Here is a 124,001-nt window from a genome sequence, read left to right as displayed (position 1 = left end):
CTAATTTGACTAATTTTGTGAATCGTTTACCCGTCCAAATGATGTCTCATTCCGACTCATTGTATAATACTTCCTGTCAGTCATTCAGTATCATTTGAAATAATTCCGGAGCATTCCCCAAGTTTTTATTCAACTTCTTCGCCTTCACATTCTGTAGTTCACATTATTTTTCTTTTATTATGAATCATTATTACTAAAACATTTGTTTTTTAGCAATTTCATTCACGTAATTTATTTTGATTAAAAAAAAATCTCCTTAGTAATGTATTCATATTTATAAAAAAAATTTTTTGTCGTATAATTTAAGAATCTATTTTATACATTTAAAATAGTACAATGGCGGCACAGTACGCACTGGTTAGCACGCCCGCCTCACAGTTTAGAGGGTGCGAGTTTGATTCCATCTCCGGCCCTCCCTGTGTGGAGTTTGCTTGTTTTACCCGTGCTTGCCTGGGTTTTCTCAGGGTCCTCCTGTTTCCTCCCACATCCCAAAAACTTGCTTGATAGGCTGACTGAGCACTCCCAATTGCCCATAGGTGTGAGTGCGAGTGCGGATGGTAGTTCGTCTTGGTGTGCCCTGCGATTGGCTGGCAACCAGTTCAGGGTGACCGTCTACTGCCCGATGACGGCTGGGATAGGTTCCCCGTGGGGACAAGCGGTACAGAAAATGGATGGATGGATGGATGGATGGATGGATGGATGGATGGATGGATGGATGGATGGATGAAAAAAATTAAAATCAAACAAGTCACATTTTTTGTTAGACATTGTTGTTAAGTCAAGTCAAGTCAAGTCAAGTTTATCTGTATAGCCCTAAATCACAAGCAGTCTCAAAGGGCTTCACATAGACAGAAATTGACAATTATTCTCAAAGCATCCCCTGATCTTAAGCTCCCAAAAGGGCAAGGAAAAATTCCAAAAACCCCTACCGGGGGAAAATGAGAAACCTTGAGAAGGGACCACAGATGGAAGGATCCCCCTTTCAGGATCACCAGGTTGAAATGGATGCAGAGAGGGCACAAATGATACAACATGAAAATCAATGAAATAAAAAGTGGTTGTCCATGTCAGAGCAGAGGGCTGCCGAAGGAGCCCTCAATTGTCCTGGCAGTGTCTTCGAGGAGGTTGAGCTGCAGTTCCCCCATCCCGAATTGGCCCACGAGAATCCAGATAGCCGCTGTCAGCATAGGTGCCACCTAACCACCTCCCCGGCCGGGGAAACAAACTCCAGCCGAATCGGCCACTACAGGTTAGTTAAAGGCCATGTCATAGAAATGTGTCTTTAAACGTGGCTTAAATGTTTCTACTGAGGTAGCAGTCCTAATATCCATTGGTAAGGCATTCCAAAGCTCTGGAGCCCGAATAGAAAACGCTCTAGAGCCTGCAGACATTTTCTTGGCCCTCGGTGTCGCTAAAAGGGTAGCGTTTTGCGAACGAAGGTTACGAGACGGAACAGAAGGAACAACTAGGTCGACGAGATATGAAGGCGCTAAGCCATGCAGTGATTTATAGGTTAATAGAAGAACCTTGAAGTCACATCTTAAATGGATCGGGAGCCAATGTAAGTTGGCTAGTATTGGGGTAATGTGATCAAATTTTCTTGCCCGAGAGAGCAGCCTTGCAGCAGCATTTTGTACTAACTGCAGACTTTTGATGCGGGACTTAGGAAGACCCGGAAATAGTACATTACAGTAGTCCAGGCGCGACGTGACAAACGCATGTATAATAGTTTCCGCATCACCGGTCGAGAGGATCGGACGAATCTTTGCAATATTACGAAGGTGAAAAAACGCAATTCTGGTTATATTTTTAATGTGCTTTTGAAAGGAGAGAGTTTGGTCAAATATTACCCCGAGATTAGTTACAGTATCGCTTTGAGTGATAGTACGGTTATCTATAGTTATAGCGGTTTCCTTGAATAAGTGTTGATAACGAGTTGGACCAATTATCAACATCTCAGTTTTATCTGGGTTAAGACGAAGGAAGTTGAGAGACTTGCTTGATCTCCGCAAGGCACGCCTCAAGATTACAACAATCCCGCGGATCTGTCATCGATAACGGCATATATAATTGGGTGTCATCCGCATAGCATTGAAAACTAATATTATATTTACGTATTATGTCCCCAAGCGGAATCATATAAAAATTAAAAAGAATTGGTCCGCGAACCAATCCCTGTGGGACACCACACGTAACATTATAGAGCTCCGAGGACGCATTGCCATGGACCACTCGGTGCGTCCTGTTTGATAGATAGGAATGGAACCAGCCTAGTGCTGACCCTGAAATACCAACACAACGTTTAAGACGCCCTAATAAAATATCGAAGTCTACAGTGTCGAAGGCAGCATTAAGATCGAGTAGTAACAGTACAGACGAAGTGTTTGAATCCATAGCTATGAGGAGATCGTTAGTCACTTTAGCAAGTGCTGTCTCAGTGGAATGATTAGCTCTAAAACCAGACTGAAAAGTGTCATATTGATTATTGGCGGCCATGTAATCAATAAGCTGCTGCGCTACTACTTTTTCAAGAAGTTTTGCTATGAATGGGAGGTTTGAAACTGGCCTATAATTACTGAGACAGTCCGGGTCAAGATTTGGTCGCTTAAGTAACGGTTTAATGATAGGGGTTTTAAAGGCTGTTGGCACTATCCCAGAGGAGACAGACAGATTGATTATATTTAAGACGGACGGTCCTAAAATTTGAAATAATTCTTTAAGTAGTTTGGCTGGAAGAGGGTCGAGTAAACATGTTGTTTGTTTAGCCGCACTAACCAATTGTGTAAGCCTTTCAAGAGACACGCTTTTAAAAGTTGAGAGGGTTGTTGCATGATCATCAGCGTTGGTAAACGGCGGGCTCGACCGAGCGATTGGAATGGTATTCTTGATCTCATCCCTAATGGATTCAATCTTTTGAGCAAAAAATTTCATGAACTTGTCAGCTGAGTGGAAGGAACTATCGGGGGTCGGCTGGCGCAGATTCAGCTTTGCCACTGTATCAAATAGGTGTTTCGGATTGTTTTTATTGAAATTAATAACTTGCGAAAAATACCGAGTTTTTGCTAAGATAAGCGCATCTTTATATTTCAGGAGGCTATCCTGCCATGCCTGATGGAAAACCTCAAGTTTGGTTAGACGCCATCTGCGCTCATGCTTTCTACATAATTGCTTAAGCGTACCCGTTTTATTCTGTGAACCACGGAGTAGGCACTCTACGGCGAGTTTTCAGACGTAACAGAGTCAATGGCATTTAACAATATCGCATTGAATCCATTTGTAAGATTATCAATAGAGCCGGCGTATGTGAGAAATATAGCGGTTGCCGGCGACAGTATCTCAGATAGCGCAGTTGCAGTCATGGAGTTGAAATGACGGCTCCTATAATGCTGATTGCTCTCTTGTCTTTGACAAGGAACTAGAATTTCAAACTTTATTAAGTAATGATCAGACAAAACAGTAGTGTATGGCAGTACTGCTATATTTGAGGTTGCAAGTCCTCGGGATAATACGAGATCTATAGTATTTCCATTCTTATGCGTTGCTGCCTGTACGGCTTGCGTAAAACCAAACGTATCAGTTAAAGTCTGAAACGCCGAAGTAAGTGGCTCTGACGGTAAATTCATGTGGATGTTGAAATCGCCCATGATAATTAGATTATCCGCATTGGTAAATAGATCAGCCACAAATTCTGAAAATTCATCCAGGAAGCCAGAGTAAGCCCCGGGTGGACGGTAAATAACAGCAAGATAAAATGACGGTAAAGCGGTGGATCGGACAGTGAGAACCTCAAATGTTTTAAATACGTTGATCGAACGAGGCCTAAAACTAAGCTCGGAATTCGAGATGAGGGCGACACCCCCACCCTTTTTTCGAGGACGCGCCACATGCGAGCTCACAAAATTAGGAGGCGAGGCCTCATTAAGCGGCATCAGTTCATTAGGTTTTAACCAGGTCTTGCAGAGACCAAAAACGTTTAGATTATGTTCTGTGATGAGATCATTAACGAGAATGGCTTTCGTATGAAGCGATCTAATATTCATAAAACCAAGTTTAAGTGTAATTGGTCGATCCGGGTGCGTATCTATTGAAGGATATTTATACGAGATGCGAGTAAGATTGTGTTCTCTAGGCCTGACATCACCTCTCAAATGTTTGTTAGCGCGGTGGGATGATACGACCGTGGGAATCTGTGTAGAATTATCTGAAACCGGCACCGTTTCATCAGCAAAACCGGTCGGGGTGGAGTGATTGGATTTGTCTACTACCCCAGTAGAAAGTGCGTTTATGTGTACTGTAGCACTATTCAAACGATCACGCTCTAGTCTACACAAGGAGCTATGTGCATGCTGGGAGTCTAGCCTAGCGCTAGTTAACTTTATCTTAACAGACTCCAAACCCATCCTGACAGGTGGTCTAATCACCTGTGACCCGGCCTGCTCTAAAGTGACCTGTCATGTGTGGCTCAAACAGTAATCTATATTCCTAAGAAGAGTGAAGGCGCCTTCACGGTTAGGGTGAAGGCCGTCCTTCCTCAGCAGGTCGGGGCGGCCCCAGAAGGAAGGCCAGTTATCTATAAAATACAGTCCCTGCTTCTTACAGAACCCAGCCATCCATCGATTAAGGGAGACTAATCTACTAAACCTCTCATCAGTGCCTCTCCCAGGCAGGGGGCCAGAGACAGACGTCTTGTTAGTACGTATTATCCATATTACGGATAATAATAGTGAATTGCAACTTGAATGTAGAATGTAGGATATTTTAATGTGTTCAGTTCAATTTTGTTTGTGGTTCCAGTCGATTAATAATTTTGGTACATTCTTTACATACTACTCGTACTAGAATCAACGCTCGGGAGGGTCAGCATTCAGAAACTGGATGGATGTGTTGCACTTTGTTCAAGATGTCCATCGTTGAGCAAGTAAAACAAAGTTGTGGAGTAACAGTTGGTTCTTTATTTGCAAGATCTTGGGTTGTTTAATGGCGGTTAGTACACGAGACACTACATCAGATGAAACAACAAGCCCCACACTCCAGATCAGAAAGTTTTGTACTGTCCGCACGTAGGAACAAAAAAGGGAAAAGGCGGGAAGGCAAAAGGCGGCAAGGGGGAAGGGACAAGGCGGGGAGGCAAAAGCCTGTCCTCTGTTCTGTTATCACCTGGCCATTTGGTATCTATGTGTGATGGAAAGTACTGCCCTGCGTGTGTGACACATTGCTGTTGCTCTCTCTTCAGATCGTTGGATGATGACAATAGGAATAAACTATTTGAAGTTGATGTTGCCGACAAACTACGTCCTCCTCTTCTTCCTCTCGGCGGTTCCAAAGCAGCAGTCAACCTATTTTCTCGTGCTTGGCAGCGTCTGCATGTGCAAGAAGACCACATTTTCAAAGTCGCGCGTTAGCAAACAGCCACACCCTAATCTCTAATCCTAGTTAGAAACCCAATTTTGAAAAATATAAAAAGTAATACTTTTTCAACTTACAATACATGGTCCTTTTTAAAGCCATGGTCATTTTTGAAGTCTAAGAACCTTAACATTAATCCTAACTCTAACCCCGTAACCCGGACCCAAACCCTAACCTTAACCTGCAACCCTCACCCGCAACCTAATCTCACCAGCAACCTAGCCCTAACCCTCACCCTAACCCGCTCCCGAACCTTAACCTAAATCTTAACTCTAACCCCGTAACCTGTAACCCCTAACCCTCACCTACAACCTAACCCTTACCCAAACCCATACCTGAACCCTAACCCGCAACCTAACCCTCAGACGCATCCGAAACCCCTAACATTCAAAAAGTAGCGGCGGTCTCCATTTCATGACGCTGTCAGCATCCGGTTGAATGACTCGCTTAACTGTTACCGCTAAAGTAGCGAGGCGGTGCATTTATTTAAAGGCTCTTCTCACCAGTGGCCCGCCGCTAGAATTCCTCCCCCCCTGTGGGAAAAGCACCGCTAAATAATTATCTGCCTGGCAAAATGAGCCGCAGGTGTCGAGCGAGCTAATCAGGTCAGTGATGCAAAGCTTTTTCATTTGCTTCCAATCAGCTTGTTGCCCCGCATGTAAATCGCTGGTGTAAAAGGGCTTGACGAGAAAAACAACTCGTGTGGCGGGCTGCGGGAGGCGCTGGGGTCGATGGGGGGGGGGGGACTAAATAAATCGTGTGTTCAAAGAGCAAATTTAACCTGACTTTATGCAAATGTCTTTTTGCAACCTCATTTTTAATCTGATCTGTTATTTTTAACAGCTTTATTTTTTCATCTGAACAAAACACAGAAAGACCTTATATAACAATAATAATGAGAACAAGCAAGTAACTAGAAGGATGATGATTTTGCGTGTTCTTATTCAAGCGAGTGGCTCAATTGTTTCAGGGTATTGTGCTGACAATGCATAATTATCATGTCATTATCAACTCGGCGTGGTGTTTTGAGCTGTGGCATGCAAAAATTCACAATGGTGCATAGAGATCAATTTGGGCAAAGGCATTACAAACGCTTTTACTGTGAAATAAAAAAACAATAGTAATACAGACATTTTTTTCATGAGGGTAAATAATGTTGTAGTCATTTGAGGTGTTTATTTAAGCGAACAACAAAAAAGTGATTCATTAAGGCTGGTGTTGAAAAGATATCCTTGTTAAAGGAGGGCTTTCCACGACAATACTGCTAAATTACGTAATGCCAGGGGAATTATTTTCAACATGAATCATCCACATCCACAATCATCATTTCATGCATGTGTCATGAGATTTTTTTTTGTGAGCGTGAAAGAAAACAGGATTCCTAAACACAGCCCTAGCGCATCTCATATTCACAAATGTGCATACGAATCCTTGAGTCCAAAGAAATATTTGTACTGTTATTCCAAAGCAAGCTCCTTGATTTGTATCTCCATGACGACGCTTCTCGCAAAGGCTTTTTAATAAGACATATGTCCTAAGCGGACGGATCAGGAAGAGAATGCAAACATTTACAAAAGGCTCTCGGATTCTAGCAAAGTTTAAAAAAAATGTATTAAACTATTTGTCGATCAATTCTGTCACTCTTCCTATCTGCCAATTTAACATGGAGGTATTTTACTAGGTCCAATACCGGAAATAAAGCAATGTCAACGTCGAATATAAACGTGATTTTTAATGTTTGTTGACAGTTTTTTTTACTCCACAATCAATGTGTAAATTTTTTATAAAAGTGTGTCTAATTGACATATTGCTCCAAATGCTTTTTATTAAGCAGTAATGTGTTGGTGTCAACAAAAATACCGTAGTTTTCGGACTATAAGTCGCGGTTTTTTTTTCATAGTTTGGGTGGGGGGGCGACTTATAAGAAGGAGCGACGTATATGTGTTTTTTTTTCAAAAATTAAAAAAAAAAAATGAAATCGAGATAAACGAACCGCAATGTAGCAAGGGATTACTGTAATTTGAATTTTAAGTGACGTCAACAGCGCAACGCGGCGTGGCGCGGCGGTTGCTTACATAAAGGACTAAGATTGACTCGACGGAGCTCTCTTTCACTTCCGTGAATTGAAGTCGGGGGCCGGCGCTCAGCCGGGTGGCTCTCCAGGGACGGTGGATGGGGCTTGGACAATGCTTTTACGCACGCCCGGTCCTACTCTACCGAGCTGTCTTTCACCTCCGTGGATGGAAGTCGAGGGACGACGCTCGGCCGGGTGGATGTCCGGGGACGGTGGATGGGGCTCGGTCATGGCTTTTACGCACGCCCGGTCCTATTCTATGGAGTTCTCTTCCACTTCCGTGGCTGGAAGCCCACACCGCCACAAGCCTGGAAGTTTGTTTTGTTAAATAAAGACCCGTTTACCAAACCCACGTTTTTCCTTGAACTTTGTTAACGCTACGATATAGTTATATAGTAGATCTGTGGAATAACGACGAGGCTGACGTCAGGGCGCACGCTCCGTCGGCGTTGTTGACAAAGGACGAGGAATTTGATCGATGGATTTAATGATTTAGAGTGCACAGATGGTTTGATAATACTATTGCTTATATAATAGTTATTTGATATATAATTTATATATCGTTATATGGGCCTGTGGAATATTTTGAAGTGCAAGCGCCGTCAGCGGCGCGCACACATTGTTGACAAAGGACGATTGATGGATTTAATGAATTGGAGTGACACAGATGGTTTTATTAACGTGTTATTTATGTAATGCTTTCTTTAATAACTCTGAATTTTACGTCAGGGCCGTTCTCAGCTCTTTGTTTGTTTATGTCACGCTAGCATACCTATCGTTTAGCCTGTTGTTGCTCGTTCATGACTGTTCTTGGTGTTGGATTTTGTTGAATAAATTGCCCCCCAAAATGCGACTTATACTCCGGAGCGACTTATATATGTATTTTTTCACTTTTTTGGGCGTTTTATGGCTGATGCGACTTATACTCCGGAGCAACTTATAGTCCGAAAATTACGGTAGGTAAAAAAAAAAAAAAAAAAATTCCCAATTAAAAAAAAAGATCATATCGGCCGGCCTATTATTCGATTTTGGAACTCACCCGCTCATCTTCTAATAGGCCGACATGAACCACCTGAGGCTTGTTGCACTCAGCACCAGCGCTGATAAGGACCAGCAAGGAGCGACGCAGGATGCTTGATGAAATCAGCAACAAAGAGGAAAAACATCAGGTAAGAAGATTCCGACTGGAGAGGCACTCCGAGCGGATTGGTACCTCTCAGGTAAAGAAGGGTGGAGGTTTGGCGCCGGGTCACCGCATTTCTGGCCGTGCACGTGTAGTTGCCCTCGCTTTGCTCGTCCATGCGGGGGACCACGTACGAGGAGCCGTTGACGCCGGTGGCGTTACCGTTGAACTCCCAGGCGAAGTCGGCCGGCGGGAATGAATTGACCACGCAGAGCAGCGTCACTCTGCGTCCAAGCGGGGCTGCCGTGGGCCCCGCAATGGACACGTTATGTGGTCCGACTGCGCAAACAACAATAGCTTGCAAATGAGGCCTTTGAACTTTTAATTTAGACTCAAAGAAGGACATTTGTTGATTTGAAAATGACGATTACATACACGAGGAGTGCAGAGGCGAGGCCGGCCGACATACTCACAATTGACGGTGAGGTTGAAGGCGGCTGTCAGGGCGCTGATGGGGTTACTGACCCGACAGCGGTACACACCGCCGTCGTGGCTGCGGACGGGTTGGATGAAGACGGTCACGTTGTCCGGAGACAAGTTGACGGTGGGCCCAGCGAGGACGGGACGCCCGCCCTTGGTCCACACTCGGGTGCTGACGGAGCCCGAGGCCTCACACGTGACGCTGGCCGAGTGCTGGTCTTCGATCAGGATGCTCGTGGGACCCCGCACGGTCACCCCGGAGACCGGCACTGGCGAAAATTAAAAACGGATGTTGTTTGTGGGTCTGAGCCCCCTTTACAAAGGAGGCATTTGTCCGAAGACATACCCACCGTACACGTTGAGCACAACCGTGCCCTGTTTCAGACTCTCGCCCCGCGGTATGACGGCGACCACGTACTCCCCGCTGTCAGCCGCCGTCAGCCTCCGGAGCTGCAGGCTGCCGGTGGTTCGATCCAGGGTGATCCGCTCGCCATATCCGTCTCCGGGTAGGTCTTCGTCGGAGGTGGAGGTGATAACGTTGGCGCCGTTGAAGGTCCAGCTGACAGAGAGGAAGGGGCGCTCTGGGGGCCGGAGGGTGGTGGTGAAGGTGATGCTGCCGGACACAGCACCGCTCAACGGGCCCGGCGGGAGCAAGTTCTGAGCCATGCACGTGCCTGACGAAAGCAGATTAGACCTTGACTCCAAACTAAATAAATAAATACATAGATAGAGTTAAACTGTACTTCCCAGAACTGCAGAAAACGAAGAAAGGGGAAGTGTACCTGCAACAAGAAACAAGACAACGGAGGTGCTCCACTGCAGCCTACTGTCCATGGCGACTTGACAAATCTCAAATAGGAAGAGGGCGCTGTCTTCCCGTCTCTTTTATGCTCAACAAGCTCCCCCTTCTCTTAAAAAGGGAACACAAACGCTGGAATGTGCATGTACTGCGTACCACAACACACACGCGCACACACGCACGCACGCACACACACGCAGTTCATTGTGCACATTAATCACCTTGCACCACACAATTTTTTTCAAATTGAACCAGAATGGGCCATCCGTCTGCCACTGATTTTAAATGACAATTGGTTCCAAAAATAAGAAACTCAGCTTTGACGTCATTGTTCGTCAGTGTAATCACCTCCAAGGCGAACCCTAGTTTGAAACCCTAACACTAGTTTTAAACTGCATTGAGACAAAACTCGAACATGAAATCCTAATTTGAAACTCTAATTTGTAACTCAGATTTGTAAACCTGATGTGAATTCCTAGTTTGAAATCCTACCTTGAGTCTATAACTTAAAAGATTCATTTGAAACCCCAACCCTATATAATGAAAGCCGAAACCTACATTGAAATTCTCATTTGAAAACCAAAACAAAATTTAAAATGACAAACTTACATTTTTTTAAAAGCTAAAACTAATGCTTAAACTATCAAAAGCTCAAGTAAAACAAAACATTTTCGACAAAGTAGAAAGGAACAATCATGCTCTAAAACGAAATTAAAATAACGCCAATGTGAAATCCCGACTCGACCTAACACAAGACGCCAAGTGATTTTTTTTCCTCCGGCTATTTTAGTCACTGATTACAAGATGACAGAGTGCGCCAGGTCAGAGCGGCTTTGCGAGTGTTTGTACATCGCTTTTGAGTGAGTCGTGTTTGAGCAGCAGGAGTCAACCGTCTCGTCTGATTCCGCAACGCCACGGCGATCAAAGCCTTCTTGGCCATTTCGGAAGGAATTACAGGCCAAGATGTCGTCAATGGAGCCATGTGAATTAGTGGTGCACAGTGAGAGGCGGCGAAACTGTGCTCGGAGTTGAACTTTTTACGGCACTCGGACTTAAACAATGTAGACAATGCATCTCTGTCAAATGCCTCAACAGTTTCAGGGCCACACCTGCTTGGAGGGATTTTGGAGTCATTCCTACAATTGTCATATTCACTGCTTCTGTTGTGTTGTGTCATCTCGTTATTTCTGACAAATCTGGAGAGGACTGAAAATTTACCAAATTTGGCAGATACATTTATCTCGTGACAGAATGTGACAACCCTAATTCACTCAGTAGCGCCCCCTAAAATAAATAAGCATCCTAAACCACCAATCCTCACATTTCGAGCTTCCATTTTTCTCTGTCCAGTACCGAATAGTTTTCCCTAAACTGCACATATTTTCACCCAAAATGAATATAACAGCAGCTATAACCAGCTCAGTGTCCGCCCTGATACTGGAAGGTTGTGGGTTCAAACCCCGGCCGGGTCATACCAAAGACTATAAAAATGGGACCCACTGCCTCCCTGCTTGGCACTCAGCATTAAGGGTTGGAATTGGGGGGTTAGATCACCAAATGATTCCCGAGCGCGGCACCGCTGCTGCTCACTGCTCCCCTCTCCCCCAGGGGATGGATTAAAATCACACGGGGATGAGTTAAATGCAGAGGACAAATTTCACCACACCCAGATGTGTGTGTGACGATCATTGGGACTTTAACTTTAACTAAGGTCTGAAATGGGGTCACCTCTTGTTAATATCGTGGAGTTATGCTGATGCGGTGGCCTGTCACAAATCACAAAGTCCATTGATCTCCGCACAACAAGGCTCATAAAAATAATAACCATTCTGAGCTCATTGACTCAACTCTGCACATTTTTCATTCAAGGAAACAAATATTCACGAGTAATTTACATGATCAACATATTTATAAAAGCAAAACAAATTTCCACTAAGTGCATAAAGCTGCAAACTAACCAAATAACGCAAGGAATCATGCTTAATAGCACCACGGTCATTAGATCTTTTTTATATCTCATGCTCCTCACCTGCTTTATGAACTTGAAGATAAGAACATGAAACCTAATAAAATGTTTATTGTCTACTTGTCTTTTCCATGCAATTGAAATGCAACTCACGTACAGCGATTACATTTTATTGGCATGAGATAACCAGTGTACAATAATACCGTTTTTTTCCGTGTATAGTGCGCAATATTTTACTAATTTATTGTCCTAAAATCTGGGGTGCGTATTATACATGGGTACAAAGAAAAAAATTTTTAATTTTTCTTTTTTTTTAATTTTTTTTTTTTTTTTTTTTTTTTTTAAATAAAGTCATGGTACAACAAAACCAACAACAGGACTGACCGACAAAGTCGTGGAACAAAAAGACAGGGTGACATTACCAAAGACAGGAACAGAATGACAGTAACACATGCAATGATCCAACGGTGAGCGAGGGGCAGACAGGACTTAAATACAAAACACGTTACATCGATTGAGGTGACACAGGAAGAGAGGGGCGACGCGACGCGAACAGAAACTATGGCAACACATAGCAAAACTGGGGACGAGACATGACAAATCTCCCCCGAAATAAAACTTGTAATCACCTTTCTTCTTGTTTGTTGTCAATCGCGCATCGCATTCAGCCATCCTGTCCCAACACACTTAGTAAAATTCATAATTGACGACACATCGTTTGATGCGATGGTGCAATCCTCGATGGTGTGTTATTGTCAAATATTGTTTGTTTTTTAATCTCCATCGCGGACCGGACGTCATACGGAGGCCGCCATTACAGATGCGCAGAACGGTTGCGCAAGACACGTCAGCTATATAAAGAGCGAGAGTTCAGTTCTCCACCTATTAGTTTCAATTCACAGTTTAATTAGCAGTTTCAATCAGCAAATAACAAAATGCGTATTACAGGTAATATTTTATTTCACAACACTTTGCCTTGTTCCTTTCGTCTCTGCTGTTCATTTCAAACACGCTCCATACGACCGCAATGCTCTTGTATCAGACGCTCGCTCGATCACCTGCTAGTTTGCCGTCTGTCACAATGTACCCTACACAAATCCGAAACATTTGTTGCGGCTCCGAGTCACGACGAGGGGCAAGTTTTGGTTTCCAAGGTTGTTTTTATTCCTCTTCAATGTATCTCCCATACAGAGCCGCCTCATTCCCCTGCGCACGGAGCGCGGTGGTGCGTTTAGGGGCAGTCGGAGAAATCAACGCCAACAAAAAAAATGACATCCAGCCTAGTTAAGACCATACCAAAGACTTTAAAAATGGGACCCATTGCCTCCCTGCGTGTGTGACGATCTTTGGGACTTAAAAAAAAAAAAAAAAAAAAAAAAAAATTTAAAAAAAATTAAAAAAATTCATAAAAATTGGGTGCGTATTATACATGGGTACAAGCTTTTTTCCAGCATCAGCATGCCATTGTTAGGGGTGCGTACTATACATGGGGGCGCACTATACACGGAAAAAAACGGTAGTTATTAAACATTTCATATATACACAAATACAATATGTACACAAAAGCAAATGTTTTACCTTTTTTGTACACACGCATGCACAAATAATTACACCCATTCCTTCAAAATAGTTGCTCATCTGCAATTTTAATATAATTATTGTATTACTGAAATAAACACAGAGACAACTCAAAGAGCTCTAATTTCGTGTGGCGTATCACTGCATGTAGGTGGGTTTGACCCCTTCTTGCTAATTTCACAGATGAGCACAAGCCGGCAGATCTACGAGAGGGAGGCCTGAGCCGCTGAGGGCGTGGTCCACAGCCAACTTCCACAGCCATGGCAGAAGCTCATCTGTGCCGTGACGCGGACGTTTTGAGACCGCCCTCCAAATTGGCAAACACGCTGTGAACCGAGTGCTAAAATGAAACGGGAGAGATGCTAACCATTCGGTCGCTGAGTGAACTAAAATCATGAAGTAGGAATAAATAAATGAAAGAATGGAGTTTTGTTTTCATGTGGGGGACTTAGTTGCACTTCTCTTCTGCAGAAAACAAACAGCAAAAATCTGTTATCAACTATGATCCATTTTTGTATTTGGATGCAGACAAAAATTGTCAGACTCACCTTGAAAGGAAGCAGCAGACTAACGCTCGCTCTGAGTTCCAGCTGCGATCTTGTACATGTCGGATTGCTTCACCCTCATACTTTTTCTCCCTAGAATGCAGTCAAGTTAGTCTTTATTGATAGAGTAGAGTAGAGTCTAAAAAATAGTTTTGACTAAATAAGACGAGAACTAACCTCTTTTGAGAGTTGGATATATGCTTCTGTGTCTGTCAAGTCAAATGAATATGATGTTGAAATATCTCCCACAAAGCCATAAAAAGGTCATATTTTTGACTCCCTCTCTTCTCGATATGCGTAATAATATGAGGAGGTTCACCTTTGCCTTCTCCTGAGACCATACAGAATCAAGCCGATCACCATGCCGACGACAACACAGCATCCAACTGCGACGGCGGCAGCGATCGTGACAGACGTCCAGCAGTTGCAGTCGGACAAGTCTGGAAAAAAAAAAAAGATGTTTGTTACTCACAACAAATTGCACTACTTACAATGACATAACAATTTCAATAAAAACTATTATTTAATTTACTTTATCCACAGGCATGAGGAAAAAACTGCCGAGACCGTTGTCGGTTTTTGTTCCTTTGGCATTGTTGTGCCAAAAGAAACCCGTTTTCTTTTTTCCGTTCGACACATTCATCAAAATTCATTAAAATGATCACAAAATTGAAGAAAACAAGGCAATGTAATAGTGTTTTTTTACTTATTTAACTTGCATACAAATTCAATTTGCAGTGAACTTGGTTGCGCACGACGTACCCAAAACAGCCAACTGATGGCTTCCACTGGCGCTCTGTCCGGTGACGGCATTCCGGGCTGTGCACACGTACTCGCCAGCATCCCAATGTTGGCTTGCAACGATGACCAATGCAAATGCGTGCACACCCGTGGGCTTTCCGTTCAAAAGCCAGGAGAAGGTCGCTGTCGGGACAGACAAGGCGGAGCAGAAAAGCATGGCGTGCTGTCCGCCGAAAACGGAGTCCGGGCCCTCGATGGTCAGGCTGTCTGGTCCGTCTGACAAGACAAGTATACAAAACAATCGTAATTTCAGCAACTAAAAAAAATAAAAACAAGCACCATCCTGAGGTCATCTAGCTTCACCCTAATGCTAAATAGTCTCTATGTTGCGGTGTTACAACATGAAAGCAGTCACAATTTCTTTATTTATTTGTTGCAAAGAACGACCAATATCAGTGCCGTATTGACGAGCTGAGAGTGTGTGCCTTAAACTCACACTGAATGAAAAGATGCAGTGGGCGACTCAGTGCCGCACTGACACCGTTAGACACGTTGACGCTGAATGGTCCTTGGTCGTTGCGCGTCACGTTCACTACAGTGAGCGTCGAGCCTCCGTCACTGAAGTGAACTCTATGACTGGCCGAGACCTCTGAGCTGCCGTTCAACCACAGGAAGGAAAGTCCCGACCCGGCAGTCGAACAGGAGAAGGTCGCTGAGCTGAACTCAAACATGACTGTGAGGTTTGAGGTAAGGCTCACGTTGGAAACCGGTGCTGCGGACGATTACAACAACAACTTTTAGCTCACATTGTGGTCCAGGCTGAGAAACCCCGATCTGGCCTAACTTACTCTGTATAAAGATTGCAGATGTCTTTGTTGTTTGATATTTCTCAGTTTTGTTGTTAAAAGCCCGGCAGCTGTAGTTCCCGCTTTGGTTCTCCTGAACCTTCTGCAGATTGAGCACCGCGCCGACCTGGGACAGCAGGTGTCCATTGAAGAACCACTCAAACAGGGCAGGAGGTCTGGATGCAGCTGAGCAGGACAGGCTGAGGTTGGATCCTCTCACAAAGTATTCCCCTGAGGGATAGAGCTGGAGAAGAATGCTCTCTGGTCCATCTGTGGTGAAACAAAACAAATAAAAGTCATTCCAACCACCAATGAATGTCCAAAAATGTTGTTTGACTCACAGCTGATGGCGAGTTTGAGCGGCGTGCTGGTGGCGCTGCTGAAGTTATTGAAGACATGACATGCGTAGGGACCCTCGTCGTAGCGGCTCACGTTCGAGATGGTGACGACGGCGCCTTTGGCGCCGATCTGGACTCGGTCACCGGCCGCCAGCTCGGAGCTGCCGTTGCGCCAAACAAACGTTGGGAACGATCCGGTCGAGGAGCACAAGAGCCTGACGGAACTGCTCAGCTCTTCCATGTCCGTACTGCTGGCATTGATCACCACATTAGATATTCCTGCTATAAGAATACAAAAAAAAAAACCATTAAAAGAGGACAGAATCAGCCGCATCACTTCCGCGACACGAATTGCCTTGGATTCAAATGTTTTCATCCAACTTACATCTTTTCACCGAAATAGCCACGGGCTCTGATGTTAAATTCTTCATAGTTTTGTCATTAAAGGCCTGACAGCTGTAGTTTCCACTCTGATGCAAATGAACGTTCATCAGCTTGAGTTCCGATCCAGCCTGGGACAAAAGCACTCCATTGCGGAACCAGACAAATTTTGGCGGAGGACCCGAGTTCACTGAGCAAATGAGGTCCACGTCCGAACCTTCGTCGTAGTTCTCTTGGGACGGCCGGCTCGTCAGGTTAATATTCTCCGGTCCATCTATCGGGGGAAAAGCGCATTACTGATAAGCAAGGTGATAGTCAAGTCAATGTTATTTTTAGAGCACAGAAGATAAATAAATAGTGACAACAGAACAACGGTGGGGAGGGCAGAAGCGGCAACTGATGAAAATAAGGTTTGTGGCTCACAGTAGACCGACAGGACCACCGGATCACTGGTGCTGTTGCTGATGGTGTTGAACACGTGACACCGAAACGGGCCTTGATCGTAGCGGGTCATGTTGACAACAGTGAGCTTGGCGCCTCCGTCCGTGAGCCGAACTCTCTCGCCTTCTATAACCTCGACGCTGCCATTCAGCCAGCGGAAGGAGGGCGAGGTCCCGGCCGAGGAGCAGGACATACTGACGGGTCCGCTGAATTCAAACATTTCTGTGGCGTTGGTCTTGATCTCCACGCTAGAAATTGGTGCTGTTGACAATGCAGAAAACTCAAGACTCCATTATGTGGAAATCAGAATTTTTGATCATACACATACCAATTATAGTTATAGCCGAGCGGCGAGTTTTGGACTTCATTGTTTTGTTGTTGAAGGCTTGACAGCGGTAGTTCCCGCTCTGACTGTGCAGAGCATTCTGCAGTCTGAGCTCAGGTCCCGAAGCGGCCAACGGGTTTCCATCCAAGGACCACTGGAACACTGCAGGAGGTCGAGATCCAGCAGAGCAGGACAGGTTGATGTTGGAGCCTTCCAAGTGGTATTTGAGTGACGGGGATGTGCTCAACTGGATGTTTTCCGGGCCATCTGCAGAGGGATAAAAAAAGGGGCTCATTATGAAGCTCGGCGATGGGGCTGAGAAGTAACATCAGAAACAATCAGAACAATGTCGAGGAGCTCACAGCTGATGTAGAGCTGGACCGGGTCACTGGTGCCATTACTGATCGCATTGAACACGTGACACCTGAACGATCCTTGGTCGTAGCGGGTCACACGACTTAAGGTGAGCTTGGAGCCGCCGGCGGTGATCTGAACTCTATCCCCGGCCGTCATCGGCAAGCTGCCGTTCAGCCACCGGAAAGAGAGTCCGGAACCAGCGGCGACGGAGCAGGACATGCTGAGTGGACGGTTGGACTCCAACAGGTCTGTCCCACTTGCAACCAAGACCACGCCGGAGATCCGTTCTGTGAATAAAAACTGTAAATGGCTGGACGAATAAATATGAACGCAAGCACGTACCATGTACATCCACTTTGCAGTTCCCACTCTGATGAGCCCCACCGGCCGGGACGATGGTGATCCTGAAATTTCCGGTGTCCCTCAGGCTCACGTTCCTCAGCTCTAGCGATCCCGTGTGACGGAGGAGGGTGATCCTGTCCCGGTACTCGGGCGCCGTGATGTTGACAACGCTCGTGGAGGATATGACGATGCTAGTGGCATCGTGCATGTCCGTCACGCTCCAGGTGATCACCAGAAAGGGTTCTGCCGGCGGAGACACTGTGGTGGCCAGCGTCAGTGTTTCGCCGGCAACCGCCACCAGCCTGTCAGCGGGCAGCACACCGGCTGCGTAGCTCGAGCCTGACCAGCGCAAAAGATGAGATTTGCATTGTAAAATGACAATATACGGCATTCTATTCTATTCTAAAGACTATCCATCCACCCATTATCTGTACCGCTTGTCCCCACGGGGGTCACGGCCGCACTGGAGCCTATCTAGTTGCCAGCCAATCGCAGGGCACATAGAGACGAACAACCATCCACACTCGCACTCACACCTATGGGCAATTGGGAGTGCTCAATCGGCCTGCCATGCATTTTTATGGGATATGCGAGTGCCCGCGGAAAATCCACACATGCGTAGGGAGAACATGCAAACTCCACACAGGGAGGGCCAGAGGTGGAATTGAACCCGTACCCTCTGAACTATGAGGCGGACATGCTAACCAGTGCACCACATTGTGCTGCCTTGTAAAAAACGAACACATATAAAATACTGCAGACGTATTTCATTGTTACAATTATTCACAATACTAACAATAACAATGATTAGCACAATTGTGTATTCATAATGAGTACATTTAACATTTATAATTAATTCCTATTTGAAATGTGAAACAATCCAATTGATCCCAGCATATATTTCATTTCGAAATGATAAATATCAGAATGTATTCAGAATGTAAAATTGTCAAAACTCCTTTACAACAACCTTTTGACAGTTCATTTAACAACAAGATGTCTTTGATTTTTAAAAGATTGACATGTCATTCATAATTGACGAGCGTGCGAGGGCTGACCTGAGAGGGCTCCCAGCAACATCAGAAGCAGCACGCGTGCGGCCATCGCTGCAGGCTTCGGACATCGATTAGCAATTGCAGAGACGTGGCAGCGCACTTAAGGCACCACTTAGGGGGGAGGAGCCTCAACCTACTTGAACCTTGGCTGACCAATGCTTTGGCACAATTGTTTTTCTTTGTCCTAAAATTTAACTGTTCACTTTCTCAATGTTATGAGGTATTCTGGTGCATGTCAGGAAAAAAAGTTAATTTACTGCGAATTCAAAAAGTGGAACTCCTATGAATACATATTTAATGTATTGAGATGCGCCCGATGTGTCATGACCAAACAATGGGTTAGCAGAAAAAAAAAGCAGTTTTTCGAGTTGACGTTTTCATATTCCACTCAGTGGAATTGATGTACAAAGTCATGAATTATTTCTGCGAGAAAGGCGTGAACACAATTGGTGCCGTATTAGTCCTTCTTGATAAACGCATGCAACAACAAACCTTGATACTTGCCACATGAGCTTTGATAAACGTTTATGGCGTGACCATCCCGATAAGGAGTTATCACAAAGCCATAGACTAGCCATATGGCTCCATGATAACACTTTGGATGGACGCCGGAGAATAAAAGAAAAAAGGGAAGATCAAATGGAAGGTCAAATGAGGTTGAGCTTGAATATGAAGAAATGAGACACACAAATTATCTTTCACAGCTGTCAAAATGAAGCAAAACGAATAAGTATACGTCAGGAAACACTACATTGGATGTCACAAGTCCTCATGTATATTTTATTATGATGTCGGACAGCACTTGTGCAAACAGTCAAATAACATTGGAGGAGGGACAAGCTTTGAATGGAGTTCAGACACGTTCAGAGAAAACGTCTTTTAGATCAACTGGAAGCCAAGTGACGTCAGGACAGCGCAAACCAGCACGGACATTCGGAGGGGAACGGCCGAGTCTGCGCGGGAAGAGAAACACGTTACTCACTTTCCATTTGCACACGTTTTTTCAAGTGGCACTTCATCGTCTTTTGCTAAGCCGCGCCCTAAAGAAGGCGAACTGACCACTGGCATTTGGAAGAAGAACATTCCAATATTTGGTTGGCTCTTTCAAAGGCAATTACGGTTTAACAATGAGTCACAAGTGGCCCTTTGCGAAATCTTAATTTTCGGTTGCACATGTTTAAGCAGTGGAAAAGTGACACCATTGTGAGCATTATATTCATGCGCAATTGATGTACCTACATGTGAAAATTAAGAAAATGCAATAAAGGTAATGAGGGAGGGAGGGAGGTTGGATGGATGGATGGATGGATGGATGGATGGATGGATGGATGGATGGATGGATGGATGGATGGATGGATGGATGGATGGATGGATGGATGGATGGATGGATGGATGGATGGATGGATGGATGGATGGATGGATGGATGGATGGATGGATGGATGGATGGATGGATGGATGGAAGGACGATGGGTGGATGGATGGATGGAATGATGGATGGAATGATGGATGGAATGATGGATGGATGGATGGATGGAATGATGGATGGATGGATGGATGGATGGATGGATGGATGGATGGATGGATGGATGGTGATGTGATCACAGCGTATTACAACTTCCGCACAAAGAAATTGGATCATATTTCACTCGGAGGGCAGCCGCCATGTTGGTTGAGAAACTTCATTTTAACCAGGGGACAACGGTTGTTATCGAAAGATGAAGAATGCTGAGCTCAAATACCCTCCAAGGTGTGTTCCGCCGAGACCTGCGAGCCGGTGATTTCGTTGTGCGCCGTGCAGGTGTACGTCCCCAGGTGGCGTTTCTGCATCTCCTCTATGTCATAGCGGGGACCGGACGCAACCGTGCGCTTGAACTTCCAGGTGAACTTGGCCTTCGGTAGCGAGTCGGCTGAGCAGAGCAACGTGACGCTCTCCTCGAGTTCTGCGCCAACCGGGTCTTGATCGATAAAGGGTTGGTCGGGCCCGTCTAAGCAGAAAGGACGGAGAGGAGGTTCTTCTTTAGGTCAGTGATGCCCAATATGAGACTGTTGGGTGTGCTGCGGCAAATGTACGATTTGGTCTGAGATGCGTTGCCGTACTTACAGAACACTTTGAGCTTGCATTTGGCAGTGGCAAAGCTGATGGCGTTGCTGACGTTACACAGGAAGACGCCGGTGTCCTGCCTGTCCACAGGGCTGACGGAGAGCACTCGGCCGTCATCGTGGAAGACGAACCTGCCGCCGGGGAGCAGCGGTTTCCCTTTTCTCGTCCACGCTCGGTGGGTCACCCCACCTTCGGCGTCACACGTCAAGTTGAGGGAGCTTTGACCTTCAATCAAGTTTTCCGTGGGACAGGCCATAACGGGCACAGACACCACACCTGAGCACGGAAAAGAATCAAACAGTTATGGGATACTTGAAAGGGGGCGTGGCATGGCAAATGTGACTTTTGAATTGCTTGGATACAAATACTTTAGTCTTAGGGGTCTTTGAAGTAAATCTTTTGTTTTGCTGGCTATTGAAATTTGTCCATTTGTGATGTCATCAAAGGAGGTGGGGGGCGTCACATAATACTACTCTTAGACTAAAATGTGATTTAAATAACTGATATAATTGATTAAAAAGATGATTATAAAAAGTAAGAGAGTAAGGGGACATTCACGGCTCGTGTTACTCACTTAGCACGTTCAGTCGAACACGCCCTTGAATGGGCTGTGCGCCATGCGGCACCATGAGCACCTCATATTCTCCGCTGTCCTCCTCCGTCAGGTTTGCGAGCACCAGAGAGCCGGTGGTTTTATCCAGGGTGACCCTGCCCTCGTAGCCTTCTCCCACCACGTCCACATTGGTGGAGGTGATCACGCTGATGGTCGCGTTGAAGCTCCAAGTCAGAGCCAGAAAGGGTTCCGATGTCGGAGTCAGGGATGTGGTGAAGGTCACGCTCTGTCCAGGTGTCCCGCGGAGCCAGTCGACTGGGATGATCCCGGCTCCGTGGCAAAGACCTGCAAAAAGGATCGGTGCGTTTAGCGTACTGGACACGTGGCGGCCCGCCGATCCGCTCGTCGTCCCGACTGACTTACTGACCCGAGGAGAGCAGCACAAAGACGGCCGCCCGGCAAAACATGTCGGCCACCGTCGCCTTTGATTCTTTCTGCTCCTCTTCAATTGTTGTCTGCACTGTGCAGCAATAGAAAGAGTGCCTTGGAGATAATCTGCAATCAAGAGACAAGTTGGATACTCAGCACGATTAATTATTACCACCGTTACGTTACATAAGCAACACAATGCTTCATAATGTAGCCCAACATCTGACTAGGATTTACAAGTGAGATATCAAATTCTGTAAGACCTTTGGAATCATTGCTACATTAATAGAATTTGATGACAGCTTTACATCAACCAATTCACAGAATTTAACAGTGAGCAAACATATTTCAGTGGATCTGCGATACAACATAATTTTCTAAATTCATGCCATCTTAATATGTCTCCCTCCAGAAGCATATTCTTCAAATTGCAAATTTGAAACAAGACAAACTACAAGAAGCCTTTTCCTTGTGAAAAATGGCAAATGGTGCCACGCATGTTGTTTCTGTGGCTGCTGGAAACGACAAAGGGGACTTTAATATTTCAAGGACATTTTGTGTCGTATCCACGTCAACAAAATCTTTCAATTGAAAATTTTTCCTCAGCCACCTGGCCGTGCCTTTGTGTTCACTTCCAGCACAAACACAAGAGGGCGACGCAATGCCGCATTGAAGATGAGCTGTGCAGCTTCCCTATTAGTGCTGATGGACTGTGGCCCAGCACGCAAGTAGTTTACTGCTTGTTCCTACTTGAACGTGTCAAATGGAGCTGGTGGCAGAGCTCAATGCGACATTCTCTGCTATACAAGTTACAAAAAGATGAAATGGGTAACCTAGCAGTGTTTTGCATCTTCTGGGCGGCTTTCACAGGTAAGCTGAGCACTCATCTGGTTGACCTAAAAATGCCTAGTCGGTGTTTGTTAAACAATGTAACGGCGTCAACATGGATGAAGAACATGTTTTGAAACGCAATTGTATTATGAGTCGTCTCAAACATTGCTTTGTAGATTCACCAAGCCTGTCAAAGGGCAACAAACTAAGCCTGGCCATAAACCTCATGATAGGGCACTTAAGAAGCACCTGGACAAATATTTGTAGACTACACCACAATTTGAAGTTTAAACTTTGACCAGATATTTTATCTCGTTGAGTGAGTTTTATTTTTTAATCCTAAACCATTGTGTAGGTTTGACCGCAGGATCCGGCGTGTTGCCCGACGGGCCTCTGACCGCAGCCGTGGGAGGCTCTGTGACGTTTAACACCACAGTGGCGGCCACGCCGATACCGTTCCCGACGGTGATCTGGACGTTTATCGAGGGCAGCAATGAAATACCCGTGATAACGGCCACGTCTCAAAACAAAACTGGCCACGGATACCAAGGCAGGATCACTCTCTTCATACAGACTGGGTCCCTGGAGCTCAGCAAGCTGGCTCTCAATGACAGCGGAAAATACAGTCTTGTCATCGTAACAGCGAGCGGCGACCAAATCACGGGATCCACCACACTGCAGACGCTTGGTGAGCAGATGTTTTTTGCCGTGTTGGATGTGATATGAGCGTGGTGGTGTGACGAGGTTTCAAAATAAGAGCATTGATTTCTGTCAAATAAAAAGGTTCTGCTTTGTCATCAAGTGAGAGGAGGCCCTTGATTTCGACAGTTGTACTTTGTCTGGAGCCAATTATACTGTAAATCTCTCTTAATTCTAAGCAGAAGGCCCAAATTTGCCCCCTTCATAAAAAATCAGTTTGGTAAATGTTGCATTGTGAAGTCATCGTGTCGTCCATAACCACCGGCATGATTTCTAAATATGTACAGAGCCAGTGTCCAATGTCATGTTGACGGTCAACAGCACAGACTTGCTGGAGTTCAACAGCACTCTTCGTCTGTCCTGCTCTTCGTTGGGATCGTCCGTCTCCTTCCATTGGCTGAACGACAGCGCCGAGATCTCGGCCGACGACAGAGTTCAGCTTACCGACGAAGGCGCCGCACTCACCATCGCTCCCGTGACCCGCTACGACCAGAGGTCGTTCCGATGTCGCGTGTCCAACGCCGTCAGTGAAGATGACAGCAATTCGGTGCATCTTTCCGTCAGCTGTGAGGGCCACTCCTCTTGAAACATTTCACCCACCAAAACATTAGATGCACCTGCACAACCTGGCAGTCTTTCTTTATCTTTGGATTTCCTGGCAGACTGGATGCCCTGCGTTGCCTCTCACAGGCCAGTCAGTACTGCAAGATCTGGTTTGCGAAATGTCGATAAGAATATGATATTTTATTTGAGCTGTGTAGGGTCGCAGAAAAAATACTTTAACGTTACAATTTGCTACGCATGTAGCTTGCTATAATAGATTGTGCCGGTGTACCAAATGTTGTGGTCGGTAAATGTATGACCTTTTAACTCACGGATGTTTCCAAATTTACCATCTACGCACCATACATTGCAGACGGCCCGGATGATACACATCTCGTTATGTCGCCACGGAAAGAATACGTCGCAGAAGGGTCGAATGTCGATCTTTCCTGCTCGGCCAACTCCAGGCCAGTCGCCACCTTTACCTGGTTTGTGAACGGGAAGCTGTTGGTCAGGGGATCAAATTTCTCACTGGTGAACGTCCAGCAGCATCACAGTGGAAATTACAGCTGCCAGTCCTTTAACACCAAGACTCTGAGACACAAAGAATCTCAGCAATGGCCGATTCATGTGCTAAGTAAGGGCAACTGCACTATTTAATGCCGGGTTCTTATATTATATATACTATGCATTCACATTTTGCGTTCAACAGAGAAAATTTCCGGTGCCTCTGTCACACTGTCAACGAGTCGCCCAGTTGAGGGAACTGAGCTGAATATGACCTGCGACGCCGCTGGGTCAGTCTTCTTCAGAGAGTGGAGCAAGGGTGGCTCGACGCTGATCCCAGATGAGCGTGTGACGCTCCACGACAAGAACAGGACAGTGTCCTTCCGTACCGCCGTCAGATCGGATAGCGCTTCATATTCCTGTCAGATTATAAACCCCATCGACGAGGAGGAAGTGGCGTTGGGCGTGCTTGTGAACTGTAAGTAATTAAAATCTACAAAGTACAATCCGCCCAGTTTATAAACTTGGTCGTTAGTTACTCAAGGCTCCAGGACAGATTGCGTCTGACTTTTCAGGTTTTAACCCAATTGTACAAACTTCTCTAACTTCAAACATTGCCGTGTCTGGCAGATGGGCCTGACCCTGTCCAAATCACGGGACCGAGCCAAATCATCGTGAAAGAGACTTTAACCTTAAGCTGCGCCGCGGTGTCCGTCCCAGCCGCCACCTACATGTGGACAGCACTGAACAGCACAGCAGTGCTACATAATTCTTCAACCTTTGTCAAATACAACATCAACTTTTCCGACAGTGGAAGCTACGTTTGTAGCGCCACCAACGGTATTACTGGCAAAAGCATGTCGGCTAGCCACAGGTTGGATGTGACAGGCAAGTAGAAGCACTAATGTGCCTTTGGAGCATGCAGCGGCATTGTGACAGATATCTGCTGGGATACATTCACAGATGGAACAGATACGGCGTGTTCGGCTGGTTGCATCGCCGGCATTGTGCTGGCGTGTTTAGTCATCTGCGCAGCAGTCGCTGGGGGCGCCTACGCCTTCTACATTCAACGGTAGGTTCCCAGGATTGTCCAACATTCTAAACAAACCTCTCTAAGAAAATGTTGGAGCCAAACGGTAGTCAAAATAAACATTCTTTGACATCTCAATGAGATATTATCCTCATATTGATCTACGGTATGACAATGTCGCAATACAGGAACAAGACAAAGAATCGCCCCGACAGAGACATCTCGAACAGGACAGGTAAAAGTGACACGGGAATGATTTGATCCAAACTGAGCTTTTCTTTAGGTTTTGTATTAATTCACATTCCACTCAACGTAATGCTGTTGTTGACAGAGATATGTCCGTGTATCGGATTGAAATTTCTTGCAGGAGGAATAGGCCAAGACAACACAGAAGAACCCCGAAATCAGGTACAGAAATTCAGTTGGTCCGGACCGACAGACATCTGAAACATCCTCCAAGAGTTTACTTTTATTTAATCATTAAAACTTCTGTATGGTGTGTTTCAACGATACTACGACATAGCCGCCGGTGTGGGACAAAAAAACAACAACTTTACGACTTTGATTGTTGGCTTATGAGTCTGGGTTTATATTTGTTGCGGTTGTCTCTCGTCGTAACTCATTGGACTTTGAACCGGGAAGAAGATACACTGCTAACAGTGGTATGGAAACGGGAAGTTGCGTTAGTTGTGCTTGTGTCTATTTAGGGAAGTGTTCCTCTTAGTTATTTCTTGGTGCTCTCCATCTTTCAACCAGGAGTTAAACTATGCCGACGTGACTAGCCTGCACGCAAAGGGTGGCGGCAAAGGTCAGTTGGAGCTCCAGGCAGGTCAGACCGAATACGCTGAGGTCCGAGTGAACAACGCGCCTCCTTCCTACGACACCCACGTACGGTGGATGAAGAGGCGAGCCCCTCAGCCACTAGAAGCCCACCCTCAGGTTCACAGCAACGAGTCATGTCATGAAAGTGGGGAGCACTCAACAGTGTGACGTATGCTCACACTTCCTTCATGGCACGCTAATAATGCCGAGTGTTTGCGTAGTCATTGTGTGTGTGTGTGTGTACGCGCGTGTGTGTGTGTGCTTGCGTGCGTGTGTGTTAATCATTCATCCGTTGACTGAGAGTCACAAAAACACAACGATGCCTGATTAGATGTATCGACTTGATTAGATTTGTCTACACAAGCGCAAATTGGCCAACTATGGCACACGGGCAGTCTTGGCATTTCTGTAATGCCCCCCCCCCCCCTCCCCAAGTTTATGAATGTATTCATGTGACCAAAGTGAATGTTTAAATATTGTTTGAAAGACTTCAAAAGTGTAACGTGGACTAAGAGCGTCATGTGAACGTCTCTCAAAGGGGCAAATAAATAGTTCTTCTTGTGGGATGCTTCCATAAACATATTTCTTTTTTTATAATCTTCACATTGTTTAAAAGTCGGAAATGTTATCTACTGAGGAACCTATATACTATGTCCTTCAAATACTGCAGGTGCAACACAAGACGAGCAGAAACTTGATATCATCCTATAAGGAGCTGACCTATAGAAATTGTTTGAACTGCAATGTCAGTGGATGTTTGACAAGAAAGTCGCCTGACCTCTTATTGTGGCCATGTGTTCAGGCAAGATGACGTCTTGTCTCCCCCGTCGTTCTCCTTTCACTTCGCCAACTTTTTCATTTGTCACTGCGGCACAATAATTTAAAAAAACTGCGCTACACAAACTAAGATAGAATTTTATCGTCGAATTTTGGCGGGTTCTGACATTTTGGGGTTAACAAGACCACGGGACTATTTCAAGGAACGTTATTAGTTAATCACCGTGATTTAATCTGATGAGTCCACCAACATTTAGGGGAAAATACCGATTTGTTTGTTTACCATGCAAACTGATAACAATTACGTTCAGGTACTCTTGGTACTACTAACCTTTATAAACAGAATGTGGCGAAACTATAGGCGACCCTCCCACCAAGTACACAAGGAACAAGTATATCTCGAATTCCAAGATATTTTACAGCAGAAGAATTGTTGCAATAAATCCAAAGTGCAAAGTACAAACATTCCAATGACAGCATTGCAAAGATGAACCAGAAAAAAAGTATGTGTGTTTTAATGTATTTTAAAATGTCTTTTAAAATGACATTGGTGTAAAATGCCCCACTGTGAAATTGGTTGGCAGACAAGTGTTTGTTATGAATATTTCTCATAACGTTTGTTAGGGGCTTAACGTCTATTTAGCCCTTCTAGCTGTTGTAGCGCTCCCTGGTGTATGTATCTATTGCGACATCCGGCTGACTTTGGTTTCCCGTCATTGCGCACCTCTGGGAAAATACCGATCATGTTGCACCATATCCTATAGTTTGTTGTGAAAATGAAGGTGTGGCTAATTTCTTAGCTTACAAAAGACCGTTGAAACTCCACAACCTCAACTTGTCCACACGGGGAGAAGATGGTCGCCGTTTACGTCGTTTTGCTGCTGCTGGTACTGAATGGTAAGTGAACATCTTCACCCCCAAAAATTAATATATTGTAACATTGATATTTACTGTGGCTCGGTGAGTTTTTAATCTTATTATTAAGAATGAATGTTTATTTTTTTGCAGCTTTAATAGTATTGCATAGTATATTATTATTATTATTATATTATTATTATTATTATTATCAAGGTGGCACGTCAGCCTCACAGTTCAGAGGGTACGGATTCGATTCAACCTCCGGCCCTCCTTATGTTGAGTTTGCATGTTGTCCCCGTGCCTGCGTGGGTTTTCTTTGGGCGCTATAGTTTCCTCCCACATCCCAAAAACAGGCCTGATTGAGCACTTCCAATTGCCCGTAGGTGAGTGCGAGTGCAGATGGTTGTTTGTCTCTGTGTGCCCTCCGATTGGCCAGCAACTGGTTCAGGGTGTCCCCCGCCTACTGCCAGGTGACTGCTGGGATAGGTTAAGGTAGGTGAGGATAGGGATAGACTTCACAATGCCCACGACCTCCGTGGGGACAAGCGGTACAGAAAATGAATGGATGGATAATTATCAAGTCTCACAGGCCTCTCCATCTTTTATCCCTGTCATGCAGGTAGACCGGTATCAGGCTTCAAATTGCAAATTGGTTGGAGTGGTAGAGTGAGCGCCGGGTCCAGCACCACATTCACGTGTTCGTCCAACTGCTTGGCAAACTGCACCTACTCCTGGTCTCTGTTCAACCTCACGTTCAATGGGAGCACGCTCACCTGGACGCCGGATGGACTGCGCCCATCGGTGACACTGCAGTGCACGGTGCGAAAAAATACGGGAGATTCCAGCACCACCAAGACCATTTTGGAAATTAAAAGTAATTGCAGTACAGCATGTCTAATGCCACTCCTGCATATATAAGCATATATATACCAGCCATACCTATTACATTTGCAGATCCAGTGTCAGTGCAAGTCAGTCCACCCGATACTGTTCCGTCTCTGAACCGGGCCGTGGACCTCGTCTGCCACATTAATGGACTCCCACCTCCCACCCTCTCTGCGTTGCCGGTGGTCTGGTACAAAGATGGGCAGAAGGTGGTGTGGCGAGATCATATGCACCTGCTCCACAACACTACGATCCATTTTGACTCACTGCTGCCATCTGATGCTGGATTCTACATGTGTGAGACCATGCTGAAGCAGACTCGAGTTTTCAGTCTGGGCTACCTGCTAAGCGGTAAGTACATTGAGAGCCCAAACTCTTTATAGCCATCGTTTCGTTTTTTTAATCTTCTTTTTGGCAGATGATGCTGGGTGGAACGTCAGCATCAGCGGGCCCGACAAGGTGTTTCCGGGACAGATGTGCTCGCTCACCTGCTCGATGAAGTGCACCTTGAACGTGGACTGCACCGTGAGGTGGCCATTCGAGGGCGGTTTCCCCTTGGGAAGTTACTTTTCCGTGCATGAAAACCAGCTCTGGTGGATTCCCACTGTGCCGGGAACCTTCCAAAATTTCACCTGCCTTGTGGAGAATGTCGCAGCGGGACGCTCAGCCAAGGCCACCAAGATGGTGGAAGTCAAAGGTAGCTGCTGCTGCCCATTGGTTGTGAATTAGTGTTACGCAAGCTCAGATATTGTTCTACTGAGGGGAATAATAATTTTATTTCTTCTCCTCTGCAGGTATTCCTCTCTCTGGATCCATACAGCTCACTGGATTGTCCACTTTGATTTTCGCCCTGGCTCTACTATCAATGACTTTCTAACAACTCACAAAGCTACTTTAATATTGATTGTTGACTTCTTACATTCTCTCATTCTCTATATCATGAAATAATTTATGAACAGTGCAAAAATTGATGAACATTTACTTTTTAAACTCAATACTATAATTTTCTTGAGTGTAAAGATTTCAACAGAGTAAATCATAATGTAAAATTTTCCCAGCATGCTTGCTTTGGCCACCGGGAGGCAGTATAACACAGTCATGCAGACACAAAAGAACAGCACTTCTACTTGTTCAGTAAGTCGCTCAGTAAGATGCTGTAATATGAGCCGTTTTTCATTGAGGGTAAAAAATAATTACCCGTTAGTATTGTTATATTATTTGTCTACATGCGTATCAATGCACATAAACACAGGATAAAGTGCTGCCCACCGCGGTTTTGGCGCACTTCCGCAAATAGAAGCTACCTATTGGTCGTCATGGCAACAAAACCCGGACTGGCGATTGGCCTTGCGGCGTATGGGTTATTTGCATTGAACTGGCTTACGATTTACAATTGGTATGACTGATGGCGCACGTTACCGATAAAGCGCCCGACCACCAGCCAGTGTGGATGTAGGTTTGTTTGACTGGATGACAACCTTTGACCGGTTCGTGTTATTGATTCCCCCGAAGCTAAATGGAAGCCATTGTGACGTACATCGGAAAATTTCCATGACTATCCTTCCCCTCTCTGACTCATATTTTGTTTACACACATGTGAAATAGAAGTGTGTGAATCACACAAAGCAAACATGAGGGTGACAAAGGTCTCCGGTGTGTTTTGACGCATTATCGGGCCCCTCACATCTTGCTGTATTTGCTTTTAGATTATCTACCCCTGTCATGTATGGATATAAGTCAGACAATCATTATGTTACTCTTACATGATCATAACCAAAACATTGTTAAGTGTTGTAACTATTTGAAAACTATCAGCTCAAATGACGTAGCCTTCTCAAAAATGTGCTTTTGTATACGAATGAATGACATGTTTATGATTGTGTCGTGCACTTAATAGTAGGCCCCACCCAGGGACGTGCGGTCAGTGAAGGCAATGGAGGCCGTTCCTCCCGTGCCATCATGAAAAGGGGAAAAAAACAAATTAAATTGTTTTTATTATAGTCATATATAATCATATAGTTATTGTAGTCATTTTCCTTTTAATTTCAGTATCATTTTGAACCAAAATCGTTGAATTCTCATAGTTATGTTAAAACCGAAGACGAGTCGTTCGGAGGAGGCAACTTCCTGCCTTGCCTCCTCTGAGGATTGCGTAATCACACGGCTACCTATGCTGACAGGCTATGCAGTTAGGGTGAACTGCTGTCTGTCTCTACGTTGTTGTTTAAGTTTTCAAACTCTGTGGCTGTGGCTATATTAACTCATTTCCGTAGTTACGCTGATGTATATAAGATCTAGTGTTTTTTGTCTTCTGTCTGTAACGTCGTGTTTCTTTAGATCAGTGCTACTCAAATAGTGGGGCGCGCCCCCCTTGGGGGACGCGGTGCTATACCTGGGGGGGCGCGTGTGACCCTGGGGAACAGGCTTTTTTTTGGCAGTACTAGAATAAAGTGTAATTGCGCATCTACTACAGTAGGCGGCAGTGGCGCTCTCATTGTTACTTCTGTCACGTTTGCGACAGTGCAACATTTTACGACTTACAAGACAACAGGTTTGCCTTGGTTAGCAGTGTTGAGTCAACAGAAAGCTCCGACTGCGTCAGGCATTGATGCACTTAAAATCTTTTCTGTTGCAGACTTAAAACACGATTTGATAAAGTTATTCTTTGTAAGTTTGACCATATGTCTTTCTTTTTTTCTTTAATGTTAATAAGGATAAAATGTTATGCAGAGATGGATAGTCACGGTGGGGAGTGGGGGGCGCGAATAGTTTTATTCTTGCTTTGCTTTGTAGGGGGGGGGGGATTCGTAACAGAAAATAATTGAGAAGCACTGCTTTAGATGAACAAAACGGCTTTGAAAAGAGACCCAACGGAGGCAACGAAAAGAAGTTCTCCAGCCTTATGGCAGGAAGCGCTAGTAATCCCAGGATGCTTCATGCGCCCACCTGTAGAATAAGTGATCTCCAGTTCAAATTTACAGTGAACAACTGAGGAGCAGTCGTCCATTTATTTCGTTTTACATTCGTTTTTTGTTTTGGTTTTACATGTTGTTTTACAATGGAGGATTACATATGCACACTCAAACAATTTTCAACTTTTCGCAGGAGGTCATCAGTAAAGGAAGAGCAACTCCAGAGTTAAAAGGTTTGATTCGGACAACGGGACTTCGGAGCAAAATCTTTTCAAACGGAGTGGTACGCACGATCGAAAACAAGTTTTTGATTCCATGTGCTCTATTGAGTGTTTTTATGTGCGAAGACTGCTGATATGGGATTTTGATTAAAATAGTTCAAATTAAATAATGAATAAGCTACTCTAGAGCAGCGTTCCCCAACCATTTTTGTGACACGGTTAGGTGTCGGGACAGATTTTACCGGTTGACGTCAGTGTCTCCCCAGTCATGAACCTCAACGCACGTCACTGGCCCCACCCACACGGGATTTTAAGACACCAAACGTTGAAAATGACCCGGCAGCAGGTGCAAATTACAACACAGGAACCAATGTCAACAACAGTCCGTCGTGTCTCCTTTTCTGAGATTTACACACAACATTTTCAATTACAATAACATCCGAATGAAAGAGCCGTTTCTTCTTCTCCCTCATCTGGCCAAAAGGCTTCTTCCTGGTCTAGCGCAAAACTGAAACAGGTCACCTATTGATATCATGTCTGCCAAAGTTTTTCAACATTAATGACAAGAAGCTGGCGTCTTAATTGGACCTGCATGGAAAAGGCCATAGAAGCCTGAACAAACAGCGTCCCCGGCCGGGCCCCCTTCAGTCTCGCTGCACACAACATAGCCCTTGTCATCATTTGTCATGCGTAGAACTTCACCCAAGATGGCAAACAAAGATGGAACACAGAAGCCACCTGCAGATAAGAAGCAGCATATTTGAGGAGATGGGGGTGGACGTATATAACGCCGGCAGAACAGAGGTGGTGGTCGACACCTCAAAATGGAGAGAGGACAGGTTGCTGTGCTGCTGCTGCTGCTGCTTTCAATACAAGGTGATGCTGAAGTGGTGATTGTGCAGTGGTTCGGGTTGAGCATTCTTTTTCTTTGCCCCCACCAGGACTTTCGGCCGTGCGGGTCCTCCCGTCCTCCAACCCGGCGGCGGCTGGGGACACCCTGACGCTCTCGCTCTGGCCAGCTGCCGACCTAAAGGGTGGCAGCTGGGCGATAGGCGACTCTCTCATCCTGACCTGGCTCGGGGACCAGCAGGCGGTTTTCCCTAACCACAGCGGCAGGGTGGCGGTGAATGTCCGCACAGCCGCCCTCACCCTCAGCTCACTCACCTTGGAGGACTCGGGAGTGTACGCCGTGCACAGCAGCGATCCCCCGCTAAGGGCCAACGCCTCCATTACGGTGCTGGGTGAGACGCTGTATCGTGGATCATCTTACAGAACAACAAATGCGAGCATTCAGAGTCAGTTTATTTGCCATTTGTGGAAAACCACATTGGAAAACAGTTTGCGAGAGCTCAAAAAATACACTTACGACAAGAACAATAGACAACCAATAAGCAGATAAATAGACAATCAATAGACAGATACAATAAATAGAATAAAAAGAACTCTTTGCCCCCATGGTTAGGCTGACAGTCACATAAGAAAAATACAACTCATATAGAAAAAATGCATATCAGAAAAGTGATAAATGCAAGGTGCCCGCCACTGGTGCCTGCAGGAGTATAATGCAAGCAAAACAAAATAAAAAAGTAATAATTGTGCAGCTTTAGTTTGTTCAGGCTGCGCACAGCCCTAGCGAAAAAACTGTTTACATTCCTCGAGGTAGAGAATTTTATTGCACGATACCGCCTGCCTGACAGAAGAAGAGCAAAAAAAGCAGGGGCAGGATGAGTGGGGTCAGTTAAAATAATAGAGGCACAAGGACCTGTAAATGATTTCCGGATCTGGCAGGTCAGTACCAGTCTTCTCACGAGCAAGACGGACAATTCTTCTCAGACATTTCTGATTGCGTATGGTCAGATTTCCAAACCACACTGCAAGTGAGGAGGTGAGAACACAATCATAAGAATTTGATCAAATCCGGCAGTTAGAAGTAAATGCAGAAAAAAATGTCGTTGAAGAGATTTTTTAACAATGATGCTGGAGTTAAGATGCCAGCTGAGATCACTGATAGTAACACCAAGAAATTTAAAATTACTCACCATCTCGACCTCTTCACTTTTAATAGTGAGAGGGAGATGAGACACCTTATTCCTACGAAAGTCAAACACAATTTCCTTTGTTTAGGAGGCATTTAAAATCAAATTATTGTTCTCACTCCACTTGATTAAGTTCTCTACCTCTAGTCTATACAGTGGAGCCTCGGTTTTTTACCACAATCCGTTCGAGAAGGCTGTTCGAGAAGTGAATCGTTCGAATTCCGAATCATGTTTTCCCATTACAAATAATGGAAAAAACATAATCCGTTCCAAGCAAAAAAAACCCCGCCTTTTTTACGCATTTTTTTTTGCGCATTTTTGTCTGATCGCGCAACAGCAGCGCACCGCCGAACGCGCAACCGTAGCGCGTCCCCGACCGTGCAACTGCACCGCGCTGGTCGCATTATTGTGACAGAGTGGTCGCTAAAATTTAGAAATTATTTTTAAAGTCTTGATGTACTTTCCAAAATTTAAGTGGACCTCACTCAGTGCGCAGGGAGCTTAATTTGGTCCAATCCCCCAACCGCAGCGGGCCGGGCGCTCACCGTCGCATTGCTTTAGGAGCGTCTTTGTGTTTTAGGATGGCTTCACTGCTCCCACTTGTTTCCTTTGGAGGCATGATTAGAGTTTATGCAATCCTCAGAGTAACAAGAATGTAATAATGAACGTAGTCAGTTGGCATGCGGGTCATCTCGGCTCATCTCGCGAGGTTCGACAACAGAATTTCCTCCGACATCCGAAGCAAAAAAAATCTCAATTCTTTTGTTCGAATACCAATTAATTCGAGAACCGGGACGTTCGAAAACCGAGGCTCCACTGTAGTTTGATTCGTCATCTGAATGTATTGGCCGAAGGATGGTAGTATCTTCAGCGTATTTTACTATCAGATTATTCTGGAAAGAGGCAGAATATGTACAAGAAAACAACAAAGGATTAAGGATACAGCTTTATGGTGAGCCAGTACTTAAGACAAGTTTGTCAGACACACAGTCCCCAATTCTGACCCTTTGAGGTCTCAACATTAGAAAATTAAAAATCCACTCACATACAGCATCACACAAACCGAGACGCTGGAGTTTGCATTTGTTAGAAGTCATTCACCAAATTTTGTTTGCTTTGACTTCTGAGATGCGAGCACTGTATGGTGCCAGGCAACTCAGTAGCAACAGGTTTCCATCGTAAGATGTCCCAAAGCAAGATTGACATAAGAACTTCAAGTATTTCAATGTTTGGATTGACAACCAGGAAACTGAGTTTTTTTTTTTTTTCTCGAGTCAGTGAAACCTTGTGTATGTGTTAGTTGTACTAGGTTCATCTTGTTTTTTCTTTTTCAATTACTTCTCTGGTTCTTCTATATCAAACAAATTTGTTTTAGGTTCATTTACCTGACATGTTTCGGCGGAATCTTCCGCCTGAAGGCGGAAGATTCCGCCGAAACATGTCAGGTAAATGAACCTAAAACAAACTTGTGTATGTGTGTTTTGGCTCAGCTGAGACTTTCTGTCGCTACGCATAATGGCATCAGCTCCTGTCTGACTTGTCCTGTGTCATTACGCTCTATTTGGAGTATCATAATCATCATCATGAGCCAAATTCTCAAACACAGTAAACTAGACTTTCCCAGGAACCAAAGAGAAGATCCGCCAGCTTTTACACCGAGCTCACGTGGATGAAAATAGGGCCCTTCATGTTTGATAGGTTCTTCTTTTTCAAACACTAATACACTATGTACAGAAAAAAAAGAGAAAATCTTCTCTATTGTCCATTTGTGTCCTGCCCAGAGCCAGTTTTGAACGTGACGCTGGGGACCAAGCAAAGCCGCCCGCTGGAATCGTCCCCAGTGGCGCTGACATGCTCCGTCTCCTCGGGATCCTCGCCATCTTTCCTGTGGTTCAACGGAAGCTCGGAGGTGACGGCCCACCACAGGGTGGCGTTCTCCGACGGGAATTCCACTCTGACCATCCTCAACGTGAGTCGCTATGATGGAGGCCCCTTTAGGTGCTTTGCGTTTAACCCCGTCAGCAATGGCACCAGCAAGCCCTTCGTCTTCACCGTCATCTGTAAGCGACACCCTTTAAACGTAAACCTTGAAAGTGAACGCAGCCGGCGTTAAAATTCTTCTCCTCAGACGGCCCGGACAACGTGACTTTGACGGTCAACGATCAGCACGCTGCCGCCGCTTCCTTTGTGAGCGGAAGCAACCTGACCGTACGCTGCTCGGCCCAGTCCGGTCCGCCGGCTCTACTTCACTGGGCTTTCGAGGGCCACTTTCTAAACACCACGGGCCCGTCGTTGGAACTTGTCCACGTCAACCAGGAGCAGAGCGGACCTTATTCTTGTCTGGCCTTCAACAATGAGACCAACAGGAGCAACAACATCACTGAATACATCCTCATAACTAGTTAGTGGTGTCATACTGGATATGTATGTGCGACGAGTGGTACATGTGCTCCTCTGGTGGCCCATGAAAAAATTGCTGAATTAAAGTGTTAACTTTTTATTTTTAAGATGCTAATAGTATTCTGCATAGGGTGCCCATAATATGTGCTTTGTCTCAGAGTCCCAGGCGACATTGTTGAAACTGCACGTGTGGCTCTTTCCCGTGATGCCGTGGTTCGGATGCCTCCTGTCCAACGTGTGACCTCACCCATCACAAAATGTAACGATCTAGCAGTTTAAGCTTTGCTTAACTATACACTCAACGTCAGGGACACAATCTGATCCGTGATTCAGAACCTGCTTCCTACTATCATGTAATAATGATCATGCCTCCCCGGTTCTTATTGGCTCAAGTTATGTTGTTGAGACGTTTCAAAGGGTGTTTGTCCCAGGGGTATCAAGTGGCCTGGCAAAGACACTATGGTGTTGTACAAGTAAAGGAGGAGAAGACTGAAACAATCACTGCTTGTCTGTTCACAGATGCTGGCAGCCCCTGAAGAAGCACATGTGTGCACGCAGGTACAATATCTGTGTGAATCTGCAGTGTCCAGACTTCAAATACAATTTGACACAGCCATCTTTGTAATTTTTTCTTGTGACATTGGCTGCTAATATATAATGCTACAAATAAGTCACTGACAAGGGTGGGCAAACTCGATTTTTTGACTCATTTTGCAGGGGGCTCATTTAAAGTTCTTGATGAAAATAAAAGGTGGAGGAATTATATCTTGGTGATTTATATGGCAATGATTACTGATTTACTATCAACATTTTGGACACCCCTGAGGCATAAGCTGTCATCAACAATGTAGGCTTTGTTCCATTTCAGTTCTATTCTAATGTTTGCTCATTGTATCATATTGTTTGCCTTCATTTCATGTGATGTAACGTGCTCGTGATAATAAAATATTTATCCGGCGGACACGAGCTATTGAGCGTGTACAGAAAGTACTTGGCGCCAGCACAAACATGTCAGACGGGTGAGGGTGGATCAAGTGTAAACACCAAGCAGTTTCGTTTCAGTTTCAAATGCCACGGTGCGGAAGGGGCCCACATGTCCCCTATGGATTAGACTATAATAATATTTTGAATTGCAGTAACGTCATCATGCAAAATGATTCATCATAATTCCACTGACTGATGACCTGCCATCCTCAATGTCACAAATAAAAGACATTTGATGTTTATGTGTGCATAAAAGACACTTGTCTTTGCTTTTGGGTGGTTTTGTGAACGCAGTAACCAAAGCGCATTTGTTTGATGTCAATTTATGGTTCAGTGGCGCACGACTGGCTTACTCTAGTTTGGGCTCGGGCCAATGCAAGGGTACATATGGACAAACACGCACGCATGACCATTTTCGATTCTTCATGCATGTATTTAGAGGGCCCAAAATTCCAAAGCGCTAGGGAAAGGGTTCCCCAGAAATACCACCACTGAACTTATCGCAAACAAATTTGAAAGAAAACCGCCTCTACAAATTTGCATCTTTGCCAGTTAAACACTAACACACTGTTAGCAAAAGGTCTTATTTTGTGTGTTTGCCCAACTGAAATTGTCTGACCTCAAACTGTTCATGATGCAACAAATATTTCTGTGTTTGAAAACATGGAGGCGATGTTGCTCAAGCTCAAACGTCCTTATCTTAAGAGCAACAGAAGATTCGAGAGAGAACAATTCATCAAAAAAGAAGTTTCAAGCTGCTTGTTGCCGCTTGGGAAAATTACACCTTGTGTACAGTATTCAAAACAAGCACACACCTTTTCCCTTTAGCTAGCTTAATGCTAACACATGTTGAAAAAGACAACAGATGGTCTGAGTAATGGCATCAGTAGCCAGATATGTGAATACAAATAGTGCAGCAACACAAAGAGACAATATAACGCATTTTCTTGACCTTAAGTATTTTTTGATTCACTGAGTAGTTAACTGACTCGCTTACAGACTTCATTTGTGTTGTCGTGATTTGTTTTATTGGATCCAGTGGCCAAGTTGCTCATACTAAATCATAACAAAAACACTATTTTAATTCACAGACTCGTCAAAGTTGCTTTTTGTGAGTTAAACACCAAAATATAGAATTTGGGCAAAACATTTTTGTGTTTGCCCAAATACAAATGTGTGGATTGGGCTGATGTCAAATTGCTCATTACACAACAAATCTTCCAGTGTTTATTCAAAGTGTGAAGGAACGTTGCTCGAGCTCAAAGGTCCTTAAGTTAACGTTGAAAGGAAAGCGTCATTGTGTTCCCCCCACTCCCACGACAAGTGGATGGAAAGTTGCCGGACAAGAGAGGTTTACAGTAAATGGACACTCCTGCGGCGCAGCTCCGGGAGGATCAGGGCAAAACAGGGCGTGGTGGCTTTGTGGCGGCAGCGTTGAGCATTTGCATCAACACAAAGTCGTGCACAGCAAATATTTGCTATCAAGGCAGCGAGCAGGATTGGTCATCAATTAGTTTTGCTAAGAAGGCCTTGGGGAACGCATCATGTTAGTGTGTCTCATCCTCATATCGCTATTTTCCTGCTCAGCAGGTAAGACTAAATCTCTCTGACTCAAATGATAATGAAGCAGCGCTAAAGACCATTTTCCCTGTCTGTAGATCGTGCGCAAGGTCAAGGAATATCCGCCTCGGAGAACCCAATAGCAGTGGGGAAGAATGTCACCCTTTTCAGCCAGAACCAAGTTAACACGGGCGCGTGGCTCTTCAACAATAACCTGGTGGTCATCATATTCCCTGGCGGAGCGGTTACCGCCTCCAACTGGACGGGCAGGGTGGTGTTCAACGCCACCACCTCAGCGTTGACGGTGATGTCGCTCGGGCTGGGGGAGTCCGGGACTTACACGCTCCAAGATGTGGGTTCCTCCGCTTCACAGTTAGTGCTGTCGGTTCAAGGTAAGGCATGATTTGTGGAGAGTAGCTGGATAGCTCAGGATACGCAGTAGAACATGGATGAATTGATTACACGGTTGTCTGTCTGCATGTGCCCTGATTGACTGTTGACCAATTCAATTGGTTGCAATGGACTGTTGTCAGCTGAGGTACTGTAGGATCCCACTTTCCCTTGACCAAGAACAGGATGAAGTAGAAGATTGCATGCATCCATCCATCCTGGATGGATGGATGGATGGATGGATGGATGGATGGATGGATGGATGGATGGATGGATGGATGGATGGATGGATGGATGGATGGATGGATGGATGGGCGGACGGACGGAAGGACGGAAGGACGGACGGACGGGCGTGCGGGCGGACTGACTGTCTAAATGTGCTCTCCAGTTGATTGGCGAGCAAGCCAGGATGTATTCTGCCTTTTGTCACAGAAAGGTGGGATAGGATTGAGCTGCACCCAAACCTGAATGAGTTGTAGATGGATGGCTCGATGGCTGGCTGCGTTTCTGTCCAGCCCTGTGATGGATTGGGGAGCAATCCAGCAGATACGGGGGACTCTAATCACTTGACAGTAGTCAAACTCAAGCTGTTGAATTTAGGACTTCTGGCTTACTTGGCTAAAATTTATGGACCTTGACTTGGATATGACATCTGCAAACCAGATGCATGACTCGACAAGTCTTTCCAAGTTACAGTTTTTTTTTCTCTTTCAAAGACATGTAACAATGCAGAAGAGCTTTGCTGTCTGTAAGAGCCTGCTACAGTATCTTCCAAACATACACACACAAGAGGGAAACTATTTTGTGACCAGAAGTTTTAAGTTTTAATCCCTCCCTTGGAGACTTTTCTGTGTTTAAGGGCTATATAAATTAACTTGACTTTATGTTGTTGCAAAGTTATCCAGAACCATCTTATATAGTTTGGTCTGCACTTTTTTCTTATACTTAAGGAATCGAATCCAGACTTTGACTCCCTACTTTTCCCACTTCAAGTTTGAACACATTACAAATCGTTTGAAAAAACTTTTGTGAGCCCTTCTTTATCCACAGAACCTATTTCGGGTGCGACAATGTCCGCAAATGGCACCGACCTGGTGGAGTTCAATGACACGGTGGCGCTCACCTGCGCTGTGCTCACGGGCACTTCCCTGTCCTTCACGTGGCTCAACAACACGGCCGAGGTGACGCCCGGAGAATACGTGCACTTCAGCCATGACGGCTCCGTGCTCACCCTCAGCAAAGTGACACGCTACGACGAGGGCCCGTTCAGGTGTAACGTGACCAACGGCATTAGCCAGGGAATCACCTCGTCTGCACAATTCAACATCAGCTGTAAGTTGCAGGCCACAAAAGTGTTTTTGGTGTTAAATATGGCCTCGTTAAAACTTTCGCACCATTGCATGTTTCTGGAATATATCTCACACTCCAGTACTATTTCCCACCATTCCTTTTGTTCCTCCAGATGGACCCACAAACGCCGCCGTGTCAGTCTCGCCCCCGGTGCACACCCACATCACGGGCTCAGACATTACCCTGACTTGCTCGGCCGAGTCCAAACCCCCTGCGACGATCCAGTGGATGTTGGATGGGATGAACCTCAACCACAGCGGGGCACTTCTTGAGCTACCAATGGTTGCAGAGAACCACTCGGGGGACTACCAGTGTCTCCTGCACAACTCTGTCACGTCCAGGTTCAGCAGTGTGAGCTCAATGATCAGGATCATGGGTAAGGTTGGCTCTTCTGTTGCAGGAGAGTGTCTGTTTGTGGCCCGTGAGCTCCCCCGTTCAAGAGCAAATAAATGAATCCATATATGGTATTCTAGATCTAAGGACTGAATGGTGACCCTTCTGGGTTTTGTCTGTCTTTGGACAACATTCAATTGGTACAGGGCCCAGTTTCCCCAAATGGATGGTGTTTCCAGTTTCTGGATGCTCTAGTTTCTGAGCCTGAACGCAATAAACAGCAGAAAAAGAGTAGCTGCTCATCTGTCTGTTTGTGCCCTGTGATTGACTGATGAACAATCCAGGTGTGCCTTTGACCCAGTTAACTGGGTTAGGTTCCAGTCATTGCCGTTTTTTTGGGACTGAATAGAACAAGCGTTCGAAAATAGACATTATGTGTCAGAGTTTCCGAGTGACCTTGCATGCAATAAGCGGCACAAAATGGCTGTCCGGTTTTTGGTTTATATTTTTCCCATGATGGCAACCAATCCAGGAGGAGTTTGCCTTCCACCTACAGTCAGTTAGGATGACCTTGAACAAAATAAGTAGAAAATGGATGTCTCGATGGCTGATAGTCATGTTCTGTGAATGACTGGGAATCTAGAGGAGGTTTCAGCTACTACCTGTCACCGGTGGCCGGATAAACTTCAGAAAATAAGTGGATGGAGAAATGGAAGGTTGCTGTCCTTACAATTGACAGGCATTCAATCCAGGGAGTAGGCGGTCTCAACAGGACAAGCAGAAGAAAATGGATGTTATATTATTTATTGTCCTTTCAGATTGACAGTAGTGCTCACACATCACACCACACTTGAAGTGGTGCTTTCACAAACAACGACGAGGCGGTTTCATGCAGGCTCAAGTGCTGGAATGTTTTTGGGCTAAGAAGTTAATCTCACACCATTTCAGACAGAAACTAACATCAAATCTCCTTGTAATGATGTTTTACCCTACACATGAATCGGTCCCACAGCGCCAATAACGGCCGTCGCGGTGAACCACACGGGTGGAGTGGCGGTGGCCGAGGTGGCCTTCACCCTCAACTGTCACGTGACCGGAGAGGCAGAAGTCATCTATTGGATAAAGAATGGCAACCTGGTGTCCGCTGACAATACCACCATCTTTGATGTGGAGAACCGGACGCTGACTCTGAACCCGGTCCAGCTCTCCGATGCTGGCCAGTACACGTGTCATGCTTTCAATGCAGTGAGCAACATGACCAGCAGTCCCTATACTCTGGAAGTCTTCTGTAAGTCCAAAACATGCGGTCCACTGATTCAAGTAGAAAGTAATCTTTGTGTTGATTTTTTTTTTTTTAAAGACGGCCCACAGACGCCAGTGATTACAGGACCCTCCATGGCCCTGACTGGAAACCAGGTTCTCCTCAATTGTTCCAGCAGCTCGCATCCTCCAAGCGTGTACAGCTGGCACTTCAACGAAACCAAGGTGGCTGACACCTCCGAATACCTGACCGGCCCGCTGGCGCTCAACATGAGCGAGACATACACTTGCACAGCCTTCAACAATGTCACCGGGAAAAACAGCACCGCGTATCACACGCTCACTGTTTTGGGTAAGTGGAGTGACTCATTATATAATTTCCTCAAATGGCTTCCGACAGAAACTGCAATATTCTATGCTTACATTTTGTCACCTCCTGTCCAATGTATGGGGCAATGTTTATGCTCCATGTCTTCCCTGGCTTCAACCTTTCCACAGCTCCGGTGCACATGGCCTCGGTAATGGCGGGGGGTGCAAACCCAATCCTGAACCACACGTTCAACCTCACCTGCGAGACCGTAGGAAGCGTGAAGTCTATCACCTGGACGAAAGACGGAGCCCCGCTGTACACGGATGGCAACACGAGCCTCTCCTGGAACAACAGCACCCTCACCTTTGAGCCTGTGTTGTTGTCCCACAACGGCAATTACACGTGCAATGCTTCTAACCCTCTCAGCAGCTTCACCACTGAAAATTATACCCTCAACGTCATATGTGAGAATTTTTACATGAGATGACACGACCACCAGTGTATCTGTGCTGTGACAAACGAGAATACAAATTTGATGTTTTAGATGGACCCGGAATGCCTAATGTCACGTCGCCCAACGTGACGCTGGAAGGAAGCAACGTCACACTCAGCTGCAGCGCCTCATCGTACCCGCTCAGTCAGTACACGTGGTCCTTCAATGGGACGAATGTGGCCAACACCTCTATGTACGAGACAACTGCTCTCAGCACCAACATGAGCGGGACGTATACCTGCACGGCCCGCAACACTGTCACTGGCTACAACACCTCGGCCCATACTGTGCTAACCGTTCTCGGTGAGACCTTGTGAACATTTTCCACCAAGAACCAGCACAGCGACAATCAGAGTTGCAACAGATGTTAAAACTAACTACCGTGACAAATATTCATTTTATACCATACATAGCCCTGAAAACAACCAGCAAATAACCCGTGTTATTTTTTTCAGAGCACATCAAATATGTCCACATAAATGTGTCCGTGCATCCTCCCGTGGAAGGGTACGCTTACATGTTGATGTGCAACGTGTCCGGGCCCGCTGACCATGTGTTGTGGCAAAAGAACGGAGAGCCGCTGATCACCGACGCCAGGATCACCATGTCCTCCGATAACCAGACAGTCACGTTCAACGAGCTGCACCGTAATGATTCCGGACAGTACCATTGTTGGGCTTTCAATCCGGTTCAACACATGCTAAGCCCTCCTCACTTGCTTCTTGTCAACTGTGAGTATGACGTAGACGTCAAACGGTGACATCGGTTCCAAATCAACTTCATGCTTTATTGCTGCAGTTGGACCGGAGACGCCGATGGTTTACGGTCCACCCGTGGCCGTGGAGGGACAGTCGGTAAACTTCAGCTGCTCGGCAGTGTCGTTGCCCGATAGTCACTTCAGCTGGTGGCACAACATCACCTTGGTCGCGAACAGCTCCATGTTTGTGACACCTCCTCTGACGCTTAACATGACTGGACAATACACCTGCATGGCCCGCAATCCCGTGTCAGGAAAGAACGTCACCAGAACCCTGATGCTCCACGTTATTGGTAAGAATCCACAACAGTGCCTAAACGTTGCCTAAATGTTCTGGTTTATAACATCAGTTACAATTTACAGTTAGATTATTTTTTATGCGTGAGGTCAGAGCATGGCAGCAAAACACAAAACGAACTAAGGGCTAGAAGGATGGAGCCAACAGGCAGTTCAGAGAGCAAAATATTTGTAACTAGTTGATCTTTGACAAAAGGAGAATTTCAACTTCGAGCATGTTGTCATTTTCAGAGGACATCAAGTCAGTGAAGGTGCAGAACGACACGATTCCCATCGACGGCGACAACTTCACGTTGACGTGCGTAGTGGACGGGCCGTACACGTCCATCCAGTGGAGGAAAAACGGCACAGAGCTGGCGGCAAACTGGTCTGCTACCAACCACTCCCAATACCACATGGAAGAAAACAAGCTTCACTTCACACCCTTGACACGCTACGAGGACGGCACGTACGAGTGTATCGCCAGCAATCTGGTCGGGTCTCACAAAAGCCCCGCGTACGAGCTCCTGGTCAACTGTGAGTACTGAACAAATTGAAGTTTTTGCTTACTGACGGCCGGAATAGGCCTCAGCTCAAACCCCGACCAGAATCAGGACAAACGTTATTAAATGGATAAATGTAAACCATATTGTGATTGGCACCTTACAAAAAAAGAAATCTCTGGCTTGCTTGACCGCTCGTTCCACTTGCAGATGGCCCCCTCAGCGTGACTATTTTGGGTCCAGAGTTGTCCAAAGAACTCTTCACCGTTACCATCAAGTGCGTGGCAGATTCGCGGCCAGAAAGCGAGTACGAGTGGTTCCTAAATGACATCCCCTCATCGGCCGTTGCCTCGAGCAGCGTCATCCAAATTCCATTGCTGGAGTCCAACTACACGTGCAAGGCGACCAACCCCGTCACCAACATCAGCATGTCGCGCAGCAAGTTAATCACCCCTTTTGGTGAGTACGACTCTCCTTCAACGACATTCCATCATGGGCAGAAAATGAGAAATTCCCTTCATTTCTCTGAAATGTCATTTTTTCTCCAGGTTCTGCTTCTGCCCTCCAGTCCATATCGCACAAATATCTGGTGATCATAAGTGCTTTGATCGTGTCTGTCCAGGCTCTCTTCCACTGAGTAGTGCCAAATCATTTGCAGCATTCCGTCATTGGTCAGCTCGGAAAGGCGGCGGAGACATCATCTGTTATTCTTCATTTTCGTTTTTGACGGCAGCACTTTGTGATTATTGCTGTCACTGCACTGGAACGTGCTTATCCTACTTTCAAAGTGGTACCATTGCCAACAATCAACTCTTGCACTTTTGGCCAAAGTCGTGTGAGATCAAACCATATGATGTGTGTTTAGACTTTATCAGGCGTTGACTTGTAGTATTTTTTGTGAAATCAATAAAACTTGGAAGACTGGTTGATCCCCGGGCCGTATTGTTTTGTCCGTTTAATTTGGGGATATATACATCCAAATCTGGTGAACGGCACGGGACCCACGTCAGTATGTACCAGCACTTCTCTGAAGTGGAGGACATAGCAGAAGACCGGACAGTAAATATACACAAAATTCACACCCACCAAGAGAATGCTGTTGTCTTTCTTTAATTTGTCTTCTCAGCTTACACTGCTCGCAAATTGAAGCAATGGAATTTTCCTGAAGGCCAAATTGGAGCGGCGCCTCCCGACACAAGACTTGCACAACAAACACATTTGTGGCGTTTGTTGTTTTCAACTACAGTACAACAGCAAAAAGTGCTTAAGGACATGGATAAAGTCTGAGGAGGAGCGTCATCACGGGACAAAAACAGGAGTGGGAGCTTCATCTGGGCATTAGTCTCCTTCTCCAGCATTTCACATTTATTTCATAATTATTATTTCACTATTTTCATTTCAAGTGTTTTGGTCCCATTACCTGTAACAGTGATTGACAACCACGTCACCCACCGATGCGTTGTCATCGATATTATTTGTCATTCTTGCTAAGCTAGCGGGTATGAGGGACCAGTGCGAGTCGTCTATACGTGCGCATGTGTGTATGTGTTACTCAGTTCTCGGCAGACCTGTCTAGCATGGACTTGAGGTGGGTTTGCAGCGGCTCACACACAGCCTGGTAGGCCTGCGGACTGAGGTGAAGGTAATCGTACATGTCCTGGTGGGAGATGCTGCCGTTGGAGTGCACGAAGCCCGGGTCCACGTTCAGGAAGGAGGCGTGAGCGAGGCCGGCGACGGCTGCCCGCACCAACCGGTTGACCTCGGCGTTGCGCTCACGTAGCGGGTTTGGGGACTTACCTCTGGGCAGGAGTCCCTGCATGGAAGAGGGATTTTCAGGTTGAAAGAAAAAAAAAAAGCAGAGGCCGCTATCAGTACTGATACTTAGCGGAGGCGTGACGACTTACCAGCACGAGCGTGTGAGCGTGCGTCAGCTTGTTCTTGACCACTTGGACGATTTCCATGATGCCGCCGCAGATCTGCTCTGCGGTGTGTCCGTGGTTTTGAGTCCCCACCCACAAAACAACGATCTGGTGTGACAGAAGCGACGGGATGACGTCACAGTGTCCATGCACCGAAAACTAATGATGTCCACAATACCTTTGGGCTGATGTGGTCCAGTTCACCGTTGGTCAGTCTCCAGAGCACGTGTTGTGTGGCATCACTGCCAACTCCAAAATTGAGGGCGTGGAGTGGCGAGAAGAGTTGTCGCCACACCTGCAAAACATATCTGGCTTGCACATGAACATAAATTTAGAAGGGTGGACACAAAGGATGGTTTCTTACACCAAATTGATGCATGTGCTGCACCAGAAAGTCACCAACGAAGAGGACGTCGGGTTCTTTGTCTTTGCTGTCGGACAGGAAGCGGTTGTGCTGCACATGGGCAGAAGAACTATTAATACAGGAAGTGCCATAACGAAGGGTTTTTATGTTATTTATGTGATGCCGCCACAGTGGGGCTTCGGCTGGATCAGCCCTTTCTGCCAATAGAGGGTGCTGCTCGACTTTAACAGTCATAAGTAGTTTAATGCACTAAAATGTGGCTAGACTGGATGAAAACTGGTAATGAGTGGATTTACAGCGCCGGCGAAGTTCAGAGGCAGACATTTTGAGTGGACCTATTTTTGTGGTGTAGTCCTTCAACTACTAGCCCTGGGTCAATTATTAGCAGATGGGGGAGAGGTTTTGAAAATGTATGTAAATTGCATGTAATTTGGCCGTCTGCCTGCAATTTCGTGACTGTGTTTTGTGTGTGTGTGTGTGTGTGGGGGGGGGGGGGGGGGTACGCTCATTTAAATTACGTTATGAACACACCATCGACATCCATCGTCCGTCTCCCTGGGTGTCCAAACAGGCGGTGGGTGTGGCGGCCGGGTTCTTCTCGTCGGCGCTCATAGTCGGCCCCGATCAGCGTTAAAAAGCCGCCACGTATGACTTTGGCTCTTGCTGTTTCAACGGCCCAACCCGAAAGAAAAAAAGAAAACAAACAGTCTAGACAATACGGCTAACCGGGCGGTCGTTTCAGACGCCAATGAAATTAGCACCGGCGGCTAGCTTGTGAGCTTTTTTTTGTTTTTTATTCAACTTACTTACGTTTACCTTAGTCGTTGAAATAATTGTGCGCCAGGCTATATGATAGATCAAACCAGTGAGAATTTACGTGAACGTTGAAATGGATAATTAAATAGTGCAAATTCGTGTCATCATCTCCCCAAATCCGTTTCAGGAAGTGAGGTTCACGCTGATGGCCCGTACCACTGCAATCCTGTGGGGATAACTGTGCATTGTTTCAAAACATTTCATTCCCTTAGCGGTGTTTTACAATCACGATTCACCATTGGAGAAAAATATTACATACGTAAATACTGGGCTTCATAAAAGTTAAATGGGGAAATGGGAGAAAAAAAATCTGCTACGTTGTGGGACTCCTTTAGGAATGTGTCAATGGTCCGGTCGAGTGACGTTTGAGAGCGCCACCACTGCGCATGCCTAGCGCATATACGCGTCGCATTTAGGGGGACGGTTAAAACTTTAAAATTAGCTGTGATGTCGGCAGTTGTTTTTGAATTAATTTAATTGTAAGGTTCATTCGTCGGGTTTGCTGTTAATTCCGCCTCACGCGGCTTAAATAGTTTGTAGTTAATTAGGGCGGAGTACAGGAACACCATTCAGGTGCGTCTTCCGTTTAAATTGCAGCTGCAATCACCTGCATACGGCTAACGGGCGCGATCGATTGTACCGTTCACCATCACTGCACGTTTTATAAAATAAAAAAATGGATTGATTTTGCAGGTGTAGTGGGCTCTTTGATCCTGACCAGTCAGTCTCCTGTTTTGGCTCTGCAGACGTCCGTTAGATGGCGCCCTCGCCAGTTTGTGAGTAAAGTGAACTTTTGATCGAATATCTGCAACGCGGCCACGTTAGCTTAACTTGCACGCGTTTAGTGTTCAGTTTTGGATAGAATTGAAATAATTGTAGACTGCCAAACTGCTGCTTGTTCTGCAGCAAGTGAGTTGACTGCCACCAGACAGCACTTGTATAACATCTGTATCTTAAAATAGGGTGATATGAGTATACTGCCAGTATGGCAGGTTTTTTTTCCCAGAAATATTTTATTTTCAAACGTGTTTAATTTTGTTTTTTCTCTCAAGTCAAGATGAGCCACTTGGCAGAGAGACAATCCGTGGGGGCCTCTAAATGCCCAGCAGACGTGAGCAAGCACAAAGTGAAACGCCTGAAGTCACGTAAGGAGCGCAGTCAGGTGAGAGGCACAAAGGACGCCTGCAAGCTCAAAGCGCGCAGCTGCCACCCTCATGGCAACCTGGATATCGGGCACCCATACGGCTGCTGCCGGCACAGCTGTTGCCGGCACGGCTGCAGGAGGGACGACGCATCGACCCCGCCGCCGGCGCCCTGTGAAGCGCTGGCTCCCACGCAAGAAGCCAGTGTCATCACGGAGGCCCGCCTCACCGGCCGCCGTGGGCTCTTCAACTGCAAGGTCAAGTCTATCGACATCGAGCAGCTGTTACTGGGGAAGAGGGAGGCCAGGGTCAAGGAGACAAAGGCAAAGGCGACATCCTCGCACGTCATGACTGCTGCAAGTGGTCTCGATGAGGAAGCCGGAGCAACTGAGGAAGCACGTGACAACAACAGCCCGGCGTCAGATGTGACGCCGGACCAAAGAGAACAACAACATCCAGCAAAAAACGATTTGCGCCAGGGGCTGCCATCCTCTGCTGAATGCACGCCGCAGAGAAAGAACCCCCCTGACCCGCGCCCACCCTCTAGCCCGATTCGCTGTCGGCCCGTCGTCGTGGAAACCAAGGGGGACACGCATGCCCAAAGAGAGGACACTGGCTGTAAGTCTGTCGCTGTGGTGGCACGGCACCTGTGCGAAGCCTTGCGCCTCCCCTTAATGAGGAAGAGGGATCTGGTGGCGGAGAGCAGGGAGGTGCTGGTGCGGGCTCTGCGAGCGGCGCACGGCCAGCGCTTGCAGCAGAACCTCCTCCGCATACACTCAACCACCGACCTCCACCATCATCCCAGGACAGAAGTCCAATATCCCACACGGAAAGACTGGGATGGTCGCTTGATGCCAGGTAAGTGTTGCCACAAGCGCCAGAGAGCCCAGAATCATCCATGAGAACATCCAACTAAAATATGCCGCACTCGTATCCGTCATACTTTAACCCTCTTTAATTTATGGCCTTTAATTTGATAAACAGCTATGGATTTTTGTTTTGTTATTAGACACGTTCCCAGCACCATTTCAAGTCCACTCTGCTGATTACTTCTACTTCGGCAGCAAGGATGCTTCCGCTTTGGAAAACACAAGGAAGGGAAGGCAGCACGTTCCCTGGGATCTCAGGAGCTCGCCACAGCAGCACTTCAGCCAGGTATGACTGTCTGTATTTTATTTTTCTTGTAGCAAAGCCTTTAGCCGCTTGCACCTTACTTTGTCTTCTGAGAAGACCGACGCCTGGCAAAGCAGCCCCATGAACACCTCGGCAGGCTTCTTGGAGGATATCTTCAGGCCTCACGTCTTGCCGGAGGAGTTCAGCATGGATTTTGGCTCCTCCTCGACAGAGATTCATCACTTGTTTGGCCCATCTCCTCCCTGTCGAGCGGAACCGGCGACACACGGCTTTGCCAAAACGGACTACACTGTGGGTCCATTTGAGGACTGTTTTGCGCGGAGGAGGTTGAGTCGATCGCAGGCGAGCAGCACGCAACTTGGCGCCCGCCAGGAGCTTGCAGCCCGATATTCACCTGAGAGCTTTCCCCTCGAGCGGGAAACCTTTGAAAGTCAACAGTACTTCCCAAGCCCCATTTTGTGCTCACAACCTTTAACTTCCATCCACGATCACCGTTACCAGCCATCTTACAGTCCTCCATCTTTATTTGCATCCTTGTCAAGTCCGAAGCCCTTGTCCTTTTACCACAGGAAATTGTACTAACTATTGTATTAACCCAAAAAGGTAACGTATTCTTAGCAATAATATGCTCTGTCTTGCCCCCACAAGTTCAAATACTTTATTCTGATGGGTTGTCATTTTTTGAAAAATAATTAAGCAGATTCAAACCTTGATTTTCATCTGGCACATACGACAGAATAATCTTTCTACCATCAATTCTCTTTGAACTCACTTTCTGTTCACGTCTCGTATGCTTTTTTTGTTCTCTCATAAACAGTCAGACAAAGAAGAGTGAAAGTGGATAATCCAAAATGATCACAATGAACCTCGAAAATGTGGAATGCCAATCCAAATTGCAAAAAACAGACCAAGCAATGCATCCTTTCTCAAAAGCTCATTAGTCGAGGCGCTTGTGTCTCAAAGCAGGAGACGTGATACATTTTATTTCACAATTTCCAATGCGTCCTCTGTGTTTTAATACCACGCGTGTGACATTTGTTCACCAAAATAGCCAATTAGATCAAGAATTACATTTTCTTTTTTTTTCTCATTTGTAATTCCACTTCAACTTTTGCAGATTAAATGACCTGGATGACTAACAAGCTAATTAGTCGCACAATTATTTTAATAAGTGTAATAGTTTCCATCTGCTATGAGAGTCTGAGTGTCAGAATCTCCCAAATCCTCCGGAGCCGCCCGAGTTTCGTCACGGTCTTCCATCTCCAGTTTGCTCCCAGCCTTTACTGCACGACGCAACTGATTCCAGAAGAGCTCCTGGGCCTGCACGGGGTTGACGCAGTCTGAGGAAGGCCACTGCAGATACGTCTTTTTGAGCATGACCTTCCGCATGCGGTGGTAAGAGGACATTTGGTGTTCTGAGACGGGCTCCAGAAAGACAAGCAGGAGCACGTCGCGGTGTTCGTCAAAGAGCCGGTAGCTGGCCAGCTGGATCTCCAAGGAGCACCACTCGCTCTGGATAAAATTGCGACTCACCACGCAGATGGTCTTGCGGCTGCTGTACACAGCCGCCACGATGTTGTCCACAATGTCCCGGCCGGGCTCAAAGTCGCGGTGATGCAGGCAAAGTTTCAGAGATGAGCCGGTGCCTTCCAGCTTGGGCAGCAGCTGCTCCATGACCCACACTTCGTCGTTGGAATTGTATGACACAAATGCGTCGTACATGCAATTCTCCTCCTCCTCCTTGAATTTGCGCCACTGCTCGCCAAACCAGGATCGAAAGACGTAGTAGCCGTACTTCATTTTCCAGTAGAGTTTAACGTAAAGCAGCGGGATGACTGTCAAGAGGGTCACGGCGACCGCTGTGCTGAAGAAGAGAAACTCGCCCAGGTCGATGTAGCAGACGTTTGTCTCAAAGTTGTAGAAGTTCTTCTGGCCCTCCTGGCACGGTAGGTTGTAGACGTAGACCACTTGGACCTTTCTGTTGCTCACTGTCCAGTTCTGCAGCTGGGAATTGAGGCAGGTGCAGCTGAGTGGAAGGTTGCGTATGTCCAGGTAGCGCAGACGATGCAGGTCGCTCAGCATGCCCACGTCGAGGCTTTGCATCCCGTTGTGGTTGAGCTGCAACGTCTGCACCTGGCTGAGATTGCCAAACACCTCCCGGGAGAAGTTCTGGATGCCCGCGTTCTCTAAAGTCAACCTGCTCAAGTTGCGAAGGTTCTTGAACATGCCCGGCAGTAGCGGAATGTTCACGTCGCAGCACTTATTTAGCGTGAGGAAACGCAGGCGCTTGAGCTCATCAAAGGCATCAACGGCAATGTAAGAGATTTGATTGTTGGTGAGGTAAAGAGAAGTGAGGTTACCCAGGCCGTGGAAAAACTTGCGTGGCAACAGCTTGAGGCCATAGGGACGCTGGTTGCCCAACTTCAAATCCTCGAGTCTGCTGAGATTCACAAATGGCGATATGACGGTGAGCCGGGAAAAGTGAATAAAGTTGTTCTCCAAATCCAGGACCTTAAGCATGCCCTCAAACACGGGATGCAGGCACATGTCGATCTGGTTCAGGTGGTTTCCGTCCAAGTATAAGTTGGACAAGTTTCGGAGTCCTTCAAGTCCTGCGGGGTGAATCTGGCTGATCTTGTTCCCTCCCAGGTCCAGCGTTGCCAGATTGTTAAGCCGGTAAAAGGTCTTGTTGAAAATGACAGAGATACGATTGTTGCGCAGGTTGAGCGTCTGCAGTGAAGTCAAGTCCTCAAAGGTGTCAATGAAGAGGTCAGTGAGGAGGTTGTTGTCCAGACGCAGTGTCCTGAGCCTGACCAGCCCTTTGAGCGCTTTGTGAGCCAGAAAGGCGATGGTGTTGATGTTTAAATTCAGGGTGACAACGTTTGGCGTGTGATGGAAGGCGTAGGGGGACACAATCAGAATTCGGTTGTAGCGTAGATTCAGCTCCTCCAACTTGTGGAAAGGCCTCACATTCCTGCACGAGTAAAGTCTGGTTAGCTTGTTATTCTCCATGATGATCGTTTTTAAAGATCGATTCTTGCCAAGAAAACGGAGGCAGGTTGAGCTACTTTCCTCGAGGCTCCTGGAGGTTATTTGATTTCGCGATAAATCCAGAGACATTCTGATTGTGGGGCAATGGGATAGCGTGTCATTTGCAAGATCCCATATGCTGTTGTTGCCCAAGCGTAGGTCATTGAGATATTTCATCTTTCGTCTCAGCACCTCGCACAGCTCAAGCAGCAGAGAGCTGTTCTTCACACCTGTGCCAGTGAAGTCCACGTGGCCCGCCTGGATATTACTGATATTTAAAAGCTTGATTACGTCAACCGCGGTGGTGTCCAATTTGAGGTAGTTGGTTCGTTCCAGGTCCACACCGGCAAAATCCTCAGCGGTCAGTCTAGAATTGTAGGACAAATCCAAGATCTCCACCCCCGAGAGGAAGGAGCGCTGGCATCCCAACGTGGACAATTTGTTTTCATACAGGTATAACTTGGTGAGGGACCTGGGGAAAGCAATGCGGTTGTGCTCCAGAGACGTGAACTTATTGTGGCAGAGCTTCAGAATCGACAGATTCCCCAAGCGGGACACCGACTCTACAATCTCTGAGAAGTTTGTCAGGAGATTCTGCTGCAGTATTAAAGTGCCAAGCTTGTGCACGGCAAAGAAAATCCCTACCGGGAGCCGCTTGAGTCGATTGCCCCTCAGCAAGAGAAAAGTGAGATTGTGCAAGCTCGCAAAGAGCGAGGGGCTCAACTGAGAGATGTTATTGAAGGACAAGTTGAGAGACCTCAGTTGGTGCAGGTCGCTGAAGGCCAAGGCGTCAATGGTGCTCACATTGTTGCTGTCCAACCGGAGCAGCTGAAGGTCCGTGAAGCGGGTGAAGGCTTTGTCGGGAATGTGCGGGATGGAGTTGCCCCAGATGCTGAGATTGATGACATGTCCCTGCAGGTCATCCATGATGGCGGAGATATTGGTCTCCTTACGTTGGATGCATTTGTAGCCAAGGTTCCTGGCTCCGTCCCTCGTCTCAATGCAATTCTTGAAGGTATACGCCGCCGCCACTGCCAAGACTAGCGCGAGACACGACAGCCAATAGACAAGAGCCGCCATGGCTCAGCGTTCTCCTGGCAATGCACTGAGTCCTTCAAAGGCTAATTTTGGACCTACGTCCAAGTATATCTGAGGGGAGAAAAAGGACAAGACATGAGTGGTATCAAACGCATGCTGCTTTTTGTCACCGATTGGAACATTCCCACCTGCTGAGGTGTGACGCTGATGGTACACTTCCTTATAAATAACAGCCATTTCTCTTTTTATCAACAAGACCGTAGCTGCGCACGCTGTTCTTCTTTCGCTTTGTCTTTCTTTTTTTTTTTAAACATGCAGCATTTAAGAATGAATACTGGCTCATTGTCAGCTGCAGAACAAGCGGCGTTTGTGAAGAAATGCTGGCTTATTAAAAAAATAATAAAAAATAAATCTGTGATGGAAAATTCAATGACTCAAAAACTATTGTATGATTTATAATGAATGTAATTATGAATGATTAAACAATTCTATTAATTGAAAATGACTTCACAACACATATAAACACATTTCTAAAGATCATGATATTTTTATTGGAAGGATACGCCTGACAAAATAAATATTGGATCATCATAAAAATATGTGCAATTGTTTTAATGATGTTTTCCTCACAAATATCTAACAGGCTTGTTGAACACACATCAATCATATGCACCATATGGAATTTGCTCGAGTGAAAGCACAGCGTGTACATAGTGTGAGTGAAGTCATTATTCACTATCAAAAAATGTCCCGGCATGAACGTGACACTTCAGGTGAACAAAAAATTGGAATTCTACAAAAGAAACAACAATTATCTTACACTCGAGATGTTTGCGCTCAAAATGAAGAAATAATTGCAACAAAAGAATACTTCACCTTCCTCGTGAGAAGACAACCTTTTGCACACTCTGCACCAAACACCGCATGAAAAAGCAAATCTAAGTACTATTTGGAAAAGAATGAAACGATTGCAGTATTATGTAGTCTTACCCGATAGCAAAGGAAATGTGTCTTGTCACCTTCTTTCTTTGTCTGAAAGAGGAAGACGAATGACACTGTTGCCCTTTACAATTCCCCGGTACTTTGCTGACGTCAATTAAAGGTTGAACAAATCCAAAAACATTTGAAAATTACACGCAGACACAATTGGGTGATGGAAGGTGTTAGGGTTGACAACTTACTTTGATTGTATGATTATGTTGGGATGTAGACTAGAATCATTTGCTAAAACCTTCCACCTTTCCTTGACTCGTTGAAACTTTCCAAATGATGTGGAAACATTCTTGTTAGTTACCGTTTTTTTCCGTGTATAGTGCGCCCCCATGTATAATACGCACCCAATTTTTATGATTTTTTTTTTTATGAAATTTATTTATTTTTATTTTTTTTTAAGTCCCAATGATCGTCACACACGCAATGGGTCCCATTTTTATAGTCTTTGGTATGGTCTTAACTAGGCTGGATGTAATTTTTTTTGTTGGCGTTGATTTCTCTGGCTGCCCATAAACGGACCACCGCGCTCCGTGCGCGCACGGGAAAGAGGCGTGCGGACGTGAAAAAGGCGGCTCTGTATGGGAGAGACGTTGAAGAGGAATAAAAACACCCTTGGAAACCAAAACTTGGTGATTTCAAGTTTCATTTCGATGGACATTTGTCACGTCTCGTCCCCAGTTTTGCTATGTGTCTAGGTTGCCATAGTTTCTGTTCGCGTCGCCCCTCTCTTCCTGTGTCAACTCAATCGATGTAACGTGTTTTGTATTTAAGTCCTGTCTGCCCCTCGCTCACCGTCGGATCGTTGCATGTGTTACTGTCATGATGTCTGTTTGCTTTCTGTTCCTGTCTTTGGTAATGTCACCCTGTCTTTTTGTTCCACGACTTTGTCGGTCAGTCCTGTTGTTGGTTTTGTTTTCTAAAAAAAAAAAAAAAAAAAAAAAAAAAAAACAATTTTTTTTGTACCCATGTATAATGCGCACCCCAGATTTTAGGACAATAAATTCGTTAAATTTTGCGCACTATACACGGAAAAAAACGGTATCTAAAATGCTCCACTACTATCTCTTTCCACAACCTTGTAAAACAAAGAACTAAGACCCTCTGCACTGATTAACCAGTTTGCAAAGGTGAGCCCCTGTTCACTCTCACCCCCACCCTGCTTTCTCTCAACAAATATTCCCTTGCAAGAGGTGAAAATTAGACTGCTTTTAAGCACCTCTGATGGCTTTCTCCGCTTGCAAGCGTAAAATGGCCAAACTGCCTCAAGTGTGGTTCTTGCATAAAAGGTAGAATGGGCAAAACTCTATCTATAAGGGATTCATTGGAAGGGAGTGATTGCCAAAATAAATAATGAGTCAATATTGAGAAATAATGAGCTTTGCATGACCCGCCCTGCCAATCAAGTAAATCACATGCACCTCACGCCTCATTAACAGCGCCATTTAAACTCCGTCATCCCAGCCAGTCCTAGTCAGTCTGGTGATGCTCCTCGGTTGCTCACTATGCGCTCTCTACCCGACTCCTGTTGCCGACCATGCCCGTTTTCTGACCCTCCCAAGTTCTGTCTGGCACCCGCCCTGACCATTTGCCTGATTACGACTGCTCTCTGACCGCCGCCGCCTGTCCACCCCTTTACCCCCAACCACGATTATCAGCTGCGTCCTGTCTTGCTGTGCGCTTACTTGTTTTCCTCTACAGTAGGTTGGTTCCAGCCATCCGCCAGCCGTCCGCCGGCCAGGCGCGCAGTGGAGTGCAACCCGTAGTGGCGTGACAGTTCCCGTCCACCAGTCGAGCCCCCAGAACGTTGTTGCTCAACCCAGCCAGACCTCCAGCTCGCCACATTCCCCTTCTCTCTTTCCAATAAAGTCTGCGGCGTAACGCACTTGGTTGCCCAGCTCGATCTGTCCGTAAATATAAGATCAGTTTTCAATGTTATGCGGATGACACCCAATTAAATATGCCGTTAGCAATGACAAATCCGTGGAATTGTTGTAATCTTGAGGCATGTCTTGCTGAGATTAAACAATGAATGTCTCTCAATTTCCTACTTCTTAACCCAGATAAAACGAGATGTTGATCATTGGTCCTGCACATTATCAGCACCTATTTAAGGAAACCACTGTCAATCTGAATGTACTATTACCCAAAGTGATACTGTAACCAATCTCGGTGTTATATTTGACTCTCCTTTCAAAACCACATTAAGAATATCACTAGAACTGCATTTTTTCACCTCCGTGCTAAGATTCGTCCAATTCTTTCAACCCGTGATGCGGAAATTATACATGCGTTGATTACTGTTATGTATTGTTCACTTGTCTTCCTAAGTCTTCTATTAAAAGGCTACAGTTGGTACAAAACGCTGCAGTTATCAGCACCTAAGAAGCCCGCCATCACAGGTTTGAATGACTGTAGACCTGTCGCCCTGACATCTGTGGTCATGAGCAGATGGATGTAGTGTTTGTGTGAAGTAATAGAAATGACATGTAAAGGTCATTGCATAAAAGGTTTTTACTTTTAGTAGATACTAAAGCATGGATATTAAAAAAAGCTTTTTGAAAACAAATGCATTTATTAACAGCATTAAAAAAATATTTCACCAATAAACTACTATTGGTGATTCTTATTGAATACGACACTATTATGATGAATAACATTTTCCATCACTTCAGCGCCTGCAGGTCAGATTTATGAAATATGTTTATCTAATGAGGCGAAATCACATCTAACGGCAAACATTCTGACCAAATACATCATCTTGAAGAATCAGTGAAAGAATACATCTAAATCAAGTAATAAAGAAATCAATAGTATTGTTGGTTTCCCTTTTTTGCTAATGCATCATAGTCTGGAGTAAAATTTGTTGTGGTAATTCTTAGGATAGAGCCGAGGTGTCGGTCCGTTAACCTAGATCTGTGACGGGCTTTGTTGACGTTCATGTGGCTGAACGTCTTCTCACACACGTAGGTCGAGCCAAATTGTCCACTCTTTTTTAACATTTGGCATTCAGTGTCCACCTTTCTTTTCTTCAGGCCACTCATTTTAATGGAAGGATTTCAGGGGAAGGTTTGTGGGTGGCATTAGCATAAAACTGCATCTGAAAACTTGACATCAGAGGCTACACTCGAAATTCGGCACTGATAGATGAAATTACTACGTACTACTGAGTACGCACACGCACTTGTGAGTGTGCACCGAGCTTTCTGACACGGCTCCCGGGAGTAAATGCGGGGGCGGGCGCTTCCCCATCTACTGGGGAAACATAGTAATTGCAGGGAAAATGACCCCCAAAAAAATTAATAATACAATTTATGCAGGTGTGGCGGGCCGGATTAAATGGCCCCGTGGGCCGGATGTGGCCCGCGGGCCGTAGTTTGCCCATGTCTGCATTAGCGTGAAACTATCTGAAAACTCAGCGTGCGAATTACGAGAATATTGACGTCACAGCCTACACTCGAAATTCGGCACTGATAGATGAAATTACTACGTACTACTGAATACGCACACGCACTTGTGTGTGTGCACCGAGCTTTCTTACACGGGTCCCAGGAGTAAATGCGCGCGCGGGTGCTTCCCCATCTCCTGGGGAAACATAGTAATTGCAGGGAAAATGACCCCAATTTTTTTTATAGTATATTCAGGTTTGGCGGGCCGGATTAAACGGTCTGGACTAGCCACATAGACTCTGTCCAGAAGAAGGCCCAGAAGAGGCCGTACTTTCTGAGACAGCTCAGGAAGTTCAACCTGCCACAGGAGCTGCTGAAGACCTTCCATACTGCCATCATCCAGTCCATCCTCTGCACCTCCATCACTGTCTGGTTTGGATTGGCCACCAAACAAGACAACCACAGACTGCAACGGACAATCAAGACTGCAGAAAAGATAATCGGAACAAACCTCCCATCTATCCAGGACTTGTACCTGTCCAGGACCAGGAAACGTGCAAGTAACATTTCTACAGACCCTTCTCACCCAGGCTGCAGTCTGTTCGAACTACTCCCCTCCAGACGGCGTTACAGAGCACTGTACGCCAAAACCAGCAGACACAGAGACAGCTTCTTATCCCAGGCTGTCGCTCTGGTGAACTCACACCACTTTTAGAGTCTCAGAGACATTGCTGTGCAATAACATCCTGCTCTCGACGCTTTATCTTTGAATTGTCTACATGATGTGTACTATGTGTCCACTCTGCATCCATTGCAGCCTGGTCATCCTGGAAGAGGGATCCTCCCATCTGTGGTCTCTTCTCAAGGTTTTTCTTTTCCCCTAGTAGGAGTTTTGAGTTTTTCCTTGCCCTCCTGGGAGTATAAGATCAGGGACGTTTGAGAATATTTGTATATATATATATATATATATATATATTTTAGTGGGTAGATCTTTGTGACTTGGTCATTTCAAAAGTAGCTCCCTAGCTGAAAAAGTTTGGGCACCCCTGGTCTAGAGCATTATTGTCAATATCAAGGCCCGGGGGCCAGAAACGGCCCCCTACATTGTTTTATGTGGCCCACAAAGACAAATTTTGCATTGACTTTGTCATTACTACAATTACAAATTGTCTTCAATTTTTAGCAACTTTTTAATTACCATTTAATTTTTTAAACTATTTGAACAGTTTTAACTAGTCTCTGATTTCAAAAATAGTTATTCATCAGTTTGTTGTGTAGCCTATACTGTATGTATAGATGTATGAGATTTCATGTTGTGTCGGTCTGATTGTATTGCATCGGCAAATATTCAGTTTATGTGTGTGTTGCTGTGTGCTTTTGCTAACAGTGACACTATGACGGCTGTACTGCGTTTGTGGTTCGATGGAAATCAGAGCATGCAGTTCAACCGGTGAACCTGGATTGTTCATTTTTGACCAACATAAAATACACAGTCAAGTCGAGACACCTCAACTGTGATAGCCACTCAGAACAGCAGAGCGTCTTTAAAAGTGACTTTGTTCTTATTGTCGCAATATTTATAGAGCTTGTCTAAAACAGTAAACAAAGTCATGTTGATTCTTTTAGATTTTAATCACAATCATTTTCAATAGTTTATTCCTTACACTGTCTAAAACCTTTTTAAAAACTGTCACTTTTATTTAAAAAAAGAAATACAATTTAAAGAATATTTAATATTTATTTTTATTCAATTATTCAACTCTCCATACATACATAGGAATAGGACTTTACGTCTATCGTTGTAATATAACTGATTTTGATATAGAAGCTGGTGTAACACTTAACAGATTTTTGTTGGTGGTGTGCCTCAAGATTTTTTCCAATAAAAAGTTGTGCTGTGAATGAAAAAAGGTTGGGAAACACTGGTCTAGACTAGCATTCTTTTTTTGGAATACCCTACCGATAAATATCAGAGATGCTACCTTTGAAGCATTGAAGACACGATTAAAAACACATTTTTATGCTATGGCCTTAAATTAACTTGTGTTGGCCGATTTGGTTGTAGTTTGTGCTCTCTGTCCCGCCCCCCACCTCCCCGGCTAGGGGTTAGGTGACACCCAAACTGAAAATGGCTTTCTGGATTCCATGTCAACCAATCAGGACAAGGGATCTGAGGCGGATTACCCCCCTCGTAGACACTGCCATGAGGGCACCTTCCTGCAGCTCTTCACTTTAAACATAGACATCTACCGTTTCTTTCCATGTATAATGCGCAAAATTTAACTAATTTATTGTCCTAAAATCTGGGGTGCGCATTATATATGGGTACAAATTATTATTATTATTTTTTTTTTTTTTTTTATCCGGATATCATACGTAGGCCGGCATTACAGAAGCGCTTTCTTCTCTGCTGTTCACTTCAAACACGCTCCATACGAACACAATGCTCTCGTATCAGACGCTTGCTCGATCACCTGCTCGTTTGCTGTCACAATGTACCCTACACAAATCCGAAAAAAAAATTCGCTATTGAGTTTGCTAGCGCATGCGCAGTGATACTGACCGGCAGAATAACATCTGGTTGTTCCCAAAGATGATCTTTTTTCTGAAATAATTTTACGTTTACGGACTTAAGTAGGAGTCAAAATTTGGGTGCGTATTATACATGGGTACAGGCTTTTTTCCAGCATCAACATGCCATTTTTACGGTGCGTATTATACATGGGGGCGCATTATACATGGAAAGAAACGGTACTTCTTTTTCTTGACAAATTTGCTGACATTCCAGTCAATTTAGAATAATTCACAAAATTCGTCAAGTTCAAGTTTTCTGCTGACTATAAAGTCGGATTGAAACGGAAATTGGGCCCCTTCTAGTGGCAATTCAGCCTTTTGCAAGGTTGACGACAAGGCACTCCAAAGGACCCCTGCCAGAGGGCGAAGAGAAATTTTTGCCAGTTTTGTTTGGTGGTGTGTCCTGACATTTTCATCACGAATAATATTTGGCTTGCCTGAACAAAGGTTGGAAAACACAGATTGAGATAACGTAATTGATTTCATCCCAGAATACGAAGCGTATTCTTAAAGCAGTTGAGTTCTGATTAAACAGACAATTCATCATGTTACGTACAAGAAAATAGTTTTTGGTGGTCTTCAAATGAGATTGATTTTATGTTACGGCTTACAGAGTTCGCCCGGATCACACCAGTCTCGAAACACAGAGCCTTGTGAAAGGAAGTGGGAAGCGGATGTGGTAAGATGGCTTGATTTTACACTTCCCCCAAATAGCACCTTATGGTGCGAATGGGGAACAACATATTTAATGGTTGCAGCACAAACTCCTTGCGGGCTATTACTCTTTGGCTCTTTCTCCAGATTCACAGTTTTCCAAATATTTCAATTTTCAACCAAAATTTCCCAATGTGATACAACAGAGTAACATGGTTCCGATTAGAATTTCAAAACATTCAGCATATTCAGTTCACCTTGGGAACAATTTTCTTGGTAAAAATTCTACCCATTGATCAAATATTTTCCAAAGTTACCCACCCTCCCGAAAAATCATTATTCACTTCCAGTGACACACTCAACAAAACATTGCTCCCATTTGAAAGTCAAAACATTGAGCACATTTAATTCACCTTCATCATGATTTTCAACATGCCAAAAATTTCCCCGTGCTACATAAAACTATTTTTTTCCCTTCATTATCTAATATCGTTCAACATCATTCTATCATGTATCCATATTTCTTTTCAGCATTCACATGCCATTTCCCCAGAAATACCAAAAGTCTAGATTACAGGTGTCAAACTCAAGGCCCGGGGGGCCAGATTTCAGTTTCAGTTTATTTAAAGGAACATCAAAGTTTCATGGACTGGCCTGACTCAGTTCAAGAACTGTTTTACAGCAGGTTCCTATAACATTACATACATTTCAATACAATATATACATTATTGTTAATGGGTGCAAGTTTGGTTTGTTATTAGAAAATATGTGTATAGCCGTTTAAATTGCGTAATAGAGGTGGCTGATCTGATTTGAAGGGGTATCTTATTCCAGATCAAAATAGATGTAGGGATAAAAGAGTTTAGACCAAAATTGTTTTTGTATGCTGGGGTTCGGATGAGGTCCTGTGTAACTGAGCGGGTGATGCGGGCCTGTCTTTCATTACGGCCTGGGATGAGTGAATTAACTATAGGTGGGAGAGAATTTGTGTGTAGTTGATAGAAGAGTTTTATTGCCATGAGAATTGTGTAATTCTGGAAGGTTAGTGCATTGGAGCGTGCAAGTGACGTGCAGTGATGGGTCCAGATTGATAGTCTGCCATGTATTTTGTATGCTCTATTGTATAGTCTGGCTATGGGATCCAGAGTTTCTTTTGTGGTGAGAGACCAAATGGGAAGACAGTATGATAAGTTAGACAGTATGATAGAATGTAGATAAATATTTGAGACATTATGGGTGAGATATTTATATGTGTCTGTGACTACTAGAGTTTGATCGGATAGAGTAATGGGGACAGTTATGGAGATGTTTTTCCTAGGGGAGTGGAAATACATTATTTCATTTTTTTTATATTGATCGTCAGATGGTTTACTTTTAGGAGCTGGAGATCAGAAGTAAGTTTGGAGTTTATGGTTTCGATGTTCGAATCTGAGGTGAAAATAACTGTTTCGTCAGCATATAATATGATTTGAGTTTGTTTGCATGTTGGGCATGTCATTGATGTACATAATGAATAATATGCTGCCCTGGGGAACACCAGTGGGAGATGGTAATGGAGTAGATGTGGCCTGACCAATATTAACAAGCTGGATTCTATCCGAGAGGTATGAAGAGAGCATAGTTAGAACTGAGGGGGAGAGATGAAAGGAAGGTTTGTTATGGAGTATTTGGTGATTAACTGTGTCAAAGGCTTTACGGAAATCTATAGACTGATCCTGTGATGTGGCCTTTATTAAGAAAGTGCGTATATATTCTGTGAGTTGTAGCTATGCAGATAGTGTTGAACGAGCTGAGCGGAAGCCAAATTGTGAGTTGTTGAGAAGGTTGTTTGTTTCAAGTTGTTTTGGCAAGATTTTTTCTCAAGGTTTTGATATAGGTGGGAGGATTGCAATGGGACGGTAATTGGACAGGGTTGTTCGGTCGTCTGATTTAAATATGGGGGTAATGTTTGCTTTTTTCCACGCAGTCAGAAATATGGAATGTTTTACGCAGAGATTGATTAAGTGGAGGATTAAGGGTAGGAAGCTACTGGCATGGGTTTTGTAAAAGTCTGTGTTTAATTCATATATGTATTTGGCCTTTGAGTTATTGAGTGAGCTGAGAATACTGGATAGCTCTGAGAGCGTAATCTCAGAAAAGGTTAGCTTGTCTGATGAGGAAGTTATAGGTGTGGGTGGAGACGGAGGATCAAAGTGTTCTGTCAGTTCTTTAATAGAGGTGATGAAGTCATTATTAAATGCATTTGCAATCTGTTCCATATCAGTAGTGAGTGTATTTTGTAAAGATATTTGTATGTTGTTGTTTGTATTTTCATGAGTTTGCCCAGTGATGGATTTTAGTATCTGCCAGAGGATTTTGGGGTTCGTGGCGGCCTGAGTGATTTGCTCCTGGAAGTAGGTGGTTTTAGCCTTACTTATCTCTAAGGTGCATTTATTTCTAAGATGTGTGAGAGCTGTCTTAGTTTCAATGTTTTTCATTGACCTATACAATTTCAGTGCAGTGGTTTTCTGTGCGATTAAATTGACAATATCTGAGTTTATCCATGGTCATTTATTCTGTTGTAGACTGAGTTTTCTGGTAGTAGTGTATTTTTTCTGTATGGCTTCTATACGATTCTGGAAATCTGCTAAGATTTGTTCTGGGTCGGTGAGTGCTAGTTGGTTGCTCCAATCAATATTCTTTATTTTGGTTTCATAGTGTGGTAGCTTAGATCTTGGTATATTTGAAATAGTGCACTGTTGAAGATTTTTCCGAGGTTTAAGGTCTGATGCAGCTACGTGGATGACTCCTGATATGCTATATTTTGCGGGTTGATTAGTGAAGATGAGATCGAGACTAGAGCTGCGAGTGTGACATATTCTAGTTGGTTCTTTTATCAGTTGGTGGAGTCCTAATTTATCTGCCATGCTTTTTAGAGGTTTGGATGATTTGTCTTTGTAGTCTAAGTTCAGTTCGCCAATTAAGATATATTCCTTTGTTTTTATATTTTTTTTATAATATTGAATAGATTTTTAATATAATCTGTGGGGTTTGTGTTTGGCGGCCTGTAACTGGCAATAACTGTGATTGCATGTTGGTTGGTAAAGCTGATGACCAGTTGCATTGTTTCAGTTTCTGTTGTGATTGGGGTTACTGTGTGTGCATATGATTTACCGTAATTTTCCATGTATAATACGCCCCCATGTATAATACGTACCCTAAAAATGGCATGTCGATGCTGGAGAAAAGCCTGCACCCATGTATAATATGCACCCAAATTTTGACTCTTACTTAAGTTCGTAAACGTAAAATTATTTCAGAAAAAAGATCATCTTCGGGAACAACCAGATGTTATTCTGCCGGTCAGTATCACCGCGCATGCGCTAGCAAACTCGATAGCGGAGAAATTTTTCTGATTTGTGTAGGGTACATTGTGACAGCAAACGAGCAGGTGATCGACCAAGCGTCTGATACGAGAGCATTGTCAAGTCAAAGTCAAAGTCAAAGTCTGCTTTATTGTCAATCTCTTCACATGCCAAGACACACAAGAAATCGAAATTACGTTTCCACTATCCCACGGAAAAGTACAAAAGTACAGGACGCTACGCAGAAGGGGAGAGAGAGTTCAGGATTCTAACACCCTGGAGAATGAAGCTGTTGGGGAGTCTGGTGGTGCGGGAGCTGGTATGAGGACTAGCGTGTGGGGGAGCGGGGGGATCTTGGTTAGTCTGAGGTCTGAGGGGAGGTGAACTGTTGTTGTGAGGGAGAGAATGGATCGGACTACCCTCGCGTCACGACTCATGGAGCCAGTCCAGGGATTCCAGAGTGAGCTCCATGGAGAGGGAGAGCAGCCGTGCCCCCGCCTGGTTGAGGTGTAAACCGTCCCTTGCAAAAAGATTGTGCTGTTTCCAGAAGGTTGTGAAGTTATTGGTATAGGGGATCTTGTTGGTGGTGCAATGGGCCTGGAGCCAGATGTGTAGATCACGGATCCGACTGAACTGAGTGTCGGTGAGTCGTGGAGATGGAAAGGGGCCGGAGATAATGAAGGCCTTACCGGTTGCAGAAACGGTGGAGATGAGTGTGCGAAAATGTTGTGTGAAAATCTCTGACTGCTGGAGTTTGATGTCATTGGTCCCGATGTGTATGATGACAGTGGAGATCTGTGGACGGTGAGCTGTCAGTTGGGGGATGCGGGTGTCGATGTCGAGGACCTTGGCTCCGGAGAATGAGTGGGTCTCAGCTTTGGGGAAGGAAACGTGGCGTACCATTGAGCATCCAACCACCAGCACAGAGGGGACGCGGGTATGGGTGGGTGGACAGTTTGGTGCCGGCAGGGCTGCGGTCCATGTCCTGTCAGATTGCTGGTGGCTCTGAGCGTGGTGTGGTGGGAGGGGTCGGGGAAGTGAGTGCTTGAAAAGGGGGTGATGGGGAGGGGGTGGGAGGAAAGGTGCTGGGTAGCGGGGGTTTGGGAGGAGAGCTGGTCTACAGTGAGCTGGCCAGTGGCGTGTTAAGGCGTGTGGCAGAGAGGATGGTGGGTATAGGGAAGGGTGGGGAGGAGAGCTGGTCTACAGTGAGCTGGCCAGTGGCTTGTTAGGGCGTGCGGCAGAGAGGATGGTGGGTAGGGAGGGGTAGGGAGGAGAGCTGGCCTGTATTGAAATGGCCAAGCGTGTGGCTGGAATGGTGGTGGGTAGAAAAGGGTGGGGCGGGGGTTTGGGCATCGCCGTATCTGCCTAGGAGGTGGGTTGTGGATGGTGGGTGCTCTGCTGGTTTTCCTGCCGTTTGCGGGCCAGGTGTTGGGGAAGGCTAGGGGGGGCGGGGTTGGCGAGGGTGATGGAGGGTCGATGAGGGGGAAGGGAGAGTACTATTGGTGCTTCCTGGGGGGCTGTGGCAGGAGGCGTGGAGGGGGGGGCGAGGAGGGAGGGGGGGCGAGGAGGGCCGGTGGGGGGTTGAGGCGGATGGAAAGGGGGGAAAGGTGCCTGAAACAGCCCACAGCGACCAGTCTGTTCCAATAACTTCTCCCAGTTTGTGGGGGGAGAGGACCGCTCGGGGTTGGGGGTGTAGTGAAAGGCTATTGGTGGTTTGAGGGTGCAGGAGAAGGAGCTTCTTGGCTTCCTGGCCCTGGGTGAGTGGAGACGAGCATCCTTCTCAGCCAGGAGCCTGAACAGGAGCCTGAAACGGTTTGGGTGTGTGGGGATGTCACCTGAGGGTGAGGTGCTGATGCGTGAGTCCCATCCCCTCCTCTTGCGGTTGATGTGTGGTTCTATCCAGAGCTCGGAGTGGCGATGGGCTGTAGAGCAAGGGCTTTGCGGTGGCTCCTCCACTGCAGCAGCATTGCAGGCTTGTCGCACCAGGAGCAGGGTGTCAGCTTGGGTTGGATCTTGGAGGAGGTTGGAGGTCAGGAGGGAAAATTGCTTCTGTAGGTTGAGGAATCCATGGGACAGCTCGGCCAGCGTGAGGTGGTCCGGGGGTGATGTCCTGACAGACATGCTAGTGTTAGCATGCACACAAGACCTCTAGAAAGAGGCCTCAGCCGAGGCCCAAAGATTGGGCCTCTTGAGTTGAATTAGCTTGCCGGTAATCACAGCTGGGCTGAAGTAGCATGGTGGTAGCTGTGCCTCTGTAGTCCAGTGGTGGCAACTGTGGGCTGCAGCAGCCTGGTGGCTTATGCAGTCTGGGGGTAGGTACTGTAGGCTAGAGCGGCCTGGTGGTCGCTGGGCATCTGTAGTCCGGAGGTAACGACTGTAGTCTACCGTACCCTGGTGGTAGCTGGGCCTCTGCAGTCTGTAGTCTGGTGGTAGCTACTGCAGGCTTCAGTAGCCTGGTGGTAGCTATAGGCTGTAGTAGCCTGATGGTAGCTTGGCCCCTTTAGTCTGATGGTAACGACTGTAGGCTGCAGCAGCCGGATGGTAGGTGGGCTGCTGTAGCCTGGTGGCAGGCTGCAGCAGTCTGGTGGCACTTGGGCTGCTGTGTAGGTTGATGGTGGCTAGCACGGCTAACAGGTAGCAAGGCTAGCAAAGCTGGCTAGTGCTAGCAAGCCTGCTAGCATACCAGCGCACATGCTCCAAAAAACATACAAATAGTCCACAGAAAAAACAAAATTGTTTTTCTGACTAACCTGTACAATGGTGGTACACTTGCATTCGATAAATGGTTAGAAAGTTCTAAAAAAAAACTAAAATCACTCTAAAATTGCAGGCAAGACTAGGAGCAAACAGTACCGGCAGCCATCTTGCGCCGGACGCATTATTATTATACGCTATTATTTGACCCGCCACATCTTTTTATGTGGCCTGCAAAGACAAATTGTGCATCAAATTCGTGTATCATTACTAAAATTGCAAATTGTCTTCACTTTTAGTAATATATATGTATTTTTTAAATATTTGACCAGTTTTTACTCGTCTGATTTGAAAACGAGTTATTTGTCAATTTGCTTTGAAGATTTTAAATATAAGGTGCTCATACATCTATTTGGGTTGACAGTCATAATGACCCTCCGAAAGAAGCTATGACTACAATGCGACCTGCGAAAAAAAATAGTTTGACACCACTGGTTTAAATCTAAGGTTAGGGTTTCAAAGTAGGGTTTGATACTAGAGTTAGGGTTTCAAAGTAGGGTTCAAAGGTAGGGTGAGGGTTTCAAACATGGGTTTAAAGCTATGGTTAGGATTTCAAACTTGGGTTTCAAACTAGGCTTAGGGTTTCAAAGCAGGGTTTTATACTAGTGTTAGGGTTTCGAAGTAGGGTTAACGGATAAGCAGATACGGCCTGCCAATTCATTTTGTGTGGCCCGCGAAGACAAATTGTGCATCAAATTCGTGTCATTACTAAAATTGTCTTCACTTTTATTGTCTTTTTATTTTTTTATTTCTACTCGTCTGATTTGAAAACGAGTTATTTGTCAGTTTGTTTTGTAGCTTTTACTGTATATAATATGAGGTGCTCATACATTGATTTGGGTTGACAGTCATAATGGCCCACCGAAAGAAGCTATGACTACAATGCGGCCCGCGAAAAAAACAAGTTTGACACCCCTGGTCTAGATGATAATAATTCACTTTTGGGCTCTGTAATGTCAGGCCTACTCTAGCCTACAATACTTACTATATAACAAAAAAAAAGCCAATTTTGAGGTCTAGTCTCAGTTCAGTCCTTCCACTATTTGCAGGCTTTACTGCGTTTATGGTTTTTAAACAAACATGAGAAACATTCAACGTGGCTAAAAGTTAACAACTTGAGGCCGTTGACCTTGACTTTTCAGTAGCATAAAAATGTTTGCAGTCACCTGGCCAATCGTACTTCAGTGCGGTACTTGTGGCGAATGCTGGTCCTCAAAGCCATCGAGGAGCCAGGAAGGAAGGCCAGGCAGCAGCTCTTCCCATGATCCTGGGCCACCTTGCCTTCCAGGATGCACGCCAAGAAGGTCCCACACAGACCTGTGAGCCAAACACACTGTAAGAGCCCAATAGCGGCCGGCGGATACCACTAGGCGCTCTCAACGCGTACAGATGCCGCAGTCATCGCAGCAGTCCAGCGTGTTAGAGCTCCAGTGGGACACGGCGCACTGGTGGATGCTCACTTGAGGCTGGGAGCTGATCACGCTGGGCTGGAAAGTCTCGGCTGCCGCAAGTGGAGAAGGGAAACGTTGGCCATTGCGCCTGCACGGGCTCTTATAGTTGACCCGCCTGGAGTGTTTGAATTGAGAGCGTAGGGCACCATTCAAAAGGGTGCAGCCAACGTGATACATTTTTTATTTTATTTTCTTATCAGCTGGCAGTAATTGAAGAGCGGGGAGGAATGAAAATGGAGCAAACGTGCCGTGTACATACCATCTCAGGAGCGTGACACAAGAACTAATTGTTAATGGTGAATGTGTTTCTATTTGCGCAGTAAGTTTTATTCTCGCCATCCGAATGAACAAATCATCCATTCATGCACTTGTCCTCAGCTGGGTCGCACCCGAGCTGGAGCCGAGCCCTGCTGACTTGTAATTTTCTTTTTGAGCATTTCACTGCATAAATGTAGAAATTTAAAAAGGGAACCGTGTCAATTTCACTCTGAAACCCCTGCACGGCAACAGAGGAAGTGAAAATGTTTTGCCATCATTGGGTTTAACTGGAAAAAAGACAACGTGGCTGTCTCCCGTGCTTCTCCACACCGGTGGGGTGTGGCACCGAACGAATAATGAGGGCCACACCACACAAAAACAAAAAAGACACCACAGCCACCACTGCCTCAGAAATTGACAAAGCAGGCCCTAAATACAAGAGCAGGAGTGGCTGGCGGGAGTTGATTGGTTGACAGGGGCAGGGCCGACAAGAAGCGCTGGAAGCAAACAACAAAAGAGCAAGAAGACAATACATCTCACTGTGTATTAAAAGGGACACAATATAGCTAACAACTACTTAGTTACTTACAAGAGTATCATTGTTACAGTGTAATGCGCTATCAAGCTGCGCCGGGTTCCAAACCAGAGCAGAAGTAAAAGCAACATCTGCACTATTGCGCGAGCAAAAAGTTTACCAGAAGACCCTCAGTCGAGACAAACATAACCACAAGATGATCCAGTTCCTCACACTTTAAGCCAATGAGATGTTGGCAAACATAAAGTGGTCAGGAAAAGTAATGACGGTTATTTGTTCTTGTTAGTTGAGAAAATGCAATTGAAGTTGTTTTGATAGGTCATGGTCAATAATTGGACGTTTGAATGATCACGTCACCACAATGGATTTGAAATACAACACACCAGATGTTGCAGAAGACAATCGTTAGTAGGTTTCACAAAAATATGCCCATTTAGGGGTTGCAATGGAGCGAGAAATTACTCTACTCTTCCAGCTGTTCCACTCCTCTCTTGGCTTCTCTGTGCAGCAATTATATTTGCATTCTTTGTGGAGGATAAAGAATAAATGCCTGTCAGTATTCTTATGTGGTCTGTCTACACGGTTCAGTATGATTTGCGTCCAGATATACGTTCTTTAAAGGGTAAGCGCCGCATAGAAGCTAAGAGCTAGCACGCGTGCCTATACGGCGTTTCCCATTGTGTGTTAGCATTCAGCTAGCAGAGGCTATTTGCGTGAATCTCGTTGGTTTACTTACGTTGATACCTTGCTGCCTCTTTGTCATTGTCCATTTCTGCACTTCCTCATGCAATCCATCTGCCAAAGCACTGCTCATGGTGGACTGACTTAAGTCACCTTTGAAACTCGTCAATTGGACCGCTTGTATCTCAAGGTGCCGTTGTATTGTACAAGTTTAGAAATATTTTCATTCAATTCAAGTGTAAAGGTAAAATGTCAGTCAAATATATAGTACATATATTATGTTGAGGGTAACAAAAAAGCTAAAGATGTTTCAAAGTCAAAGTCTCCTTTATTGTCAATTTTTTCACATACCAAGACACACAAAGAAATTGAAATAACGTTCCCACTATCCCACGGTGACAAGACATAGTACACAATATATACATACAAGCAAACAACACAAAAAAATAAAAACAAGAAGGCACAAACGATGAATAAATAAGAGTGATGAATAAATAATAAATAAACAAATAACACAATAAACAAGAGGAGCAAAAATGGAGCAAGTGTGCATACAGCAGACAATCAGAATATAGCGCAAAAGTACAGGACGCTACGCAGAAGGGGGGGAGAGAGTTCAGGATCCTAACAGCCTGGAGAATGAAACTGTTGGTGAGTCTGGTGGTGCGGGAGCGCAGGCTCCTCTACCTCTTCCCAGAGGGCAGAAGATCAAACAAAGAGTGAGCGGGGTGACTCACATTACTCACAATCGTGGTCGCCTTGCGGGTGAGATGGGAGGTTTAAATGTCCTTCAGGGAGGGGAGTGAAGCACCAATAATCTTACCAGCGGTGTTCACTATGCGCTGCAGGGCCTTTATGTCACGTAAAAGTGTGATTGTAATATAGTATTTTGTATACTTTGTAGAAAGATCAAACGGAACTTCATCATTTTGGTGTTGGTTAGCAAGTGACGGCTGTCAACTGATCACTCCCCTCTTTGCTTTCTTGTGCATTTCTATTTTCTGAATTGTGTTTACATCCTATCGTCTTCACAGGTCTTCAACCTCGTCTTCCTGTTGGTGTGCATTGACAATTGTTTCATTTCATAGGATTCTTTTTTTAGGCTTTCTGATGATACCTAGTGAATACTGAATAGGGATGATGCTGTTGCAGAAGATTTTTCCACGGCATCCACATCAGTCACGCTCTGTCTGCCTGCTTGAAAACATTTTTTATTTTACATGTCTGCAGAACTCTTTTTTTTTGCCCAAGCATGTCACAATTTCCTCCAAGGCAAAAATAAGACTCAAGCTAAGTTTGCATCTGTCCTAAAGCGTGTGAGGATTCGGTTCCCAAAATTGTGACTTCTCCTTTTTTTTCTCATCCATCCAGTTTTGACTGCAAAAAATGCTTTGCTTGAACCACTTAGCAGTGTGCAGGTCAACGTGCCGCCTCGGCATCTGCAGCAAACATGGATGATTACGAAGTAACCACCGAGGACTACTGGGTGAGTGGCGCGCTTTTGTTTCCAAAGCTTTTCCAGTAACAAAAATCCATGCTTGCATTATGGGTGGAAGAAAAATGCTTCTGTTGTTTCTTGCTATTGGATTGATAGAAAAGCAAAACTCTTATTGCACTAGGGGAAAGCAAAAAATGGAAAGCAACCTCACATATATTTGGGCAAATGCTTTCCTAGGTCCAGTGGTGCACAACATTGGGGTGCAAATGACATGCTCCGTTCTAATACTGAATAAATCCCTTTGCTTTATTCAGAGAAAATTGTCACGTGCAATAAACCAACACCTGTGAATTTTTGGCTCTGTTTAAAAAGTTCATCGTGTTTTGAGTGACTGCCTTTTTTTTAAAGAAAGAGAGCTCTTGGGAGCGAACCTTTCTGGGGGACACGTGGGGTACAAAAAATCTGAAGCTCACTAACTCACTTCCAGCAGACATTACAATTTTCTGCTTTTGGGGTGAGTACAGGAGGGGAGAGAGTAATTCTGACGTTTGATGGACGTGGTTGTGTGTCTGCAGATATTTGACTACGACAACTATTCATTGACGCCGGAAACCAGCAAGACGTACGCGACCCCCTGCCCTAACGAGGACATCTACGTGTTTGCGCAGCGATATCTTCCCGTTGTCTTTATCCTGGTCTTCCTCCTGGCCGTAGTGGGCAACGTGTTGGTGCTGTGCGTGATCCGGCGCTACCGCAGCTCCCGCGGTGGCGGCTGCTCCTTTTCCCTGACCGACACCTTCCTCCTGCACCTGGCCATCTCCGACCTGCTGCTGGCCTTCACGCTGCCACTCTTCGCCACCCAGTGGGCCCACCAGTGGGTGTTCGGTGAGGCGCTCTGCAAGATCTCGGGTGCTCTCTTCTCCCTCAACCGCTACAGCGGCATCCTTTTCCTGGCCTGCATCAGTTTCGACCGCTACCTGGCCATCGTCCACGCCGTCAGCTCTGGCTGGAAACGCAGCACCTGCCAGGCGCAGGTGGCCTGCGCCATCATCTGGGCGGTCTGCCTGGTCCTGGGCGGGGTGGACATCACCTTCAAGCAGGTGGGCGAGGTGAAAGTGGGCGAGGCCCGCTCGCCGCTCCTGTGCCAGGTGTGGTTCCCCGCCAACGCAGCACAGTGGCAGGCCAGCCTGCAGCTGCTCAGCGTGAGCCTGGGATTCGGGCTCCCGCTCCTAATCATGCTGTACTGCTACATCCGGATCTTCCGCTCGTTGTGCAACGCCACCCGCCGGCAAAAGCGCAAGTCCCTGCGCCTCATCGTCTCGCTAGTGTCCGTCTTCGTGCTCTGCTGGGCGCCGTACAACGGCTTCCAGCTGGCCGACGGCCTGCAGAGGCTGGGCGTGGTGGCGGGCGGCTGCCGCTTTGGCCGCATTGTGGACATGGGCACGGTGATCACCGAGAGCGTGGGGCTGTCCCACTGCGCCCTCAACCCGCTGCTCTACGGCTTTGTGGGGGTTAAGTTCCGCAGGGAGATGGCGCGCATGTGCAAGGGGCTGCTGGGCAAGAGAGGCTGGCTGGGCGTAGGGGAATGGGGGGAGCGGAAGCGCAAGACCACCGGTTCTCACAGCTCTGCCGAGAGTGAAAACACCCACTACTCTGTCGTGCTGGGAAGATGAGAGAGATAAAAAAGTTCATGATGTGTCTGAAGAATAGTGCCACTTTTTCCATTGCGCACGAGCAGCTCCACTGACTAACTCTTAAGACAGATGCAAATTTTGAAAAAACTTTGTCCACTTAGTGCACATGAAAAGAGAAATTTGCTAGATGCAGGAGTGTACAGCGGTTTGAGCAAAACGATGTGTGGTTTGTCAGGTCTTATGATTGATAAGAAGGACCAACCAAGTTCTGGAAATACGAGCTCACAGTAATCAAAACAGCAAATAAAGATGACGTACCACGCAATTGAATATATAGTATATGATACAGCCCCCCCCCTGTATTTTCTTACCTAAAACATTTGTAGATGCCCCTGATTAAGAAAGTGAAGCACTGAAACAAAAACTTTGGCTGAGTATAATAAAGATTGGAAAATGTTCTCTGTGTCGCTATGGTGCCACCTCATGCTTGCATGTTGTTGCTTTAGAAAATGTAGTACTTTGTTGTTGGATATTGTTTTTGTATGATTATCTTGTGAAATAGTATCTTGTGAAAAGTTGAATTTCTTTAAAGCAAATTTTTCTTAACCATTACATGCAAATATGTTAAATACAACTGAGCTGTGGGTAACACTTGTTTAGCCACTCTTGTAGGAACATCATTGTGACCTTATCATGAAAACAAAACAGTTCAGGAGTAACTGATGAAAACGTTGAAATATATCTGCTGACTATGTCTCTTTTTTTTCCAGCTACAAACATATCCCCGTGTGTGTGATCTGTGTTACAAAAAAGAGGAAATAATTGTGACTCACTTATGTTGTTTAAGGTGGCGCACAGCCCTTAGCATTGGTTATGAGCTATGATTGTATGATACACTTTTGGAGAATAAAATAATCAAAGCGTGATGTACTTTTGTTTAGCATTCTTCCAAGTGTATTCCATGGGGAAATAAAAAAAAAATATTTTTTATACTTTTCAGATAGTTGGGTGCTTATTTTTGAGAAAGAAAAGGTATATGTAAAGCCGATGTAAAGACCCGGAGGCAGTAACGGGTTTGGTATGTACAACATGGGCGGGCTGCCCAGGGCGGCATTATTTTATGTTACGACCAAAAAAAAAAAAAAAAAAAAATTTGCCCTGCAAAGCAGTTTTACCACTTAATCACTGAGTAGGGATTTGGTCATTTAGCGCCCCCTCCAGGGGAATCCGCAATTTAGCGCCCACTTCAGCTACAGACCGGGTGCCCATGCTTGCTAAGAACTTGTGCACAGAAACTGGGTGACAAGGGGAAATGCCAGGGAAGGGGACGCATGTGGAACAGTTCACCTGGGGGATCCCCAACGTGATTTGAATGTGCTGAATGATGTGAATTTCAAACTGGAACGACGTAAATGTGAAATGTTGAATGTGCCATCAAGAATGAATGGGGAAAATTTGCTGTAAATTTGCGAATTTTGTGAAAACGTTTGGAACATTTTTGGAATGATAAAAATGCAAGCGCTCATTACTTGAATTTGGAATACGTCAAAAGTGGAATAAAGTGAATTATGTGGAAGTAGTAGCAGGACAAAAAAGTGAGGAGAATAAAATAGAAGAAGAAGAATAAAGTTAATCGTGTTGAATAACAAGTGTGAAGGCGAAGAGGGCTGCATAGTGGAGCACTGTTTAGCACGTCAGCCTCACAGTTCAGAGCAGGGGTCACCAACCTTTCTTAAACCGAGAGCTACTTCCTGGGTGCTGATTAAGGCAAAGGGCTACCAGTTTGACACACACTTCTGAAATAGCCAATTTGCTCTATTTAGCTTTCACTATGTGTTATTATTGTCATTTCCAGTTCACATGTAAGTGAATTTTAACAAGAATAGCAAAAATACAGTCAAACCTCGGTTTTCAACCACAATCCGTTCGAGAAGCGAATAGGTCGAATTCCGAATCTATTTTTCCCATTACAAATAATAGAAAAATGTTTAGTCCGTTCCAAGACTAAAAAAAAAAAAACGCTTTTTTTAAAAGCATTTTTTCATTTGCGCATTTTTGTCCGATTGCGCAACTGCAGCGCACCGCCGAACGCGTCGGGCGCTCACTGTCGCATTGCTTTAGGAGCGTCTTTGCATTTTAGGATGGCTTTACTGCTCCCACTTGCTTTCTTTGGAGGCATGATTAGGGGTTAATACAATCCTCAAAGTAACTAAAATACAATGGAGTCAGTCGGTATCCGGGCCGCGCGGTCGGGTTTTCTCGATTCCTCCCGGCTCATCTCGCAAGGTTCGACCTCCAAATTATGTTCAACAACCGAAGCAAAAAATCTCGAATTTTTTGTTCAAATTCCGATTTGTTCGAGAAACGGGACGTTCGGAAACCGAGGTTTGACTGTAAAATAACAGATGCAGCTCGCTGACAAGTGCCGCTATTTGAGCTAATTTTACAACAGTCCTGCGGGTGACTCATGCGGTCCTCACGGGCGACCTGGTGCGGCACCAATTTTTCCAGTAGGGGCGCGCGCCCGCAGGAAAAAAAATCGAACATCACCCACGCCGTTCGCTGATCGCTGGTCCGGGAGGCAAACGGTGAATGGATAACATCGCGCACATAGAATAGCGCAAGCACATTCGCGCAAGACCGAAAGAAAAAAACGGCATGAAAATGAAGAATCGAAAAAGTCCGATTTTTTTTCAACCGGGGCGCAGGGAGTCCTAACCGGGGCGCCGCCCCGGCTCGCCCCGGCTTGGCTACGCCTCTGCTGGTGCCCGCGGGCACCATGTTGGTGACCCCTGGTTCAGAGGGTTTCCCTCCACCTCCAGCCCTCCCTGTGTGGAGTTTCCATGTTCTCCCCGTGCCTATGTGGGTTTTCTGCGGGCAATCCCAATTGCCCATAGATGCGAGTGCGAGTGCGGATGATTGTTAGTCTCTGTGTGCCCTGTGATTGGCTGGCAACTGGTTCGGGGTGTCCCCCGCCTCCTGCCCGATGATGCAGCACGCTCGTGACCCCCGTGGGGACAAGCAGTACAGAAAATGGATGGATGGATAGAATAAAATTTACATTGTCGAACACGACTAAAGAGCGCCCTCTATTAACCAGTGTCTGCCATTGCGTCCACTTCTCTTTGTTCACAAGCGTCAAGTCCGAACCTCCCGTGTCCGGAAGTTTCGAAACGCGCCATAGTAGTCTATAGAATAAAACTTAGGCAATGCGTATTCTTTATGATAGATATAAAATATTTTGTTTTTCAGAGCTATAACACGTGATACTTTTCTAACAAAAGAAAAAAAAGTCGTAATTTTGTTATCAGGCAACTTCTTTCTATTTTGAACGGCAATGTGATTTTATTTTGACGTTCACGTATGCCTCGCGGTACTTGTGGTGGTTAGTTCTGTTGCGGGCTCTGAGATGACATTTGTTGACTCGCACAAATCCAGACAAGCGATTTAATTAGTCATTAATTCCTGTCGGGTTTTACCGAAACGCGTTGTTGTAGCAGACTGTGTCAGTGTTGTAATTTTCGCTCCCCGTGTATTGCTTTTGGTTCCTTCAGTTTCCGCCGCGCGTTTTGGGTTTCTCAACTGTCGCCCCCTTTGGAAGAATGGGGCTCTTTAGGGTTTCGTTTTGCTTTCGGATTTGACGTTCTGCAGACCACTCGCACTACCATCCAAAACACGTTGCGGAGAGTGCGTAGCATTGGTGGGGGGCTTTATCCTGCTTTTTACTCGGACCATCAAGGAGTAGAATCTTGGAGCTGTCATCCTTGGTTAAAGGTGAGCACCATTGTCATTCTTTTTTCCTTGCAGCTGTCAGGTTTTTGGTTTGAATATCGGGGAGCGGAAAAAATGACTATTAGGTCCGATTTCACCTGGCAGTTTAAACGATAAGCGTTTGGGTGTGTGTTGTGTAATTTTGAGGGTACGGTAAATTTAGAGTGTTATACAAGCCACGCATTGTGCGCAATTGCAGCAATGTCACACATCAGTCGTGTGCCATCAAAACGTCTTGAGGATGTTTTTTTTAATTGGAAATTTGTCGTATTGAAAAGTTAGGACGTCCTTGCCCGAAGGGGACAAAACACAAAACGCTCCATTATAAGTCTGTAGTCATGACAAAGACGTTGTCAATAGTGTTAGGAGTGAGTACAGTTTATACAGTTTAAAAAGTAAGTAATGTTTATGTAGAAGTCAACTGAAATTACAAACCATGTCTAACAATATGACAAACAAGGCGACGTGTGTGTGTCAAGTGTCATGCACCATGCACCAGTGACTTCAACATTTCCACTAAACTTGACTTATTGATAATGTTATTGAAACTATGGAAGCAGGTAGGGGTGAAAGGGTTACTTTTGTGTCCAGTACACAAAACAACACTTACTCAAAGATCTCTACTGTCATCTCACTGCTCCGTGTGACTTTCACGCTTTTCCTTATCATCTCGCCAATGACGTTTGCATCTACCTCGTGTGAATTAAAAAGCAGAAGAGCTCTCAGTTGCTGTAAGTTCACGTTGGAGGGTGGGGGTTTCCTGAAGCTCAACTTTTTCAGTGTGTGATTGCGTGTGACCCAGGAACTTCTGATTTGAACCCATGCTACACTTGCATCATAGGGTGACACCCTGTCATGTGAGACCTTGACTTGAGTTCTTTAAAAAGACTTTGGAAGTGGACAGTCAACCACTTTAAGCACCTTCTGAAGACGGCACCGTTGTCTCCGCAGCAGCAGGACCAAGATGGACGTCAACCTGGACGGATTGTTCCGCCTCAACGTCACCTACGACTATGACGACGACTACGTGTATCAAGACGACGATTCCGAGTCCCGGGGGGGCAGGACAACATGGATTCCCCTGGTCTACTCAGCGGTGCTGATCGTGGGCCTGCTGGGGAACGGGCTGCTGCTGGCGGCGCTGGCGCTGAAGAAGCGAGCATGGAGGACGTCGGACACCTTCATCCTTCACCTGAGCGTGGCCGACATCCTGCTGCTGCTCACGCTGCCCCTGTGGGCAGCGCAGGCCACGCACGCTTGTGGATGGTGCGTCGGGCTCGCCCTTTGCAGGATCAGCGCTGTTATTTTTAAGGTTTGGACAAGTTTCAAAACTTTCAACTCGTGTACTTGAGGAAAACAAAAATAGCACCAGAAGTGGCTAGAGTAGCCAATAATTGACAGGAAGTACGAGTACTGTAACTTAAAAGTATGAGTAGTCAAGTAAAAGTAAAAAGTTGTCCTCCAAATAAAATGTGTAAAAGTATTCAGTGAAAAAAAGTATTAAGTATGTGGTGATTTATTGATTTGATTTTAATTAGCATCATATAGGCACAAAAATATGAGCCATTTTCATTGGAATTTTGAGCCATATGTTGGCCAAATCTGTTGGTTGATGAGATGAGGAATAGAGTGGAGCAGACGCGCTCTAAGTGAAAGGGAAAGTTGTGCAGGCATTTTGAAGAAAGGGCACACAAAAGGCAAAAAGAAAGGGAAAGTGTTTTCAAGATGACAGACTATCCCCCCAATACACCCCCCCCCCCCCCGAGGGCTTTAAACATGCCCAACAAATATTGATTCATTTACTATTGCTTTTGCTGAAATTAGACCATAACTGTGGGACTTTGGATTAAGAATTAAAAAAAATCCATGAACCTGTTCTCAAAGCAAAATATTCACAAACCAAGGTAATGTTTCCTATTGGAACACATGGAAATACAATCAATCCGTTTGAGCTAAGGAAGTGAATGAATGAACTGACCTAGTATTCCTTTCCCTAGCTCAACTTCTTCTGCGGGATCTTTCTCCTGGCCATCATCTGTGTGGACCGCTACCTGTGGCTGGTCCACGCCAAGCAGCTGTACTCCCACAAGAAGCCCATGTTGGTTCACCTAAGCTGCGTGTTGGTGTGGCTGGTCTCCCTACTCCTCACCATCCCCGAGTGGCTCTATATGGTGTTGGAACGGCATCCTTGGAAGGAGGAGAGGACCCAGTGCGTCCTCAGCCTCTATCTGGCGAACATGCAGCTGTCGTCGCGCCTTTCCCACCACGTGATTAGCACGGCGGCGGCCGTCGTCATCGGCTTCTCGTGCGCATCGCTCTGGCTCCGACGCCCCGCCAATACATTCCGCAAGAGGGCGGTGACCCTCATCCTGATCGGGGTCTTCTCGATCTGCTGGATTCCGTATAACGTCGCGCTCATCGTCGACACATTCGCCAGTGAGAAGACCCCGGACGGCTCCCGGAAAATCTCGCTGACAGTCACGGCGGCGCTGGGCTGCGTCCACGCCTGCCTTCGGCCGCTGCTCTACCTCGGCCTGAGCGGCGAGTTCAGGAAGTGGACACTGGCGACGCTGAGTTGCAAACGAGCAGAACCCAAGGGTTCGGTCTGGGAGCTGGGCGTAGGTGACGACGCCCCGCTCGAGCAGAGTCCCGAGATGGAGCAGCTCAACGGGATCACCAGCGTGGGGCAGCAAGTGCAGTCAAAAATTTCCGCGTAGCAGATGTCATGTAACTCAATACAAATCAGCCATTTTAAGACTTTCTAGCAGAGGCCTATGATAAACCCAACTTAACTACAGCTGTACCTTGACTCTTGAGGGCCCCAAGTTACAAGTTTTCAATGTGACCAAGTTTTATTTATTTTTTTGTGACTTACTCCAATTCTTGCAACATAGGTCGTTAACATTAATTGATGCACGCTTAAAGTCAGTGTCATGTGCTTCAAAAGCAAACAAGGTCTGCTGCCTTTTTATGTCCTGGAGGACATAATTTATTTATTTTGGTTTTACATTCATAAATACTGAAACATGGATCACCAGAGGAGTCCAGACTGTAATAATCTTTGGAATGTGCTTAAGAAGTCATCCAACAGTGTCCCAGTAAAGTTGTGAATGATATTGTGCTATAATCACAGCAACGGGTAATTTGATTCTCCAATCGAGTGAGTGACTGTTTTATGGCTTTCTAGTAGTTTTACTAGCGTAATGTTATTCTATGTTAGAAAGATAAGCTCCCGTGCTTATCAGTGTTTTACATTTCAAGAATTTACCTGAATGCTCACCACGTAGTTGCCATTTAGAAGACACAAGTTAACTAAGTGCTGCTTGCAATAATTACTTTAGATTTTTTGTTCACTGAGGTCTGGAGAGGTTAGCTCAGGTGGAGCTGTGGCGGGAAACCCCCACGGCAGAGGAAAAGGGGGCCTAGACACCAATCTCATGGGAAAGACTAGACAACTTCTTTGTTAACAATCCAGCTAAAGGACATCCAACCACACTTCATGAAGTTGACGATAACAACTAAGTCATCAGACGATTTGCCTCTTTAAAGCAGCAGTGCCGTAATGCAACTTGCGTGTTCTCGTGAACACAAAGGAATTTGGTTTTGGGCAAATCCTGCTGTGCTTTTTTTATTTTTCAGTGTTACAACAAGTTTGCGGAGGGAACACAGCAGGTCGACACAGATATGCGGGTTGGCGGGCTGATGTCATGGCTTGTGTCTACGAGGCTATTAAAAGCTCTCGCTGTCTGTTTTGGAGGGTTTGTCTCGCTCTCGCGCGGCCAACCTGACCAACCTGATTTGTAAGTTGAGGTCGAGTCAATGCAATGTCAATGTTGGTGAATGACAAACAGGGCGGAGGAGCCTTTTTCTGTGTTGACAAAGCCTCCCATGGGCGGTCTTCGTCAAATGTTGTTTTGTTTCCTCTCAATTCAAATTGTTCTAAGAAAGTATCAAGAGAAGGCCGTGCTCAAGCCATTACCACAGAGTCTTGTCAGATTAATCACAGACGTGCATAGTTGGGTGAAGTTTGCATGCCTGCACTCTTCTCCTTATCAACTGATTTTTTCTCTCTCTTGCATTAATCGTACATTGCACAAGAGTGCAAAGCTGCTTTTTCTTTTTCCCTCATTCAATTCCTGTCACAATCCCTCAAGGTGTGTTTTCCTGCCATCAAGTCATTAAGAGTCTGCATGCAGTATTGGAACAACTTTGAAACTTTGTTTTTTGTATTTTATTCAAGTACTCAGACCTTGTACTTAAGTAGAAATACTGATATTTGTGTAAAAAATATCTTGATTCAATATACCACAAAATTGCAGACTGAAGCACACAAAAGTAAAAATAATTTAAATTTACTTATTTGATTCGAATTTATTACATTAATTTAGATTAAATTTCGCTCATTAATTTAAATAAATTCAAATTAAATTGAGTTCAGTTACAGTATAAAAAAATACCTGTTATGATAAATCATGTTGAATGTTGTGTCACGTACTGGCGCCACCTGTGACAGGACCACGCCCCCCTATCAGGGGAATCGCCGCCACCTGCCACAGCCTCATGGACAGCGCTATATCAACGCCGCCAGCGCAGACCCGAGTGTCCGTCTGTCGCGTGAGATTGCTTCGCTCTCCGGTCCACGACAAACTGGCGTCCATGAAGAATCGAAGATACCGCAGAACAGCTTGTTCTTCCCAACCTAATCGCCGATCCAGCGCCAGCTCCAGCTACTCCCACCATACCCCCCCCCCCCCCCCCCGCCCGCAATAAAGTCTCTATCGCTACGCACTTGGCTGCACTGTCCAATCCCTTACAGTTGTGTTTTAAAGCCAAGCAAGGAGGAGCGCCCAGGCCAAAGGTCTAATATCAAAGTACCGTAATTTTCAGACTATAAGTCGCTTCGGAGTATAAGTCGCACCAGCCATAAAATGTCCAAAAATGTGAAATACAAAACACATATAAGTCGCTCCGGAGTATAAGTCGCATTTTGGGGGGCAATTTATTCGACAAAATCCAACACCAAGAACAGACATGAACGACCAACAACAGGCTAAACGATACGGTATGCTAACGTGACAAACACAAACGAGGAGCTAAGAACGGGCTTGACGTAACATTCAGTTATTTAAAAAAAAACTATTACATCAATAACACGTTTATAAAACCATCTGTGTCACTCCAATTCATTAAATCCATCGATCGTCCTTTGTCAACAATGCCATGTGCCGCGCCGCAGTTCAAATTATTCCACAGGCCCATACAACGATATATAAATTATATTTTAAATAACTACCACATAAACAACAATATTATCAAACCATTTGTGTCACTCCAAATCATTAAATCCATCGATCAAATTTCTCGTCCTTTATGTCATCCTGGTGACAGAGGACATGTCCAGAGGATATGGCGCTTTAAAGTGTTAATTACTTTATTTTATTTTTTCTCTCTATTTGTCACGTTTTGAATATGTTCAAGATAAAGATATCAAAGCATGTGAAGTGATCAACTATACTAAAAATAATATGTGAAGTGGTCAACTATACTTGTAAGTACTAAGTGATGTGTTAATGATCAAGTAAAAATTTCTGAAAAAAACATATATAAGTCGCTCCTGAGTCGCCCCCCCCCCACCCCACCCAAACTATGAAAGAAACCACGACTTATAGTCTGAAAATTACGGTAGTAGTTTTCTGTCATCTTGTGGCAACTACAGGGAATTTAAAAAACATTTTATGGGGCAGCAACTATAACACAGTACTTTCACATTTTTACTGTTTGTGGCCCCTCTGTCCCTTCCCCATAAATACTGGATGGACCACGGCTTTTCTCTGAGTAAGATTGTGTTATTCAGTTCTTTTATTGAAGGAATAGCATTGTCATTCAAGATTCAAGAATTCATCATCAGCTGATGAATGCACATGGGTGGGGGAAAAAAGTTTATTCATATACATTTAATGGCACAGTGTCATACAGCTGCCTTTTGTGCTATAAATGTGGTGGAACTTAAAGTCAGCAAAAAAGCTAAGCGATATGAGAAGAAAACTTATGCGCACAAAAGGAGCTGCTCCAAAATCTCAAGGCCCAAAGCTTAAAGAAACAATTTTCAGATTATGGTGGGGAGGTTGTTTCTGATGTAGACGAGCGTTTCAGATCGCCAGGGAGTCTGAGGTTTCGGCAGACTCGGACCAAACAGAGGTTCTTCTGCCGCCCACCGACTGGAATTTGGTTGACGTCTTAGAGCAGAGCAGTCCGAGGAGGTCCAGGAGCTGACGACGGAACTTGACCCCCACAAAGGCGTACAGGACAGGGTTGAGACTGCAGTGGAGGTTGCCGATAATCGGGGTGATGTCAACGGCCATCTGGACAGAGGTTCTGAATGCACAGCTGGTGCTGTTGTTGTCCAAAAAAGCCGTTTGCACCATGACGGCAACGTTGTATGGCGTCCAGCAGAAGAAGAAGAGCGCCACGGCGGCGACGACGACCCGAAAGGCCTTCTGCTTCTGGAGGCCGCCCGTGCCGCAACGCAGCCGGCGCAGGATGCTGGCATAGCAGAAGACCAGAACCAGAGACGGTAGCAGGAAGCCGACGATGTGGGCCAGGAGGCGCAAGCCCAGTGTCCACTGAGTCAAGTTGCGCACGCACAGGCTTTTCTTTCGCCTTGAGTCGTTTAACGCCTCCAGGAAGATCAAGTCAGGCACGGAGAGCAGAAGGGAGAGGAGCCAGACGGCCAGGCAGCTGGACTGGACGATCCACGGTTTGCGGCGGGAGTACATCTGGGTGGCGTGCACAATCGACAGGTAGCGGTCCAGGCTGATGCATGCCAGAAGGAAGATCCCACAGTGGCAGTTGATCTGAGGACGCAAAGGCGACACTTGAGCTTTGTTACTGATGGAGTTGTATCTTTGTGTCTTGATCTGCCTTTCCCTGTCCAGCTATTAAATAATCCGTCACTCCATCGAGCTATTTCCCAAGCCATCTATATTTTTGTCAATCATTCGCTCGCAACCTTCAACTGCCGGCGACGCTACGTGTTGTCTTACCGTGAAAACAGCCCCGGTGATCTTGCAAAGAGGCGTGCCAAAGGTCCAGCCCAAACTTTGGCTGTCCTGTACCGCCCACAAGGGCAGCGTGAACAACTGCAGGACGTCAGCCACAGCCAGGTGCAGAATGAAGGTGTCCGTCACGCTGCGTGTCTTTCTGCTCCGCGTCAGAATTCCCAGAAGCAACCCGTTGCCCAGAATACCCACCACGAAGGCTAGCGAGTACAGGACCGTGTTGAAGACCGCCTTGAACCGACCGCCCTCGTTGGGGTCGCACACGCTGTTGAAGGACTTGGCACTGTCGTACGACTCGTTGCCGTCCCACTCATATCCGTCCAGCAAGATGTCCAAGAGCGACGAGTTCCCCTCGAAGGTAAGTGATTGGCCGCGTTCCAGAAGAGAACTCTGAAAAAGACTGATTGTTTAGATATTGTGCTTCACTTGCCATTCTTCTAGCCGGCCGTAATTCTGTCTTTCAATCTGTCGGTCAGTCACGCCTCTCAGATCGTCCGTTAACTGTATCTGTTGGAGCAGCTCTGACAAGATGAAAGCGCCTGCTGCTGACTCTGCTGCTCACTCAAAATCTCACCAGTAGGTGGGGACCAAAACTACGGGTAACGTGACACACCCATCCGGTATACAGCCCCCCCCTCTACCTTTTTTTTTTTTTCACTCTGGGTTATTTTCTATCAAGTCACTTGTACTTTCACTCAAGTATCATTTTCTGGTACCTGGAGAGAAGCCAGCCAACATTCCAATCCCAAAACTCTATGAGCTATGAGTCCGACATGCTAATCACTACTCCCATCATGTTTCATGTCTCATTTCGAATAACACAAAACCAGAAAGAGGCAAATGATGAAAGCAGCCAACACGACAGCCGCGAGAGTCCAAACCTCTCCGACATTGTCCATCAAAACACGACATTCATTGCGTTGGTCCTCCACTGAGGAGGTTCAAACAAACCTGTTGTATTGTGTAAATTCTGATTTGCCAGTATGTAATTTGTTGTGAGTTCATGCATTGTGTTGGTTTTGTTCTTTGAACAAAGTGATGTTCATGCACGGCTCGTTTTGTGCACCAGTAGAAAACATCTATGTCTAGATTCTAGAATTAAAAAAAAAAAAATTTTTCACTAACGAGGGGTTCGATTAATGCGCTTATGAAAATGGTGGGGTTCGGTACCTCCAACAAGGTTAAGAACCACTGGTCTAGGGCCTGTATCGTTGTCCCACCACATTTATGACCCTTATAAAACCACTTCTATCGTATGGCTACCATTTTTCTTTTTTGCGAATGATCTGACGCAGTTGAACTGACCTTTTTTTTTTCTCCCCAAAAGAAGCACCGACATTGACAACAAACCTGTTATTAACCTTGTTATAATGAAATCGACACAAAAGCAAGGTGCTCTCTAAATATTAACATGAGATATTGTAAAATGTAAAAATCAAATACATGCATGACTCAAAATAATCATCCTAATATAACAAGAATATTACAGAGTACGTTGCAGTTTTTTCGCAATTTGGGACACAATAATAATAATAATAATAATAATAATAATAATAATAATAATAATAATAATAATAATAATAATAATAATAATAATAATAATAATAATAATCTTACCAGGCTTAAATCATGTGGCATGGTTGCTAACACTGCCGAAGACTCACAATGTAGCTGACTAAAGAGCGTGTCTCTAAAAGAGAGGAAGTCAAGTTGTTATTTGAACAAAAAAAAAAAAAAACCTGTGAAAACCACATGGCGAAAGCAGGTGCGCCGAGTCCCGAGTGCTGAAAGGGGGATGCAAATGAAATTGCAGCAAAATGAAGGCACTTGAAGGCTGCACAATATACAGGACTGTCTCAGAAAATTTGAATACTGTGATGAAGTTCTTTATTTTCTGTGATGCAATTAAAAAAACCAAAAATGTCATACATTCTGGATTCATTACAAATCAACTGAAATATTGCAAGCCTTTTATTATTTTAATATTGCTGATTATGGTTTACAGCTTAAGAAAACTCAAATATCCTATCTCAAAATATTAGAATATTTCCTCAGACCAAGTTAAAAAAAAAAGATTTATAACAGCAAAATAAAATCAAACATTTGAAAATGTCCGTTGATGCACTCAGTACTTGGTTGGGAATCCTTTTGCACGGATTACTGCATCAATGCAGCGTGGCATGGAGGCAATCAGCCTGTGGCATTTCTAAGGTGTTCTGGATGCCCAGGATGCTTCAATAGCGACCTTTAGCTCATTTGCATTGTTGGGTCTGGTGTCTTTCAGCTTCTTCTTCTTCACAATACCCCACAAATTCTCTATGGGGTTCAGGTCAGGGGAATTGGCAGGCCAATCGAGGACAGTAATGCCATGGTCAGTACACCATTTACTGGAGGTTTTGGCACTGTGGGCAGGTGCCAGATCCATCCATCCATCCATCCATTCATTTTCCAAACCGCTTAGTCCCCACGCGGGCGTGCCGGAGCCTATCCCAGCCGTCATCGGGCAGTAGGCGGGGGACACCCTGAACCGGTTGCCAGCCAATCGCAGGGCACACAGAGACAAACAACCATTCACACTCGCACTCACACCTAGGGACAATTTGGAGTCTTCAATCGGCCTACCAAGCATGTTTTTGGGATGCGGGAGGAAACCGGAGTGCCCGGAGAAAACCCACGCGGGCCTAGGGAGAACATGCAAACTCCGCACAGTGAGGGCCGGAGGTGGAATCGAACCCACACCCTCCTAACTGTGAGGCGGACGTGCTACCCAGTGCCCCACTGGTGCCGCCTTAGGTGCCAGATCATGCTGGAAAATGAAATCATCATCTCCATAGAGCTTTTCAGCAGATGGAAACATGTAGTGCTCTAAAATCTGAATTTACTTTGGACTTGATGAAACACAGTGGACCAACACCAGCAGCTGACATGGCTCCCCAAACCATCGCTGACTGGGAACTTCACACTGGAATTCAAGCAACTTGGATTTTGCTACTCTCCAGCCTTTCTACGGACTCTGGCGCCTTGACTTCCAAATCTGAAAAGAGGACTTTGGACCACTCTGGGACTGTCCATTGCTTCTTTTCCATAGCCAAAGTCAGACGCTTCTTCCGTTGTCTTGAGTTCAGAAGTGGCTTGACCATGGGAATAAGGCTATTGTAGCCCATTTCCCGGACAAGTCTGTGAACAGTGGCTTTTGATACCTGGACTCCAGCTTCAGTCCACTGTCTTTGAAGCTCCCCCAAATTCTGGAAGCAACTCTTCTTCACAATGAGACTGCAGAGTGGTGAGGACGGCAGAGAAAATCACCCGGACTCCGCTGCCCTCCCTGCAGAGTATCCACCTCCGTAGGGTCCACAGGAGAGCGGCCTCCATCCTTAAAGATAAAAACATGGACTGTTCACACTTCTCCCCTCAGGCCGGAGGTACGTTAGTGTAACATGTAAAACCTCCCGTTTGAAGAACTCTTTCTTCCCCACGGCCATTCGACTCTTAAACAGCTGACCAGATCACTACCTCACACACTGATCTGCACTTTATACTGTACATTGTGTAGACTTTGTTTTGCGCTGCATTCTCCCCTGTTTAACAGTACATTCACTACAACTCTCACAACTGTTGCACAATGCCATTTGTGCAGCGAAAGAATTTCATTGGACAAAGAAAAAGTGCTTTCCTTTTATACACATGACAATAAACGCTTTGAATCTTTGAATCTCAATGCTGTTAAGGCTGCGGTCATCTCTCTTGATTGTGCAGCGTTTCCTGCCACATTTCCCCCTTCCTACAGACTTTTTGTGGATGTGCTTTGAAACTGCACTCTGTGAACCGCTTGCTCTTTGAGAAATCTCTTTTTGTGTTTGTGTTTAGATGATTTAAGTAATTAGTATAGCCTACTAGTATTCTTTTTCATGATATTCCAATATTTTGAGGATATTTGAGTTTTCTTAAGCTGTATGCCATAATCAGCAATATTAAAATAATAAAAGACTTGTAATATTTCAGTTGATTTGTAATGAATCCAGAATGTATGACATTTTTGGTTTTCTAATTGCATTACAGAAAATAAAGAACTTTATCACAATATTGTAATTCTCCGAGCCAGTCCTGTACTCGAGTTGTCACGTTCCTGCGTCACCTGCCACTCGGCCACGCCCCAATCAGCTGAATCACCCACACCTGAGAGCCTCTCTATTTAAACCCTGTCATCCAGTCACTCCTCTGTCAGTTTGTCTGCTTACCCTGCCCGAGACACCACTGCGCTGTGTGCCCTGAATGGTCGCTGTTGCCAACCATTTCTGTAAACTGACCGACCACACTTCCGATCGCCGCCTACCCCGACAACTTGCTCGTCCTTGACCACGCTCCGATCGCCGACTACGCGCTGCGCTCTTCTGCACAACCCCGCCAGCCATGTCACGAGTCCAGCGTTCCACTTCCCCTTTCACCTTAGTAATTAAATCTGTGTCACTCTGCATTTGCCTGTACTGCCTGATTCCTGACACGAGTCTTGATTTTCTGTACTTAACTACCGCGTCACATTAGGCATTCTGAGAGACTTGGTTTGAAAGTTATCAATTTACAAAGACATGCGTGGCTGCACTTGATGGAAGTTGTTTTGGTTCACAGTTGTTTGAGTCTGTTGAAGGAGCATTAGGGCACTTTATTGGCTGCCACATTTTGTCAGATTTCAACAAGCTGATTCCTTGGGATTGACAACCTCTTAGCTGTGAGGTCTTGATCTTGATTGGGGTTTTCCTCTGCAGAGCTCGCATGTTCAAAATAAATCTGAATTGAATAGAATCACATCCTCTGCAGTTAGGCTTATATTGGTTGTTGTTTGCATAGACCTGACACCTGCGAGCGAGTGTTCTTTTCTCCCCGTTATCTTTTTGAGACCTGTTCCTGTTTTTTTCACACGTTCTCAGCTTCGCTTCTTTTGTTATTGAACCGCACCAAACCTGAGAGCAACTTGAAACTTTTTGTGTTGTTGTCCACCGCAACAGTGGCTTTGAACTACAAAGTCAAAGAATCAAATGTGATTCAAGTGGACTTAACTATGCCCTGCAATAACAATTTTTGAGGAATTTGTATCCACAGCTATACACAACAATGAGGTTGTTGGATTTGATCCACAATTTGGGAAGCGCGCTATCTGCGCCTCACGGCAAAAGCCATAGCCAATCACCTGTTATCCAATTTCAGTTTTAGGAAAAGGCTAAAACACTGAAACAAAAATAGACTTACACAGGTTGGTTGAGTTCAATCACAATTCTTGTTAAGTATGCTCTGTTTTCAGGAAAATTACAATACAGCGTTGGGCCTTTCGTGCGACCATGCTCAAGAGCAGAAAGTCTCCATTCAGAAAAGGCAACGTTCAAGGTTCTTTGGTCAGCTTATATTCAGTTGCACATGCCAGTGTGGGCCGAGATTGATGGGTCAGGGGGTGTGGCAAGTTCGCAGGAGCGTTTGATTCTATGGGAGTGGGTGCTGGTTCGGTGAGAGCTGGTTCCGTGGGGGGTGCTGATTATGGACGATTCGGTGTGTGTGGGGGCTGTTGATGAAAAACATCCCGTCTTTAGGCCTTGGCGATCACCTTTGGCCGGGTTCTTGGTTGTTTTCCTCCTGCCGCTCTCCCTCTGGCATCTCTACCGGTTTTATCTCCAAGTGTCCTTCCTGTAAACCATTCTTGCACATACATCCACTTCACCCACTGTCGCACACCGTCATTTTTGTCATATCATTTTTGTCATGTCACTTTTGGGTTTGACATCATCAATTTGTTAAGGATCCCTGACTATGCAAAGTTTTTACTACCGTAATTTTCGGACTATGAGTCGCACCGGAGTACAAGTCGCACCAGCCATAAAATGTATATGAGTATAAGTATAAGTCGCCCCCCCACCCAAACTATGAAAAAAACCGCGACCTATAGTCCCAAAATTACGGTACTTACCGTGCATTTATTTGTTTGTTCTTTTGACACTATCTTTTGACACATATCTTTTCATTGTTAGGCAAAACATTTCCCTCTGTCCAGAATGTTCAGTAGTAATCCAAAGCTGGCGTCTAGCATTAGGCAACATAAGATGTCACATCTAGCATTAATCAAAATGTAAGAACTGAACATTTTTTAGACGACTTTGGCAGTGTCCGTGATTTAGAAAAACATCAGCTATGCATTAAACAGTTCCTTAAGTGTCATTAAGCTATTCAGGCAATATATCAAAAACTTTGTTATTTCAAAGTGCACAGAAATACATATCAGATCATAATGTTATAAAAACGTTTGTCATTACCACATATCAAAACTGTCTAGTTATGTCATCTTTATTGATTTGGTGTGTAGGTATAATTATATGCTTAAAATGTTTATTTTATTGATTTAATATGTGAATATCCTTGTCTGCTTATGTACTTTATTCAATGAGGTTTGAGCATATCTGTTTTTATAGCTAGGCAGGACTTTTTGTATTTCCACACCCTTTCTTCAAGGTCTTTTCTTTTTAAGAAACCCTTCCCTCTTTTGACAAACTGGTTAGGTTGACCGCATTGTAGGTTTTGGTTATTTTTGATAATGCCAGGAGACAAGAAAGCATGAAAAATGTTACTGATCACGGATGCAAGAAAGGTTTATACACAAAACGATTTGAAGCCACAAGAGAGAAAACCTCTTGTGGATTTCCTGTTCAACATTCACTGCATTAACTGCTGTATGCTCTTTCCATTGTCACTTTGGTATCAGGCCCACGTGCCGAGTAAAGATGATTGGAATATTGTCGTCCTAACACCAGATAAGAAGAGTTTACGTGAAAATGTTTGCTTCACACATATGTCACAATTTTGACTCATGACAAGCAAACACTGCAATAGTTGGAGCCTTTGCTGTTGATAAGCACTTGCACAGTTGCTGCATGCGACAATAAACTCTTGCTGGATAAATCACAATCATGGAAATAAATCAAGTCAAGTCATCCAACTTTTTTGAGTGATGCGCACTTTTTACTTGCTAACCCGGACCGATATTATATTAAATTGATGTTGATGTTAAAATGTTAACTTTATCACGCTAAATTGTTATGACGTGGTAACTTCTGTAACAATGCACGTTCATAGTACAGCATCTAATTTTTATTTATTGAAAAAAACCATGCATCGTTTATTAAATACAAATGTAGAAAGGTTGAGATCCAGATGTGCGTTGTGCGGCATCGCCACTGGGTGATGCCGCCGAGGAGGACGTGCCTGACCCAAGATTAGCTTTTGCGTCACCGTCGACCACCAAAACAAGGAGGCATCTGTCCCGTCCCGTGTATGGCCCCTGCTTGTAGCGAGAATTAAACGTCGCTTTTCTCTGCTTATTTGCCTCGTCAGCCCCAGAAGGAGCCAGCTGGAGAGCGTGTTACGTCGCCCTTGATCAATAATGACTGATACGGATTGAGTGCGCATCTGGATTGGGACTGAGGCTGCGCTCACTAGCCACCTAGCGGCTAGCCGTGTTGTTGTTGTTTCAGACCGCTAGCCGGTCGGCTGCCTGGCTTTCTTGCCCTCTTTAACAACGACGAGGTAGCGAGTAGCTTGCGTCGCTTTAGGGACAGAAAAACCAAGACATAAAAGATGTAAATGGCTATGGGTCCGGAGAGACGGGAACTGGTACGTACTGTATGTTGGCTAAACCCAAAGAAACAGATGCTAGGTGGCTAAATAGCGAGCTAACGGGCCACGGATGGTTCTGCTCAGTGTAGCATCATTTAGTGTTATTCACGCGACACTCCGTGTTATAACGTTGTTCTGCGCTAAAGACACACGTAAGAACGAGTTGGTCTCACGTGGTTTAGTTATGTTTTTACTTGTGGTGTAAAGATTGCAGCAAATCCACGAAACTAATCAAGCTTTTTAAGAGGCTGTTTCTCAACCAAAAGTCTTGTTTCTCCATCATTTTACTTGTTACATTATATACATGTATATATCGCTACTCGTAACTTGAAAAATTATACATAATAGTAGTAATCCATAATCAATACTAAACAACGTAAAAACAAGGTGTGTACATAGATGTATAATTTGTATTACTGCAGATAAATATGTTTAGGGCGATTTTGTGAAATTGCAGCAGAGTGGTTGGGAATCATTTCTGTACTTGCATTCTTGTGTTTAATATTTATTTGATTCCCTCAATCACACAGACAGCACCAGGGATGGCCTCCCCCCTGCCCGTCTGCTTCCTCCTCGTGCTGGCGCTGCTGGCCCGGTGGCCCGCGTGCCAGGCGGGTGACTGCAAGGGTCACCGGCAGGTGTTGAGGGGGCCGCCGGGCTACGTGACAGACGGGCCGGGCAACTACTCGGTCAACGGCAACTGCGAGTGGCTCATTAAAGGTTTGCATTACAGCGTTACCACATTCTTTTACAATCCAGTGGGATCTTGTTTTTACCTTGCTTAGTATTGATTATGGATTACAACTATTATGTATAGTTTTTCAAGTTACGAGTAGCGATTTCCTCTTTTTGTCTTCCTATCCTTGCAGCACCCAGCAACAGCTATCGCATTGTGCTGAACTTCACCTTCATGGACACAGAGTGCACTTACGACTACCTGTTTGTGTATGACGGAGACTCCTACCAAAGCCCGTTACTGGCCAGCCTGAGCGGCAACACCCTGCCACAGCCCATTGAGGCCACATCTGGGAAGGTGCTTCTCTTTTTTTCGTGCAGGTCATCGCAACCAGTGTTGAATTTGGATTATGACGTTCCCGTTTTTCCAGATGCTGCTTCATCTCTTCAGCGACGCCAACTACAACCTGCTGGGCTTCAACGCCACCTACACCTTCTCCGTTTGCCCTGGAGCATGCGGTGGCCACGGTCGCTGCGACCCGTCCACGCACAAGTGCCACTGCCAACAGGGATGGGGCGGGGCGTCTTGCGCCACTCCCCTGTGCTCGCACTCCTGCTCGGAACATGGCCAGTGTGACAAGGTGAAGTTTGCAATGAGCGCCGTTAATAATGAGCGCACGTCTTCCACAACGCAAAGTGTCATTGTCATCTCTCTGCATCAGAAAGGAGAGCACTGCCATTGTCATGCCGGCTTCCTCGGTCACAGTTGCCAGTTCGGTCTCCATGACGACAGCGGGGCGGGGCAGTGGTGGCGCATCAGTGAGGGTGACCCCTACATGTCGCCCCGGACAGGCTCCGCTGGCGTGTACCTATCCTCCACTGGAGCCATGTACTTGTTTGGAGGTGACAGTCCAATTGGCTTATACTTTTCTGCTTGAATTTTCTTTCTTCCTTTTTTTTTTTCACAACAGTGTGGTTGTGTTTTTTGATGTTGTCATTTGTTAAAATTCCAGGATTTGACCTGAACAGAGCCCTCGGTGACTTGAACAAATACAACTTTACATCCAATCGATGGGAAAGCAGGTCTTATGGTCACTCACCTGTAAGTACAGTGAAAGGAGAAATACTTTTTGTTTTGCTTTGCTTTCGTGAAAGAATGCAAACATTCTGCACACTCTTTTAGGTTGGTGCTCCGCCACTTTGAGAACTATAAATTATAGAAGAATAATGTTTATTTTTTATGATTAAACTTTCTCATTTCACTTTTATATCGATTAAGTTCACTTGTGCATGTGAATGTAAAGACATTCATCCCCGAATAGTTTGAAAGAGCTTTGCAGCGCTTCCCAAAATGGCGGCAGATTGTAAAGAAAGTCGTTTTCTTCGTATATTAACGGCATTTTCTCTGCCACCAGTTGGCACGGCATTCCCACACTGCCGTGGAGTGGGGGGGAAACATGGTGATTTTTGGCGGGGAACTGGCCAACGGCTCCTTGGCCAGCGATGTTTGGATGTACCGTCCCCTGCAGGACGACTGGCAGCAGCTTGGCTTTCCCAACACCGGCGGCGCTCCCACTCTGGCCAATCACGCCGCAGCCGTAGTGGACGGGTACCTCTATGTGTTTGGAGGTAGGTTGCTCAACAAAAAAACATGAATGAAACATGTCAGCGGCCATCGCGGGAATGCTGATGAGCATGGCTCCACGTGAGTGCGGTTTCCACGTGTTCTATCCTAGGTCGCACTGAGGAGGACATGTTTTCGTCCTCTCTGTATCGGTTCAGCCTGCGGGGCTCTGGGCGCTGGGAGATGGTCCAGCCCACAGGTGGGAAGCCCCCGTCCACTGCCGGCCACTCCATGGTGTTCCACAGCCCTTCTAGGACACTTTTGGTCTACGGAGGTCACCGGCCGACCACCGCCAGGTACACGACCTCAAAGAAAAAGGTCGGAATGTCAGGTCGAGTTGATATGGAGTCCACTTGAAGCCAGAGTCGCAAATCAAGATGACGCAAGCGGCTAATGCAGCAGTCAACACTCGAGGCGCCTTCTTGTCAAATAAAACCAACTAAAGGGACACGCTTTTTTTCCCCTAGGTTTAGCGTGCGGGTGAACAACACTGACGCATTCCACGTGGACCAGCGCTTTTGGACGGCGTTTCGCTCCCGTTACCCGGCGACGGGGCCCCGGGAGAGAGCCTTCCATTCAGCCATCGTCATCGGAAACTACATGGTGGTCTATGGTGAGGCAAAATGCCCACACGGCCTCCCAGCTGACATAGCTTTCCTGAACTCGATTGACCAAACCTATTCTCCCTCAAGGTGGGAATGTTCACATTCATTACCAAGAGGAGAAGTGCTATGATGAGGAGATATTTTTTTATCATTTGGGCTGTCACCAGTGGGTGATGGCAGGGGAGAGATGGTCGCTCAGTGAGTTACTCTTGTCTTTATTTGACGTCTGTCCCTATTTCCAGTTTAGTCCGCCTGTATTTTATCCGTACGTTTTTCTGCAGATGGCGAACCCGTCAAGGGGCGCTACTCCCACGTCGCCGCAGCGATGGAGGGACGGGTGCTGCTGGTTGCCAGCGGTTACAACGGCGTCACCAGTGGGGACCTGATGGCTTTCAAAGTCCCGCTGTTTGTCAGTAGCAAGGAAGGTGACAGGGTGAGAGAAAAGGCCCTTCCACAAATGGTCACATTAGAGTCTCTAAACAAAACATCTGATAGGCTTCCGTATTTCGAAAGTTATTACGCCAACATTGCCACCGATTTCATTTCTGTGGCGTTTATATCAGCAACCAGGAAAAAAGGTTCCTGGTTTTTCGACAGTGTAAAAGTGCTTTCTGACTCTACTGTCAAAGTCATAAAATTGCCAGGTCAAGTGCCCCCCCCCCCCATCATAATCCACTGCTGTTTCTTGTTTAGGATGCTCTTTGCGCCGAGGCCCTGGATGAAAGCATGTGTTTGAAGAATCCAGAATGCAGCTGGTGCGAAGGCCGATGTCGAGAGTATCAGCCCACCAATCAGGTAATGTCGAAAAGATACAATTGGAACCGCACTGTCGGCATGACGCCTGCGACCCTTTTCCCACTCATAGTGCGGCAGCACCGGCTGCTTGGGCCTGGCGCGCTTCCTCTCCGACTGTCAGTCCTGCCTGGTGTTCAGCGGCACGCCGGCCACCCTGGCCAGAGCGCCCGGCGAATTCGGCTGGTGCGTTCAGAACGAGTCCTGCCTCCCCGTGTCAGGTGAGAGCCAGGAAGGGAGGAAGGAGGGGCGGCGGCGGTTGCACACTGACGGAAATATCTTGGGAGGGACTAGATTCGGCCCGGGCGCTGGTCAGAGATGAAAGATTTTGTTGTGGGGGTTTCCTCCGTGTCAAGGAAGGCTTCCTCAAATGGATGAGGCATTCAGAAAGAAGATACTAGTTGCTATCAATAGTGACTCGCTCTAAGTCACAATACTGATTTAGAGAAATTAAACCATAACAAATAAATACAATATATACTGTGGGACTAAAGAATGCGTTTTACAGTGCGTATTTTGATTAGCAGTTATTCAGATCATCGGACTCTTTGACTACCATATTGGCCCGAATATAAGACGACCCTGATTATAAAACGACCTCCTCTCAAAGTGAAGTCTAAGTCTAGCTGTAGTCTTGAAACAAATCTGAATAAGGAAAAACATTGCAATAAAATAATGCAAACTGCTACCGCTATTGTTGGGGAGCCTGAGGATTGCATAGGGGGTTGGCTCGGATGCTTATGCTCTTTTCGCTCCCGGGTGTCGGTCAGAACACAGAAGGGAAGACGTGGTTCAGTTTTGATTGCGTTACTGAATTATTGGCAAAAGGTAACAGGCACTGTGGCTTATAGGGGCATACAAGCAAACTGGCAAAAGGGTATAGGCACACGTTTGGTCGTAAGGATGTGAGAGCAGGTGTGTGTAGTGTACATGGGTGAGTCTTTGGGTGTGTGAATGTGATTCTTGTATGAAGCGTGTGAAGGGTGTGTGTGTGTGTGTGTGTGTGTGTGTGAGAGGGTGTGGTGTGCCTGTGTGTGGCTCTGCAACAGACAGAAATATAGCACGTAAGTCAACGCTCAACTTCTGACGTCACACAACACTAGTAGACGGCACACAATACATAACTAACTGCGCGTAACGTTTCCGGTATACTAAATAACCATAAATGAAATGCTCTCAGCAACACACTAAACATAAGTCATTGAGACAACAAAATACATTTGCTGGCGACCGTTAGTCGCCGTGCCGCTGCGTAATGGCTGTAGTCATGCGTGTACGCTAATTGTACGATGCAAGGCAAAGTTAAAGGAGCGCGCCGGAGCTGTCAATTAAACGGCGCGCACACGAAGCAAACCGCGATCGGACAAACGGCACAACAGTGGATAGTAGTAACAATGAAATGTATATACTCACTTTGTGTCAAAGACGCACACGATCACAGCAACATACTCAGTCAATACCAGCAACCTTTAACTTACCGCTGCGTACAAGTGAATGGGTATAATGTCTAGACCCCGAATGTAAGACGACCCCCACTTTTTCAGTCTTATTTCAATGCAAATAACATCGTCTTATATTCGGGCCAATACGGTATTTGTATTTTGTATTCCATAGTCCATTTTTTAACGGCTGGATAGCCATTCAGCCGTTTGCTAAGAAGCAATGACCACTAAGCATAAATAAACAAAAAAAAAATCAGTAAACCAACAAATGATATGCTAGCAGTTCCACATTTTTTTAAATTCTCGTCACTCTATTATGAATCTGAAGATGAGTTAATTGTGAATTTCTCTAACAAAGAGTGTAATGCTAGCTTCATTGGACAAACCTGTTGACTACAGCTTTTTTCCCCTTTCTAATACATCTGAGTGGGGTGTAGCAACCTTGACATTGAGAAAAACCTTGAAACACTTGGCTCAACTTGACCCAGCTGAGATAGAAGAGGTCACTCAAAAAAAAAACCTAATTTGATTGGCCTCTTCCATCTCTGGGGCACGTCAGCGGCTTTTGGCCACTCTCTGACTTGCGTCCGATCAGGCTCGTCGCAGCATTGTGGAGATCTCATGAGGTCAGATTGCGTTTGTCCGTGTTGCTGACCTCTCCCTCTCGATCTCGCAGAGCCAAGTGCGTGCCGTGTGGACCAGATCTCAGGGGCGTACGGCTGGTGGGGGGAGCGTACCCTTTTCCTAACCTCCCTCCACTCCTGTCGCACCGAGAACTATGTCCCGGGACTGCACCTGCTCACCTTCCAGCACCCCCGCAACGACTCCCAGCCTGACAAGGTACGGAGTCCTAGTCTCAAAGAGTTGTGCTTGTAACCCCCCCCCCCCCACACACACACACACACACACACACACTTTACAGACTGCATCCGCCTTTCCTTCCTCCAATGTTGCTTTTGTACCAAAAGATGGGATTTAGGTGCCTTGTTTTGATATTGAGAGGTACACCCAACTACTTTTAGTCAAATTTCCATAGTGTGTCCCCTTCAAAGTATCCCAGAGAATAGTGCCTCTGTTTATGTGTCTGCACTTGCTCCGCCCCATCCTCCGCCGTGCTCTGGCCAGGTGTCCATCCTGCGCAGTACCACCATCATCCTAAGCCCCACCACCGAGATGGACGTGGCTCTGCAGTTCAGGGGCTTCATCCACCCTCTTTGGGGGGCGCCGACGACTCCTCCGGCCGAGACTGTCTCCATGTGGGCTCGCATCCAGAGGCTCCACTTTGAGGCTCGGGTGGCATCGGGTCCCAACTCCAGCCAATTAGTGAGCGCGCTGCGCCGTAAACAAAACAGTCTTTCTCTGAATTAATTAAATGAAGTGACGAGCCAGATCCAAATTCTCTGTTGGGCTGTAGTTTGCTTCCCGATGGTTGTTAATGTTTCTTTTGTCTCCGAGCAGGAGGTGGTCGGTCGTTGGGCGGCTCAGCAGGAGAAAGAGCTGAAGCTGCTGTCTCGCCCCGACGGCGGTAAGCTGCTCTCCAACCTGACCAGAGGCAACCATTACCTGGTCCAGGCCGAGGGCTACCTCAACAACTCCGGCTCGGGGCAGACGAGTGAGATGGCCCTCATCTGGAACAGAACTCTGCCGGGAGGGAGCGTGAGTGTGTCTTTTCTTTCCTGTTCCTGTTTGTCTCTGGAACAGCAACATGATCTGTCATCTTCTCTCCTGTTGAACCCAAGGAAATATCCTTCCTCTTCCTGGAGCCCTATCGCTCGGGTTCCTGTTCAGGCTACATGTCCTGTTTGGCCTGCCTGTCGGACCAGTCTTGCGGCTGGTGCCCGTCGCTGTCCCGCTGCCTGCTTCGAGGCCCTGAACTAGAACCCTGCCCGGAGAGCGAAGCGATGGGAGAGGAGGCTCAGCGCCATCTGCTGCTGGCACCCCAGCACTGCACACTGTGCGAGGAATATCGGGACTGTTCCGCTTGTACGCAGGTGAGCGCCACAAGATTTTGCATGCATGAAAAAACAATACATTTCATGAAAGAAATCAACACTCCATTTTTTAAAAATCTTTAATTGCGATTTAACTTTCTTTAATTGATATGAACAAACTATTGGTAGAAAAACGGCAGAAGTATTTCTGCCAAAGTCAGAAATGTACTCCCTCTGCAGGACCCTTACTGCGAGTGGCAGATCAACTCCAGCAAGAAAGGCGACTATCAGTGCAGCAGGCGAGGACGCCTAGATGGCTCCATACGCCACCCGGCAGGCTGTCCCCGTGTCTGCAACCAGTGAGATGACAATTTCCTAATTGACTTTTTCACAACATGCTCTGATGGCATTTCTATTCGCTCCACCAAGGCGGAAGACGTGTTCCGAGTGCCTCTCCAACTCCAGCCAGTGTGCCTGGTGTGAATCCGCCCAGGCCTGCTTCTATTTCGCAGCCTACCTCACCAAGTACCCTTATGGCGAATGCAGGGACTGGTATGACAGGTAGCAATCACACAACACTTCTCGGGCGCACGTAAATTGCGCTGGTCATCTGAATTTGGCTTTTTCCCAACTTGCCAGTGTGCATTCAGTTCCGCAATGCAAGCAATGTTCCGCTCTCAACACTTGCACCGACTGCCTGCGCACATTCCAGTGCGGCTGGTGCGGCGACTACAACAACCCCACCATTGGAAAGTAAGCGCACTTGCCAGCAAAGATGACGCTGTGTCACGATGTTTTGGTTTCATCTTGTCATTTTGTTTTTTTAGATGTTTGAGAGGCGATTGGGCTGGAATGGATGAGCCGTCTGTGTTTAACTGCAGCGTGGCTGTCGCTGAAGCTCGAGCCGCTAAGTAAGTTCCCGCGAGCCAAACGAGGACACGTGCCATAGAAAAGAACAAAAACAAAGTTGTTCTTCTCCAGCCCTGAGCCGCAGACTTCTGCCCCGCCTCGTCCTCTGGACATGGAAATGGAGCTGGAGCACTTGGAGGTGGAAGAGCAAGATGGCGGCGTGTGGTCTTACCCTGCTTGCCCTGATGTGGAAGAATGCCGTCTGGGCCTGCACAACTGTCACCCCTTCGCCACGTGCATCAACACCCCCACCTCTTACGAGTGTCACTGCGACCGAGGTTACGCGGGGGACGGCACGTTGCACTGCAACCAGACGTAAGAACGTGGACCTTTTTCAATCTCTAAAACCATTTCAAAGGTTCTTAATATCTTCTGAACAAGCATTTGTCCGCTAGCCCAATGGTTGTTAGCATCATAGGCCACTTGTGCACTCCACCGGCAGATGCTACAATGAGTGCAGAGAAGGTCAGTGCAGCGGCAGCCCGCGCTTCGAATGCGAATGCTCGCTGGGTTGGACCTCCGATCCTGCCACTCTGGTTCTGAGCGGTGTCGAATGTGATGTGGACTGCGGCTGCAACTTTCACTCCACCTGTATTACTGCACCAGGCATTTGCGACGAATGCCAAGGTGGAAACGCAAATAGCTTATTCTTGTGTCCGTCCAGTTGTTTAGAACTGAATTTCTTTTCAGACTGGACAACGGGGCCCCACTGTGAGCACTGTCGCCCGGGGAGCTTCGGCTCTGCCCTGGCCGGCGGCGGCGGATGCTTGCAGTGCGAGTGTAACGGCCACGGCGACCCGCTACGAGGATACTGCCACAACCAGACGGGCCAATGCTACTGCACCCATAACACCCAGGGCCCGCATTGTGAGTCCTGCCTGCCCGGCTACTACGGTGATCCCAGGTAAGGGCACATTATGCAAATTCATCAAACTGGTCTAACTAGTTACTTCATCTGAAGAGACGCTTCTGCATCTCATCTTATGACAGTAGCACATTCCTGCTGGTCTATGCTGACATCTTTGCGGCCTCCTTTAGGAATAATGGAACATGCTACCGCCAGTGCCAGGGGCGCTCTGTGCTGCTCTCTTCCACCAATTCATCCCCTTCCGTTCCTCTCTCCTCATCCCTGGGCTGGAGGAGCGGCACTGAAGGCAAAAGCGGCCTCTCCCATTGCCTTTGGGTGCTGTCGGTGACCGAGAGCCTGGCACCCTGCCGCCCCAGGCAGCCGTGCCCGCCCGTTGCCCTCACGCTGCATCCCGATTCTCATACACACTGTAAAGTGAGTCAGCATGCTCGCTCTGCTTCTTTTTTGCCAACGCTGTTGAACTCACATTTTTTAAATGAAACTGCATCAAAATCCGACCAAAATCTGACCAGAAAGTAACAAAAACCGGCGTTTGAGCAGGACTCTGTATCTAGACGTTCATATGTTATGAATGTATTCATGTATTTATTTTGCAGAGCTCATTTGTGTATGTGTTTGATGGCCTTCCTCGTTTTCTGGACAACGGCGTCGTACATTCGGACCATAACTTGATCGGTGCATTTTGCGGCACCACCAGGTCACAGCCTATCACCGTCGAGGCCACCTCAGGTACCCCACACCCCCATGTAAAAGCAGCTGAATGGAGAATGTGACCCCCTGTGCGTCCCGCCTGCTAGGTGTGATCTCCGTTTACTTTGAGGCCAACGTGTCATCCAACAAACCCCAAGGCTTCAACGCGTCTTTCTGGGTGCGGCGGTGTCGCCAAAGCGCCGACGAGAGCGACGACGGGTCACCCGCGTGTCTGGGCGGCGCGCAGTGCCAAGCCGGGCTTTGCCAGTGCCCCCCGGGATATGGCGGCCCCTACTGCGACCGACCCGTTTGTCCCCAAGACTGTGGACTCGCGGAGGGCCGAGGCGCTTGTAATCTTGTAAGTTGCGTGATCATTTAACACCTATTCATTGCAGTCGGTGGCAGTGTGATATCATCAAAGTGTTGAGAGCCAACGCAGCTTGCGTTGAGTGGCAATGTCTTATCGATACCGTCGGCTTCTTTCAGACACTGGGGGTGTGCGTGTGCTCCGAGAACTGGGCCGGCCCGGACTGCTCCGTCCCTCGAGACAACAACAGCCTGATCTGGGAGACGCTGCTGGACACGCAACTGACAGTGGTACAGCTATGAATACAACCGCGCCGGCAACACTGAAGCCCCCTACAACGGCACCATTCATTTAGACATACTTTTTGCCCCACAGAATCAAGCCCACCGGTTCCTCCACAGGATGGGCCACTCTCTGGTTTCTGGACCTCACGGCAACCTTTGGATGTATGGGGGACTCTCTCTTTCAGAGGGCATTCTTGGAAATATTTACAGGTAACAGTCTGTTGCATATTAGGTATTCATTTTATAATATTTGGTGCCGTATTTCCCCAAATGTTGCTTATCCCATTCAAAAGACTCCCTCCCCCGAACAAAAATCTCCTCTGAGTTTAAGGAAAAAGCGCCGTCTGAAGTGTGGCATTTATTTATTTAGGTGGCACCCTTTATTTAAGGAAATTATGTATCGTCAATTGTCAACAGATATGTGATGACTGCTTTTGTCCTCGTTGTAGATATTCCGTGTTAGAGCGCCGTTGGACTCAAATGTTGACGAGTTCAGCGGACGAGGGCTCCGCTCCGGCTGCTCGCTATCACCACTCCGCCGTCCTGCTGAGCAACCATGAAATGGGGACCAGTCATAGCTGCATGCTGGTAGTGGGCGGAGTCACTCAGCACTCTGTCGCCATGGACACTTGGAGTCTCAACCTCAGCAGTTTGGTCTGGAAAGAGCACAAGGTAGAGAAACGGAATTGTCATGCGGAACAAGCTATGTTCGGACCTCTAACTGATTATCGTTCCCCTTTCTCCATGCGGCAGACCTCAGTGCTGCCCCCGGTGGCGGGCCACACGCTGACAGTGCGTCGGGACAACTCGGTGCTCTTGATTGGCGGTTACTCGCCAGAAAACGGCTTCAACCACCACCTGTTGGAGTTCAACCTGCACAGCGGAAACTGGAGCGTGGTGGCGCACAGTGGCACGCCGCCAACAGGCCTGTACGGCCACTCGGCCGTTTACCACGAGCAGACTGACGCCGTCTATGTGTTTGGAGGTTATCGTTTCCATGTGGAGGCCGTGGAGCCGTCGGGAGAGCTTTACAGCCTCTACTACCCCAATTTCACCTGGTCGCTCCTGGTACCCTCGCAGGGTAATAAGGTAAGGCGTGTTGATGCCCGGGGCATGTTTTCCTCAAACTCCCATTTCACGTTTCACTTTTTTTGCAGCCCCTCTCCCGTTTCTTCCACGCCGCAGCCCTGATGAAAGACACCATGGTCATCGTGGGGGGACGGACAGAAGTGGAGGATTACAGCAACTCTGTGTACTTGTACCAGATCAACTGTAACACCTGGATCCAACCAGGTGGTCCATCTTGTCTCGCTGCGTCTTCCATCTTTACGTGCTCGTGTCCCAACCAACGTCACATTTGTATCGCCCAGACTCTGGCATCGGCGACTCGGTGAACCGCTCGGTGTCTCTCGCCATGACGAGCTGGGGTGGCAGCCTCTTCCTATCGGGCGGCTTCAACGGGGTCACCTCGGGACGACTCCTAAACCTAAGGGTACCCGCCGACCCCTGCGCCGTGCTGGCCACGCCGGAGACCTGCAACTCCACCACCGGCAGCTGCGTTTGGTGCCGAGGGGCCTGCGCATCTTCTGATAGTGCCGAACGGTAACACATCAGCACTCGGTTGTGGTCTCCTTCCAAAGCGCAACATGAATTCCCTCTGTTCTTCGTGATAGAATGGGCTGTTTGACCGCCCAGTCGGCCTGTTCGCCAACCCCTCGCCAGCCAGATCAGTGCCGCAGGCTTAAGACCTGCAGCGAATGCCTGGCCCGACATCCCAAGACATTCTCCGGTCCATCGCAGGTGGTCCCCACCCTGGTGTCATAGATCCTGATGCACACGGCCACTCATGTTGAATCTTGAATTTTCCTTCACTTTTTCAGCATGCTTTCCAGTGCAAGTGGTGCACCAACTGCCCCGAGGGGGCTTGCATCAGCAGCTCGGTGAGCTGCACGTCCGAACACGACTGTCGCATCAACCAGCGTGAGATCTTCCTCTCCAGCAATTGCACCGAAACCAGCTGCGAGGCTTCCGACTGCCCCAAGTGCACCGCGTCGGGCAAATGCATGTGGACCCGCCAGTTTAAACGCACGGGTACTGGTAGTCGTATTATTACAGTCTAATCAGGGAAGGGTAATAAATTGTTTAAAATTGCTGCCAGAAGGCCACTCACTCGGATTAACTCTTCACCAGGCGAGACGCGGCGTATCCTGAGCGTGAACCCCACCTATGACTGGACCTGCTTCAGCTACGCCCTGCTCAACGTCTCGCCCATGCAGGTGGAATCTTCGCCGCCGCTGCCGTGTCCTCCGCCCTGCCACACCCTCCTCAACTGCACCCTCTGCCTTGGCTCCAGAGGTTCTGACGGCGGCTGGCAACACTGTGTGTGGAGCATGGCCTTGCAGCAGGTAAGCTGGGAGATGCATTGAAAGAGGGCCTTTTAATTGTTTGCTTGCATAACAGACCATAACAGCGACATAAGAGAACTTAAGCACTCAAGTTCCTCCAATGTGATCCCGTTTCCCCAGTGCATGAGTCCGTCGTTTGTGCCGCTGCGATGCGAAGCGGGCCAATGCGGTCGCCTTCTCTCGGGCGGCGACTCCTGCTCTCCCCAGTGCTCCCAGCTCACCCAGTGCTCCCAGTGCATCGCCAGGCCCCAGTGTGGCTGGTGTGCCACCCGTGGGGGCAACGGAGCGGGATACTGCCTTCAAGGAGGACTTGACGGTGCCGACAGTGGATTTGGGATGGGCTCTGCCCAAATGTTTGAAGCCAAGCTTTAACCACTGCACTGCATTCTTGTCCTCACAGGAGTCAGTGAAGGGGTTTGTCCTCTGCGGAACAGCAGCTGGTCCTTCCTGCACTGTCCAGAGGAAGACGAGTGCGCCAACGGCCATCACCACTGCAACAGCACCCAGGACTGCCATGACCTTTCTCAGGGATACCACTGCACATGTAAACAAGGCTACATCCTCAGCAGGTGAGCTCGACAGTCACCAACCTGGACACCAAAAACTGTGCTGGAATGATATAAAACTAGTACATTGAGGTAAAAGCCTGGTCTGGAACAAATTAAACTTCTAAGTCAAGCTAGCACTGCCTTCAAAATCACATTTTCTACAACATGTCCCATTTAGCGAATTTAGCGTTGTATCCCAGAACACATTGTTGTCAACCAAAAAGGATTGAGGTGACACTCACATTTTCCTTGTCATTTTCCCTTGATCTTGTTACTAGTCTCAGTGGTCATTGTGAGCCGGTGTGTGCGCAAGGCTGCGTGAACGGGACCTGCGTGTCCCCGGGCGTGTGCCGCTGCCACTTTGGCTTTGTGGGGGACAACTGCTCCTCCCAGTGCAGCTGCAACAAGCACAGCAATTGCGCCAGTGTGGCCAAGGCCGACGTTTGCCTGGAATGCCACAACAACACCATCGTAAGTCAGCTGCATTTGCATTGCATCATACGTGCTGGCTGGGTGTTTTCACGCTTTCACCTTTCTCCCGGTTGTAGGGCAAGCATTGCGATAAATGCAAGCCCTTGTTTGTGGGCTCAGCCAAAGGCGGCGGTACCTGTCGACCGTGTCGCGAGTTCTGTCGGGGGAACAGCGCTTTGTGTCTGTCCCGCGATGAGCACAAGAAGGCCCAAGAGAACCCCCGGCGCTTTCCCCTGGAGCCCAACAGCGTGAGTAGCATCATTGGGTTCGACTTTGGTCTGAATCAAGTGTATCGCCTTTAATTTAAAAACAATAAGCTCAAAATTAGTACCGTATTGGCCCGAATATAAGACGACCCTCATTATAAGAAGACCCCCTCTTTTTCAAGACTCTGGTTTGAAAAAAGAGTGTGTGTGTGTGTATGTGTGGTTCTGCAACAGACAGAAATATAGCACGTAAGTCAACGCTCAACTTCTGACGTCACACAACACTAGTAGATGGCACACAATACATAACTAATTGCGCGTAACGGTTCCGCTATACTAAATAACCATAAATGAAATACTCTCGGCAACACGCCAAACATAAGTCATCGAGACAACAAAATATATTTGCTGGCGACCGTTAGTCGCCGTGCCGCTGCGTAACGGCTACTCGTATGATGCTAGGCAAACTTAAAGAAGCGCGCCAAAGCTATCAATCAAATGGCGCGCACACAAAAGAAACCGCGATCAGACAAACGGCACAACAGTAGACAGTAGTAACAATGAAACGTATATACTCACTTTGTGTCAAAGACGCACACAATCACAGCAACATACTCAGTCGATACCAGCAACCTTTAACTTACAGCTGCGCACAAGTGAATGGGTATAATGTCGAGAGGACCCCCACTTTTTCAGTCTTATTTCAATGCAAAAAACATTGTCTTTTATTCGGACCAATACTTGAGAAAGAAAATCATCGATAACGGCAAGTGGGCTTTTCAACAGATCCACAACTGGGTGTCGGAGGGCCCCACTGAGGAGAATGCCGTGTGCGTGAGCTGCCAGAACAACAGCGTTGGCGACAAGTGTGAGAGCTGCCTTGGCGGCTACTTCCTGCTGCAGGGCAAGTGCGAGAAGTGAGTGGCCGCTGTTCCTAAGTTGCTAAGCAAAGTGACCGACAATGTGTACTGACGTGCCGGCTTAGTTAAACGTCACATTGACACAGAATATAATAAGATTTAAAAGCAAATCGATGACCTTCCAATTCCAGGTGTCAGTGTAACGGCCATGCAGACACGTGCAACGAGCACGACGGCACAGGTTGCCCGTGCCAGAACAACACGGAGACCTCCTCCTGTCTCAGTAGCCCTCAGAGCGACCGCAAAGACTGCTACAGACAACAGGTACCTGGTTGAACTTTAATCTGCGCTGATGCCGTCATTCAAACTTTTCCCACATGCGCGCAGTAAGCGGGTGTGTGCGTACACCCAATCGTTTAGCTCAGGATGATCTTTCAGGGACATCCCGTATTCTGACCCGTCTTATTTTCTCGATGACCTCAAAAATTGTGTCCTGACTTTGCTGATTGACTTTGTCAAACCCCCTCCAGTGCGCCAAGTGCAAAGATTCCTTCAACGGCACGCCGGTGAACGGCCGCCAGTGCTACCGGCAATTCAACGTGGACACCGAGTGCTGCTTCGACCCCACGTCGCAGACCAACTGCTTCCACGACCCGACCATCCGCAACCTGCCGCGGGGGCGCACAGTCTTCTTCGCCGCCCAGCCCAAGTTCACCAACGTCGACATTCGTGTCACCATCGACGTAACCTTCGGAGAGGTGGAGGTCTACGTGTCCAACTCGCACGACACCTTCATTGTGGACGTGAATCGTCGCTCAGGCGTCCACGCCATCAAGATCGAGGAGGAGTCGCGAGGGGCCGCCGCGGCGGACAAGGACTCACCTCCGTCGCCCATCAAGGTGTTCGCCAACACCTCGTCAGGTCTCGGGGGAGGCTTCATCTCCCACAATCCGCTGCAGGCCAAGCCGCCGGGCTCGGAGCGGGAGATTCGCGAGGAGCGAGCCCGGGGCCTCATTTCTTACATCACAGTTTGGAAACCGCAGACAGTTCTGATTGTTCGAGGCGTTCGGGACCGGGTAGTCATAACCTTCCCGCACGAGGTGCACTCACTCAAGTCCAGCCGCTTCTACATCGCCCTCCGAGGGGTGGGAACAGTGGCCGACCAGGGCGAGTCCCAGGGCCTGCTCTTCCTGCGCCAGGACCAAGCCCACATCGACCTGTTTGTCTTCTTCTCTGTCTTTTTCTCCTGCTTTTTCCTCTTCCTGTCCGTCTGCGTGCTCCTGTGGAAGGTCAAGCAGTTCCTGGACTTCCGGCGGGAGCAGCGGCGACACATCCAGGAGATGACCAAGATGGCGTCGCGGCCCTTCGCCAAGCTCACCGTCTACCTGGAGCCGGACGAGCCGCAGCTCATCTACCTCCCGTCCAGCGGTGGCGGCGTGGCGGTCGCCCGCCCTGCCAAGCTCGCAGGGGTGATGGTGGGCCAGAGGGGCCGCACCGGGGCCGTGTCCTACAAACACGATCTGGGCTCGGGACCGGCCGGGCACCATCAGCACCACCTGCCCCCCGGCGGGGGCAACAACGGCCAGCACTTGCCCCTGCACTACCTGAATGCCCACCACTACACCGGCACCACCACTGGCAGCCAGGTCTCGCTGCAGCACCACCCGTCCACGTACAGCGGCTACCAGCACTTCTGCCGCTCGGACCCCTTCCTCTCACAGCTCATGGGCTTCTCCTACTCCTCCTTCAAGGTGGGGCCCATCACTCTGGAGCCCACTGACGACGGCATGGCCGGGGTGGCCACAGTCCTCTTCCAGCTGCCCGGCGGAGTCTTGGCTCCAAATCGGGCCTGCTTGGGCTCAGCGCTGGTGACATTGCGGCAGAACCTGCAGGAATACTGCGGCCACGGCAATGGAGGCGGCCACCCGGGTGCGGGCGGCGGCCGCAAGGGGCTGGCTGGCCATCAGCACCTGACCACTATGGCCATGTAGGCACACGGCGAGGGAAGAGAATCGCTGTCGTTTCCTCATATAGTGGGCGACGCCTTCGCCAAGTCGTGCTCAGCAGTCCGGAGAGTGGACCCTGAATCTCCGCTTGAGCTTCTCCATAATCCTGCGTAGGTTTTCGCTTTGTAATCAACTTGGCTTCCTTCCACATTCCAAAAGCACCTTTGATGAAGCGTCCTAACAGTCCAGACCAGAGTGTTTTGGAATTTTTGTTTATAAATGCCTGTAGAAAATGGATTCACGAGTGGCATGCTGAACAAGTGGTTAGCACATTTGCCGGCCTATCAGCAGATCTGGATTTGGATTTCCTTGGAAACGTCTCCCGTGTGGGCATGCTTGGGTAGCTTTGCTTCGTGTACGCCACATAACACAAACATGCCTGTTAGTTTCATACATAGTGTCGGGTAACCTTAATAGGAAACTAGGATCAATATGACAAGTGCCCGTACAATAGGAGAATTCAATATAAAAATTGCACAATACACGGCCGCATAAAAGCATTTTGTGTGCCATATACAGTCGCCACATTTGAAAGAGTTCTCTGTGTCACGTCACCATACAACTTGGTTATCGTTGCGGACGTGGCATCTCGGGGCCACTACATGAGGAAATGCGCTCAGTTCAAGGGCCTTAAAAGCCTTCATTAAAGCGTTCTGCTCAAGTGTACTGAGCTTATTGAACACATGTACATACACTGTATGTTGTTTTGTTGTGAATATGAAGTGTTACGGCGTTCGGCGCCGACCGAGCCGGCTGTCCTTAAGAATGCACTAATAGACACGGCGTCGCTCTTGCTCACTGGGGTGGTGCCATGGTGGACTTTTAACTTGACTTGGTACCTCCCAAAAGTGACAATCAAGCTTGCAGTAGAGTTGGTTGATTGTTACAGCTGGAAAATAACTTTCTTTTTTTTTTTTTTTTTTAACCCGGTCAATATGCTTTTTGTGTGTGTGTGTGTGTGTATGTCTTTCACTCACTCGATACGTTTTGTTATTTTTCCAGCACATCTGCCTTGACTGCTTGCCTTGTCCGTGGCTTACGCTACTCCAACACAGGCGGGGAACCTAGTTCAGTTTACTAAAGTCCTTCGAGGGCCTTACTGAGTTGATGATGATTGAATCCCATGTTTGAGTCCTCAATGTGTGAAAGAAATTTACAGTTTACATGCGTTTCCAGTTGAAAATATTATTTCCGAAATCCTTGACACAACTGCAAAGCTCACTTGGAAAGTTAGGGAAAACAATTGTCCACGAAGCCACATTCACCAACAGGAAATTGGCCATTTTATTTTGAAGGCCTTCATTCTGAATCAAACCAAATGTGCCCTAATCAGAATTAGGTATCCTGGCATAGGTTCCCTGACACCAAGCGTTGATGGAAATATGTCGACTTCCTGTTACGGTGGTAATTTATGTACTTATTTAGGTTTTGTAAAAAGAAAAGTCTTGTTCTGTGTTTGACGCTGGCAATAATTTAATGACAGTTTGAGCCTTTGTGTGCTGACACTTTATTGTATGTGAAATGTTTTTGGCTGGTTTTGCTTGACTGCTTTTATTTGGGGTGACCCGCCTCGCACAAATGATTGTATTTCCAATCGTAGCTTCCGTTTAAATAATACTGTACGACAAATAATGTGAGAGTTTTCCAAGTGCAACAAAAATTCTCTTCAAAACTTCTCCTGAGGAGAGATGTTGACAGCATTATTATTAGTTGTGAGACTGAATGACTTACCTTGCTCCACTGGTAAGATTTTAGTTTGGGTTTGTTTGTGTTTGTTTTCACACTGCACAGAGCCAACTAGTCCCGTGGCACTAAAAGTCACCCAAGCTCATTCATTGATGAGACAATTTGGAATGGTGCTACAGTATACGTTAACTCCTGCTATTTATAAACCTCCATCAATAAGCATTCATGCATTCTTTTTCCTATGGTGTATTTTATTTTGTTAACATGAGTATATTTGGACATAAACTTTGTTGTGAAAGAAGGGAAGTGTTGATCAAAATATGGCATTCTCTGTCCTGTCAAATAAAACATCTCTGAAATATGATTGTAATGATTTTACTCACTTTACGAATTAGAGTGAAATGTATAAAATGAAAATTAGTAATTCGAAAACATGGAATAAATAAAAGAGGCGTGTCACAGGGGTCTCTTTAAATATGGACGCTCCTGCCGCGTGCTGATTGGCCACGTATCCAGGAAGTTTCCCTCCCTCGTCATTTTTACACGGTCATCAAATCCACGAATGAAGCAGGTCAGTAAACAAGGCGTGGGCGTGGGCACGTCTTCATTTTGATATGATCAAAAGAGCACTTGTGCAACGGTAGCGCATGAAGCCGGGATATGTGACTTCGGGGCGGAGGTTCAGTCTCGCCACCGCGGCCAGGTTACTGCTGTTAGCCGCCATGCTAACGCCATTACGCTAGCCGTGGGCGACACAATCACAGCGTCGTTATTGTGGCCAGCTTCGCTTCACGATCGGCGCTGCCGTCATCGCTCAAGTGCATTGCACGCAGGACATAAACGATGAAGGTGGAGTGCGCGGAGTCTGAAAACAAAGCGACGACGGACGACATCGTTACGTTCAAAAGTGAGGACGAGCCGTGGTCACGTGACGAAACGGAGGACGACCCACGGGAAGATTGCGCCGATGGACGCGACCTCGACATCCGAATCAAGGAGGAGCCGCACTGCGTGCAGATCAGCGAGGACCACTATGAGCTAGATGCTCACCGCCCATTCAAAGATGAGCTCGACCCGGATCTTCAGGACGAACTTGAGTACGAGGCGACTGTCAAGGAGGAGGACGACATCAAAGAGGAGGAAGACGAAGAAGAAGGAGAGGGCGAGGAGTCACAAGATGGAGACCTAATGGAGGATGACGAAGAGCAGGATGACACAGGTAAGAAAAGGACAATAAAGGAAAGTCATTGTCCTTCTTCCAGAATGCGCTTTGGAGCTGAATCTCATCTCCACTTTCCTTTGATCTTCTCTTAGTGTCATCACCCGACTTCTTCCCGTGTCCTCACTGCGACGTCTCTTTCACAAACCTAGACTTCCTGGAAAAGCATGTCAAGTGGGTCCACCAGAAGGAGTACCTGGCCGAGCTGAAGAAATGCTTCTCGGACCACGATGGGATCCTCATCCCGGAACACGCCTGCGCGACTTGCGGCAGCACCTTCAGCTCCAAAGTCTACCTGCGGGTCCACGTGAAGGAGGCCCACCCATGCGCCCCGCCCCGCCGGCTACACCCGTGCCCGACGTGCGCGCGCAGCTTCCAGTACTTGAAGAACCTGAAAAACCACTGTCAGCGCTGGCACAGCATGTCGGTGGCGATCAGAGGCGGGCACTTGTGCTGCACCAACTGTGGCAAGAGCTTCGAGGCCACCTGGGGGCAGGGACCCCACCTGTGCCATGCGCCGCGCGCCGAATCCGAGGAGGAGCCCATCTGCCTGGACGTGGGCGTGCAGTGTGGTGAGTGCGGCAAGAAGCTTCGCACGCCCCAGAGCCTGGAGGACCATATGCGCACGCACACCGGCGACCGTCCCTTTGTGTGCAAAGACTGCGGACGGCGCTTTGTGGAGCGCAGCAGCTGGCGCCAGCATGCCCTGATCCACACGGGCGAGAAGCCGCACAAGTGCCAAGTGTGCGGCAAGGCCTTCCAGAGGGGGCACCAGCTTAAGTGCCACCTCACCACGCACTCAGCCAAGAAGGAGTTCGCCTGTGGCCAGTGCGGCAAGGAGTTTGGACTCAAGGCCAGCTTGAATCTACACCTGCGCATGCACTCCAGCGACAAGCCCTTCCACTGCCCCGTGTGCGCCAAGAGCTTCAAGACTCGCAAGAACCTGCGCGTGCACAGCAAGCTGCACGACGGTGACAAGACGCACCAGTGCAGTGACTGCGGCCTGAAAATCAGCGACCTGGGCGCGCTCAAGATCCACCTGCGCACGCACACGGGCGAGAGGCCCTACCACTGCACCGTGTGCGGCAACAAGTTCATCCGCCTGGCGCACCTGCGTAACCACCAGCGCACACACACCGGCGAGCGCCCCTATAAGTGCGACCAGTGTGATAAGAGCTTCACACAGTCGGGCGACCTGGTCAAGCACAAGCGCACGCATTCCGGGGAGAAGCCCTTTGAGTGCCCAGAGTGCCGGCGCCGCTACACCTCGTCCGGCGACCTGGGTAAGCACCGGCGCAGTCACACCGACCTGCGGCCGTACGTTTGCCAGGAGTGCGGCAAGAGCTTCCGCCTGTCAGGCCACCTGAAGACGCACATGCTCACGCACACCGGTGAGAAGCCCTTCTCCTGCCCCAACTGTCTGCGCAGATTCGCCCGCTCGCACCACCTCTCTGGACACGTTGCTAAGTGTCGCTGACTCGCCAAATGTGTGTTTGGCTCCAAATGACAGTGGAACCTCTAAAGTGGAGTTTGCTAAGCGGTACCCTGCAGCCTTACCACAAATATAGAGAAACATTTTGGAGCTAGGTGAGATGGACCTCTGATGTATATTGTCTGTCTACCATGTTTGTGTTCATTTTGGTGCCGATGTACACCCCCTCCCCCTTATTTATTTATTTTATAATTGCAGATACAGTGTTACCTTGACTTTGGAGGTTAATTTGTCATTGTTAGCAAGTCACTTTACATGCACGTTGAACGCAACTCCGCATTCATGAATTCCTCGTTTTTTTTCCCCCCTTCATTTGGCACAATGTTACTTCTCCATCAGGCAAAAACCAGAACTGACGTCCGGTTGTATCGTCAGCAGCATGTTGTGGCTACGCCCGCACAAAAAATGACAAAAGCCAAAGAACAAGCAACCTTGTGGAGTTAAATTCTGAAGTTGTCCGGGGTCTGTGCAAGTCTTTGGAGGAATATTTACAATTATAACAGGTCAGAAGAGTCCCAAGTTGACTTTAGAGCAGGGGTCTCAAACTCCAGTCCTCGGGGGGGCCGCATTCCTACATGTTTCCCTCGTTAAACACACGCGACTCAAATGATCAGGTGTGTTTAACGAGGGAAACTTGGAAAACATGTAGGAATGCGGCCCCCGAGGACTGGAGTTTGAGACCCCTGCTTTAGAGGTTCGGCTTGGAAACTGACGCACAATCTCGTGCTCTTATGGTTTTTATTGGTAGGGTGTTTTTTTTAAAACTAGTTTAAAAAACATTAATATTACAACGTGGTGTCCAATATTGATCCATCTTTACTAATCCGTGCTGTACCAATTGTAAAAAATGTATTAAATTATATGGCCAGTGTATTAATAGTCGTGTGTGTGCGTGTAATTAATCTAAATATCATGGCATCTAAGCGTGTGAGTAGACCACAAGTGTTCCATAGAAGCAATGAAACGAAGGAACGAAGCACTGAATAAAATTCAAATATGTCCTGGAGGGGTGGGTGCACTTCCCAACTTTGGCGACGCCGCTAAATACAGCACACGTCAATAGAAGTCATATTTGGTCAAAATTTACCTTATCAAAAGGCGCAAATGCTGCAAAACTATGTTTATATGCCTCAAACCCGTCTTCAATCATGACAACACGTTCCTCCAAACGTTAAACGTCTGCCACTGTTGCTGCTGTGATTTGGAACTAGTGATGTAAGAAATTGAAGCTAATCATTTACTATAGCCACCAAAGTATACTTCCAGTCGAATTTGAGGTATATAGACTTTAGAAGTTCAAAAGATTAGCAGAAGGCAATAATTGAACCGATAAAGTGAATTCAAAACCTTTTTGTCTGTATACATTTGAATTATTTTAAGATAATTGCTGAAAACGTAAAGGCAGAGAAATAAATTGTGGCAATGAAGTGTCGAATGCTTTTTGACAATTCCAGTTTTGCTATTCGGAAACCGTGCATTTGAAATATATTGTAGTGTGTCCTTTGGGCCACCAGAGGACCGTCTACCTCCTATTTACTACTGATGGGGTGGAAAAGGGCAAAGGCAACATGAAGCGCGAGCTTTGGTCAGATGACAAGCCAAAACATTGGTTGGATGTCAACACAAATGTGCGTGAGTAGATCACATTATCAAGAAGGTAGATTAAAGCCCAATTTTCTCCACAATGTAAGGAAATATTGTATTGCTGACTTTAGTCTGAGGACACTTTTGAAATTAATTGTACTTTATGTTGTGTCTGGTTTTGGTGCCAAATGCCAACACAAATTTCATCATTAAAAAAAAAAACGCGGATGTAGTTCTAACCTTACCAATTTCACATTCTAAAATACGTATTTATGTTTTTCCTAACCCATAAAGGTCCAGTAATTATTGTCTCACTGCTGACCTTTTCCAAATTCCCCCGTTTTTTGCATTCCGCAAAAAAAAACAGTTTTCTTTGGATTTCCGATCCAAAGGAAATAGACAATTTGTCTGCTTTTTATTGAGCCGCGCCGACATCCCAAAATTGATTGGCACTCGAGCGCATTGAATTACCTTGGAAAGACCTGCTTTATTTTTCCGGCGTTTTCTCGTTATCTGTCGATTTGATGCGTGGCCCCTCATTCATTTACATCCCAGCAAAACGCGGCGGCCTCCAACCTGTCACCGTCAATTCCCTGGCAATTGCGCCATTATTTTTATGTCCGCAATTACGAGGACAGAGCAGCGAGCCGCGCAGATAACAAAGATATATTTCGGAGTAAATAATATTGAGTGTACCTTTGTTTAAAGCCGGAATCGATACTTTCTAAAGCGTGTCCATTTTTCATTTAGCCGCGCGTGGGAGGGGCCCTGAGATGAATGGGTTGGATCCTCTAATTCGCCCGCTTGCAGTTATCATAATTGTTGAACAAGCGCCGCTTTTAAAGATCGGGCTGGAGGAGAGACAGGCCGCACAAAGAAAGCTAATAGCTTTGGAAAATTGAGATGGATCACGCCGTGCGCCCCTCCCCTTCATTTTTCCCCACCGGTACGACAGGACAAATATGTTCCTGGGATGAAGAGGTGTTTGTCTTTGCGAATGCAATCGGTGACTAAAGGCGCCTCTGTTGTTCGTCTTCCGCTTGACAACCGCACTGAAGAAGCGTGCCGCAGTTTCCTTCTGAAGCCACCAGGGGGAAACAAATCACTGCGCAAGAAGACGGGTTGGGGTGGTGCTTGGGGGTGCTTGGTCCAGTTCGGGAAAAATTTGTGGAGTATTGGTTAAATGCCGCATGTCGCCTGCGGTCACCATTGCAAAGACAAAAAGTGTCTCGACACCGCAAGGACGGTCACACATTTTCCGAGTAAGTGAAAACTATTTCAGAATACTTCATCCAAACGCAAATTTGTCAATTTTTCATTTGCAGACCTCAAGAAAAAATGTTTTCTTGCTGCTGTGGCAGATGGGCTGAAAGGCATACTGAAGTGTTTTCTGTACATTTGCAGTCGCCGACTTGCTTTTCTTGCATATTTTGTATCTTCCGGCCCTTGAGCCATTTTAGTAATCAGGCAAAATACTTGTCTAATGGAAAACTATTGCTTTGGCGCCATCTTGTGGCAACTAAATAGACGCAGAGATCTGTGCGTGAGCGCAGCGGTGTCGTGGCGCTTAGTTGGCAAGGCAACAGACAACCTCAGTCGTTGATCTACAACATTCCCACAATTCCCCAAAACCAAAATTCACTAATCTAATGTTTGACCCTTTAGCCACTTCTACATTTGTCAACCAATTTACATCATTTACTTTTTGCCCATTCCAAGGTTAAACTGTTGAGCTCTTTCGTGTTTTTCATCCAAATGGTAATTCCTAGTTTATGACTGCGTTAGAGTAGATGATGGTCAGACCAGAACTCGCCTAAAGATTAATTCAAAAGTCAAAATCCTGTGGATTTGTCATGTGTTCATTGGACGCTAGCGCCATTTTTGTTTTCCGCATGGACAGAGTGCGGCGGTGCGCCCCTGACAGCGACCCTCTTACGGCTCCGGCCCAAATGGCTTTTATTCACCCGTCCGGATCTTTGGCAACAATTTACCCGGTGGCTGGCGCTCGTGTTTGTTTCCATTGTTTTCACACGCTGATGCATTTTGGCTTTTCCTTCCTCTCCTCTCCAATCTCGCCCACATCCAATTTTCACCTTTCTCACATCCAATTTTCCCTAATATTCAGACGATTATGGGCTGATGCTTTCCTTCCCTGCGCCGTGCCGCTGATCTTGCCGCCTTCCTTCGCTGCTCCATTTTCAGCCGATCCCGTCCCGCTTCCCCTTCGATTACGCCACACGTGTGCGCTTTTGGCCATGGTCTGTCCTGCCGGCGCAAGCGCATGCGCCGAACACCTCCGGCAAAATAATCAACAAATACAATCGTAAAACTGTACATTTCTTTAACCTTTTGTAGCCAAAAGTCAAACGGTCCAAACACTCTGCGTTGTCATTTTCTTGACAGACGGTACGCCATTGGCCGTTTTTGGCCTTGTCCCCGTCTGGGAATTGAATTATGGAAGCTTATAAAAGTGCAGCCGAGGGGGATTTTCTTTTTGTGATGTCATTTGAGCTATCCAATTTTCCTCGTATTTACTGTCTATACTTTTTGGTCAATTTGCCTTGGGGGACGCAAGACAATACGAGCGCCGGCGCCGCGTGTCAGCCGTGTCGTCACACTGCTGTGGTTTTCGCTGTTTGCTGGCCTCTGGGGTCAGCGTGTGGGAAGAGACGCTGGCTCTGCGGGGCTTTGTGTGTGTGTGTGTGTGTGTGTGCGTGCGTGCGTGTGTACGTACGTGCGTGTGGGTGTGCGTGTGTGTGTATGTGTGTGCGGCGTGTGTGTTTTGCGCCAGGGCCTGCTTGCGTTACTCTCCTTCATGGCGAGGAGGTCAAACGGATGGGTCAGAACACACCGTTTGACTCGCCGCAACACACCGCTACGTGCACGTGGGCATAGATGAAACCAGTGTATTTTTTTCAGACCCTCTTGGTTGGTGTTTTGTTTTTGTTTTTTTACTTCTCTGACTCTCAAATCCAAATTTGCCTGAAATCGTCTGCTGGCACACAAAGGAAGAAGAGAAAATTGTGAGAGTAAAGCTTGTTTGATGTTGGCTCTTCTCAAAATAGTTTAGGTTTGCTCCATGTTTTTACGAGATCAAAGCAATCAAATTAATCAAATATAAAGCTGCTTTCACTCAGGAACGTGAAGTGTGGTAGATCAACCAAGTAGTAGACCGGCAATAACTGACGTGTCCTGGACATTTTGTCCGATTGTTGCTAAATTTGAAATTTGTTGCCAAACTCATGCCTCTCATTTGATTTACAGCAAAGTGTCTGAAAAACAACCGAATCAGAGACGGAAGGCGTGACACCAGCACTCATCGTGGGGACATTTGAGCATATGCAGGTAGAAAAGACAAAGACAGCTTCCTTTCTTGTGCTAAAGTTACTACAATATTTATCCAGGACAAGAAAATGTATCTTCATGTCCTTGTCCTGTTTATTTTCTCCTTTTTTTGTCGGGGGTGTTTTGAAAATGTTTTCTCGTAAAATCCAATCTAAACTTCTATTCTTTTTAAAACTCGCTGAGACCGACTCAACAGCGCCGCTGCTGGTGGCAGTACATTGCATATGTTACCCGGTCAATATAAAAAAAAATATAAAGCAGGTGTGTGCACGTCCTCATTTTTGAAGTGTGAGAAACTGTGCATGACAAGATAACTTTGGGCAAAATGTGTCCAACTTTTGCCTTCCCTTTGTGGGGGAAGCTTATTTTGAGGAAAGGAAAAGAAAAGACAGCCTCCAATCTGACTTTGAGGGCAAGTCGAGCAAGATCATCAAATTTGGCTCCGCTGTTGACACACCATCGGTGTACGCAGCTTTCCTCTCCCGCTCGCCCCCGCCGAGCCCGCGCTGCCACGGGAGCGTGCACCAGTCTCTTGACCGAGACCCCCCCCCACACACACACACACACACTGTAACCTCTTGCGCCCTCCGTCTCCTTAGCAGCGGGATAGAGATGTGGAGGGCAAGCGAGAGTGACAGTGCGCGCTGGCCTGCTCAGTAAATATGAACTTCAGCCAGCAGACAGACTCATTCATCACCAAAGAGGAAGGGGAGGGCCCAAAGGACTGAGAGAAATGTCCAAAAGACACAGAGAGGGCGGGAGGATGAGGAAGACAAGTGGGAGGACGAGGAAGTAGATGGAGGGGAAAAGGATGAAGGGGGAAAGTGTTGAGGGGGCGAAAGGAGCGAGAGAGCGACCGAGCGAAGCGAAGCGACATCGTGCGCTGAAAGGAAAAGAGAAGCCACCATGATGGAACGGGAAACCCAGCCGAGGTCCTATTGAATCACTTCTACACATTTTCTCCTTTTTTTTTTTTTTTTTTTTAAGGCCCTTGAGTGCGGTCGCTTTTTGGACTTTGAATGTCCAACAAGGTCAAGTTGTATGAGTGAGCGCACGTCGCGCTTTGTTCAGCAACTTTTTGAGCCCTCCGGCGACTCTTTATGAAGATATTTCTTCTTAAAGAGACTAGCAAAAATGACACCCGTGGTGCTAACGTTCTTATTCACTGCCCAGTAATGGGAAGCGGTTCAGGCTCGACAATGCCCTGCTTGCTCGCTACACGTTCGGACACACCACGTTTTGTCTGTTAGCGCCACTTAGCACTCTGTCATGAGACATCATTGTCGATATGATTAGGATTAGGATTATTTAATTGGGGGTCGTGGCTAAGATGTGTCTAATCGTTGTCTTGACCTGCGGCTTTTTTCAGCTTTCAAGTTTCATCTGATGATTTTCTGGGGAGAAACATTGATAATAGAAAGTGCATTTGTTGTGCTCAATTATTCTAAGATGCGACCGTGGAAAACTTTAGCTAAAAAAAAAAGAAGAAATGCAATGAATGTGCTTTGTGGCGCACGTTCTCATTTTCCCCCCGTTGACTCGAAGCCCGAAAGCCCCCCGCCCCGCCATGTTGTTCCCACTCGGGGGCAGATGATGTGTGACAGATGGCGCCTTTCGACTTACTGTCACGGAGACGAATATTGACAGCGCTCCTTTCTTACCAGCGGCTTGTTGGGCTTCTGATTTCATGATCCTCTGCTCAGACACCTTTTTTTCCTTAAGAATCAGACAATAACAGATGTGGCGAGCGCGACAGGGACGGGCCGAGCGAGCTAGCGAGCGAGTCGTCCGTCGCTGGGTGGCCAGAAACTGGAGAAAGTCTGGACAGACCATGTCGTTTGAAAGGGAAGCTAGCAGCAATACTTGGCCTGCTGAAACGGGAGGCCAAATGTTCAGTTTGCTTGGAAAGCGACTCGTAGAATCTGCTCAGAGTTGACTTGACTCCTGACTTGACTCGGCAAAAGCGGTTCAGGTCTTGACGTCCAGGTGCCAGGCCTTCATCGCAAGCCTCCCCGCCTCGCCGAAGTTTCCAAAGCATAACATGGTGTCCGGCAGCTTCCCGATTTTGTCAGTTCAAAGCTAGCTCGCAGCGGGAGAACAAAATCAATTGGGGGAGTGGCTTGCAGGTCCCCTGATATGAAAGCGGATCCCAAACGGGAAAGCGGGCCCGAGCGGCGGCAAGCGAGGAGGTGCTGAGCGGCTTCGGCACCTAAACAAATAGAAAGTGGAGTAGGGGGGAGAATGCAGCGAGGAGACGAGAGAGCGACGGGGAAACAGTTGTCGCCGCCGACTCGTATTGACTTTTCCCTCCTCCGCCGGTTCACGTGAGCACCAGATAAATTTGCAGTGAGCGAGCGAGTATGGCGAGGAGATGCCGTGAGGGAGAAATGAGAAAATAAATGACTCTGGAAAGATATGACGATAGGCTACACGCAGCTTTAAATCTGAACGGGAATTCCTGACGCACTCAAGCAATTTGTCATTGGCCCCTGGCCCTGCCTCTCCCCTTCTCTCTTTTCAAGTCTCCTTGGTAGCAAAGTGCAGACCTTTGCAATTCTTCTTCGGCCCCATCTCCTTTTTGGGGAGCGGCCATCGATCTGACTTTTGGCTAAAAAGTGCCTTCTGTCTCCATCCGAGTCTTTTTTGTCTGCGTAACGTACATCAAATCCATCCTGCCGCCCCTGTTATGCGGCCGGGCCCACCTCCTCCCATAAGCGCCATCAGATATTGCCTTTGCGCCGCCTCCGTCGCTCTATCAAAACGCGGGAGCAGGTTGGAAATGAGATGCATGGCGGAAAAAGAAGGAGCCGGGCCGGCCTCGAGGATGGCTGGGAAATGGCCGGATGAATGGAATGGAAAAGAGAAAAGAAAGAAAATGCAGCCTTAAAGTATAGCCCCTTGCTTTTATTTAATTTAGACGCCAGGCGAAAATCGATCCTGCCATTCGATACGCAATCCGAATCAAGGCGAATTAAGCGGGCGGAAATTAACTCTGAAAATATTTTTGATGGAGTGGCTTGTAGTCTCTGGGCCAAATGGACTGCAAAGTGGAACAAATGACAGGGGCCTAGTGGTGGAGACAGCGCCGCTCCATCTTCCATTAGGCCGTAATGGGATAGGTCCCGCCCCCCAGCTCCGCTCGCCGGCATTAATCAAAACAGCCGCTATATGAAGATTTATGGTTCTCCACTCCAGCGGAGCCGCTGCCCCGGCCACTTCTACGCCTGGATGTTTGAAGGGAGGGGAGAGCAGGGGGGGGGCTCGTCCCCCGTCCTCCCTCCATACCTCCCTCCCTCCCTGCCTTCCTCCTACGGACTTTGCCTGCACCTTGGCGCTTTTTAATCTCGACACTGTGTCATGGCGTCCTGTCATCTGTGCTCAGCGGCGGTGAGGCTCATGTCGACACACGAATATGCAAGCAGCCCGAACAGGCCCCGTTCTTCCTCAGCCCGACTTTGGTCATCTAGCGACAAACGATGCTAATTGCAATTAAGAATTGGAATTTTTTTTTTTTACCTCCAAACTACTTTGAAAAGAAAAGTAAAGACTACCCGCCTACAAGTGGGTCTTTCTTTTTTTTCTTTCACAGGCTTTATTAGCGAGGGGGTCTTTACTTGTACAATTGTGTTTTTAATTTAATATATGACAAAAACATTTTAGCAAAGAATTCTCTTTCCAATGTGCCGCACTTTAGTACCAAAGGGAACTCGGGCAATGTCAAGTTTTTATTTTTTCCCTTAAGTTTCAGGGGCTGATATTGCCAGCCTCTATGAGAGCCCCATACCTGGTAGGGGTACTCGCCCATCCTTACTTTTTGGACCCCTGTTAATCAAGCTCTTGCTTTGATCGCGGAAGAGAAAGAAAATTCTCAAATGAGGTCCGATTCTGTTTTACCGGTAGCCACTTTGAGAATTTGCTCTTTAAACAAGCTTCGTGGAGGAAAACAAATCAATCATTTAATGTTTTTGTTGTCTTCAGTCGCCGGCTGATGGTCACCTCTTTCTCATCTGTGGGCATGACTGCTAGCAAGAAAGCAAAGTTAGCATTCTCTCTGGGGGCGGCTGTGACGGGCACGACTTGCTCTCAACTTGGGACGAGTTTGGATGAGATGAGCGTGACTTGAGGTCGTGTTGTTTTCACACTCAGACTCTTCAAGTCCAGCTGAAGTTTGAGCTCGCCCACACCCGACTCATCTTGTCACCCCATTCTCTCCTGGCCTATCTCCGTCAAGCCTGTCCTTTTATTTTTCCTCCCGCTTGCCGCCTTCCTCTGGCCTCTGACTCCTCCATGCGGATAACAAATCCAGCACGGGCGACATCTCGATCGCTATCCGGCTTTTCTTTTTCTTCTCCCGGTGAGCAAAGGGGAAGCTCGCTGCCAGTTTGGGTCTGCCCAAGGCTTTATTTAAATTAGAAACGCTTCAGTGTCCCCGTTGCCGGGGCGACTCTCCTGGCGGGCGGCCTCAAGGGTCCCGTCAATGCCAAACAACTTCATTTGCCGGATGGAGGCGGCGCAAAGCGGGAAACGAGGGAGGGACGCGAATCCAGTTGCCGTTTCCTCTCACGGCTCATTCCGCTTCGATTAAGAGGCGTGAGCGGCTTGAGGGACCCCAGCAACAGCGCAAAATGCGAGCGGCTGAAAGGAAGCTATAGTGGAGCAAAAGTCTACATACCCTTGCAAAGAGCAGGTTTAGACCGTATACAAAAATAAGACCAAGATAAATCGACAAAACGTTTTTTTTCCCACCCTTAGTTAACCTGCCGTGCTACTCAATTGAAAACAAACAGGAGGGAAAGTAAAGATGAACTAGGTTGTATAAGTGCGCACACCCTCTAATAAATCAAGGCTTGCCTGCGTTCAGTTCAAATGAACAAGATGAAATTGAAAGGATTGACTGTCCTGTCAGCAGTTACTAAAACTGCTCGCCACCTTCTAGAATGTTAGGCCGCTCATGTAAAGAATAAATATTCCTCCCATTGTTGCTTGACAAACTTCTCCCACCTGATCCCTTGACTGTATTTCTTCTCCTTCCTCGCCAGCAAAGGCTCAGCCATCACGGCTAATCATCGCCTCTGTTAACACCGACCTCTTGCCCCAATAATCCTACTATCCTCACTCCCTGGGCTGTAATCCCCCCCTCTCTTCCTCACAAGCCAACCCATTAACACACAATTATTTTTGGTGGTGGGATGACACGGGGCTACAAGGGGGGAGAGGTGTGGAGAACAGGCAGCGAATGTCTCTTTAATGGCTGAGTGACACAAGACGAGATCATAGATCATGGAGATTATTAATACCGCCGTTAAACAGCCACTCACGGGGGGCCCACAAACACACACGCACACACACACACACACACACGCACACGCACACGCACACACGCACTCACACACACACGCACGTCTTCATATGAGCTGTCGTTCATGCTCGGCGAGTCGGCATCAATTTCACTTGGGTCGTTTAAACAATGCTCATTACGGGCATGCGAGGCTAAGAATCACATTTGCTTGTCGGGCTATTATTCACCCTGGCCCTTTCCTCCTAATGACGCTAATTGCAGCTTTGATCGGATGATGGCGTCGCACGGTGAGGTGAGACGTTCCTCACCGGTAATGCCGGCGGCCCGCAGGGGAGAGCAGATTGAAATCCTGGGATGCGGCGTGTGAGTGTGTCCATGACCTGTCTGTCCGTTTAACCAGCGGGATCCCGAGCTGGAGGGCAGGGGTGTCGGTTGCCGTCTCAGGGGAGAGGGGTCTGGGGAAATCAACTTTGGCCAAACAAACGAAGAGCTCCGTGGCAGCTGGCAGC

General features: G+C 46.6%; 14 protein-coding genes across 26 annotated transcripts; 8 read left to right on the top strand and 6 right to left on the bottom strand.

Moving 5' to 3' along the window:
• Window positions 1-8,530: 8,530 nt before the first annotated feature.
• Window positions 8,531-9,751, bottom strand: LOC133160959 (carcinoembryonic antigen-related cell adhesion molecule 16-like). The gene is made up of 4 exons (XM_061289089.1): window positions 9,434-9,751; window positions 9,077-9,352; window positions 8,694-8,942; window positions 8,531-8,580 (listed from the first exon to the last, which is right to left on the bottom strand). Exons 1-4 carry the CDS (start codon window positions 9,747-9,749, stop codon window positions 8,531-8,533), a joined length of 891 nt encoding a protein of 296 aa, XP_061145073.1. The 5' UTR covers window positions 9,750-9,751.
• A 4,242-nt stretch (window positions 9,752-13,993) lies between these two features.
• Window positions 13,994-21,918, bottom strand: LOC133160958 (hemicentin-1-like). The gene is made up of 17 exons (XM_061289088.1): window positions 21,879-21,918; window positions 21,473-21,796; window positions 20,899-21,174; window positions 20,537-20,782; window positions 18,800-18,847; window positions 17,742-18,080; window positions 17,405-17,686; window positions 17,046-17,309; window positions 16,700-16,978; window positions 16,281-16,550; window positions 15,899-16,177; window positions 15,561-15,827; window positions 15,209-15,484; window positions 14,734-14,988; window positions 14,291-14,411; window positions 14,149-14,180; window positions 13,994-14,064 (listed from the first exon to the last, which is right to left on the bottom strand). The coding sequence occupies exons 1-17, from the start codon at window positions 21,916-21,918 to the stop codon at window positions 13,994-13,996; spliced, it is 3,669 nt and encodes a 1,222-aa protein (XP_061145072.1).
• A 674-nt stretch (window positions 21,919-22,592) lies between these two features.
• Window positions 22,593-27,591, top strand: LOC133161567 (carcinoembryonic antigen-related cell adhesion molecule 20-like). Its single transcript, XM_061290144.1, has 10 exons — window positions 22,593-22,750; window positions 23,067-23,399; window positions 23,698-23,976; window positions 24,327-24,590; window positions 24,666-24,938; window positions 25,091-25,348; window positions 25,424-25,532; window positions 25,679-25,725; window positions 25,858-25,898; window positions 26,247-27,591. The coding sequence occupies exons 1-10, from the start codon at window positions 22,666-22,668 to the stop codon at window positions 26,478-26,480; spliced, it is 1,923 nt and encodes a 640-aa protein (XP_061146128.1). The 5' UTR covers window positions 22,593-22,665; the 3' UTR covers window positions 26,481-27,591.
• Window positions 27,592-27,831: 240 nt separating this feature from the next.
• On the top strand, window positions 27,832-37,654 carry LOC133161569 (carcinoembryonic antigen-related cell adhesion molecule 1-like). 2 transcript variants are annotated; one of them, XM_061290149.1, is made up of 12 exons: window positions 27,832-27,986; window positions 28,567-28,821; window positions 28,902-29,183; window positions 29,251-29,529; window positions 29,627-31,499; window positions 31,938-32,027; window positions 32,660-32,841; window positions 32,907-33,260; window positions 35,783-36,061; window positions 36,130-36,402; window positions 36,560-36,660; window positions 36,921-37,654. In XM_061290149.1, exons 7-11 carry the CDS (start codon window positions 32,790-32,792, stop codon window positions 36,640-36,642), a joined length of 1,041 nt encoding a protein of 346 aa, XP_061146133.1. In that variant the 5' UTR covers window positions 27,832-27,986; window positions 28,567-28,821; window positions 28,902-29,183; window positions 29,251-29,529; window positions 29,627-31,499; window positions 31,938-32,027; window positions 32,660-32,789; the 3' UTR covers window positions 36,643-36,660; window positions 36,921-37,654. The 2 variants fall into 2 exon arrangements, with proteins under 2 accessions (XP_061146133.1, XP_061146135.1); XM_061290151.1 differs by having other exon boundaries at window positions 31,938-32,841; window positions 32,907-33,206.
• Window positions 37,655-38,785: 1,131 nt separating this feature from the next.
• ceacam1 (CEA cell adhesion molecule 1) lies at window positions 38,786-45,546 on the top strand. Its single transcript, XM_061290140.1, has 13 exons — window positions 38,786-38,975; window positions 39,044-39,337; window positions 40,386-40,667; window positions 40,798-41,061; window positions 42,031-42,306; window positions 42,379-42,630; window positions 42,777-43,052; window positions 43,133-43,384; window positions 43,537-43,812; window positions 43,880-44,131; window positions 44,367-44,651; window positions 44,828-45,076; window positions 45,166-45,546. Exons 1-13 carry the CDS (start codon window positions 38,930-38,932, stop codon window positions 45,252-45,254), a joined length of 3,093 nt encoding a protein of 1,030 aa, XP_061146124.1. The 5' UTR covers window positions 38,786-38,929; the 3' UTR covers window positions 45,255-45,546.
• A 165-nt stretch (window positions 45,547-45,711) lies between these two features.
• Window positions 45,712-47,871, bottom strand: pafah1b3 (platelet-activating factor acetylhydrolase, isoform Ib, gamma subunit). Of its 4 annotated transcripts, none has more exons than XM_061290152.1 (6): window positions 47,717-47,871; window positions 47,432-47,563; window positions 46,901-46,990; window positions 46,715-46,831; window positions 46,522-46,644; window positions 45,712-46,430 (listed from the first exon to the last, which is right to left on the bottom strand). In XM_061290152.1, the coding sequence occupies exons 2-6, from the start codon at window positions 47,510-47,512 to the stop codon at window positions 46,170-46,172; spliced, it is 672 nt and encodes a 223-aa protein (XP_061146136.1). In that variant the 5' UTR covers window positions 47,513-47,563; window positions 47,717-47,871; the 3' UTR covers window positions 45,712-46,169. The 4 variants fall into 4 exon arrangements, with proteins under 4 accessions (XP_061146136.1, XP_061146138.1, XP_061146137.1 ...); XM_061290154.1 differs by having other exon boundaries at window positions 47,711-47,857; XM_061290153.1 differs by having other exon boundaries at window positions 47,707-47,855.
• On the top strand, window positions 47,141-50,574 carry si:dkey-250k15.4 (uncharacterized). Of its 4 annotated transcripts, none has more exons than XM_061290148.1 (5): window positions 47,141-47,310; window positions 48,410-48,492; window positions 48,774-49,716; window positions 49,868-50,013; window positions 50,089-50,574. In XM_061290148.1, exons 3-5 carry the CDS (start codon window positions 48,774-48,776, stop codon window positions 50,572-50,574), a joined length of 1,575 nt encoding a protein of 524 aa, XP_061146132.1. In that variant the 5' UTR covers window positions 47,141-47,310; window positions 48,410-48,492. The 4 variants fall into 4 exon arrangements, with proteins under 4 accessions (XP_061146132.1, XP_061146130.1, XP_061146131.1 ...); XM_061290146.1 differs by having other exon boundaries at window positions 47,142-47,310; window positions 48,769-49,716; XM_061290147.1 differs by lacking the exon at window positions 47,141-47,310 and adding an exon at window positions 48,055-48,289.
• A 62-nt stretch (window positions 50,575-50,636) lies between these two features.
• tlr21 (toll-like receptor 21) lies at window positions 50,637-55,162 on the bottom strand. Of its 2 annotated transcripts, none has more exons than XM_061290142.1 (2): window positions 55,051-55,162; window positions 50,637-54,171 (listed from the first exon to the last, which is right to left on the bottom strand). In XM_061290142.1, the coding sequence occupies exon 2, from the start codon at window positions 54,100-54,102 to the stop codon at window positions 51,157-51,159; it is 2,946 nt and encodes a 981-aa protein (XP_061146126.1). In that variant the 5' UTR covers window positions 54,103-54,171; window positions 55,051-55,162; the 3' UTR covers window positions 50,637-51,156. The 2 variants fall into 2 exon arrangements, with proteins under 2 accessions (XP_061146126.1, XP_061146127.1); XM_061290143.1 differs by having other exon boundaries at window positions 54,937-55,078.
• Window positions 55,163-68,927: 13,765 nt separating this feature from the next.
• cnfn (cornifelin) lies at window positions 68,928-70,779 on the bottom strand. Its single transcript, XM_061289078.1, has 3 exons — window positions 70,746-70,779; window positions 69,153-69,266; window positions 68,928-69,082 (listed from the first exon to the last, which is right to left on the bottom strand). Exons 1-3 carry the CDS (start codon window positions 70,777-70,779, stop codon window positions 68,928-68,930), a joined length of 303 nt encoding a protein of 100 aa, XP_061145062.1.
• A 1,027-nt stretch (window positions 70,780-71,806) lies between these two features.
• On the top strand, window positions 71,807-74,692 carry cxcr3.2 (chemokine (C-X-C motif) receptor 3, tandem duplicate 2). Its single transcript, XM_061289454.1, has 2 exons — window positions 71,807-72,176; window positions 72,704-74,692. Exons 1-2 carry the CDS (start codon window positions 72,141-72,143, stop codon window positions 73,799-73,801), a joined length of 1,134 nt encoding a protein of 377 aa, XP_061145438.1. The 5' UTR covers window positions 71,807-72,140; the 3' UTR covers window positions 73,802-74,692.
• Window positions 74,693-77,113: 2,421 nt separating this feature from the next.
• cxcr3.3 (chemokine (C-X-C motif) receptor 3, tandem duplicate 3) lies at window positions 77,114-81,888 on the top strand. Of its 3 annotated transcripts, none has more exons than XM_061289426.1 (3): window positions 77,114-77,536; window positions 78,488-78,845; window positions 79,531-81,888. In XM_061289426.1, the coding sequence occupies exons 2-3, from the start codon at window positions 78,498-78,500 to the stop codon at window positions 80,248-80,250; spliced, it is 1,068 nt and encodes a 355-aa protein (XP_061145410.1). In that variant the 5' UTR covers window positions 77,114-77,536; window positions 78,488-78,497; the 3' UTR covers window positions 80,251-81,888. The 3 variants fall into 3 exon arrangements, with proteins under 3 accessions (XP_061145410.1, XP_061145409.1, XP_061145408.1); XM_061289425.1 differs by having other exon boundaries at window positions 78,375-78,845; XM_061289424.1 differs by having other exon boundaries at window positions 77,116-77,536; window positions 78,485-78,845; window positions 79,531-81,748.
• Window positions 81,889-83,374: 1,486 nt separating this feature from the next.
• cxcr3.1 (chemokine (C-X-C motif) receptor 3, tandem duplicate 1) lies at window positions 83,375-90,234 on the bottom strand. Its single transcript, XM_061289075.1, has 5 exons — window positions 90,185-90,234; window positions 88,830-88,982; window positions 86,209-86,281; window positions 84,577-84,981; window positions 83,375-84,387 (listed from the first exon to the last, which is right to left on the bottom strand). The coding sequence occupies exons 1-5, from the start codon at window positions 90,232-90,234 to the stop codon at window positions 83,683-83,685; spliced, it is 1,386 nt and encodes a 461-aa protein (XP_061145059.1). The 3' UTR covers window positions 83,375-83,682.
• A 1,585-nt stretch (window positions 90,235-91,819) lies between these two features.
• On the top strand, window positions 91,820-110,917 carry megf8 (multiple EGF-like-domains 8). 2 transcript variants are annotated; one of them, XM_061288621.1, is made up of 44 exons: window positions 91,820-92,241; window positions 92,775-92,964; window positions 93,114-93,277; window positions 93,351-93,560; window positions 93,642-93,822; window positions 93,933-94,021; window positions 94,335-94,548; window positions 94,656-94,839; window positions 95,011-95,156; window positions 95,236-95,346; window positions 95,430-95,581; window positions 95,842-95,943; window positions 96,014-96,161; window positions 98,059-98,222; window positions 98,508-98,705; window positions 98,841-99,038; window positions 99,122-99,373; window positions 99,554-99,672; window positions 99,743-99,874; window positions 99,953-100,066; window positions 100,141-100,224; window positions 100,295-100,537; window positions 100,665-100,849; window positions 100,913-101,126; window positions 101,261-101,504; window positions 101,687-101,819; window positions 101,888-102,138; window positions 102,267-102,377; window positions 102,463-102,581; window positions 102,821-103,043; window positions 103,125-103,460; window positions 103,529-103,664; window positions 103,742-103,973; window positions 104,045-104,171; window positions 104,252-104,462; window positions 104,562-104,776; window positions 104,897-105,092; window positions 105,177-105,345; window positions 105,603-105,795; window positions 105,873-106,043; window positions 106,788-106,918; window positions 107,053-107,185; window positions 107,392-108,507; window positions 108,613-110,917. In XM_061288621.1, exons 1-44 carry the CDS (start codon window positions 92,212-92,214, stop codon window positions 108,850-108,852), a joined length of 8,511 nt encoding a protein of 2,836 aa, XP_061144605.1. In that variant the 5' UTR covers window positions 91,820-92,211; the 3' UTR covers window positions 108,853-110,917. The 2 variants fall into 2 exon arrangements, with proteins under 2 accessions (XP_061144605.1, XP_061144604.1); XM_061288620.1 differs by having other exon boundaries at window positions 91,821-92,241; window positions 107,392-110,917.
• A 132-nt stretch (window positions 110,918-111,049) lies between these two features.
• Window positions 111,050-114,143, top strand: LOC133160703 (oocyte zinc finger protein XlCOF6). Of its 2 annotated transcripts, none has more exons than XM_061288623.1 (2): window positions 111,050-111,772; window positions 111,925-114,143. In XM_061288623.1, exons 1-2 carry the CDS (start codon window positions 111,397-111,399, stop codon window positions 113,247-113,249), a joined length of 1,701 nt encoding a protein of 566 aa, XP_061144607.1. In that variant the 5' UTR covers window positions 111,050-111,396; the 3' UTR covers window positions 113,250-114,143. The 2 variants fall into 2 exon arrangements, with proteins under 2 accessions (XP_061144607.1, XP_061144606.1); XM_061288622.1 differs by having other exon boundaries at window positions 111,051-111,772; window positions 111,868-114,143.
• Window positions 114,144-124,001: the final 9,858 nt, after the last annotated feature.

Source organism: Syngnathus typhle, linkage group LG10 (assembly GCF_033458585.1).
Source record: "Syngnathus typhle isolate RoL2023-S1 ecotype Sweden linkage group LG10, RoL_Styp_1.0, whole genome shotgun sequence".
Taxonomy (NCBI): Eukaryota; Metazoa; Chordata; class Actinopteri; order Syngnathiformes; family Syngnathidae; genus Syngnathus; species Syngnathus typhle.
Note: the sequence above shows the minus strand (reverse complement) of the source record. Positions and strands in the feature narration are given on the sequence as shown.

What these genes read in the sequence shown, in the direction of transcription:
- LOC133160959 (XM_061289089.1), bottom strand. Translation starts at nt 9,749, where the DNA reads ATGGCTCAGAACTTGCTCCCGCCGGGCCCGTTGAGCGGTGCTGTGTCC. An exon ending in CTTCAACCTCACCGTCAATT is followed by an intron (nt 8,943 to 9,076) that starts GTGAGTATGTCG and finishes TTGTTTGCGCAG; the next exon opens with TCGGACCACATAACGTGTCC. An exon ending in CACCCTTCTTTACCTGAGAG is followed by an intron (nt 8,581 to 8,693) that starts GTACCAATCCGC and finishes GGTCCTTATCAG; the next exon opens with CGCTGGTGCTGAGTGCAACA.
- LOC133160958 (XM_061289088.1), bottom strand. Translation starts at nt 21,918, where the DNA reads ATGTTTTGCCGGGCGGCCGTCTTTGTGCTGCTCTCCTCGG. An exon ending in GGTGGTCCTGTCGGTCTACT is followed by an intron (nt 16,551 to 16,699) that starts GTGAGCCACAAA and finishes TTCCCCCGATAG; the next exon opens with ATGGACCGGAGAATATTAAC. An exon ending in ATCTGCAATCTTTATACAGA is followed by an intron (nt 15,485 to 15,560) that starts GTAAGTTAGGCC and finishes AATCGTCCGCAG; the next exon opens with CACCGGTTTCCAACGTGAGC.
- LOC133161567 (XM_061290144.1), top strand. Translation starts at nt 22,666, where the DNA reads ATGCGACATTCTCTGCTATACAAGTTACAAAAAGATGAAATGGGTAAC. An exon ending in GGTGCATCTTTCCGTCAGCT is followed by an intron (nt 23,977 to 24,326) that starts GTGAGGGCCACT and finishes CATACATTGCAG; the next exon opens with ACGGCCCGGATGATACACAT. An exon ending in TACGCCTTCTACATTCAACG is followed by an intron (nt 25,533 to 25,678) that starts GTAGGTTCCCAG and finishes GTCGCAATACAG; the next exon opens with GAACAAGACAAAGAATCGCC.
- LOC133161569 (XM_061290149.1), top strand. Translation starts at nt 32,790, where the DNA reads ATGGAGAGAGGACAGGTTGCTGTGCTGCTGCTGCTGCTGCTTTCAATA. An exon ending in AACAAATGCGAGCATTCAGA is followed by an intron (nt 33,261 to 35,782) that starts GTCAGTTTATTT and finishes TGTCCTGCCCAG; the next exon opens with AGCCAGTTTTGAACGTGACG. An exon ending in TGAATACATCCTCATAACTA is followed by an intron (nt 36,403 to 36,559) that starts GTTAGTGGTGTC and finishes GCTTTGTCTCAG; the next exon opens with AGTCCCAGGCGACATTGTTG.
- ceacam1 (XM_061290140.1), top strand. Translation starts at nt 38,930, where the DNA reads ATGTTAGTGTGTCTCATCCTCATATCGCTATTTTCCTGCTCAGCAG. An exon ending in TACTGTGCTAACCGTTCTCG is followed by an intron (nt 43,385 to 43,536) that starts GTGAGACCTTGT and finishes TATTTTTTTCAG; the next exon opens with AGCACATCAAATATGTCCAC. An exon ending in TCACTTGCTTCTTGTCAACT is followed by an intron (nt 43,813 to 43,879) that starts GTGAGTATGACG and finishes TTATTGCTGCAG; the next exon opens with TTGGACCGGAGACGCCGATG.
- pafah1b3 (XM_061290152.1), bottom strand. Translation starts at nt 47,512, where the DNA reads ATGAGCGCCGACGAGAAGAACCCGGCCGCCACACCCACCGCCTGTTTG. An exon ending in AGCACATGCATCAATTTGGT is followed by an intron (nt 46,832 to 46,900) that starts GTAAGAAACCAT and finishes TATGTTTTGCAG; the next exon opens with GTGTGGCGACAACTCTTCTC. An exon ending in ACGCTCACACGCTCGTGCTG is followed by an intron (nt 46,431 to 46,521) that starts GTAAGTCGTCAC and finishes TCTTCCATGCAG; the next exon opens with GGACTCCTGCCCAGAGGTAA.
- si:dkey-250k15.4 (XM_061290146.1), top strand. An exon ending in GGATGGTCGCTTGATGCCAG is followed by an intron (nt 49,717 to 49,867) that starts GTAAGTGTTGCC and finishes TTTTGTTATTAG; the next exon opens with ACACGTTCCCAGCACCATTT. An exon ending in CACAGCAGCACTTCAGCCAG is followed by an intron (nt 50,014 to 50,088) that starts GTATGACTGTCT and finishes TCTTCTGAGAAG; the next exon opens with ACCGACGCCTGGCAAAGCAG.
- tlr21 (XM_061290142.1), bottom strand. Translation starts at nt 54,102, where the DNA reads ATGGCGGCTCTTGTCTATTGGCTGTCGTGTCTCGCGCTAGTCTTGGCA.
- cnfn (XM_061289078.1), bottom strand. Translation starts at nt 70,779, where the DNA reads ATGGACAATGACAAAGAGGCAGCAAGGTATCAAC. An exon ending in AGAGGCAGCAAGGTATCAAC is followed by an intron (nt 69,267 to 70,745) that starts GTAAGTAAACCA and finishes CACTTGCGGCAG; the next exon opens with CCGAGACTTTCCAGCCCAGC. An exon ending in CTGCGATGACTGCGGCATCT is followed by an intron (nt 69,083 to 69,152) that starts GTACGCGTTGAG and finishes TTTGGCTCACAG; the next exon opens with GTCTGTGTGGGACCTTCTTG.
- cxcr3.2 (XM_061289454.1), top strand. Translation starts at nt 72,141, where the DNA reads ATGGATGATTACGAAGTAACCACCGAGGACTACTGG. An exon ending in TAACCACCGAGGACTACTGG is followed by an intron (nt 72,177 to 72,703) that starts GTGAGTGGCGCG and finishes GTGTGTCTGCAG; the next exon opens with ATATTTGACTACGACAACTA.
- cxcr3.3 (XM_061289426.1), top strand. Translation starts at nt 78,498, where the DNA reads ATGGACGTCAACCTGGACGGATTGTTCCGCCTCAACGTCACCTACGAC. An exon ending in TCAGCGCTGTTATTTTTAAG is followed by an intron (nt 78,846 to 79,530) that starts GTTTGGACAAGT and finishes TCCTTTCCCTAG; the next exon opens with CTCAACTTCTTCTGCGGGAT.
- cxcr3.1 (XM_061289075.1), bottom strand. Translation starts at nt 90,234, where the DNA reads ATGCCAGAGGGAGAGCGGCAGGAGGAAAACAACCAAGAACCCGGCCAA. An exon ending in AACCAAGAACCCGGCCAAAG is followed by an intron (nt 88,983 to 90,184) that starts GTGATCGCCAAG and finishes GGGGTTGTGCAG; the next exon opens with AAGAGCGCAGCGCGTAGTCG. An exon ending in TGCCACATGATTTAAGCCTG is followed by an intron (nt 84,982 to 86,208) that starts GTAAGATTATTA and finishes AGTCTTTTTCAG; the next exon opens with AGTTCTCTTCTGGAACGCGG.
- megf8 (XM_061288620.1), top strand. Translation starts at nt 92,212, where the DNA reads ATGGCTATGGGTCCGGAGAGACGGGAACTG. An exon ending in AACATGGCCAGTGTGACAAG is followed by an intron (nt 93,561 to 93,641) that starts GTGAAGTTTGCA and finishes TCTCTGCATCAG; the next exon opens with AAAGGAGAGCACTGCCATTG. An exon ending in ACGTTGCACTGCAACCAGAC is followed by an intron (nt 100,538 to 100,664) that starts GTAAGAACGTGG and finishes CTCCACCGGCAG; the next exon opens with ATGCTACAATGAGTGCAGAG.
- LOC133160703 (XM_061288622.1), top strand. Translation starts at nt 111,397, where the DNA reads ATGAAGGTGGAGTGCGCGGAGTCTGAAAACAAAGCGACGACGGACGAC. An exon ending in CGAAGAGCAGGATGACACAG is followed by an intron (nt 111,773 to 111,867) that starts GTAAGAAAAGGA and finishes ATCTTCTCTTAG; the next exon opens with TGTCATCACCCGACTTCTTC.